General features: G+C 46.7%; 3 protein-coding genes and 1 long non-coding RNA gene across 4 annotated transcripts in view; all 4 read right to left on the bottom strand.

Annotated features, from left to right (window-relative positions):
• Positions 1–22,816: 22,816 nt before the first annotated feature.
• On the bottom strand, positions 22,817–60,228 carry LOC142312396 (uncharacterized). The gene is made up of 7 exons (XM_075351339.1): positions 60,140–60,228; positions 33,877–34,026; positions 33,568–33,747; positions 33,363–33,486; positions 33,181–33,278; positions 32,085–32,172; positions 22,817–24,483 (listed from the first exon to the last, which is right to left on the bottom strand). The coding sequence occupies exons 2-7, from the start codon at positions 33,952–33,954 to the stop codon at positions 23,087–23,089; spliced, it is 1,965 nt and encodes a 654-aa protein (XP_075207454.1). The 5' UTR covers positions 33,955–34,026; positions 60,140–60,228; the 3' UTR covers positions 22,817–23,086.
• A 7,483-nt stretch (positions 60,229–67,711) lies between these two features.
• LOC142313071 (uncharacterized) lies at positions 67,712–106,077 on the bottom strand. The gene is made up of 7 exons (XM_075352054.1): positions 105,987–106,077; positions 92,371–92,516; positions 92,062–92,241; positions 91,857–91,980; positions 87,945–88,042; positions 87,659–87,749; positions 67,712–69,892 (listed from the first exon to the last, which is right to left on the bottom strand). Exons 1-7 carry the CDS (start codon positions 106,075–106,077, stop codon positions 68,844–68,846), a joined length of 1,779 nt encoding a protein of 592 aa, XP_075208169.1. The 3' UTR covers positions 67,712–68,843.
• An 8,397-nt stretch (positions 106,078–114,474) lies between these two features.
• LOC142312406 (uncharacterized) lies at positions 114,475–114,949 on the bottom strand. Its single transcript, XR_012754374.1, has 3 exons — positions 114,889–114,949; positions 114,645–114,782; positions 114,475–114,544 (listed from the first exon to the last, which is right to left on the bottom strand). It is a non-coding gene; the product is annotated as an uncharacterized LOC142312406 (long non-coding RNA).
• Positions 114,950–130,332: 15,383 nt separating this feature from the next.
• LOC142312374 (uncharacterized) overlaps positions 130,333–132,800 on the bottom strand; it is a 4,046-nt gene continuing 1,578 nt past the window's right edge. The window contains exon 4 of the mRNA XM_075351314.1: positions 130,333–131,487. Coding sequence (XP_075207429.1) covers positions 130,352–131,487 — 1,136 coding nt within the window. The 3' untranslated portion in view covers positions 130,333–130,351. The remainder of the gene's footprint in view (positions 131,488–132,800) is intronic.

Raw genomic sequence — 132,800 nt, 5'->3', positions numbered from 1 at the left:
CAGGACATGGATGGCAAGACAAAAAATTGATGAAATGTTGCTACACAGGATAGTCCAGATGGTGGATAAGCACCACTCAAGTGATAAAGAAATTCAAGCAGGTTCAGGGTGCATCATTGTCGGCACAAACTGTCTGCCTACATCTGAATGAAATGTTATGGAGAAGACCAAGGATGACCCCAATGCTGACACAGAGACATAAAGAAGCCAAAATGTACACTGTGTTCCAAATTATTATGCAAAAAATATTTTCTCAGATTTTCCTAAATTAACTATATGAATTGCAGTCATTGTTATTTTCCAGTCATCTACTAATCGAGTATAAATGAAATGTTTTTGATCAAACTGCCTATGAAAACAGTATATTTTTAAAAATAATAAACACTCAAAATGCACTCAAAATGCATGTTCCAAATTATTATGCACAACAGAGTTTTCAACCTTTTTATTTTTATTTTGAAAAACAAATGAGTCAATTGTGAAATTATAAGCATTATCAGCTTGTTACAAAATGTAATCAAACAGTTTTCAAGTCAAATCTTAATTCTAGGTGATGTTACATTTGCACATAGGACCCCTTGTTCAAAAGAAGCTTCTGAACTTTCTCGTCCATTGAATTTGTCAGTTTGTGGATAGTTTGTGCTTCAATTGTTTTGCATGTGGACAGAATACCCTCCCAGAGCTGTTGCTTAGATGTAAACTGCCTCTCGCCATCATAAACACTCCTTTTGATGATGCTCCAGAGGTTCTCAATGGGGTTGAGGTCAGGGGAAGATGGTGGCCACACCATAAGTTTGTCCTCTTTTATGCCCATAGCAGCCAGAGATGCAGATGTGTTATTTGCAGCATGAGACGGTGCATTATCATGCATGAAAATGATCTTGCTGCGGAATGCACGGTTCTTCCTTCTGAACCATGGCAGAAAGTGCTGTATAAGAAACTCCACATAGATTAAGGAGTTCATCTTTACCCCTACCGGGATGCTAGAGGGGCTGACAATCTCTCTCCCCATGATTCCAGCCCAAAACATTACTCCACCTCCTCCTTGTTGGCGCCTTAGCCGTGTTTTCATGGGGTGTCCATCAACCAGCCATCCTCCACTCCATCCATCTGGACCATCGAGCGTTGCACGGCACTCATCAGTGAACAAAACAGTTTGGAAGTCAGTCTTCATATATGGTTTGGCCCACTGGAGCCGTTTCTGCTTGTGTGCAGTGGATAGAGGTGGTTGACAAGATGGCTTACACACAGCTGCAAACCTCTGAAGGACCCTGCATCTTGTTGTTTGGGGGATGTTGGAGGCACCAGCAGCTTCAAAAACTTGTCTGCTGCTATGACAAGGCATTTTAGCAGCTGCTCTTTTAACCTGATGCAATTGCCTGTTGGAAAGAGTCCTCAATTTTTCCTTATCAGCACGCACACGTGTGTGCTGTGAATCAGCTACATACTTCTTGATTGTGCGATGATCACGATGAAGTGTCTTGGCAATGTTGATTGTAGTCATGCCTTCACCTAAATACTCCACAATTTGTTGCTTCTCAGCAGCCGAAACATCCTTATTCTTTCCCATTTTGGCAAAAAATGTAGGCTGCTTAGGGTACTTTCACACCTCCGGTTTTTCTTCTGCGGCACAATCCGGCACTTTGCAGGAAAATCGCAACCGTTTTTTTTTGCTGCCGGTTGCGATTTTCCTGCATAGACTTTAATTAGTGCCGCATTGTGCCGCATGGCCTTGCGTTCCATCCGGTTTTTGCCGCATGCGGCAGATTTAGCCGATGCGGCGGCCGGATGGAACGTTGCCTGGTACGTTTTTTCGTGCGGCAAAAAAAACCGCATCGCGCCGCATTCGGCCGATGCGGCGCATCTCGCAATGCATGCCTATGGCGGCCGGATGCGGCAAATACCGCATTCGGCCGCCGCATGCGGTTTTTGCCACTGCGCATGCTCAGTAGCATGCCGTAAGCGGCAAAAACCGGGCGGGCCGCATGGGAAAAACTTATGCAAAGGATGCGGTGTTTTCACCGCATCCGTTGCATAGCTTGCACACCCGGATTGAGCCGCAGGGCTCAAGCCGGATGTGTGAAAGTAGCCTTAATAATGTGGAACAGCCTACTTAAGTAGTCTTGCCTTTATTTGGACACACCTTCCAAACTAATGTGCACAGGTATCTGCAATTGCTTTCAGTGATATAAAGAGCCCTGACACACATCACCATCAATGAGTTTAAATGACAAACAAAACATTTCTAACCTTATCACTCCTAAACTCTTTTTGCATAATAATTTGGAACACAGTGTATGTGAGAAACCAAAATCCTTCTGGGAAAGCGTCTTGTGGATGGATGAGACCAAGATAGAGTTTTTTGGTAAAGCGCATCATTCCACTGTTTACCAAAAATGCAATTAGGCCTTCAAAGAAAAGACCAAAGGACCTACAATCACACATGGTGGAGGTCAGAGATGTTTGGGGTTGTTTTGCACTGGGGTCTTGACTGTGTCGAAGACATCATGAAATCTGAAGGTTACCAAAGGAACCACGGGAGCAGTCTGAACCAATCAAACACCTTTTTAGACTTTTCAGATTAGTATTTTTGAAATATGAAGGAGATGGAAGAATAAACACCAGACATTATGGGCGTGCTGTCACCAGTCAGTGTTTGATGGATTGAGTGGGGTCTAATCTGTGCGGTTAAGGCAGGAGAGATGATAATGGCACCGACCAAAGCAACAGGAACAACATTTACGTAGCAGAATAAATGGAGGAAAATGAAAATAAAAAACAACAAATGACAACAGCAAAGTCGCCCTTAATTTCCCATAATCCCCCCTATAAAAAGCAATACAAGTTATAACAATGAAGCGATAGGTCCTTCTCTATACAACCCATCCCATCAAAACAATTCATAATTCATGATGACGGGAGGAAATGTAAAGGCCCAAAAGACTGGGTGAGAAAGAGTTAATGGTCCCCAAGCCCGATAACGGGGACCATGCACCTACCTCCACCTGCAGAGCCGCACACTAAATATATGGCTGCTCTGTGCTTCCAGGACCTGTGATGATGTCACATGGAGGGGAGGAGTCAGGGGTCACATGGTCAGCTCCTCAGTGTATGCAGGACTCTGCTGTGCTGGGTGTCATGGTGCTGGATGAGGGGAAGTTTATGTGTGGGGTCAGGAGGGGTTTACAGTGTGGATGTAGCAGAGCCGTGTGTGTACAAGGTGTACGGAGCGGAGCCGTGTGTGTACGAGGTGTACGGAGCAGTGCCGTGTGTGTACGAGGTGTACGGAGCAGTGCCGTGTGTGTACGAGGTGTACGGAGCGGAGCCGTGTGTGTACGAGGTGTACGGAGCAGTGCCGTGTGTGTACGAGGTGTACGGAGCGGAGACGTGTGTGTACAAGGTGTACGGAGCAGTGCCGTGTGTGTACGAGGTGTACGGAGCGGAGCCGTGTGTGTACGAGGTGTACGGAGCGGAGCCGTGTGTGTACGAGGTGTACGGAGCAGAGCCGTGTGTGTACGAGGTGTACGGAGCGGAGCCGTGTGTGTACGAGGTGTACGGAGCGGAGCCGTGTGTGTACGAGGTGTACGGAGCAGAGCCGTGTGTGTACGAGGTGCACGGAGCGGAACCGTGTGTGTACGAGGTGTACGGAGCAGAGCCGTGTGTGTACGAGGTGTACGGAGCGGAGCCGTGTGTGTACGAGGTGTACGGAGCAGAGCCGTGTGTGTACGAGGTGTACGGAGCGGAGCCGTGTGTGTACGAGGTGTACGGAGCGGAGCCGTGTGTGTACGAGGTGTACGGAGCAGAGCCGTGTGTGTACGAGGTGCACGGAGCGGAGCCGTGTGTGTACGAGGTGTACAGAGCAGAGCCGTGTGTACGAGGTGTACGGAGCGGAGCCATGTGTGTACGAGGTGTACGGAGCGGAGCCGTGTGGGTACGAGGTGTACAGAGCAGAGCCGTGTGTACGAGGTGTACGGAGCGGAGCCATGTGTGTACGAGGTGTACGGAGCGGAGCCGTGTGGGTACGAGGTGTACAGAGCAGAGCCGTGTGTACGAGGTGTACGGAGCAGAGCCGTATGTATACGAGGTGTACGGAGCAGAGCCGTGTGTGTACGAGGTGTACGGAGCGGAGCCGTGTGTGTACGAGGTGTACGGAGCGGAGCCGTGTGTGTACGAGGTGTACGGAGCGGAGCCGTGTGTGTACAAGGTGTACAGAGCAGAGCCGTGTGTGTACGAGGTGTACGGAGCGGAGCCGTGTGTGTACGAGGTGTACGGAGCGGAGCCGTGTGTGTATGACGTGTACAGTGCAAAGCCGTGTTTGTATGACGTATACGTATCGCAGCCATGTGTGTATGACGTGTGTGAAGCGGCACCGTGTGTGTACAACGTGTACAGAGCGGAGCCGTGTGTATCGTGTACAAAGCAGAGCTGCATGTGTACAAGGTGTATGGAGTGGAGCTGTGTGTATGATGCGTGCTGAGCGGAGCCTTGTGTGTGCGTTGTGTGTGTAGGTCCGAGCAGGATCCCGATCCTCATCAACTGACCTTAACCCCCAGGGGTGAAGGTGATCATGAGACTCAGATACCTGAAGCACACTGTTCTGTGATGTCAGGAAGACGAGGAGTGGGTCAACATAGAGCATGACGATGAAGGTGTAGATCCCACTTGGTGTCAACCCAGAGGCACGCAGCTGAGTAGTTCAGCAGATGAGTAGGAGGAAGACGATGAGGTTACGTTGGCGATTCTCCCACAAAAACGTATATTGATGCAACCATCAGAAGCACTGCATCCTCAGCCACAACTCTGGCTGTGGCCAGCCGCGTTCGCAGGAATGGTTGCCTAGCCTAGGCCTTTTTTGAGACTGCAAAGGATGACCCAACTTTCGTTATCTGCCAACTTTCTAACCAACAATTTAAATAATTTCACATTCCATGCATGAACCGGCACATGTGCCACCAGCATGCATTACTGTGGGAATCTTACTGCGTTAAAATGCAGGCTGCCGGGCCTACCCAACCACCGGCTGCCAAATCAACCACGTCTGCTGCTTCTTCCTCCTCCTGCGTCACCCTCAAAATTATTCTGACACAGTTCTCCGAAAGCAGAACCTCCACTTGTTTACCTGCTAGAGTCGGAGTGAGTGAGTGTCCGTCAGCTGTTATGGAAGTGACCGTGCCTGGTGTTTTTGACCTATGTGAGACACCGAGCACACCATATGTTTCTCAATCCAGCATTACATCTCTGCCTACACCTTCCTCACAGTCCACCGGTCGGTCGTATACACCTTCCTCCACCCTCTCTCAGCACAGCAGCCAGCCCACGGTCCCACAGTTTTGGTGATGTAAAAGATAATTTCCTCCCACACATGCAAAAGCAAAGAGCTTGAACTTCACCATATCTAAACTATTGGCATCGGAAATGCTGCCTTTCTGCCTGGTGGATACACACGGTGATTGTTGTTGCTGTCCCCCAGTACCAGTTGCTCAGTCACCAATACCTCTCTAATAAAGCTGTGCCTGCGCTACACCATCATGTCGCAGACAACATTACCTTTTCCTTGCAAAACTCTGTCTCCCAAAGTCCATTTCACCACTGAAACCTGGATGAGCAAGCATGGGCAGGAACGTTACATATTGCTGAATGGGCACTAGGTTACTCTGGTAGTTGCGAGAGCAGGAGGGAAAGGGGCTACTTCCCAAGTTTTGAAATCCCCATGGCTTGCGGGACAAACCTCTGGAACTACTGCTTCCTCCACCTCCTCTAGGGTCTCCACCTTTGCCCTCAATCTGTCCCTTAATGTAATACACATTCCAAGAGTGCAGATAGATTACCTTCCAGTCCGTACAGCTCAGCAGGGCTCAACGCAATCAGGCACTGCTGAAATTAATATGCATTAGAGAAGCAAGTTACACAGCTGCAGAGATGTGGACCTCTATCCAGGCCGAGTTCGATAAATGGCTGTCTCCACTGAACCTGGAGCCAGGGAAGGCTGTGTGCGATAATGGTGCAAACCTGTTGGCGGCCCTGCGTCTGGGCGAAATCACACATTTGCACTACATGGCTAACATCCTCAACCTGGTGGTACAGAAATATCTAGCCCAGTATACCAGCCTGGATGCGCAGCTGCGGAAGGCACAGTCACTTTGTACTCACTTCCACCGTTTTTCCCCCACGGCTAATCGACTTGCAACGCTACAAAGGTCTTTCGGCTTACTGGTTAACTGGTTGATATGCGATGTGCCGACACAGTGGAATTCCACTCTGTACATGTTGCAGCGACTGTGGTAGCAGCAGCAAGCCCTGGTGTACTATGCCATGAGGCATAGCCTGGGACAACGTGTTTGGTTTCTTCCCTTACGGGAGGCATTTTTTTTAAATGTTGCACATTTAAAACCGGGAGGGGCCAGACCGGGTCCTTCTCACCTCACCCCCACCCAAAACAACCTGCCCCCTGCTGCCACCGCTAAGCAATGGTGCGCACCCCCTTGCCCAAGTCCAGGACAGGTCCGGGTGTTGCCCGTACGGGCCGGGTAAAAAGTTCCTTACCGTACAGTCTTTTTCAAGGGCCCCTCGTCCAGGAAACCCCTGACCCGGAGGGTAGTCACCGGTTTTGCTAGTGACTGGGCCTCGGCCAACTCTACCGCAGGCCCTTCCTCCGACCAGGCTCTCCAGAGACTGCGGTAGGGTGAGAAGGTTGGTCAGGGGCGATTTACAAGACCCAATAGTTTTTGGGTTGGCCTCCCAGTCCAAAGCCATGGTCCATGAACTGTAAAACAGGAACTGTAAAACAAGAGACGGTCCCAACGGAGACTTCAAAGCTTGGGTAGCCTGGGAACCGCTACCTTAACATTTCAATCAGGTGAAGATCTCAGTCAATTGGCATTCCTTCATACATATATTTACACCACTCATTAAATCACGGTCTCCCTGTACCTGACAGGTGGATGGCCTAAGTTAGGGCGTGTGGACCTTCTAAGCTCTCTAGGTTCGCATGTGACCGACGGGGGAGAGGGAAGGACAGGTCCCTCTGCCCCAACGTCAGGTATGGCTGGCAGAGACCTACGGGGGCGGGGTGTAAGTGCATCCCTGGGCGCTGGTGTTGGTGTATTGCTGATAGACCCTTCTGTCTCTCTATCTTCCACGGGTTGTGGGAACATGATAACGGGAACAATCACCGCTCCATTCTGCATAGGCCAATCAGCTGGAAAATCACCCATTACAGTGTGGATCACCTCCTTCTTCTTTTCCATGTTCGGCATAGGAGGGGGGACCTCCTCCACCGTCTTCAGGGGCTCTGGGCACTTCTTCAGGTGGTCCCTGGAAACAGTGGCCGTAGTCTTTCCCTGATCGCGACTGACAAGGTATGTTTTCTGGTCTTCCCATCCAGTGGGTTGGATAACATAAGGGGTCCTCTCCCACTGGTCATCGAGCTTGTGTGTCCTTCTTTTCCTCTTCAGTACCACATCTCCGGGTCCAAAGGGGGCAGCCTGGGCTCGTCTGTTAAAACGCTGCTCTTGCTTCTCTCTGCTCTGGCGCAGGTTCCTTTCTACATATTCTTGGATCTGCCAGTACTTCTTCTGGCGCTTGGCGTCCCAATTGGCAGTGGGGGAGATGGTCTCAGGTACCTCGACGTCCAATTCTACATCCACCAGCAACTTCCCAGGCCGGGCCCTCATCAGGTATGCAGGCGTGCACTTAGTGGAGCTGCAGGGAACGTTATTGTACATGTCCACCAGGTCGGGTAAATCTCGGGCCACAAGTTTTTTTTCTTCCAGAAGCAAGGTTTTGAGGAGGTTGAGAACCAACTGATTCATTTTCTCACACATCCCGTTAGTCTGGGCATGGTAGGTCATGGTCCGAATCTTCTTGCACCCATACAAGTTGCAGAACTCTTGAAAAACCTCCTTGAAGGCCGGGCCCCGGTCTGTAAGCACCTTCTCCGGGTAACCATGCGACCGGCAGAAGTATGCCTGGAAGACCCTTGCTGGAGTGCGGCCTGTTAAATCTTTGATGGGAACCACTACCATGAACCTGGAATAATGGTCAACGATGGTCAGGGCGTACGTATAGCCGCTCCAGCTAGGCGTGAGCTTGACATGGTCCAAGGAGACCAGCTCCAACGGCTGGCGGATGACAATCGGCTGTAGCGGGGCCTTCTGACTGGTTTCGTCCCGTCTTCTCAGCGCACAGGGACCACACTCTCTGCACCAGGCCTCTATGGACTCTCTCATCCCTTAGCAGCATCTCCAAGTTCTTCCAGCCGAAATGTCCAGCCCAGTTGTGATAAGCCTTCAGGACCACGGGTACGTATGCCTGCGGCACCACAAGCTGGCAGATCTTCTCGTGCGTCTTTGGGTTGAGTAGCCCCCTGTACAGCTTACCCTGCTGCAAATATAGGCGGTCCTTTTCCTTCCATAGCCGCTGCGCTTCTGAGGGGGCAGTAGACTCTAACCTGAAAGCATCTTGGGAAATCATCATCTTGACTAGCCGGACTGCGGGCTCCTGATCTTGAGCTTCTCGCCACCCACTGCAGGGTAACGGGTCAAAGTCTGTCTGCTGCTGGCCAACATAAGGTTTTTGGTCCCTTGGCTGATGGAACGAAGATAGCTCAATTTCTTCCAGCTCATCAACATCCAACCCTCCATCAGGTAGGTCCAGGACAAGGCATCCGCATTGGAATTCTTGCGGCCGGCTCTGTACTTTATAGTGAAGTCATAGTTGGCTAGCCGGGCTACCTAGCGTTGTTCCAGGGCCCCCAGCTTTGCCGTATCCAGGTGCGTCAGAGGGTTGTTGTCCGTATAGGCTGTGAACTTCACCGATGCCACGTAATGCTTAAACCTCTCCGTTATCACCCAAACAAGTGCCAAGAACTGCAATTTTGAAGGAGCTGTAATTTTCGGGATTCCTTTCAGTCGGCAGGAGCTTCCGGCTTGCATAAGCGATTACCTTTTCCCTGCCATCTTGCATCTGGGACAGGACAGCACCCAGGCCCACATTGCTGGCGTCGGTATAGAGGATAAATGGGAGGCCATAGTCGGGGTAGACCAGAATTTCTTCTCTGGTTAGGGCCGACTTCAATTACTGAAAGGATTCTACGTGCTGTTCACCCCAGGTGAACGGGGGCCCGGGAGCTCTGCCATTCTTGGTCTGTCCCACTAGGAGGTCCTGCATGGGGGCCACCATCTTGGTGTAACCCTTGATGAAGCGACGGTAGTAGCCCACCAGGCCCAGGAACTGCCTTACTTCTCTAACTGTGGTAGGCTGCGGCCAACTCTGGATGGCTGTGATCGTCTTGGGATCCGGGGCACCCCTTCGGCACTCGCCACATGCCCGAGGTACTGCACTCTGGGTTTCAGCAGATGGCACTTAGAGGGTTTTAATTTCATCCTGTATTTGGAGAGGGCTTCAAACACTTCAGCGAGGTGTTCCAAATGGGCCTCATACATCTTAAGTGGGCTTTACACGCTATGATATTTCTAGCAATTGCTAGCAATATCGTAAGCAAAAGCACCCGCCCCCGTCGTGCATGCGATATCGTGTGATCGCTGCTGCAGCGAACATTATCGCTACGGCAGCGTCACAAGCACTTACCTGGTCGGCTGCATCGCTGTGATTGCTGAACAATCCCTCCCTCAAGGAGGAGGTACGTTCGGCGTCACGGCGACGTCACGGCGACGTCACTAAGCGGCCGGCCAATCAAAGCGGAGGGGAGGAGATGAGTGGGACGAACATCCCGCCCACCTCCTTCCTTCCTCATTGCGGGCGGGACGCAGGTAAGGAGATGTTCCTCGCTCCTGCGGTGTCACATACAGCGATGTGTGCTGCCGCAGGAACGAGGAACAACTACTATAAACAACCATTAACAATTTTTGGTTTTAGGACGACCTCTCCATGGTGAACAATTTTCACCACTTTGGAGGACGTTTAAGGTCGCTGGTAAGTGTTACACGCTGCGATACCGTTAATGACGCCGGATGGGCGTCACTAACGACGTGACCCCAACGATAAAACATTAACGATATTGTAGCATGTAAAGCCCCCTTTAGAGTAGACTATAACGTCGTCCAGGTACAGCAGAACTGTCTCAAAGTTGCGGTGTCCCATGCAGCACTCCATGAGCCTCTAAAAGGTTCCTGGGACGTTACATAACCCAAAAGGCATGCTGTTGAACTCGCAGAGACCCATCGGGTTAGCGAACGCAGTCTACTCACAGTCCAACTGACACCTGCCAGTAGCCACTAGTGAGGTCAAGAGTAGAGAAATAATTAGCTGTCTTTAGCGCGGCCAGCGATTCTTCAATGCGAGGAAGAGGGTACACATCTTTATGCGTTATCTGGTTATTCTTCCGGTAATCCACAGACATTCTCATGGTGCTGTCCTTCTTCTTTACCAGGACCAACGGAGCTGCCCAGGGACTACAACTATCACGCATGACCCCTGCCTTCTTCATGTTCCTCAACATATCTTTGGCGCACTGGTAATGTGCAGGTGGAATCGGCTTATACCTCTCTTTGATAGGTGGATGTGTGCCGGTGGGAATATGGTGCTGAACCCCATTGATCCTCCCGAAATCTAACGGGTGTTTACTAAATACCTGCTCATATTCTTGTACTACCCGGTACACCCCTCCTTTGTGATGTGCAGGTGTGGATTCAGTGCCTACATGTAGCTCCTGGCACCACTCTTCTAACTGCTCGGGCGGATTATCACTGCCTGGCTGGGATGTGGTGATAGTGGAGGCTGCTACGTGGATGGAGTCTGCATCTACAGTGAATAATTTAGCAATGGTGGCGTAACGGGGTAGCCTAACCTCTTCCTCTCCGCAGTTCATCACTCTCACTGGCACTTAGCCTTTCTTGACATCAATCACTTCTCTGGCTGCCATTACTGTGGGCCAATGCTCAGAAGGCAGAGGCTCCACCACTGCCGGGTAATCCTGTCCACGGGGACCCACCGTTGCCCTACACCAAATCATCATCTCACTCCGCGGAGTCCCCACTAGAGGCGCTACATCCATCACTCGCACGCCACCAATCTCTCCACCAGACATGTGCCCCTGTTGCTGCTGCAGGAGAGCCCGGATCTCGCGTTGCAGAGCCCTCTGCCAGCCTCCTCCTGCTGTGGCAGACAGTTGCTGCAATAGGTTCAGCACTTCCCCCATACAATTTTCAATCACGTTGGTCCCTAGGACCATTTTTGGGTTGTGGTCACTGGGGTCATTCTGTACTACAATCAGTCCTTGATGTTTCAGCTCCACTCGCCAAACCTTCAAGGTCACCTCCTTAAACCCCACTTGGGTCATAGGGAGTCCGTTGGCCACAATGATGGTCAAACTGGCATCCGGGGGTGGTGAGCTCACTGTCAGACTAATAACGTTTGTACAGTATATAGGTTTATAGTCGTTACCTGCGAACCGGTGTCAAGAAGGGCAGAGGTCGGGATACCGTCCACAGCAAGGGAGATGATGGGGCGACCTCCCACGTATCGATCACGCCAGTCAGCTGGGCCTTGACGATCTATTCCTGGGGATTGGCCCTTGGCCTCAGGGATTGCTCGTTTAAAGAACACCGGCGGGAGTAGTGACCAGTCTTGTTGCACTTGTAGCAGACAGGTGGTCCATACTGGCCGTCGTTGTTCCTCCTCTGTTGCATCCAAGGGATGTCTTCCGGGCTGTCGGTGAGCTGTATCTTCTCCACTGGCTTGGCCTTCGGTGATAGCTGTAACGCGGCGAGGATCCTGGCGACGTTCATCACTCAGGCGCTGGACTTGCGACGACAGGTCCTTCGGGGTCCAGGCTGCTGCTGCGGGGGCCGGCAGGGCCAACATGGGGGCTGCTACTGAGACGGGAGCAGTGTCAGCCGGCCAGGACGGTGGGTCGGAGGCACCAGCATCGACCATCTGTAGGCCTTTAATGGCCAGGTCTTTTGGAACTGCAAAGCTCAAGTCCGAGTGCTCTAGACACCACAGCCGTAGCCGTTTACGATCTTCAGCGGACCCTAGCCCCTGCAGGAACTGCTCTACCAGCATTTTGTTGCTCTCAGCCTCGGTAATAGGGTCCACCTGCTTCAGCGTGCGTAGGGCCGTCTGCAGCCTCAAGACGTAGTCCCGAATACTGTCCTGCGGGCGCTGTCTGCAGTTATAGAAATGCATCCGCAACTCCGCTTCGGTACGGGTTTGAAAAGCAACCTGTAGTTTGCAAAAAATGGCGGTTACCGAGACCCGGTCAGTGTCCACCCAAGTCTCCACCTCCTGCTCAGCGCGCGCCGGTCAGCTCCCCGAGTACCACAGATGCACGCTGCTTGCCAGTCATGGCACACAAATCAAGAATAGTGCATATTTTCTTCTTGAATACCTGCAGGGCATCAGGTTTCCCATCATACTGGGGTAGCCAGGCAGCAGCGGGCACGTAGGGCAAGGAGATCGGCATTACTTGGGTAACCGCCGGAGCCACGGCTCCCCCCGCTCCTGCGACTGGAGCAGGAGCCGCCACATTTCCGTCACCTGCCGCATCTGTGGGCGCCGCCGCTCCAGCGGCCGGCGCCACTCCACCATCGGGGTTAGGCACGGACATCTTCCCGCTTCTTCCCCTTGGTCTTTTGCCGGCACTCTCTCGAGCGGCTTGTTAGTTTCGTTTTACAACCTCAGGGTTCACCTTCCGGCCGTGTTCCCAGGGGGCGGGGCTTCAGCTTCACGCCCTTTCTCGGGGAAGAAGACGCTGGGCGGCAGTTTCGCGCCTAAAAATGGTGGCAACATGGCGACTTCTGAAAATTTTTCAACTGATCACCGCTGACTGTCCAATTCAAGGCACACTTCCACCAGGTAAGTGGATGGGTAAGTATCCTGTTCGTGACGCCAAGTTTCGGGGTGTGCCGCTCCCGTGCTAGCAGCCACCGCTGCCCGGATCCGGACCTTCTGGAGGGTGGCTCGAGGGTCTCCGGACCCGGGGTCCCGCGGACATGCCAAACAAAAGGGGGGACACAGATGCACGGGCTAGGCCGTATTAAGTTTGTGACGCCACCCACGGTGTGTTGTGAGGTGGGACACCACCGCTGCTGTTATGGGGCACCCGGGGGGGATGGAATGGCAGCTGGATTTTAACCCCTCCGTGGGTAGAGATGGTTGCCCCGGGACCCAGTGTCTTTGTGCAGGGTATAGCGATGGCAAGGGCCGGCGCGCCTGGGCAAGCAGGGGGATGTCTGATGTTACTCACAGTAAATTAATCACACGAGTCCTTTGGCAAACCAAGGTGCCGATGGCCGACCACCACGGCCAGTTGCACTCAGGTCCCCCACCCAGGCTAGTGGTCACTGTCCTTTTCTTCTGCACTGGTTTTGTGTATGGTGCACTGCCTGGTCTGGAACGCAGGAGTCCGCTCCCGGCTGGATGTGGCCTAAGGAGCCGTGCCCGCAGACGCTGGCCCGTGGGATCTATGGGCCCTGGCGGTGGCCTCCCATCCCTATCGGTGGGCCGCCGGCTTCTCTTAGGGACTTTGGGTGGGACAGGACCTATGATCCTGGCCTCAATCGGCTAATTAGCAAGGCCGCTGGTTTCGGTCCTGGCTTCAGGGTCCGAGTACCCCCCCTGTGCTACGGCCTCCGGGTAGGTTCCCCATGTCGGCACCGGCGGGTAACAATCCTGCCCCGGTCCACCTTGGTTCCGCCGAGCCGTCTTCCCATCTCCTGCTGACTGAGACCACCGTCTGCCACCTAGCCAAAGGCACCAGGGCTCCAGCCCTGGCACCGTTCAACTTGAACTTCCTATGCTGGAGTAACACCTAGCTCCAACCCACACTCCTCTCAACTTGAACTACTAAACTGAATTGCTTGTTTTCCCGCCCCGGGCTGTCTAGACCCCTGGGTGGGCATGTCCAACCGCCTGGACCCGCCCACTGGTTTGTCTATCTTTCCCTAACGGGGGGGTGACTAGGGTTTCAGGTCGGCTGTGTGTCACCTAAGTGAGGGAAGGTGTTATGCGGGGGGCCTATCTGTGACTACCTGGTTTTGACAGGGCATCACACATTGTTGTTCTATAATTCCAACCACGAGAATGTTGCGTCATCAATGCAAAAACATTAGCAGCAGTTCAAGTGTCAGAAGCACTTTCTGTGAGGTTTGGCACCCATCTTTTAGACCATTGCATGCACCAGTAGAACACTGAGTAGAAGTCTGACTTATAGTGAACGACTGGAGAGGATAGTGCAGAAGTATCTAGAGCTCAATATCAATGCCATAACGGTGGATTGGACCCTTTTGCATTTTAGTCATCAAAAATGGAAAAGTGGCCTGAGCTAGCCGGTCACGCATTGGAAGGATGTCCAATGACTTTGCCACCCCAGTCCCAGACTGTGCAGACTAGGCAATGGTGTAGTGCCAGGGTTCTGGGAGCAAGAGGCCTACGCCTGTCTTTCATCTTACTGTCTCTGGTGAAGGTATAAATGTTGGTTCAGGCCTTGTTACAGTGCCAGTCCCACGCATTCATGTTGCAGTGTTGGACAATTTGTAGTCTGTGCCAAATATTGCCACTTTTCCTGTTGTCTGACCTTAATTTTTGGAAATGTGTAGGGTCTCAAAATGTATACATCTTTTTTCTCACAATTTTACCTGAAGAAGGCTGAAGGATAAAACATCCGAGCCGAAACGCGTTGTATAATTAACCATATATTAATGTACAAATAAAATATCTCTTTACTTATTTGTATATTGGTCCAGTCATATGACCAAAAATCATCCAATATGTTCCACCATTGGTAGCAGGAGCGCCGCAAGACTGGTAATTGCCTTTGAAAGTGTGTCACGAGAAGCAGAGATGTACTTTGGGACTGCCAAGGTGGTAAATATCCAAATCGCCAGTCGGGGCCCACCGTGCTCCAGATAACAAAGGAACTGCTGGCAACCTGAAGGTTAGGCGGAGAATACAGAGCTGGTTGGCTCTGAGATAACCCAGGAAACCTGGGAACCGGTCACGTGTGTAGGGACACGTCAGACCGGACAACAACCCAATTAGCGTTTTGGTGGACCTGGCGCTACTCCGACCACGTGTGAAGGGAACACGTCAGGCCGGATGGTGACCAGGTAGCGTTGACCCGAAGACCGCCGCAAAAGCGCCCTGTTGGCCACATGTATAAAACACGTCAACGCGAGCGGTCCTACAATTAGTGTTTCTGGTCACCTCTCGACTGGCCACGTGTGTGAAGGACACGTCAGGCAAGGTGGTCACACCAGTACCGTTGACTGGGAAGCCAAGGAGGATAACAAAGTTCACACACCCAAGCAAGGAACTCCCTGTTAACACCACAGGGGCCTTGGGGTACGCTGTCCGTACATGTAGGGGGCACAACTGGACAGCTGGCGCAGCAGCCGCAGCCCAGTTAACTCCACTGGGCTGCTGCAGCAAGACTGGAACGGCAGGAGGCAAGCACGGAGCCTGACCCTGATCCTGATGTGCTGAGCCATGAATCTTGGTGTGACAGGCACCGTTTGCCTAACCCTACCTACCTCTTCCAAACAAAGGCTTATGCCGCAATGGGCTCTATACATGGAGGTGTGCTCAGAACTAGCATATGAGAAGACTGCGCTCCTCCATGTTGTCTCCAGACCCTTTTTTAACCTGGGTCCACCCCAAACACAGGGTGGACCACAATGGCACCTCCAGGGTCCAAGAGCAGAGTGCCATGTCATCAGCGACATCACCAGCGGCCTATCCGGAACCGCCACATCATTGATGACTTCATGGCAGTCACGCCCAAAACACCTCAACAGTCATCGTCTGACGACCAATGGTGAGGTGCCAACTCATAGGGGCGGGCCTCCGTGAGCCAGTCCAGAGTGGCCACGTCATCAGGACACCTGATGCCCTCTGCCCTATCATGGCCTGCCACCTCATGGACATGCCCAGTGAGGTCCTTACCAGACCTAGCCTCTGATGCACTAAGTGCCTGAGCATGCTCAGTGGCCTGAACAACAGTCTCAGAAATCAGACTATCTGCCTGAGCTCAGTAGCCTGAACCGAAGACTTGGCCTCAGAAATGGCACCATCAGGCTGAGCATGCTCACTAGGCGAAATACTGGACTTAGGCTTTTGCTGGGGTAAATCGGCGCGCGCATGCGTACTAGCCAACTCTCCACACTTAGACGTGTAGCAGGAAGCAGCCAGCTGACGACCCGAGGCATGGCCAAAAACAGCGACCAGCGCCTGGGCGCAACAGGAACTGCAGCAGGCTGCTTGCGGCTATGGCAGCGCCGATTTGTAACAGGGACACTATATTGTCTTTACTTGCTCTTTGTTGCCTCTACTTTTAGATGAGAAGTTTTCCACAAACATATGATGGTTACTGTCGAGTCACTAAGCAAAACCAGGTGGTCTGCAAAACTAGAAGCAGTAAAACCTACAGTATTTATATGCATATAATTGAAATCATTGATGCCTTAAATTATCTAAAAAATTATTCTGGAGCAAACATGGAGACAAACGTTGAGGCTTCTTGTCTAATGCAGTTTGTTTTTGTTGCCGTGTCTTGGTTTTGGTACAATGTGCTAAGTCACATTGATAGCCTCAACAAAATTCTACGGACTGAAAACATCACTATTGCTGTGTCTGTAAAGCATATTCATGGTCTCTTGATCCTGTTACTGAACAAGTAATGCAGCCGATGCTCCGTATCAGTGAAGCAAAACAGATTGCCGAAAGGTATGGCCTCAATCCTCACTTCAGAGTAGTGAGGAAACGAAAGATCAATAAGATGTCTGATGAAGAATGTGAGAGAGGGGAGCTAGCACGATCTGAATATGGCATGCATCATATAAAAAGTGCAAATTCACAGATTTATTCCAACTGTACTGTAGTATAAATGAGATTTTTAGCAAATAATTGATCAATTCTTTGAGCCACCCCTGCCAACGTCACGGCAAATCTCAATAGGGGGGTCCTACTCTATATTCTGTATTTCATGTGCCATGCGGCCTCCTAAATAAAGTTAAAAGCAGAACCATAATGGAGCACACATACCTGTAACCTGTATATATAACCGCTTCTATGTTGCAAAAGAGGCAATTGTGGATAGAGGCCAGCACAGGTCCCAGCATGTGGAGCAAGCTCTACACATACCAGGACTATATCAGAACTGACCCTCCCAGTGCCAGACAGCAACCATTGATAAAGGCGGACCAGATCCAAGTATGGTGCTTAATTAGCAATGCCTGTGGAAAGGGTGAGGCAACTGAATGTGTACAGCTACCAACAGGAGGAATATATTGCAAACCAAGATCAGGCGTGCATAGCATGGTGGTGACCAGCCACCAGACATTTGTAGCATAACTACAACCAAACAGAGAGAGAGGGGAGCTAGCACGATCTGAAAATGGCATGCATCATATAAAAAGTGCAAATTTACAGATTTATTCCAACTGTACTGTAGTATAAATGAGATTTTTACACAGAATATAGAGTAGGACCCCCCTATTGAGATTTGCCGTGACGTTGGCAGGGGTGGCTCAAAAAATTGATCAATTATTTGCTAAAAATCTCATTTTTTTATTTATTATAGTACAGTTGGAATAAATCTGTGAATTTTCACTTTTTATATGATGCATGCCAATTTCAGATCGTGCTGGCTCCTTTTTCTCTGTTATGACTGTAGTTATGCTACAATTTCTGGTGACTGACCATCACCATACCATGCACGCCTGATTTTGGTTTGCAATGTATTCCTCCTGTTGATGGCTGTTCAGATTCAGTTACCTCACCCCTTTCCACAGGCAATGCTAATTAAGCACCATTCTTGGATCTGGTCCGCCTTTATCAATGGTTGCAGTCTGGCACTGGGAGGGTCAGTTCTGATATAGTCCTGGTATGTGTAGAGCTTGCTCCACATGCTGGGACCTGGGCTGGTCTCTATCCACAATTGCCTTTTTTGCAACATGGAAGCGGCTATATACAGGTTACAGGTATGTCTGCTCCATTATGGTTCTGCTTTTAACTTTATCTAGGAGGCCGCATGGCACATGAAATACAGAATATAGAGTAGGACCCCCCTATTGAGATTTGCTGTGACGCTGGCAGGGGTGGCTCAAAAAACTGATCAATTATTTGCTAAAAATCTCATTTTTCTTTTTTTTTTTATTATAGTACAGTTGGAATAAATCTGTGAATTTTCACTTTTTATATGATGCATGCCAATTTCAGATCGTGCTGGCTCCTTTTTCTCTGATGAAGAATGTGAAGATGAGAGTGTTGAGTGGTCACAGGAAGACAATTTTAGGATTTTCCTTCTAGAAATGAGTGACAAAATTATTTTTTTAGAACCGAATTTGATGCTATAAACAAGCTTAGTATTACATTTGATTTTCCCTCCGGACCACAGTTTAAATCATTAACAACAGAAGAGCTCAAGGCTCAAGATGTGACTATAGGATAATGAGGGACAGTGTGTAATATATACATTTTATTGTTGCTAAAATTAAATAAAGCAATGTAAAAAAAGGGAATGTGCCTTTGTCTTGGTAAAATAGCGTTTCAATAGAGTTAAGCTTCAAATGGGCAGAGTAAGGGGGGGGGGGGTCGCCAAACTGATAATAATAATAATAATAATAATAATATTTATTCATTTATATAGCGCTATTAATTCCACAGCGCTCTACATACATTGGCAACTGATTCTTTGCCCTGGGTGCAGGAAAAGCTAGCTGCACCCCTGGTTATGAGGATATATAATTTTATTTTAGATTAATAATAAAATAGCTGTTTATGCAAATGTAGGGGTATCGTCTACAAAATGGTTAAGAGTACTATGACTTTAAGAGGCAGTGCTCCCCTGTTTTCTATGTGTTATGGACTGGCCAGTTCAGCCTGTGCCCCCCCCCCCCTCTGAATTGGACTATCCCGGCCCAAAAAGTTAGGGAAAGAGAGAAAGAGCGGGAGAAGAGTTTAGGCAGGAACAGGAGGTCGGGATGCCTAAGAGTGTGAGAGAGAGGAGGCACTACCTGTGTGTCCAAGAGCAGTGGTTTGGGAAAACGTATGGTTATGGCTGCGAGAGATACAGCTAGCCGGATAGATCGTAAGAGAGCCCTGGCCACCGTTAAGCGAGTACAGGACTGAGATGCTCCTAGGTTGACAAATCCAAACAGAATGTCATGCTAGATACGGGGAAGCACTAAGAAAACAATGAAATGGAAGAGAAGCCCTGTGTCTAGGAAAGGGAGAGATGGTGACCCCCTGACCAAACCTTCTGTTGGTCCCTGGGGTCCTTCACCACCCTAGATAAGTTCCGCACCTATGCGCCTAGTCGGATACCTGATCCTAGGCATCCCTAGTGCTGGACCCTAAATAGGAAATGGGTGGGATAAGCTGTTTGTGAACCCCACTAGAGAAGACACAAGGAGAACACACAGGGGGAAAATATATGAACTACTTATACACAGAAGATTTGGGTATATGTTCAGCAAAGTTTCAGCAACAATACCGCAGATGAATACAAGCCACCTTCTTGCAACCAGAGATTGAACTCTCTCTCGCTCTCTCTCTCTCTCAGTTAGTGGGATCCTCTCTCTCCTGTAGTGTGCAAGCTCATATGGTCAGTGGGGTCTTCTCTCTCTCCTATAGAGTGTAAAGTCTTATGGTCAGTGGGCTCCTATCCCTCTTTCCTATAGCGTGTAAGCTCTTATGCTCAGCAGAGTCCTCTCTCTCTATCTCCTGTACAGTGTAAGCTCTTATGGTCAGCTGGTCAGCAGGGTCCTCTCTCTCTCCTGTAGAGTGTAAGCTCTTATGGTTATTGGGCTCTTATCCCACTCTCCTATAGCGTGTAAGCTCTTATGGTCAGTGAGTCCTTTCTCTCTATCTCCTGTAGAGTGTAAAGCTGGGTTCACACATAGCGACAGCGACAACGACATCGCTGTTACGTCACCATTTTCTGTGACGTAACAGCGACCTTGTAAGTCGCTGTTATGATCGCTGCTTAGCTGTCAAACACAGCGACACAGCAGCGATCATAACGTCGCTACATGTGCAGAGGGCAGGGAGCCGCGCACACTGCTTAGCGCTGGCTCCTTGCTCTCCTAGCTACAGTACACATCGGGTTAATTAACCCGATGTGTACTGCAGCTACATGTCACAGTGCAGAGAGCAGGGAGCCGCGCACACTGCTTAGCGCTGGCTCCTTGCTCTCCTAGCTACAGTACACATAGGGTTAATTACCCGATGCGTACTGCAGCTACATGTGCACAGAGCAGGAGCCGGCACTAGCAGCAAGAGCGGCGGACGCTGGTAACGAAGGTAAATATCGGGTAACCAGGGAAAGGTCTTCCCTTGGTTACCCAATGTTTACAGTGGTTACAGCTTTCCGCAGCTGCCAGACGCTGGCTCCTGCTCCCTGCTCGCTTCATTTCGTCGCTCTCTCGCTGTCACACACAGCGATGTGTGCTTCACAGCGAGAGAGCGACGACGAAAAAATGAAGCAGGACATTCAGCAACGAGCAACGACCTCACAGCAGGGGCCAGCTCGCTGCTGGATGTCACACACAGCGACAGCGACGGGACGTCGCTGCAACGTCACAGAAAATGGTGACGTAGCAGCGACGTCGTTGTCGTCGTCGCTGTGTGTGACACCACCTTTACTTTTCTAATCAGTGGGGTCCTCTGTCTCTTACCTGTAGAGTGTAAGCTCTTATGGTCAACAGATTCCTATCACTTTCTCCTATAGCATGTAAGCTCTTATGGTCAGTGGAGCCCTCTCTATCTCCTATAGAGTGTAAACTTTTATGGTCAGTGGGCTCCTATCCCTCTCTCCTATAGAGTCTAAGCTCTTATGGCCAGTGGGCTCCTCTCACTCTCTCCTATAGCATGTAAACTCTGGTCAGCAAAGTCCTCTCTCTTTCTCTTTTCTGTAGAGTGTAACCTTTTATGGTCAGTGGGTTCCTATCACTTTCTCCTATAGCATGTAAGCTCTTATGGTCAGTGGAGCCCTCTCTATCTCCTATAGAGTGTAAACTTTTATGGTCAGTGGGCTCCTATCCCTCTCTCCTATAGAGTCTAAGCTCTTATGGTCAGTGGGCTCCTCTCACTCTCTCCTATAGCATGTAAACTCTGGTCAGCAAAGTCCTCTCTCTTTCTCTTTTCTGTAGAGTGTAACCTTTTATGGTCAGTGGGTTCCTATCACTTTCTCCTATAGCATGTAAGCTCTTATGGTCAGTGGAGCCCTCTCTATCTCCTATAGAGTGTAAACTTTTATGGTCAGTGGGCTCCTATCCCTCTCTCCTATAGAGTCTAAGCTCTTATGGTCAGTGGGCTCCTCTCACTCTCTCCTATAGCATGTAAACTCTGGTCAGCAAAGTCCTCTCTCTTTCTCTTTTCTGTAGAGTGTAACCTTTTATGGTCAGTGGGTTCCTATCACTTTCTCCTATAGCGTGTAAACTCTTATGTTCAGTGGGGCCCTCTCTCTCCTATAGATAGTAAATTCTTATGGTCAGTGGGCTCCTATCCCTCTCTCCTATAGCGTGAAAGTTCTGATCAGCGGAGTCCTCTCTCTCTATCTCCTGTAGAGAGTGTAAGCTCTTATGGACAGCAGGATCCTCTCCCTCCTGTAGTGTGGAAGCTCATATGATAAGTGGAGAATTCTCTTTCTCCTATAGAGTTTAAACTCTGATGGTCAGAGGACTCCTATCCTTCTCTCCTATAGAGTGTAAGCTCTTATGGTCAGTGGGCTCATATCACTCTCTCCTATAGCGTGTAAGTTCTTATTGTCAGTGGAGTCCTTTCTCTCTATATCCTGTAGATTGTAAGCTCTTATGGTAATTTGGGTTCTCTCTCTCCTGTAGCGTGTAAACTCTTAAGGTCAGTGGGCTCCTATCACTCTCTCCTACAGCAGCTCTTATGGGCAGTGGGGTCCTTTCTCTCCTGTAGAGTGTAAGCTCATATGGTCAGTGGGGTCTTCTCTCTCTCCTATAGTGTGTAAATTCTTATGGTCAGTGGTCTTTTTTTTTTACAGAGTTCATTATGTGTTATAAAGTCCTGCAACATGATTCCTCCTCAGATCAGTACAATCACTGCAATGCCAAACATTTATAGTTTCTTAATTATATTACTAAGTTTAAAAAATTGTGAACTCTGTTCGCATTTTAAAAGAACCCTAAGGGCATAGGCACTCAATATCTTTTAGGTGTTTTTCCTGAAGCGTCTCATTTTTACGTGTTTTGCGGTGGCTTTTTTCTACATTCTTTACAGAAAATGTATCGGCTTTGAAGTGGAAGCCAACCAGAAGAATGGTCAAGTCACGTCTTTTAGCGGCTTTACAACTTTCAAAGCATGAAAAGTAGCTAACAAAAATAAAACATATGCACAGCAAGTCGTTTTGATATTGCTGTGCATTATGGTCATTCTTTGTAGTGTTGTTTTATTGCTTTTTAAGGTGGAATCCACCTAAAAAAATATGACCCTCAGCAGACTTCTGGCTCCCATGGCAACCCATCAACACCATGCGATTGCATGACAGGGACAAGGGAGTGATAAGTGCTAGAATGGATGCCACACTTGGACCACAACACTTAAATAACACTGTCAATCTCAGTTAAGTGGTTAGAGGCAGGCAAAACTTAAGCAGCACCTGCCATGTTTGGAGCACTCTCAGCTCCTGAGCCACCTCTATACTGCCACACCCTCCTTATGACTTATTCTCACAGCCTATGGATGGAAAGTGTTAGGTAGAACTGGAAGGAGTTACAGACTCTATGACTAAAGGGCTTACAGACTATGACAGACGGAGAGATAGTGAATTATCCAGGACCCGAAAATCATAAGGTAAATCAGAAAACTTTATTAAATGATACACATTACAAAGAGACAAAAATGAAACAATAAGACACAAATCCTGATGAGTGGGACTACCTACAGTAGATGGTTCATGCAGACAAAACAAACAGTAACGAAGCATCTTCCTTTTAAAATAAAGTATGGAGTCTTACTAGCAATACATCTATGCCTCGTCAAGTTGCAGGGCTCCTTGTTTAAAGGGTTGGACGTTGACTTTCGCCGTAGTTATTGCTCCTCCAAAGTATTTGCAAGATAACTTACTTTGATCATGGCAGTTGTACGTTTTCTTGTACTATATGTCATTTAAAAAATGACTACTTTCTTGTGTAAGTTCTTTGATGTTTAATAAGAAGTTATTAGTGGGTAAAACATTTCTCATGTCTGGATTATAATATTTTCCAACGTGAGTTCTTTGATGTGCAATTAGAGCTGAGTTTTTGGTGAAACAACTTCCACACGTTGTACATAAAAATGACTTTTGCCCTCTGTGACTCCTCCGATGTTTAACAAGATCTGATTTTTGAGAATAACATTTCCCACATTCAGAACATGAAAATGGCTTCTCCACTGTGTGAATTCTCTGATGTGCCACAAGATTTGATTTTTGGCTAAAACATTTCTCGCATTCAGAACATGAAAATGGTTTCCACCCTGCATGAATTCTCTGATGTGTAACAAGATTCGATTTTTGGCTGAAACATTTCCCACACTCTGAACATAAAAATGGCTTCTCGCCTGTGTGACTTCTCTGATGTGTAACAAGATTTGATTTCTTGGTAAAACATTTTCCGCATTCTGAACATGAAAATGGCTTTTCCTTTATGTGAATTTTCTGATGTGTAAGAAGATTTGAATTCTGGCTAAAAGATCTCCCACATTCAGAACATGAAAATGGCTTCTCCCCTGTGTGAATTCTTTGATGTGTTAGAAGATTTGAATTTTGGCTAAAACATTTCCCACATTCTGAACATGAAAATGGTCTCTTACCTGTGTGAGTTCTCTGATGTTTAGCAAGATCCAATTTTTTGATAAACGATTTCCCACATACTGAACATGAAAATGGCTTTTCCTTTATGTGAAGTCTCTTATGTGTAAGAAGTTTTGATTTTTGACTAAAACATCTCCCACATTCTGAGCATGAAAATGGCTTTGCCTGGCATCTAACAATATCTGTTTTCCTGATAAAATATTTCACACATTCAGAACATGAATAAGGTTTGTTTCCTGTGTGACTTCTCTGATGTGAAACTGATCTTCGACTAACACATTTCCCACATTCAGAACAAAAAAATGTTTTCTGCCTTGTGTGACTTTTCTGATGTATAGCAAGATCTGATTTCTTGGCAAAACATTTCCCACAATCTAAACATGAATATGGTTTCTTCCCTGTGTGAGCTTTTTGATGGTTGGCAAGAATTGATTTCTTGCGAAAACATAGTCCACATATTGAACATGAATATGGCTTCTGCCTTGTGTGAGTTCTTTGATTAATAAACGTCCTGCAAAGACCGTTCTTTTGTTTAGCAATCTGTGACAAGTCAGAATAAGGAATCTGTATAAAAGGATAGGTTGATAGATATTTACACAGGAGGGCTGGATTTATATCAGGGATATTGACAGGATCTTCAATTGTATCATGTATGATACCACAATCATCTGCTTTAACATCAGAGCTTCTGGTATCGTTATCTGCCAAGAATAAATCCAATTTTATCAGTTTTAAGTATAATTACATTTTTTACACAATTTCTATATAAAACTTTGTATAAAAATTAATTAATGAAACATCATAAAGTAAAATCAGCCCAGGTCCGGACGGGTTTACCCCCAAGTTCTATAAAATTTTTCAGACTCAGTTATCCCCGTTCATGACCAAAGTATTTAACTCCATATCTGAAAACTCCCAGTGGGTAGCACAGTCTCTTGAAGCACACACATGTGTTATCCCCAAACCGGGAAAGGACCACTTGCTGGTTACAAATTACAGACCCATCTCACTGATTAATTTAGATTTGAAATTTTTCTCTAAAGCACTTGCCAACAGACTTGCCCTGTCCCTGCCTGGGATAATACATACAGACCAGGTGGGATTTGTAAAAGGCCGGGAGGCACGGGACAACACCAACAAATTGTTCCTCCTGATGGCTCGGTCGAGGGCTCAGTCTCTCCCCATGTGTTTACTTTCAGTGGACGCGGAGAAGGCCTTCGACCGGGTCAGTTGGAGCTTTATGATGGCAGCCTTGAGACAGGTGGGTTTGGGTCAGAAATTTTTGGGTAGAATTGCGTCCCTGTATACGAGACCCTCAGCAAAAGTCAGGACAAATGGGTTTCTATCATCATCCTTTCTGGTCCACAATGGAACGAGACAGGGATGTCCACTGTCGCCCCTCTTATACGTCATAGTCATGGAGCACCTTGCGGTCGCCCTGAGAAACAACACAAGCATCCACGGGATAGAGGCGGGGGGGGAGAGCCGTAAGCTGGCTCTATTCGCGGATGACCTTCTCATGTTCATTTCCCAACCACACATATCCTTCCCGTCCTTGCTTAAGGAGTTCGAACAGTTTGGCAACTTAAGCAACTTCAAAGTAAATTTTTCCAAATCAGAGGCCATGAACGTGACTTTATCGGCAGAAGACCTTGCGAGAGTATCACAAAACTTCCCTTTTAAGTGGCAACCGTCAGTTTTAAAATATCTGGGAGTTATGGTACCTAGGGATCCAGCAAAAATTGTACATCACAATTTTTTCCCCTTATTAGAAAGGACAATCAGGGACTTAAAGAAATATGACAAAAAGAGATTGACGTGGTTTGGGCGTATAAACGCGATAAAAATGGATGTGTTACCGAGGTTCCTGTTCCTGTTTCAGACAATACCCATACAGCTACCGCTAAGTTACTTCTCCAAGATCCGGACAGCCTTGTCTGGGTTTGTCTGGGGGAACGGGAGACCCCGAACAGGAATTAAAACTCTGACCAGACACAAAAGTGACGGGGGGGCGGGGCTCCCAAATTTTCAGTTATATTACAAGGCAGCTATCCTAACGAGATTACTGGACTGGCATTTTCATGGTAATTCGAAACAATGGGTGGTGATTGAACAGGATGTACTGGGAACTCCCTTACATTTACTTCCATGGTTAGAGAAAGAAAGTAGGATCCAGATAGCGAAAGGAATGGAGTTCACGCGGACAGCGATGGGGATGTGGGATGGAGAGATAAAAAAGGGATCTCTCTCTCAGGAGCAGGGCCCACTTACCCCCGTATTCGGTAATAAGAAGTTCCCCCCAGGACTCCACTCCCATAGATTCGGGGGATTTACTCGGGCGGATGATACCCGTTTTTGTCACGTGCTCCAGGGACACACCCTACCAACTTATACTTCCATGCAGGCCACAGGGAGAGAGATTTCCTGGATGGAATATATGCAGTTGAAATCTTTCCTCTCGTACCAGGACAGGGAGAGAAGGATGAGGACACCCCCTACTCCTTTTGAGAAAATATTTTTACAGGGGTCATCACCTGGACATGGCATCTCACTCATCTATAAAATGCTGAACCAGAGAAATAGGGTGGATAAACCTCACTTTGTCTGTAGGTGGGGAGAGGAACTGGGAGAGGATATTCCAGAGGACGATTGGAGCAGAGCGTACCTGTGGACCCACAAGCTTTCCTTGGCGTGCGCCGCTCAAGAGAAAAGTTATAAAATTCTCACAAGGTGGTACCATTACCCGACTAAATTACATGCTATATTTCCCTCTGTGTCTGATGTGTGCTGGAGGTGTGGCACAGACACAGGTACAATGCTACACATATGGTGGAGCTGTACTAAGCTGCAACCCTTTTGGGACTCAGTGTTCTACCTGTACAAAAAGATGAGCGGAGGTGAAATAGAAAAATCCCCCCAGGTTGCCCTTCTTTCTATGCTCCCAGGAGCTATTAAAACACAAAAAAGGGACATGTTGCGATTTTGCCTGGCGGCTGCCCGTATGATTATCCCACGATTTTGGAAACAGACTAGATGCCCTACGGTGCTGGATTGGTTGGAGGAGATGACAAACCTCCAGAGAATGGAGGAGCTGACAGCAGAACTAAATGGGAACACAGAAAAATTTACTACAGTTTGGAGACCATGGATTATGTTCATGGAGTCCCCAGAGTTTGTGGAGAGTTTGGCGAGCTTTTTGGGCTGAGAAACGATGGGGAGTCTCATTCCTTCCCCCCCCTTTTTTCTTTTCTTTTCTTGCTTTCCCCCCCCTCCCCCCTTTTCTCTAATTTCCTCTTCTTTATGCTTGTATCTTTCCTCTTCTTTCTTTCTTTTCTGAACATTAATCTGCATTTTTCTAGTTTCATTTTTTATATGAAAAGATTTATCAATAATTCATAAGACAATAGACATACAAGGAGAATGAGTATATTAGGATACGGGAAGTCAAAAGAAGTAAAATTCTGACCTATAATTTACAAGTGGTTGTATGGTAATAGCACAAAGATAATTTGAAGAATTCCAAGAAGTTTAGTAATGTAACAATTTCTGGATGTTATCCCGGCATTGAGAAAATGATGTTTATGTATTGTAATTGCACAAATGATATGTTTGTATGTTGACAACAGTTTCATCAATAAAACAGATTTGAAATAAAGTAAAATCAGCTGACTAACACAGTGGTGGCAAATCATAATATAATAGATGTATCCGGAATATTGTAAAATTAAAGTTTTCACTACTATTGTGATGCCCTTTCTTTTATCCTAACTCTTCCTAACACTTTTCGAATACACCTCTGCTATCTACTCTGTTAGTGTAAGCTTATATCTAGCAGGCTTGTAAATACCTTTATTATTTTTGTAGCTTTCATCCTTCCAGCTGCAAACTGGAATCGTACCAACTGAACAGGGCAAGTCACTGGTGGGGGTGGGGCTGCTTCCCTGTAAGTGACAGCAGTATGGACACACATGGCCAGATCACACTTCATTCTCTTCTTAGTGTCACACAGAGTTTTGCACAAACTTAGCAGACAATCATAGCAGCAGTGGGCTCTGTTCAGATTGCAGATTCTGACACTCCACCTAATGGTTTCTCTGGTGTCTGGGATCAATACAGTTAGACTCTGGCATCGATCTGCTGTGTGCTGTGCTGATTCATAGGCAGGCTAGCAAGAGTTAATCTCTGCTGGTCTGCTGGCTCTTTTGATCACATGTTATGAGGAGGCTTATCACATCTGCTCCCCTACTACCGTGTTTTTCCAAAAAAAGACAGTCTTATACTTTTTTTGCCCCCCAAAAAAGCACTAGGGCTTATTTTTGAGGAGGTCTTTTTTTTGGAGAAACATGATTGGGGGTAAGTTTACCCCCCCAAAAAGCAGACACCCCACTTCCCAGGAGACTCATACTTACCAGACCCGGACGTCTGCGTGGCTCCCAGTTCCTCCCTGTGATCCCCGGTTGGTGCTGCACGCCGTCCTCCCCTGCTTCTGGCTGACTGACACACACACCCTCACCACACATCACACACACACACACACACACACACACACACTCATTACATCCAGCGTTACAGAATACTTCTGGCCACAGGGAATGATGGGAGGAAGTTTCGTGTTTGGCCCGCAAGTCCTGTAAGCAAGTATTCTTGCGTTCCACTGCACTGCCTCGCAGGATTCTGCCAGCCAGAAGAAATCGGGGTCGCTGCATGTGGTGAGTATGTGTGTCATGCGATGTGTGTGTGATCCGATGTTTGTGTGTGTGATTTGATTGTGTTTGTGTGAGATCGGATGTTTGTGTGAGCGATAAGATGTGTGTGTGTGTGTGTGTGTGTGTGTGTGTGTGAAATCAGATGGTTGTGTGTGAGATCGGATATGTGTGGGTGTGAGATCGGATGTTTGTGTGCTCGTCGACTGGGGAGTATGATTATGTGGTGCCCGCTGTCTATAATGAAGTGTTTTGCAGTATCTGTAACTTTTTTAGCTGCAAGGACACTTCATTATTGTACCACGATTAGGGCTTATTTTCGAGGGAAGGCTTATATTTAAGCCTTGCTCCGAAAATGCTGAAAATCCCTGCTAGGGCTTATTTTTGGGGGAGGTCTTATTTTTGGAAAAACACGGTATTTATGCTAGTTGAAACTTTCCACCTGTCAGCTATATTTTATTCTATGTTGGTCTGTGAGGTCTGGTGTCCCAATCTTACTTGTGAAAGTTGTGCTTTCTGCTTGGTGCGGTTGTAGCATTTCGCCCTGTTGTTTTGTAGCTTCCTTCCTGCTTTTTATTTTTCCTCATATCTCTTATTGTTTTAACCTTAGTGTGTGTGCTGTGTGAGTTTTGGTTTTCCCTTGTCTGTCTTTATCTGTGGGTTTCATCACACTTCTGTCCAGTTCCTCCCTCGGGGGGAGCGGGAGTCAGATCAGGACGGGTCAGGAGCAGGGCCAGCAAGGAGACTGAGGCCTTTCCACCATCAGGAGTATCTCTAAGGTTAGGGATAGTATAGGGCAGTCATGGCAAACCTTTTACAGGCTGAGTGCCCAAACTGTAGCCCTAAACCCAATTTTTTTTCCGAAGTGCCAACCAATCCTATCATGTAAATAATTGATTTTAATCTTACCTTTGCAGTCTTCTCTTAACTTCAGCAGGGAGCATCACGCTCATGCTTACCACACATTGAAGCTGAGCCCCTGCCCTTTCCAGACACAGCAGTTGGATTGATCTTTCTGGAAAAAATTGCAGCATATTAGACAGAGATTTTAGCCTGGAATGCAATCAGATGTCACCCTGTAATCCACATCTACATTTCAAAGTCTGAACATCTTGAAATCCCGTAAAGACGTACGAGTTGCTCCCCTCCCCTTTCATTGTGTAGTTCTGTCTCCCTTCCTAGGCCACTTCTTGGTAAACATGTCCCCCATCCTGATATATATTTCCTACATTCTGGTATATTTGTCCCCATCATGGCCCCATCCTGGTAAATATACCTCATCCTGGTAAATGTCCTCCATCCTGGTAAATGTTCCCAATCCTGGTTAATGTACCCCCATCCAAGTAAATGTCCCCCTTCCTAGCATGCACCCCCATCCTGGTAAATGTCCACCTTCCTGGCATGTTCCCCTTCCTGGTAAATGTTCCCCATCCTGGTAAATATTCCCCTTCCTGGTAAATGTACCCTATCTTGGCATGTTTCCTCCACCCTAGCATGTATGTTTTCCCCATCCTAGCATGCATGTTTCCTCCAGCCTGGCATCTATGTTTTCTCCATCCTGGCATGCATATTTCCCCATCCTGGCATCTATGTTTTCCCCATTCTGGCATGCATGTTTCCCCATTCTGGCATGCATGTTTCCCCATTCTGGCATGCATGTTTCCCCCCATCCTGGCATGCATGTTTCCTCCCATCCTAGCATGCATGTTTTCCCCTTCCTGGCATGCATGTGTTCTCCATCCTGGCATGCATGTGTTCTCCATCCTGGCATGCATGTTTTCCCAATCCTGGCATGTATGTTTCCTGCATCCTGGCATGTATGTTTCCTCTATCCTGGCATGCATGTTTTCCCGCCATCCTGGCATGCATGTTTTCCCCCCATCCTGGCATGCATGTTTTCCCCCCATCCTGGCATGCATGGTTTCCCCATGCTGGCATGTATATTCCCCCCCATGCTGGGATGTATGTTTCCCCCCATGCTGGCATGTATGTTTCCCCCACATGCTGTCATGTATGTTTCCCCCCCATGCTGGCATGTATGTTCCCCCCCATGCTGGGATGTATGTTTCCCTCCCATGCTGGCACGTATGTTTCCCCCCCATGCTGGCATGTATGTTCCCCCCCCATGCTGGCATGTATGTTCCCCCCCATGCTGGCATGTATGTTCTCCCCCCATGCTGGCACTGGCCCCCTTATCCCCACCTTGGCACAGCCGCATATAGGTTATATATATATAAAAAAAAGCAACACACAACTCATCTTCCTGCACACGCTCCCCCACTGCGCACCGCTGAGTCCTCAGTTCCCACTCGGTCAGAAGACGTCATTATGCCGGCGCTGCTCACTGACGCTCCTCCATCTCCTAGGCAACAGACCTGCGGCCTGGGAGAGGAGGAGTGTCAGAGCGAGGAGAAATGTCTCCTCCGCTCCAACACAGCTTTGATCTGCCGGCGGGACTGCACCAGCAGATCAAAGCAGCAGGATCAGGCGACAGCACGCGTGCCAGCAGAATGGGCTCTGCGTGCCCCTGGTGGCACGCGTACCATAGATTCGCCATCACTGGTATAGGGCCTCCTAGCTTGAGGCGGGCTTTGAACGTTGCGACATCGCAAGCCGATGCTGCGATGTTGCACGCGATAGAACATTATCGCTACGCCAGCTTCACATGCACTCACCTGCCCTGCGACCGTCGCTCTGGCCGGCGAACCGCCTCCTTCCTAAGGGGGCGGGTCGTGCGGCGTCATAGCGACGTCACACGGCAGGCAGCCAATAGCGGCGGAGATGAGCAGGATGTAAACATCCCGCCCACCTCCTTCCTTCCGTAGAGCCGCCGGCGGCAGGTAAGGTGATGTTCCTCGCTCCTGCGGCGTAACACACAGCGATGTGTGCTGCCGCAGGAACGAGGTACAGCATAGTACCATCGCTGCAACAAAATTATGGAAAAGTCGGAGCTTGCAACGATGATACGATAACGACGCTTTTGCGCTCGTTTATCGTATCATCTAGGATTTACACACTACGACATCGCAAGTGATGCCGGATGTGCGTCACTTTCGATTTGACCCCCACCGACATCGCACCTGCGATGTCGTAGTGTGCAAAGCCGCCCTGAAGGACAGCTTAGGAGTCCAAGTTCCCCGCTATCCAAAAGTCATTGTGACACTCAGCCCCCATCAGTGATGTGTCCAGCTTAGTTGGTCTGATTCCAGTCTGTAGCCGGAAGGATCAAAGCTACAACATTAATAAAGGTATTTACGAGACTGTTAGAGATAATCATACAGGAGCAGAGTTGATAGAAAAAGTATATTAGGAAAGAGTTAGGAAGAATTCGGATTAAAGAAAAGGGATCACATTAGTAGTCGAAAACCTCTTTAAGTTAGTGATTCAGTCAATAATATATTGATATACGAGGAATCCTGGAGATGGGCAAGGAAGAACAATTGGTTGATTATGCATAGGCGCTTTTTCTCGTGAATGTTCTGAATTCTATTCACAAAGTGTGATTTTATATGATAGAAGCTGATGGCTCCCAAATCCCAAAACTCAGTTAAATCCCTCAATCAATATGACAGTAGTTGAGGATAAAATAAACTACTCACCTTGGTAGTCTTCTGTAGGAATCTCCTCTTTACACCACTCATCACCCCTTACATATGTCTCTATAATAATATTATTCAGATCTTCACACTGAAACAAATAATGTAAAAGTCACAGACAGAAGGAGAAGGCACGTAAAATGTTTTAGCTGAAGAAAACTTTGGTTTGCGTTGCCAACTTTTCCAACTGTCATTGCAGCAGTGGGCTCTGTTCAGATTGCAGATTCTGACACTCCGCCTGATGGTTTCTCTGGTGTCTGGAATCAACACAGGCAGACTCGGGCATTGACCTGCTGTGTGCCGATTCATAAGCAGGCTACCAAAAGTTAATATGTGCTTGGTCTTCTTGCTCTTTTGATCACATGTTGTGGGTAGACCTATCACATCTGCTCGCCTCCTATTTATGCTGGTTGAATTCTTCCACCTATGCCAGCTATAGTTTGTTCTATGTTGATCTGTGAGGTGTAGTGTCCCAGACTTTCTGGTGAAAGTTGTGATTATTGCTTGGTGCAGTTGTGGAGTTTACTCCTGTTGCTTTGTAGCTTTCTTCCAGCTCTTGTTTTTCCCCCTGAATATCTTATTGTCTTAACCTGTGTGTGTGCGTGTGTGTGTGTGTGTGTGTGTGTGTGTGTGTGTGTGTGTTCTGTGTTAGAGTTTTTGTTTTCCCTTGTTTACCTTTAATTGTGGGTTTAATCTCACTCCTGTCCTCTCCCTGCCTCAGAGAGAGGGAATCAGATCAGGACTGCTCAGGAGCAGGCCAGGAAGTAGACTCAGGCATCTCCACCATCAGGAGTATACCTGAGGTTAGGGATAGCATAGGGCTTCCTATGACACCAGAACTAAGCTATTGATGAGCTATACCTAGAACTTATCAGCATCAGATCAGTAGACGTCCGCCAACCCCACCAATCTATTGTTACCAGGTCTTTTGGCAATTAGAAACATTCAGTAACGAATCTGTTAACTTTAACTGTGTCATGGCCATTCATTGGGTACTACAGCTCAGTTTCTAATCACTTCAATAAAACAAGACTAAACATAAGACCACAGCCTTCTGCACCTCATAAGGTAAATTTCATGGCACCTTCTCTCCATCTACCTGATGATCCTGAGGAACATTGGGATCTTCTTGTTTACAGTCCTGTGGGAGAAGAGGACGGGGACATCTCTTTGGTGTTGTCCTCTTACTGGATAGAACTGGAGGAGACACATACAGGGACTGAATTCATTCCTTACATACAGATAATTATAAGGCCGCGTGTATTTAGTCCTGTCTATTACCTGGTGATGTGAGGGGCTGGGGATTCTCCATCATGACGTCCTTGTACAGATCTTTGTGTCCTTCTAAATACTCCCACTCCTCCATGGAGAAATAGACGGTGACGTCCTGACACCTTATAGGAACCTGACACATACAATGATACCGTCACTCCCGATCCCTTCATAGCGTTACTGTATAATGTCCCAGCATTCCCAGCAGTGTCACCTCTCCAGTCAGCAGCTCAATCATCTTGTAGGTGAGTTCTAGGATCTTCTGGTCATTGATGTCCTCATGTATCGGGGGGTGAGGTGGAGGCCCCGTGATTGGGCTCAGGGGTCTTCCCCATCCCTCAGACACAGGGGCCTGACAGCGATCACTAGAGGTCTTCTTCACTACTGTGTAATCCTGGTTATGGAGAGACACAGTAAGAAATCTCACTCCAGACATTTCCAGAGTCCTCACCTCTCCAGTTCTGTCCATCTGTTATTCCCATAGATAAGAATGATGTAATGTGACGTCATCAGAATCTCTCACCTCTCCAGTAAGCCGGAAGAGGATCTCTAGGGTGAGGTGTAATATCCTCTCCATCATCTTGTCCCTGTCCATATCCATCCTTCTCGGGGCAATCAGGAGAATTCTCTTATATAGAAGATCTCCACTGAGAAGATCCGATATTGTAGGGACCTGAATGGGAAGAAGATGAGCCTATGTAAAATCTTATGGATTCCCATGTAAAAAATGCAATTCCATGAGTTAATAATAGAGGTGATCAGTGCTTCCATACAGTCTAGAGTGTGTTAGCGGGTAAATAGTGAGGATTAATTAGGTGGCCAGGTAATGAGGCATGGTCTATAAGGGAAGAGGGACATGGTGAACCCTGACCAAACATACCGCTGGGCCCTGGGGTCCCTCATCACCCTAGATAGGTTGCACACCTATGCACTGAGCCAGATACATGACGCTAGGTATCCCTATTGCTGGGCCCTAAATAGGGAACAGGTGGGATGAGCTCTTCGTCAACCCCACTAACCACTATAGATGACACAGAGGGGGAAAATTAACGAACTAGTTATCTACAGATGACTCAGATAAATGTTCAGCAAAAATACTACAATTGAGTACAAGCCATCCGCTTGCAACTAGAGCTTGAATGAACAAAAAATATCATCATTACAAGTCCAGGGAAGAAGGGAGTACTTAAGCTCCAAGAGAATACTGATAATCAGCAGCTGGATGGAAGGCGAGCTCCTGCTGGATCTTAAAGGGGAAGAGATGAAAATCTAGCAGGAAAGCTACCTATACCTATGAATACTAACAGCAGGAACAATCGAAAGTCAGGGAGCATTCTGCACAGCCAAACGCTGTGACCTTCTATTGCCAGAAACCACATGACTGTCTGTCATCCGTAAAACACAATGTACTGTACAAACCAGGACTATGAAGAACAGGAAAATTGTTGTTTCACCAAGGTTGGTTCCGTTTTTCAGGCGGCTTCACATTCAGATGTGTTACCAGCTGATAATTCTGATGATGTATTACCACAGAATTACAACAGTTCTCTGCCAGATTACTACAAATGGCTAAAAGGAAAATATGAATGGCTGATTACCACGCACATAATATGAGCTGGGCTTCTGTCCATTCTTTGAGATAACTATAAAGGTTCTTCTATTTTACGGCATTAGCAGAAGTCCATACACACGGCTGCCAAATTTCTAGGTGGTAGTGAAGGTAATGATAGGCCTGTTCATACAATGCCACTCTGGACTTATTATGAGATATATATACCGTGTGCAGAATTATTAGGCAAGTTGTATTTTAGAGGGGTTTTTTTTATTATTGATCAACAACTATGTTCTGAATCAACCCAAAAGGCTCATAAATATCAAAGCTTAATATTCTTGGAAGTTGGAGTGGTTTTTTTTTAGATTTGGCTATCTTAGGAGGATAAATGTTTGTGCAGGTAACTATTACTGTGCAGAATTATTAGGCGACTTAATAAAAACCAAATATATTCCCATCTCACTTGTTTATTTTCACCAGGTAAACCAATATAACTGCACAAAATTTAGAAATAAACATTTCTGACATGCAAAAACAAAACCCCAAAAAATGAGTGACCAATATAGCCACCTTTCTTTATGATGACACTCAACAGCCGACCATCCATAGATTCTGTCAGTTGCTTGATCTGTTTACAATCAACATTGCATGCAGCAGCCACCACAGCCTCCCAGACACTGTTCCTAGAGGTGTACTGTGTTCACTCCCTGTAAGGGGTACTTTGCACGCTGCGACATCGCTAGCCGATGCTAGCGATGCCGAGCGCGATAGTACCCACCCCCGTCGCACATGCGATATCTTGGGATAGCTGCCGTAGCGAACATTATCGCTACGGCAGCTTCACACGCACTTACCTGCCCTGCGACGTCGTTCTGGCCGGCGACCCGCCTCCTTCCTAAGGGGGCGGGTTGTGCGGCGTCACAGCGACGTCACACGGCAGGCGGCCAATAGAAGCGGAGGGGCGGAGAGGAGCGTGAAATAAACATCTCGCCCACCTTCTTCCTTTCGCATAGCCGGTGGAGGCAGGTAAGGAGATGTTCCTCGCAGAGATGTGTGCTGCCGCAGGAACGAGGAACAACATCGTATCTCCTATTGGTGCGACATTATGAAAATGGCCGACGCTACACAGATCACCGATTTACGACGCTTTTGCGATAGTTTATCGGCGCATCTAGGCTTTACACGTTGTGCGTCACTTTCAATTTGAGCCCGACGATATCGCAGTAGCGATGTTGCAACGTGCAAAGTACCCCTTAATCTCACATTTTATGAGGGACCACAGGTTCTCTATGGGGTTCAGATCAGGTGAACAAGGGGGCCATGTCATTATTTTTTCATCTTTTAGACCTTTACTGGCCAGCCATACTGTGGAGTAGTTGGATGCATGTGATGGAGCATTGTCCTGCGTGCATATCATGTTTTTCTTGAACGATACTGACATCTTCCTGTACCACTGCTTGAAGAAGTTGTTTTCTAGAAACTGGCAGTAGGTCTAGGACTTGAGCTTCACTCCATCCTCAACCCCGAAAAACTTCCCACAAGTTGATCTTTGATGATACCAGTGTACCGCCCCGCGCTCGGCTGCCGCCGAGCCGCTCGGATGCGGGCTTGTTGGTGGGTGGCTCGACCGTCTCCGGACCAGGGGTCACTTCGCTCTGAAAGGGTGCTGGCGCTACTTAGGGGGGGTGGTAGGTAGGTGTACGGCCGGAGCCGTGTTTAAGTTCGTGACACCACCCACGGGTTGTGGTGAAGGTGGACACCACCGCTGCGGTTACTGGGCACCCGGAGTAGATAGTCATGCAGCAAGGTGTTAACCCCTCCATCGGCAGGGGTGGTGGCCCCGGGACCCGTTGGGGAGAGCTGGGTGGTGCAGGGTGGTGCGCGGCCGGATGGCACTATTGTACTCACTGTTATTGACACACACAAGTCTCTGGTAAACAAAGTTGATGGTGGTCGGTGCCCGCAGCCGGCTGCATCTGGTCCCCCACCCAGTTGGTGGTCTTTGCCTTTCTCCTGCACCGTGTAGTGTATGTGTAGACTGCCTGCGCTTCAGCGACAGGAATCCACTCACCGGCTGTATGTATGTCGGGAGAGCCCTTTTGCCCGCAGATGCTGGCCCATGGGATATCTCTGCCTGTGCGGTGGCTTTCTATCCCCCTCGGTGAGCTGTTGTCTTCAGTCGGGACTTGGGTGGGAAAGGACCTATAGTCCAGACCGCAATCAGTTAATTAACTCAGTCCAGTGGGTACTGGAACTCGGTGGTCTACGTTCGGGTGTCCGTCTGCAGAAACGTATATGTGCACAAAATGGCACAAAACAGAGCACACGCTAACGCAGTGCGCTCCATAAACAGTGAATGGCCCTGTCGGGCGCATGCGTCCGGAGCACGCTTTGCAGAGTGGGGGAAGGGCGGTCCGGACGGATGCCCCGACGGGACCTGTGGACGTAGAGAAAAACGCAATGTGTAAGGGGCCTTATTGATCCAACCTCTAGCCCATCCATCTGGCCCCTCAAGAGTCACTCTCATTCTTAAGATATTTCTTGGCCCAGTCTTGACGTTTTATCTTATGTTTCTTGGTCGTTTTTCAGCCTTCCTTACCTTGGCCATGTCCCCGAGTACGGCACACCTTGTGCTTTTTGATACTCCAGTAACGTTGCAGCTCTGAAATATGACTAAACTGGTGGCAAATGGCATCTTGGCAGCTTCACTCTTGATTTTCCTCAATTCATGGGCAGTTATTTTGCACCTTTTATGCCCAACACGCTTCTTGTGACCCTGTTGGCTATTTGCCATGAAACGCTTGATTGTTCGGTGATCACGCTGCAAATGGTTGGCAATTTCAAGACTGCTGCATCCCTCTGCAAGACATCTCACAATCTTGGACTTTTCATAGTCCGTCAATCTCTCTTCTGACCCATTTTGCCACCAAAGGAAAGGAAGTTGCCTAATAAGTATGCACCCCGTTATAGGGTGTTGATGTCATTACACCACACCCCTCCTCATTACAGAGATGCACATCACCTGATTTACTTAATTGGCAGTTGGCCTATACAGCTTGGGAGTAGGACAACATGTATAAAAAGTATCATGTGATCAAAATACTCATTTCCCTAATAATTCAGCACGCAGTATATATATTATATATATATATATATATATATATATATATATATATATATATATATATATATACACACACATACTAGCTGTACTACCCGGCTTCACCCGGGTTAATAACTGCTGTTAACAAAATAGAATGTATTAACAAAAATGTATTCTGCACACAAAAACCACAAAACAAATAGATAGAAATGTAATTATTAAAAGGCAAAAACTAAGCTAATAGAAACATTTCACAACATATATTTCAACACCACAGATATTCCACACAGATTTAACTAAATTGGTCAAGTAATGTGCTCCGTCTGTCTCTTTCCAGATCTGTCTCTTTCCCAGTCTGTCTCTTTCCCCGTCTGTCTCTGTCTGTCTCTTTCTTTGTCTGTCTCTATCTCTCTGTTTCTTTCCCCATCTGTCTCTTTCCAGGTCTGTCTCTTTCCCAGGTCTGTCTCTTTCCCGTCTGTCTCCCCACCTCTTTGTCTGTGTCTTTCCCTGTCTGTCTCTTTCCCTGTATGCCTGTCTTTGTCTGTCTCTATTTCTTTATCTCTTTCCCCGTCTGTCTCTATCAAGGTCTCTGTGTTTCCCCATCTATCTTTGTCTGTCTCTCTGGCTGTCTCCTCCTTCCCTGTCTGCCTGTCTCTGTCCATGTCTGCATGTCTGTCTGTCTCTTTCCCCATGTGTCTCTTTCCAGGTCTGTCTCTTTCCAGGTCTGTCTCTTTCCAGGTCTGTCTCTTTCCAGGTCTGTCTCTCTTTTTCACCGTCTGTATCTGTCTGTCTCTTTCACCGTTTGTCTCTGTCTCTTTCCCTGTCTGTCTCTCTCTATCCGTCTCCCCACCGACATCTTATTACCTCACATATAAGCTTCTTATACTATGAATGTCTTTTGTTCCTATAGCAACCACTCACAGCTCCTACTAATAACCTGTAGTTCCAGGATCCATTTAGTTTAATGAAGGCATGTTTTTTGGAGAGTAACTGTAAAGCGCGGGGTTACATTTTCCTGTGAAAAGATAGTCTACGATGTTCGCTGGGTCACATGAGGTGTCTGTGCAAAATTTTGTGATTGTAAATGCGACAGTGCGGATACACTTTTCGTTTCACTTTTTCCCCATTTTGTAGATAGGGGCAAAATTGATTGGTAAATTGGAACGCGCAGGGTTAAAATTTCGCCTCACAACATAGCCTATGACGCTCTCGGGGTCCAGACGTGTGTGTGCAAAATATTGTGGCTGTAGCTGCGACGGTGCAGATGCCAATCCCGGACATACATATACACACACACAGCTTTATTTTATATAAATATATATATATATATATATATATATATATATATATATGTATATATATATATATATATATATATATATATATATATATATATATATATGCTCAGAATATATACATTATATATATCTATATATATATAAATATATAGTAAGCTGGTAAATGGCAATGCATTGGAAAAACGCAGAAAGACGCAGAGATCAAAAAACGCAGCAAAACGCACCAAATCGCGGTAAAAACGCATGCGTTTTTTGCTGCTTTTTTTGCCGTGGGTGCGTTTTTGTGCGTTTTTAACGGCCAAAAACGCACAAAAACGCAGCGTGTGCACATAGCCTAAGGCTTTGCCATCCCTTTGAAGTAGCTGGCACATCAGAGGAGTTATTGTGATGTAAAAGTAATGTATTGTATGGTTTATGTCATTCAATGAATTGTAAATTGTAAATGATCACCAGGTGGCGATGGTGTAACACGGTTGTCCTGGCACCCGGGTAGGCAGAGAAAGTTATTTAGCTTGAGTGGTTACTATGGAGTCTGTGCTGTTCCTACCTGTTTTCTTTACAACTGTTACCTTATGTTACATCCAGTGTTATCAATGTCTTATGTTATTTATGTTTGATGCTTGTCCTCTGCTGCCACCTACTGGTCAGGCCCTTCTGTTCCCCTGGTTCTTTTTAGTCCAGACTGTGGGAGAGTTTTCAGCCCTATATGTGACGTCACATCTTGGCATCCATTATAGTTTTAGTCAGTGCACGTGTGAGGATCACATCCCATCCTTCTGAAAAGCAAAGATTTTAACCAGTAGCAGCCCTAGGGGCAACCATCACAAGCCTACCTCAGTAACAGCCACTTGGACCACTGTACTGCTGCATGTTTTCATTAATGGAGGAAAATAAACCACCATTGTTCCTCCCATTGTGTGCACATTTGAATCCATTCCCCCTGGAACGCTCTAGTCCTCTTTGCCTCACTTAGTGGAAACAAAGGTAAGATTCCTAATAATACTGTCCAACTACCTACCTCCAATCGCCTTTAAGTGGGGACAGAAGAGAGTCAGAGCCAAGGTGGGAGGAGTAGAACAGGATTAGTAAAGAAGAGACAGGAAGCAAAAGGCAGGAGTGTCACGGAGAGGCGCAGAGAGTAAAGTCAAGGCCACCAAGCATTCTAATGGGCAATCTACAGGGTCACCCCTGGACCGTGAGACGCGTGAGGCCTCACTATCTGAGGAGGCTGTTGAACTGTGTCCCCTGAGCTGGGGTTAAGTCCAGTTGGTCGAGGCAGCCGTCCGTATTCCTGAAGCGTCTACTCAAAGAAGTCGTCTGCGATACCGATGTCAGTTGCGCCCTCAAGCTGTAGAGTATGTCTTCTCTTGACCAGGGCAGTGGTACCGAGGAGGATAACGCTATAGGCCCCCCTCTAAGCGCAAGCATCCCTGTGGGTGGGAAGGAGCATAGGAGATTACATGATCCGGTGCATGCCAGAATGACGTACAGCAGAGGACTGAGGGGCCTAGTGGTGACTAACGGAGCCCAGGTGACAGGAAGACGGTCGGCCACTAAATTATATATTGCGAAGGAGTCTGGAGGGAATCCCTGTGTGAACAAGATTGGTTCCTATGTAACCCAGTGGAAGTGGAGTTCATTGAAGGGACGGGATAAAGTGAAGCAACAAGAAAATGTAACCATTATGAAGATAAGACGTAAAGACCGTTTGTTTGTGAGAGCTGTTGTGTCCCCTTCATTGCCTCTGGAAGTAATTGAAAGTGTGAACGGGCGATTCGGAAGCCATCCTTTAAGTGGTCGGGCAACGGGAAGGCAAGGGCTTAACAGGCCGGCGCGCTGTGGCCTAGTAACCCCTGCACACACGACTACATCTGCCTGCCCCGTACCCCTTACACTGTAACTACCTCAATCTGTAGATAAGTGAGTTGATCTACCACAATATGAACAACAAATATACACATATATAGCTAAACTTGTAAGTCCTTATATGCAAAAGTTTTTATTAAATACACATTAGGTGTTCATGTTCACGCTAAGTGTATGCGCGCACAATATTTTCTAGACAAGAATGTTGCATTGCAATCCATCAGTGCAGTGATCATAGGAGGAAAAGTTGAAGTCCCATAAGGGGACTAAGGGGTACTTTGCACGTTGCGACATCGCTACTGCGATATCGTCGGGGTCAAATCGAAAGTGACGCACATCCGGCGCCAGAAACGACGTCGCAACGTGTAAAGCCTAGATGCACCGATAAACGATCACAAAAGCATCGAAAGTCGATGATCTGTGTTGTGTCGGACATTTCCATAATGTCGCACCAATATGAGATACGATGTTGTTCCTCGTTCCTGTGGCAGCACACATCGCTGTGTGTGAAACCGCAGGAGCGAGGAAACCGCAGGAGCGAGGAAGAAGGTGGGCGGGATATTTACATCCCGCTCATCTCCGCCCCTTCGCTTCTATTGGTCACCTGCCGTGTGACGTGGCTGTGACGCCGCACCACCCGCCCCCTTAGGAAGGAGGCGGGTCGCCGGCCAGAGCGACGTCGCAGGACAGGTAAGTGCGTGTGAAGCTGCCGTAGCGATAATGTTCGCTACGGCAGCTATCACAAGATATCGCATGTGCGACGGGGGCGGGTGCTATCGCGCTCGGCATCGCTATCATCGGCTAGCGATGTCGCAGCGTGCAAAGTACCCCTTAGTCTATAAGTTAAAAAAAGTTAATTTTTAAAAAATATATTTAAAGTAAAATAAAAGCAAAATAAACAACAACAAAAAAGTTATCACAAAATATTTCGACAATTATTAGTCATATTTCTGTAAAAACAAAATTAAATGAAAAAAGGTACACATTTGAGATCTCCACGTCCGGAAGAACCTGATTTATTAAACTGTCTTATTATTTAACTACTGAATAAAAAAAAGTAACTAAAAATAATTCCTAAACTGCTCTTTGTCACGGTTCCGATGCATGAAGCATCTTGTGTTGGTACGTTCTCCTGCAGAGCAGGTACTTGCTGTTCCTTTGCACAGAGCCTTTTGCAGATTGGAGACTCTGCTGTTTGTGTTGAACACCTATGCACGGGTTCTCTCTCTGCTCTGGGTCCTGGGAGGTGCCTACACAGATGCTCCTCGTTTTAGTTGATTCCTGTGCTTCATTAGGAAGCATGTTCATGAACGTCACCAGTCGTACTTACTGATTACAGTAATGCTCTCAGCTCCCATAGTGTTTAGTTATTTAATCTTGGTTCTGGAATCTGGACTGTTGTTGACTCTTCTCTGCCTGTCTCCCTGTTTTTGTCGGTACCTCCTGGCTTCTGACCTCGCACCTCCTCCTGACTACGTCCCCACCTGCTCCTTGTATCCTGTACATCAGGGGTGGGGAACCTCCGGCCCGCGGGCCGTATACGGCCCGTGATGACTTTTTATGCGGCCCCCGGGCACATTCCCGGGGACCATTGTGCTTTGGTGGCAGCCGCGCTTTTCCCGGCTGCCGGCCCTTTAAATCCCACTGCCTGATGCCCTGTGGGTAGATGCTAGAATGTACGGGCTCTCTCCAGATCCTGACTTCCAGGACCTGACTGCAGCCCATACATTCTAGGCTTATCCCCGGCCTGTGTGCTCTGGTGGGCGGGTAAGCAGCACGCTGCGATAAAGTCACACAGAAGAGCTGCAGCAGGTTTACCAGCCTCCCGAAACTGTGCTGTGTGTGTGTGTGACTCTCCCTCCCCCTCACTGTGAGTACTGAACCCATCGCTGCCCCCCCCCCCCCGCTCAGTGCTGTGTACCCCCTCGTACTGTGTGTACCCCCCAATGCTGTATGTACCCCCCAATGCTGTGTGTACCCCCTCGTGCTGTGAACCCCCAGTGCTGTGTGTACCCCCCAATGCTGTGTGTACCCCCTCGTGCTGTGTACCCCCTCGTGCTGTATGTACCCCCCAATGCTGTGTGTACCCCCTCGTGCTGTGAACCCCCAGTGCTGTGTGTACCCCCCAATGCTGTGTGTACCCCCTCGTGCTGTGTACCCCCTCGTGCTGTATGTACCCCCCAATGCTGTGTGTACCCCCTGGTGCAGTGTGTACCCCCTAGTGCAGTGAGTACCCCCTAGTACAGTGAGTACCCCCTAATGCTGTGTGTACCCCCTAATGCTGTGTGTACCCCTTAATGCTGTGTGTACCCCCTAGTGCTGTATACCCCCTCGTGCTGTGTGTACCCCCTCGTGCTGTGTGTACCCCCTCGTGCTGTGTGTACCCCCTCGTGCTGTGTGTACCCCCTCGTGCTGTGTGTACCCCCTCGTGCTGTGTGTACCCCTTCATGCTGTGTACCTCCTAGTACAGTGTGTACCTCCCAGTGCTGTGTACCCCAAGGTGCTGTGTGTACCCCCTAGTGCTGTGTGTATCACCTAATGCTGTGTACACCCCAGTGATGTGTACCACCTCGTGCTGTATGTACCCCCTAGTGCAGTGTGTACCCCCTAGTACAGTGAGTACCCCCTAATGCTGTGTGTACCCCCTAATGCTGTGTGTACCCCTTAATGCTGTGTGTACCCCTTAATGCTGTGTGTACCCCCTCGTGCTGTGTATACCCCCTCATGCTGTGTGTACCCCCTCGTGCTGTGTGTACCCCCTCATGCTGTGTACCTCCTAGTACAGTGTGTACCCCTTAGTGCTGTGTACCCCCAGGTGCTGTGTGTACCCCCTAGTGCTGTGTGTACCACCTAATGCTGTGTACACCCCAGTGCTGTGTACCCCCTCAGCGCGGTGTAACCCCTCACTGCTGTCCGTGCCCCCCCTAGTGCAGTGAGTACCCCCTGGGTGATGTCTATGCCCCCCCACCAGTGCTGTCCGCACCACCTAATGCTGTCCATGCTGCCACCAGTGCTGTCCATGCCACGGTGAGTGCTGCCTGTGCCCCCCATATGCTGTCCATGCTCCCCAGTGCTGTGTGCCACCCCTCAGTGCTCTTAACTCGCTACTGCTGTCTGTACCCTCCCACTGCTTTCTATGCTCCCCAGTCCATGCTCTCCTGTTGATGTCTATGTTCCCCCAGACCTGTCTGTCTCCCTAGTGCTGCCACCCAGTGCAGTCCGTGCTGCCACCCAGTGCAGTCCGTGCTGCCACCCAGTGCAGTCCGTGCTGCCACCCAGTGCAGTCCGTGCTGCCACCCAGTGCTGTGCGTGTCCCCAGTCATGTCTGTGCCACCGCCAGGGCTGTCCATGCCCCCTACTGATGTATATGCCCCAGCCCCTCCTGTGATGTATATGCCCCAGCCCCTCCTGTGATGTATATGCCCCAGCCCCTCCTGTGATGTATATGCCCCAGCCCCTCATGTATATGCCCCAGCCCCTCCTGTGATGTATATGCCCCAGCCCCTCCTGTGATGTATATGCCCAAGCCCCTCCTGTGATGTATATGCCCCAGCCCCTCCTGTGATGTATATGCCCCAGCCCCTCCTGTGATGTGTACTCCCAGTGTCTCCTGTAATTTATGCGCCCTGTCCCCTCCTGTGATGTGTATGCCCCCAGCATCTCCAGACAGAGACAAACCTGGAAAAGCAGCTGTGAGAAACAAGATGATCAATATCACCGAACATCACAATCGCACCAAAGAGAAGCAGCTCCGGCCACCACAATAGGGGTGAGTTAATTAATCGTTTGACCAAATATAGCAGGGTTATTTTTCAGGTTGATAATGTTGTGCGGCCCCCAAAGGTTAGTAGGAAATTCCAAATGGCCCCCGGCAGTAAAAAGGTTCCCCACCCCTGCTGTACATAATCTCCTGGAATTCTGACCCTCGGCTTGTATCTTGACCTCTTCTCTGTCTGTTCCTGGTGACCTGTCGTTACCTCCTGGCTTCTGACCTTCGCTTGTCTAACTACCTCTCCATTCACTGCACACAAGTAATGTCTTGTGCCACTTAGTGACGGACATTGCACTCTTTTTGCTAATTCTCTCTTCTAAAAATCAGAATAGAAACTGATCAAAAAAGGTTATGTTCCCAGAAATGATACTAGCAAAAACTCCAAAACCCGAAAATGAGACAATAAAGATGTATATTAGCAGAAGAAGGTCAGCACTCTGTTTTCCTTGGTTCAATATTATATTGGAAATCCATGTGCACAAATAACGCAGAGTGTTGTCTTCAATATGTCTTGTGCGATTATCTGATTCTATGATTAAGGAATGATATTCTGAAATGCATAAGATGTATTGAAGACCACATTTTAGTGAACAAACCAAAAAAAAATGGACACAAATCTGGTATCTCTGTGATCGAAGTAACCCAAAAAAAATATAGCTGTCTCCTGATTTATGCCGTACGGTGAACTTCATAAAAAGTAAAAATAAAACCAATTTTTTAACTCTTGTTGATTTGTTCATTCTGCCTCCCAAAGATTGCAGCAAGACTCGGGTCACATTTATTTTGCGCTCTACGCTAAGCACTGACATCGGAGTTTACGTGAAGATCTCTGAATACATGATTCACACCAAATACCCAATGGAACATCTACATACATAATTACCAGTTGCGGATGTAACCGTATCCCACAATGCACTGCGGCACTGTCAGTTGCGCAGCTGCAGTTCACGCCCACATCATAGCCATGGTAACCAGGGACAACAGTGCAGAGACAGCAGTGTGGGCTGAGTAAGTACAATTCTGTTCCCAGTGTAAGGGCTCATGCGCACGTTGCGTCCTGGCCAGTGCAGAAATAAATGCACCCTCTGGCAGACTTGACGCTGCGTGTTGACAAAAAGAATGCATCCAAAACGCATGTATTTTGGATGCATTTTGCATGCATTTTACATGCGTTTTGGATGCATTTTTGTTAGTGCGGTCCCCCGGTAATTCAGCTCTGCTACATGCCTGCTGACAGCAGACTCAGACAGAGCCGGGCAATGAGAATGAACTCGGATGAACTGCACTCGACTTCATTGTCATGCCGCGGCTCTGTCTCTGTGTGCTGTCATGAACTTAGATGAACCTCTGAGGTCAGTGCCAGGACATAGGAGTCTGCAGCAGTGTCGTCAGAGCTTCACCCGATTTCACTGACATCGCGCGGCTCTCTCTTTGTGTCACAGCCTGATTTGCGGTCACACGTGAAGGACTCACCTGTGATCGCAAATCCCCTGAGTGACTGCAGTGAGCTGCACAATCAGCTGTGCTTTCACTCAGGTTACTCGCGGCCACAGCTGCAGTCCTCCACCTGAGAGTAGTGGCCATGAGTAACCTCAGTGACAGCACAGATGATCACGTGACTCACTTCAGTTGCTGCATGAAGCTCACAGGAGCGGCGGTGTTCTACTGCCGCTCCTGTCAGCTTCTGATGTAGCAAAGCTGAAAGCGTCATGGAACCTTGAGTGGATTACGTCGGATCTGGAGGTGTTTTTGAGGGGTTAATAAAGTGGTGAAAGAGGGTGGTTTTTTGTCTTTCATTACAAATAAAGGATTTTTTGGATGTGTGTGTTTATTTTCTTTAACTTACAGGTTAATCATGGAAGGTATCTCGGAGAGACGCCTGCCATGATTAACCTAGGACTTAGTGGCAGCTATGGGCTGCTGCTATTAACTCCTTATTACCCCGTTTGCCACCGCACTAGGGCGATTCGGGGTGAGCCGGGTAGAGTCCCGGGACTGTCGCATCTAATGGATGTGGCAATTCAGGGCAGCTGCTGGCTGATATTGTTAGGCTGGGGGGCTTCCCATAATGTGGAGCTCCCCATCCTGAGAATACCAGCCTTCAGTCGTGTGGCTTTACCCTGGCTGGTATCAAAATTGGGGGGAACCGCACGTCGTTTTTTTTTTAAATTATTTTTTTTTACTACTCGATATAGACACGCCCACTGGCGGCTGTGATTGGTTGCAGTGAGACAGCTGTCATTCAGCGTGGGGGTGTGTCTGACTGCAACCAATCATAGGCGCCGGTGGGTGGGGGAAGCAGGGAATACGGGATGGATTAATGATAATAATCATTTACAAAAGAGAAGCCGCCACAGTGTGAACGACGTGCAGCGCCGCGCCGGTGATCGTGGATCGGTGAGTATGAGAGAGGGGGTGGGAGGGAGAGACCGACATGGAAAGAGAGAGAGAGAGAGAGAGAGAGAGAGAGTTAGAGAGAGAGAGACACACCGAAAGAACTGCGTTTGTTATGCTAATAAAACATGCGGATCGCAACACAAATGCAGTGCAAACACACTGCTTGGCATTTTGGTAGCGTTTTTCTACAAGTCATTGATTTCAATGGGTGTAGAACGCTGCCAAAACGCTCAAAAGAAGTGACATGCTGCTTTTGTAAACGCAGAGATTTTGTCAGATTTTTGACAATCAGAACATTGTGTTTAAAAAAGCATCGTGCGCACAGATTTTGCATGATTCTCATAGACTTTGCTGGAGAAGCAGAACGCATGCATTTTGACAATGTGACGCTGCTTCTCAAAACGCTGCAGAAACGCAAAAAAACCCGCAATGGGCGCATGAGCCCTAAGATTGTGCTACCCATACCACATTCAGGTATAATGAGGCATTGGTGTTTGAAATCACACATTTGCGATGTCACAGAGGAGTAAGGTGTGCCCGGGTACGTCCGCGCTTACCTGACATCACTATGGCTTCAGCGATGTTGCGGAGAGCGAGGAGACTCGGCGGCCCTAACGATCACACATAAGGAGGCATGGCCGGGTATGTCCGCGCTTGCCTGACATCGCTATGGTTTCAGTGATGTTGGGACGAGCAAAGAGACACGGCGGCTGTGACGATCACACATTTGTGATCTGACGGAGGAGTAAGGAGGTGTGCCCGGGTATGTCCGCGCTTGCCTGACATCGCTATAGCTACAGCAATGTTTGGGCAAGCGAGGAGACATGGCGGTCATGATGATGACACATAAGGAGGTGTGGCGGGCTATGTCCGCGCTTGCCTGACATTGCTTTGGCTACAGCGATGTTTGGGCGAGGAAGGAGACATGGCGGTCATGACAATGTTCGGGAGAGAGTGAGGGGGGATTCAGCACACAACAAGGAAGAGACAGTCACAGGGGTGAAAGAGGTCAAATGACGCAACACATACAATAACCAAATGCAGAGGGATGACATACAACATATATACTGGAAAGCACAAACAGTGTGACACATGACCACTGCACCTGTCAATGCTACTAAGCATAGACAGATGTTTATTTCACCGCACTCCCGATGTGATAGCATCGGGCCTATTTCTAGTTACTTATAAGAGGCAGATTAATTCATTTTGGAAGATGTCTGGCGGGATCCATATTTTTAGGCGTACACAAAAGAATGGTCAACAATGTTTTTGTGCTTGTCTGAAAAGAAGGACATTGCTGGTTGAAAAAAGGCCAAATGAAGTGCAGAGTAACTCTGCTGCCCCATTAGTGAACAGATCCATCAGGGATTTCATCTGATTAACATATTTTGTAGATTTAGGCTACACATCCGGCTGTAGCAGTGCGGCACAATCCGGCACTCTGCTGAAAAACAAAACCGTTTTTTTTTTGCCGCCGGTTTCATTTTTTCCAGCATTGACTTGCATTGGCGCCGCATTGTGCAGCATGGGCTTGCGTTCCGTCCGGTTTATGTCGCATGCGGCAGATTTAGCTGATGCGGCGGCTGGATGGAACGTTCCCTGGCACGTTTTTTCCTCCGGCAAAAAAACCCGCATTGCACCGCATCCGGCCGCTGCGGTGCATTTTTCAATGCATGCCTATGGACGCCGAATGCGGCGCGATGCGGCAAAAACTGCATCCGGCCGCCGCATGCGGTTTCTTCCACAGCGCATGCTCAGTAGCGTGCCGCAACCGGAAAAAAACGGACGGGCCGCATGTAAAAACGTATGCAAAGGATGCGGTGTTTTCGCCGCATCCATTGCATAGGTTTCACAGCCAGATTGAGCCGCAGTGCTCAAACCGGATGTGTGAAAGTAGCCTAACATGGAAACCCTGATGTAAGTGCTCAGTGTAGAGAACAGGATAAATGTGGTCTAAAATGGTATGCACCCCAAAATGCTACCAATAAAAGCTTCATCTAATTCCACAAAAAAAAAAACAAGCCCGCACTCAGGTCAATCATTGGTTCTCAGAAATATAGGGGGTTTCATCTTACTGGTAACACAAAGGCTTTGAAATAGCACCATGGCTCCCCCCTAAAGAAATCCAATGACATTTGCACTTTCAAAACCAAATATCCCCCTCCTTTCTGAGCCCCACAGTGTCATTAAACTAGCTAGCGTCCACATGGTAATCAGTACTGTAGCAAGGAGACCCACTTAATTTACAGGTACGTGAATCCAGAATCACAAGTTGGGCACATTGTATTGCGCACTACAAAGTATGGGGGCACTACAATGTATTGAGCACTACATTAACATTTGCTCTGTTTCTGGGAAAACACCCATGGACTCAAAGTCATCACTACACCTATAGAAGAATTCCCAGAGGGGTGTAAATTCCAATAAGAGGTCACATGAAGAGGGGTTTCTACTGTTCTTGTGCATAGGGGCTCTGAAAATGGAGTTTGCAAAATATTCTATGAAAATCAGCGCACAAAAAGTCATTTAATGCTCCTTCCCTCCCAAACCCTGCCGTGTAGTGGAACAGTACCATTCAGTCACATGCACGGTAATACTACACATTCAAGAAAAATTGTGTAATAAAATTATAGGCTTTTTTATTCTACTTCCCCTTGTAAAAATCTAAAATCTGCTGCTTGTATAGTATTTTAGTGATAAAAATGTATTATAAAAATTATTTCGTCACATCTGTGCTGTCAATATGCTCATTGCACCCATGATAAATTCATTGCAGAATGTAATTAATAAATGGGGTCACAGAGTATTCTGGCACCCCAGGGTCTCAGCCAATGTGACATGACACCTGCAAATCATTACATCAAAATCAGCACCCAAAATTGTGCTCCTGCCCTTCTGAGCTTTGCACTGTGGCTAAAAAATAGTTGCCATCCACATATGGTGTGTTAACTCAGGAAAAATTGTCTAACAAATTATGTGGTCCACGATGTCGTATTTGGCCTTTTCAAAATTAAAAACTTGGAGCTAAATGAACAATTTATTGGTAAAAATGTAAAGGGTGCTTTACAGGCTGTGACATCGCTAACGATATATCGTCGGGGTCACGTCGTTAGTGACGCACATCCGGCGCCGTTAGCGACATCGCAGCGTGTGACACCAAGAAGCGACGATCAACAATCACAAAAATGTCAAAAATCGTTGATTGTTGACACGTCGCTCATTTTCATAATATTGTTGGTGGTGCATGCCGCTGGTTGTTTGTCGTTCCTGGAGCGTCACACATCGCTATGTGTGACGCCGCAGGAACGACAAACATCTCCTTACCTGTGTCCACTGGCAATGAAGAAGGAAGGAGGTGGGCGGCACGTTCCGGCCGCTCATCTCCGCCCCTCCTCTGCTATTGGGTGGCCGCTTAGTGACGCTGCAGTGACGTCGCTATGACGCCGAACACACCTCCCCCTTGAAGGAGGGATTGTTCGGCGGTCACAGCGACATCGCTGAAAAGGTATGTGCATGTGACGCTGCCGTAGCAATAATGTTCGCTACGGCAGCGATCACCAAATGACGCACGAACGACGGGGCCGGGTGCTATCGCGCACGATATCACTAGCTATCGCTAGCGATGTCACAGCGTGTAAAGCTCCCTTAATTATTTTTTCTTCACTGCTCAATATTATAACATTTTATGACACATCCGTGGTGTCAATATGCTTACTGTATCAATAGTCAAATTCATTGAGGGGTGTAGTTACTAAAATGGGGTCACTTATGGGGGTTCTGCTGTTCTGTCATCTCAGGGGCTCTGCTAACGTGACATGGCACTCATTAACCATTCCAACAAAAACTGCACTATAATATGGCGACCATTCCCTTCTGAGCTTTGCATTGTACTTGAAAAGTAGCTTCCGACCAGAAATAGAGTATTAGCATATTCAGGAGAAATTGTGTAAGAAATGTTATGGTCCATTTTCTCCTACTACCTCTATTGAGCATTAAAAACTTGAGGCTAAAACAACATTTGTTTCACCATTCAGTGAATCATCTGTGGGTTTAAAATGTTCACCACACCCATTGATGAATTTCTCAAGTGGCGTATTTTCCAAAACGTGGTCACTTATAGGGGTTTTATGTTGTTTTGGCTCTTCAAATGTGACATACTGTCAGCAGTCTATTCCGTCTAAATCTGTGCTTGAAAAGTCAAATACTGTAGCACACCTTCCCTTCCGAGCCCTCCCATGTGCCCAAACAGTAGTATTCCCTCACATATTGTCACTGGTGTGTCACAGGTGACAGACAGTTCTGTGGTGTCTGGCTATAGAAGGTCACAGCATTTGGCTTCACAAACTGCTCCCTGACCTTCTATCTGGAGAATCTTTGTGGTGGTTGCAGCTTCTGTCCCTGAGTCAACTAGAGATAAGTTGTTTGTGGTTTTCCCTTGTTTCTTATCCCTGTGTGTCCTTTAAGGCCCAGTCACACTAAACAACATCGCTAGCAACATCGCTGCTAACGAACAACTTTTGTGACGTAACAGCGATGTTGCTAGTGATGTTGCGGTGTGTGACATCCAGCAACAAGCCGGCCCCTGCTGTGAGGTCGTTTGTTGTTGCTGAATGTCCTGGGCCATTTTTTAGTTGTTGCTCTCCCGCTGTGAAGCACACATCGCTGTGTGTGACAGCGACAGAGCAACAACTAAATGTGCAGGCAGCAGGAGCCGGCTTCTGCGGACTCTGGTAACCACAGTAAACAATCGGGGAACCAAGAAGCCCTTACCTTGGTTACCCGATATTTACCTTCGTTACCAGCGTCCGCCGCTCTCACGCTGTCAGTGGCGGCTCCTGCTCTGTGCACATGTAGCTGCAGTACACATCGGGTAATTAACCCCATGTGTACTGTAGCTAGGAGAGCAGGGAGCCAGCGCTAAGCGGTGTGCGCTGGTAACCAAGGTAAATATCGGGTTGCTTACCCGATATTTACCTTAGTTACCAAGCGCAGCATCGCTTCCACGTGGCGCTGCTGGCTGGGGGCTGGTCACTGGTTGCTGGTGAGATCTGCCTGTGTGACAGCTCACCAGCAACTCGTGTAGCCACGCTCCAGCGATCCCTGCCAGGTCAGGTTGCTGGTGGGATCGCTGGAGCGTCGCAGTGTGACATCTCACCAGCAACCTCCTAGCAACTTACCAGCGATCCCTATCAGGTTGGATCATTGTTGGGATCGCTGGTAAGTTGTTTGGTGTGACTGGGCCTTTAGTGCCTAGTGGGGTTGATGAAGAGCTCATCCCATCCACTCCCTACCTTGGGTCCAGATCAGGTTTTAGCCTAGGGTCAGGTATCCGACTTTGTGCATAGGTGCGAAACCTGTCTAGGGCGGTGAGGGAACTCACGGCCCATTAGTAGGCTTGGTCAGGTGTCACCAGTTCACCCTTCCCTAGACACAGGGTTTCCCTTCCTTTTCTTTCACCATTCACTTGATACTTCCCCATACCTAGCATGACACATATGGGGCATTGTTGTACTCAGGAGAAAGGGCTTAATAAATTGGGTGGTCCATTTTCTCCTGTTACCCTTGTGAAAATGAAAAATGTGGGGCTAAAGCAATATTTTTAGGGAAAACATCAATTTTCTGTTTTCATGGTCCAGTATTTTAAAATTCTGAAGTACCTGTGGGTTCAAGATGCTCACCTAGATAAATTATTTGAGGGGTGTAGTTTCCAAAATGGGGTCATTTGTGGGTTTCTGCTATTTTGGCACCTTGGGGGTTTTTCAAATGTAACAGGGTGTCCATAATCTATTCTGGCCTAATCTGCCCTCAAAAATTCAAAGAGAGCTCCTTCCCTTTCTGAGCATTCAAACAGTAGTTTCCTGCCCAAATTGCACAACAAATTACGAAGATCTACAGTTAGGTCCAGAAATATTTGGACAGTGACACAATTTTCACGAGTTGGGCTCTGCATGCCACCACATTGGATTTGAAATGAAACCTCTACAACAGAATTCAAGTGCAGATTGTAACGTTTAATTTGAAGGTTTGAATAAAAATATCTGATAGAAATTGTAGGAATTGTACACATTTCTTTACAAACACTCCACATTTTAGGAGATCAAAAGTAATTGGACAAATAAACCAAACCCCAAAAAAAAAATGTTATTTTCAATATTTTGTTGTGAATCCTTTGGAGGCAATCACTGCCTTAAGTCTGGAACCCATGGACATCACCAAACGCTGGGTTTCCTCCTTCTTAATGCTTTGCCAGGCCTTTACAGCAGCAGCCTTCAGGTCTTGCTTGTTTGTGGGTCTTTCCGTCTTAAGCAGGGGTCTCAAACACGCGGCCCGCGGGCCGCATGCGGCCCTTCAGGTGGCTTCTTGCGGCCCGCAGGCCCGTGGACCTGGTAAAGATGGCGACCGGTGCAGGGGCCGCAGCTGCCAGTTATTTATTTCAGCATACAGTTTTGTCTTTGCCGCGCACAGTGAAGTTCTCGCTGCAGAACGCAATAACAGCCGCCTGCCAATCAGAGGCAAGCACCTGCTGCATATGACCTCAGATGATTGCCTGTGATTGGCCAGTGGCTGTTGTGCAGTGAGAACTGCTCTGCACGCGCCGGCCGAAAGTTCAGCGATGACAGCAGCTGTGATCATTACCGGGTCCACGTGCCTGCGTGCCGCTGGCAGCAGGTGAGAAGAATGTTTTCGTGTGTGTGGGGTTCTGTGTTGCTGGCTGAGGCTGCACTGTGTGTGTGGCATGCCGTGTGTGTGTGGTTCTGTTGCTGGCTGAGGCTGCACTGTGTGTGTGTGTTAGCTGAGGCTTCACCGAGTCCACGTGCCTGCATGACGCTGACAGCAGGTGAGAAGAATGTTTTCGTGTGTGTGTGTGTTGCTGTTGCTGGCTGAGGCTGCACAGAGTGTGTGTGTGTGTGTGTGTGTGTGTTAGCTAGCTGAGGCTGCACAGGGTGGGGGGGGGTGTTAGTTAGCTGAGGCTGCACAGGGTGGGGGTGTGTGTGTTAGCTGAGGCTGCACAGGGTGTGTGTGTGTGTGTGTGTGTGTGTGTTAGCTGAGGCTGCACAGGGTGGGGTGTGTGTGTGTGTTAGCTGAGGCTGCACAGGGTGGGGGTGTGTGTGTTAGCTGAGGCTGCACAGGGTGTGTGTGGGTGTGTGTGTGTGTGTGTGTGTTAGCTGAGGCTGCACAGGGTGGGTGTGTGTGTGTTAGCTGAGGCTGCACAGGGTGGGGTGTGTGTGTGTGTGTTAGCTGAGGGTGCACAGGGTATGTGTGTGTGTGTGTGTGTTAGCTGAGGCTGCACAGGGTGTGTGTGTGTGTGTCTGTGTGTGTGTGTTAGCTGAGGCTGCACAGGGTGGGTGTGTGTGTGTGTGTGTGTGAGCTGAGGCTGCACAGGGTGTGTGTGTGTGTGTGTGTGTGTGTGTGAGAGCTGAGGCTGCACAGGGTGTGTGTGTGTGTGTGTGTGTGTGTGAGCTGAGGCTGCACAGGGTGGGTGTGTGTGTGTGTTAGCTGAGGCTGCACAGGGTGGGGGTGTGTGTGTGTGTGTGTGAGCTGAGGCTGCACAGGGTGGGGGTGTGTGTGTGTGTGTGTGTGTGTGTGTGAGCTGAGGCTGCACAGGGTGGGTGTGTGTGTGTGTGTGTGTGTGAGCTGAGGCTGCACAGGGTGTGTGTGTGTGTGTGTGAGCTGAGGCTGCACAGGGTGGGGGTGTGTGGGTGTGTGTGTGTGTGAGGTGAGGCTGCACAGGGTGGGTGTGTGTGTGTGTGTGCGTGTGTGAGCTGAGTCTGCACAGGGTGGGTGTGTGTGTGTGAGCTGAGGCTGCACAGGGTGGGTGTGTGTGTGTGTGTGTGTGAGGTGAGTCTGCACAGGGTGTGGGGTGTGTGTGTGTGTGTGTGGTGAGTCTGCACAGGGTGGGGGTGTGTGTGTGTGTGTGAGCTGAGGCTGCACAGGGTGTGTGTGTGTGTGTGTGTGTGTGTGTGTGTGAGCTGAGGCTGCACAGGGTGTGTGTGTGTGTGTGTGAGGTGAGTCTGCACAGGGTGGGGTGTGTGTGTGTGTGTGTGTGTGTGTGTGAGTCTGCACAGGGTGGGGTGTGTGTGTGTGTGTGTGTGAGGTGAGTCTGCACAGGGTGGGGTGTGTGTGTGTGTGTGTGTGTGAGGTGAGTCTGCACAGGGTGGGGTGTGTGTGTGTGTGTGTGAGGTGAGTCTGCACGGGGTGGGGTGTGTGTGTGTGTGAGGTGAGTCTGCACAGGGTGTGTGTGTGTGTGTGTGTGTGTGTGTGTGTGTGTGTGTGAGAGCTGAGGCTGCACAGGGTGGGGGTGGGGGTGTGTGTGTGTGTGTGTGTGTGTGTGTGTGTGTGTGAGCTGAGGCTGCACAGGGTGGGGGGGTGTGTGTGTTAGCTGAGGCTGCACAGGGTGGGGGTGGGTGTGTGTGTGTGTGTGTGTGTGAGCTGAGGCTGCACAGGGTGGGGGTGTGTGTGTGTGTGTGTGTGTGAGCTGAGGCTGCACAGGGTGGGTGTGTGTGTGTGTGTGTGTGTGTGTGTGTGAGCTGAGGCTGCACAGGGTGTGTGTGTGTGTGAGCTGAGGCTGCACAGGGTGGGGGTGTGTGGGTGTGTGTGTGAGGTGAGGCTGCACAGGGTGGGTGTGTGTGTGTGTGTGCGTGTGTGTGAGCTGAGTCTGCACAGGGTGGGTGTGTGTGTGTGAGCTGAGGCTGCACAGGGTGGGTGTGTGTGAGCTGAGGCTGCACAGGGTGTGTGTGTGTGTGTGTGAGCTGAGGCTGCACAGGGTGTGTGTGTGTGTGTGTGTGTGTGGTGAGTCTGCACAGGGTGGGGGTGTGTGTGCGTGTGTGTGAGCTGAGGCTGCACAGGGTGTGTGTGTGTGTGTGTGTGTGTGTGTGTGTGAGCTGAGGCTGCACAGGGTGTGTGTGTGTGTGTGAGGTGAGTCTGCACAGGGTGGGGTGTGTGTGTGTGTGTGTGTGTGTGTGAGTCTGCACAGGGTGGGGTGTGTGTGTGTGTGTGTGTGAGGTGAGTCTGCACAGGGTGGGGTGTGTGTGTGTGTGTGTGTGTGTGTGTGTGTGAGGTGAGTCTGCACAGGGTGGGGGGTGTGTGTGTGTGTGTGAGGTGAGTCTGCACGGGGTGGGGTGTGTGTGTGTGTGAGGTGAGTCTGCACAGGGTGGGGTGTGTGTGTGTGTGTGAGGTGAGTCTGCACAGGGTGGGGTGTGTGTGTGTGTGAGGTGAGTCTGCACAGGGTGGGGGTGTGTGGGTGTGTGTGTGTGTGTGTGTGAGCTGAGGCTGCACAGGGTGGGGTGTGTGTGTGTGTGTTAGCTGAGGCTGGGGCACATTGCTACAAGGGGACAAGGATGCACACATTTTTACAGAATGGGAAACAAGATGGGGCACATTACTACAAGATGTTGGCCAAAATTACTATGCGGTGGTTATTGTAAAACTGTATTACTTACAAAAAGGGGAAAAAAATGTAAAAAAAAAAAAGTGTGTATGTATGTAGAGATATTATATATATATATATATATATATATATATATATATATATATTATATATACATATACACTACACATTTGTTATAATGGACAAATGAAAAATGTTCAAAAACAGTGATTCAAGGGTGTATAGAAAGAAAAAAATGGTACCACTACCAATGTCACTTTGTCCTGAAAGGAATGCGGCCCCTCAAATTATTTTTTTCCTGTGTGCGGCCCATACACCTAGCCGAGTTTGAGACCCCTGGTCTTAAGTCTGGATTTGAGCAAGTGAAATGCATGCTCAATTGGGTTAAGATCTGGTGATTGACTTGGCCATTGCAGAATGTTCCACTTTTTTGCACTCATGAACTCCTGGGTAGCTTTGGCTGTATGCTTGGGGTCATTGTCCATCTGTACTATGAAGCGCCGTCCGATCAACTTTGCGGCATTTGGCTGAATCTGGGCTGAAAGTATATCCCGGTACACTTCAGAATTCATCTGGCTACTCTTGTCTGCTGTTATGTCATCAATAAACACAAGTGACCCAGAGCCATTGAAAGCCATGCATGCCCATGCCATCACGTTGCCTCCACCATGTTTTACAGAGGATGTGGTGTGCCTTGGATCATGTGCCGTTCCCTTTCTTCTCCAAACTTTTTTCTTCCCATCATTCTGGTACAGGTTGATCTTGGTCTCATCTGTCCATAGAATACTTTTCCAGAACTGAGCTGGCTTCATGAGGTGTTTTTCAGCAAATTTAACTCTGGCCTGTCTATTTTTGGAATTGATGAATGGTTTGCATCTAGATGTGAACCCTTTGTATTTACTTTCATGGAGTCTTCTCTTTACTGTTGACTTAGAGACAGATACACCTACTTCACTGAGAGTGTTCTGGACTTCAGTTGATGTTGTGAACGGGTTCTTCTTCACCAAAGAAAGTATGCGGCGATCATCCACCACTGTTGTCATCCGTGGACGCCCAGGCCTTTTTGAGTTCCCAAGCTCACCAGTCAATTCATTTTTTCTCAGAATGTACCCGACTGTTGATTTTGCTACTCCAAGCATGTCTGCTATCTCTCTGATGGATTTTTTCTTTTTTTTCAGCCTCAGGATGTTCTGCTTCACCTCAATTGAGAGTTCCTTAGACCGCATGTTGTCTGGTCACAGCAACTGCTTCCAAATGCAAAACCACACACCTGTAATCAACCCCAGACCTTTTAACTACTTCATTGATTACAGGTTAACGAGGGAGACGCCTTCAGAGTTAATTGCAGCCCTTAGAGTCCCTTGTCCAATTACTTTTGGTCCCTTGAAAAAGAGGAGGCTATGCATTACAGAGCTATGATTCCTAAACCCTTTCTCCGATTTGGATGTGAAAACTCTCATATTGCAGCTGGGAGTGTGCACTTTCAGCCCATATTATATATATAATTGTATTTCTGAACATGTTTTTGTAAACAGCTAAAATAACAAAACTTGTGTCACTGTCCAAATATTTCTGGACCTAACTGTATTTCTCCTGTTACCTTTGTCAAAATGAAAAATTTGAGGCTAAAGCAAGATTTTTGTAAAAAATATGAAATTTTTCATTATTTTCTTCCACTTTGATATTATTCTTGTGAAACATATGAAGGGTAAATAAACTTCCTAAATGTGGTTATGAATACCGTGAGGGGTGCCATTCCTATGTTGGCATCTTGTTTGGGGGTTTTCTGACATATAGTGCCCTGAAAGTCACTTCAAATGCAGAGTGGTCCCTAAAAAAAAATGGATTTGTACATTTTGTTGGAAAAAATCTTTCAAAAATGATGCTGGCATAAAGTAGACATGTAATAAAAATTGTTTATTAATTATTTTGTGTGATATGACTGTTTTGAGGGCATAACATTTCAACGTTGAAAAATTGCACATTTTTGAGATATTTGATATTTCCATAGATAAGCCCAAATCATATCAATCTAAATGTACTACTTTCATGAAGTCACGAAAAAAAACAAACAAACAATCTCAGAATCACTGGAATATGCACTGGTTGAAAAATTTGGTCTGGTCGGAAGGTGCAGAAAGGCTTTGATAGAAAGGGGTAGGATAGGCCCCCCAAAAAATCAGTTTAACACAAAAATAATTTTTTATTTTGCACAAAATTCTTGAAACACGTGCGCCATTTTGAAGAATCTGGAGGAAAAAAGTCAACAAATAGCGCAAGACAAATAAAGAAATGTAACGGCGAAAAATTGAAAATGATGAATCCGACCTTTATTCTGGATTCCAACTTCCCTTGTATTACCATATTTTCATTTTATAAGACGCACTGGATTATAAGACGCATCCCAAATTTAGAGGAGGAAAATAGAAAAAAGTAATTATTAATGTTAAAATAAGAGTCTGTCTTATAATCATAGTGTGCCTCACCAGGGGGTAGTGGTGGTGGAGAAGCTCAGGAGGGTTACAGTAGCAGGATCTGCAATGCTGCAAGCTCAGACGAGGGAGAGTCGCGCTCGGGAAGGTCAGAGAACGGAGGGTTGGTGATGCTGCAGGCTCAGAGGAGGGTGTCGTGGCTCAGGAGGGTCAGTGGATGGAAGGTCGGTGATTCTACGGGCTTGGGGATATTGCAGTGGGCGCCATTGATCTGCCGGTGCGCTGCAGGCTCCATTGAACTGCTGGCAGTTGACGCAATGGGCTTCAAGAAAATGGCCGCAGAGGCGGTGCGTGCACAGATTGGCCTCTATGGCCATTTTCTTGAAGTCTATCGCGTCAACTGCTGGCAGGTCAATGGAGCCCGCAGCATACCGGCAGATCAATGGCGTCACCTGCTGTGATACTCCCAAGCCCGCAGTATCACTGACCCTTTGTCCACTGACTCTCCTGAGCAGCGGCACCCCCTCCTCCGAGCCCGAAGTATCACTGACCTTCTGTCCTGTAACCCTCCTGAGCCACTCTGCTGCAGTGACACCCCTTCCTCCAAGCCCTCAGTATCACTGTCCGTGTCTACTATGACCTCGCTCCACCACCACCACCCCGGTAAGCTATAACCAGATTATAAGACGCACCACCATTTTCCTCCTGGTATATATTATGGATAATAATTGCTTTTTAAACGATAAGTACAACATAGTCAAGTTTCTTTTCTTTGTCCTTCGATTTGAATACATTTACTATGGAGGAGTTAATTTTATCATCACATGCAGATCGAAGTACAATTATCCGCTTTATATATTATATTTTAACTGGTACTATTGCAAATCTAAACTCTTTGCAGAAAAGAGAGGGGAGAGGGAGCTCCTGTGTGGAACCGTAAAACAATGAATACAGTGTAATATATAATACACTCACCTGATAGTGTTGTACGTCAGGTACAACACTATTAAAGATGCTGACGGGGGTTCCAAAGCTCACAGATCCTGACCGCCGGGATCCTGTCCTGTCGGTCCTGCTGTCTTGCTAGAGTTCTCATCTGCGTAGCCGCTGAAGCGATCCAAAGACACGTGCAGAGCAGAGCCGTTGGATCAGCTGCGGATAGCAGCTCCTCCTCCAAGCCGAATAGTCGCGTGATCCCGGTGACGGTGTAGAACCAGCCCCGTATTCCAGCGTAGTGGAGAATAGCCGCCTCCTGAACTGGCTGCAGCAGCCCTGTGGGCTCCCGATGGGAGAGGTAAGCTTCAGTGCAAATAGAAAAAACCACGGTGGTGGCCGCGCTGCCCAGACTGGAGATGGAGATGGATGAGGATGCATCCATCTCCAGTCTGGGCAGCGTGGCCACCACCGTGGTTTTTTTCTATTTGCACAAAATCAACTCTTTGAAACTCCTTTCACCCCAATTCATCAAGACTGGAGATGTTCACGTCAATCTTTTGAGCCTTCCCATTGTCTGGTATTGTAAAGTAGAGTGGAAACTGCCTGAAGACTGATCTGCTCACTTCTTTTAACCACTGGCCATTTTTGGAAACTTGAAGTGGTGAAAAGGCGCTCAAAAGACGCTCAAAAGACAAAGCCAGCCAGTGTTTTTTTATATACAAATATTAATGTAAATTCTTTTGAGTGTTTTCTGGGGTCTTTCTTGGAGCGGACCCGCCTGCACTTACTTATATCACACAACCCAATAACCACATGTCGGTCAGTGCTGGAATATGTGAATGTTGTATCAACAATTCATGAGATTCCTCCCATGTGAGATTCTTCACCCAACATTATTATATCCCGCCTGTAAATCCAGGGACAGGATAAGTCATCGCCTCCGGAAAACTCAGCAAATGTAAGAATTTACAGTGAACGATGTAAAAATAAGCAAATACTTGGTATCAGTGTAATCGTGCTGACCCATAGATAACAAGGAACAATATTATAGAAATGGAATAAACTAAAAAATACAAAACATCAATCCACATCGCTATTTTTCCCATAACAACCTCATAAAATGTGTATATTAATGTAAACAATAAGCAATATCGAGTTTAACACTTAACTTATCCCACAAAAACAATTCATAAGGTACGATGAGCATTCAAAAGGTCCAAAAGACTGGAAGGGGTTAATGCTAACGGTCCTCAGCGAATGTCCCTCTCCACCTACCTCCACCTGCAGAGCCGCACACCAGATATATGGCTGCTCTGTGCTTCCAGGACCTGTGATGATGTCACATGGAGGGGAGGAGTCAGGGTCACATGATCAGCTCCTCAGTGTATGCAGGGCTCTGCTGTGCTGGGTGTCATGGGGCTGATGAGGGGAAGTTTATGTGTGGGGTCAGGAGGGGTTTACAGTGTGGATGTAGCAGAGCCGTGTGTGTACGAGGTGTACGGAGCGGAGCCGTGTGTGTACGAGGTGTACGGAGCGGAGCCGTGTGTGTACGAGGTGTACGGAGCGGAGCCGTGTGTGTACGAGGTGTACGGAGCGGAGCCGTGTGTGTACGAGGTGTACGGAGCGGAGCCGTGTGTGTACGAGGTGTACAAAGCGGAGCCGTGTGTGTACGAGGTGTACGGAGCGGAGCCGTGTGTGTACGAGGTGTACGGAGCGGAGCCGTGTGTACGAGGTGTACGGAGCGGAGCCGTGTGTGTACGAGGTGTACGGAGCGGAGCCGTGTGTGTACGAGGTGTACGGAGCGGAGCCGAGTGTGTACGAGGTGTACGGAGCAGAGTTGAGTGTGTACGAGGTGTGCGGTGCGAAGCCGTGTGTGTACGAGGTGTACGGAGCGGAGCCGTGTGTGTACGAGGTGTACGGAGCGGAGCCGTGTGTGTACGAGGTGTACGGAGCGGAGCCGTGTGTGTACGAGGTGTACGGAGCGGAGCCGTGTGTGTACGAGGTGTACGGAGCGGAGCCGTGTGTGTACGAGGTGTACGGAGCGGAGCCGTGTGTGTACGAGGTGTACGGAGCGGAGCCGTGTGTGTATGAGGTGTACGGAGCGGAGCCGAGTGTGTACGAGGTGTACGGAGCAGAGTTGAGTGTGTACGAGGTGTGCGGTGCGGAGCCGTATGTGTACGAGGTGTACGGAGCAGAGCCGTGTGTGTACGAGGTGTACGGAGCGGAGCCGAGTGTGTACGAGGTGTACGGAGCAGAGTTGAGTGTGTACGAGGTGTGCGGTGCGGAGCCGTGTGTGTACGAGGTGTACGGAGCGGAGCCGTGTGTGTACGAGGTGTACGGAGCGGAGCCGTGTGTGTACGAGGTGTACGGAGCGGAGCCGTGTGTGTACGAGGTGTACGGAGCGGAGCCGTGTGTGTACGAGGTGTACGGAGCGGAGCCGTGTGTGTACGAGGTGTACGCAGCGGAGCCGTGTGTGTACGAGGTGTACGGAGCGGAGCCGTGTGTGTACGAGGTGTACGGAGCGGAGCCGTGTGTGTACGAGGTGTACGGAGCGGAGCCGTGTGTGTACGAGGTGTACGGAGCGGAGCCGTGTGTGTACGAGGTGTACGGAGCGGAGCCGTGTGTGTATGAGGTGTACGGAGCGGAGCCGAGTGTGTACGAGGTGTACGGAGCAGAGTTGAGTGTGTACGAGGTGTGCGGTGCGGAGCCGTATGTGTACGAGGTGTACGGAGCAGAGCCGTGTGTGTACGAGGTGTACGGAGCGGAGCCGAGTGTGTACGAGGTGTACGGAGCAGAGTTGAGTGTGTACGAGGTGTGCGGTGCGGAGCCGTGTGTGTACGAGGTGTACGGAGCGGAGCCGTGTGTGTACGAGGTGTACGGAGCGGAGCCGTGTGTGTACGAGGTGTACGGAGCGGAGCCGTGTGTGTACGAGGTGTACGGAGCGGAGCCGTGTGTGTACGAGGTGTACGGAGCGGAGCCGTGTGTGTACGAGGTGTACGCAGCGGAGCCGTGTGTGTACGAGGTGTACAGAGCGGAGCCCTGTGTGTACAAAGATGTCACAAGGAGGTTTCTGCAGGCATCAACTGTCATGGTGGCATCAGGATCTGTGGAACCTACAGATTCTTGCACTCTGTCTGCTAACTTCTCTGATGCCTGTGATCAGTGCAGGGAGACTCGGGCGTTAACTCACAGACTTGTAGTTCATAGGCAGGCTAGCAAGAGTTAATCTATGTTGGGCTGCTTGTTAATCTCCTTTGGTCACATGCTGTGGGAGAGCCAGTCACATTCACTCCCCTCCTATATGTCCTGGTTGGACATTTCCATTAGTGTCAGCTATAGCTTGTCTATACTGGTCTGGAGAGGTGGTTTGATCCAAATTTACTGGTGGTTGTTGGGCATTATCGCTGTGAGCAGTTGTGGTGTTAAACCTTGTTGTCCTTTTGTTGCTGCCTTACTTCTCTTGCTTTTCTTACTGTTTGTTCCTGTGAGTTTGCGATGTGTCTCAGTTTTGGTTTTTCCCTATCTGCCTAAATCTGTGTTGCCATTACAATCCTCCCTTTCCTCTTCTACAGGGGAATAAATTAGCTCTGGTCAGGTTAATACCAAGGCATGGGACTCCGGCATCTTCACAAATAAGGGTAACCCTGCGGCTGGAGACAGCCTAGGTTCCCCTAGCATGAGGGACAGTATAGGAGTCTCTGTCCCCCCCTATCCTGCAGTCACATCATGACAGCAGAGTGTGGAGCAAATTCGAGTGTGTACATGTATAGAGCAGAGTTGTGTGTACAATGTGTGCAGAAAGGAGCCATGTGTGGACGACCTGTACGGAGCGGGGTGGTGTGTACAATGTGTACAGAGCCAAGCCATATGTGTATGATGTGTGTGGAGCAGAGCCGTGTGTGTACGACTTTTTTGGTGATGAGCCATGTGTGTACAATCTATCTACGACATGTACGGAGTGGAGTCCGTGTGTATACAGAGCGAAGCCTTTAGTCACTGATTTTGTACTAATGTCATAATTCTTTGTTGTTATAGTTGTATATCACATTCCAATATATTTTTTGCATTTTTTTATATATTAGTAGATTTTTTGGAATATTCGTATATATTGCTTCCTGCTTCTTGTAGATTTTTACTCCTGTGGTATCAGAGAACACAAGCTTCTCACAATAGTTGGTAGGAGGTTGGGCCGATTCTTCCTTACAGAACTGGTGTAGCTGAGCCATGTTTAGAGGTCGTCTTGCGCGCACTGGCCTTTTCAGCTTTGCCCATAAATTTTCAATAGGATTGATATCAGGGGTTTTTGATGGCCACTCCAAAACATTGACTTTGTTATCCTTAAGCGAGTTTGTAACCAGTTTGGCAGTATGCTTCAGGTCATTGACCATTTGAAAATCCATATCCACCCAAGCTTTAAGTTCCTGGCTGATGTCTTGAGATGTTGCTTCAGTATTGCCACACAATCTTCTTTCCTCATGATGCCATCTATTCTGTGAAGTGCACCAGTCCATCCTGCAGCAAAACAACCCTACAACATGATGGTGCCACCCCCGTGTTTCACAGTTGGGATGGTGTTCTTAGATTTCAAAGCTTCTCCCTTCTTCCTCCAAATGTAACAATGGTCATTATGGCCAAACAGTTCAATTTTAGTTTCGTCAGACCACAGGGCATGTCTCAAAAAATGAAGGTCTTTGCTCCTGTGTGCATTTGCAAACATTAATTGGGCTTCTTTTTTTTTTTTTTTTTTTTTTGAGTAATGGCTTCTTCCTGGCAGAGTGACCTTTCAGGCCATGTTGATACAGTACTCGTTTCACTGTGGATAATGACACAATCTTACCAGCTTCCACCAGCATCTTCGCTAGGTCTTTTGCTTTTGTTCTTGGGTTGATATGCACATGTCTGACCAAAGCATGTTCATCTCTGGTACACAGAACCCATCTTCCTGAGCAGTATGATGGCTGGACATACCCATTCTGTTTGTACTTGTGTATAATTGTTTGTACGGATGAACGAGGTACATTCAGGTATCTGGAAATTGCACGCAAGGATGAACCAGACTTGTGCAAGTCCACAATTCACTTCCTGAGATTTTGGCTGATTTCTTTTCACTTTCCCATGACTCTACACAATAGCACCCGCCCAATTCGTTGTAACGATATGTGGTGATCGCTGCCGTAGCGAACATTATCGCTAGAGCAGCGTCACACGCACATACCTGCTCTGCGATGTCGTCGTGACCGGCGAACCGCCTCCTTTCTAAGGGGGTGGTTCGTTCAGTGTCACAGCAGCGTCACTGAACCGCCGCCCAATAGAAAAGGAGGGGAGGAGATGAGCGGCCGGAACATCCCGCCCACCTCCTTCCTTCCTCCTTTTCCGGTGGACACTGGTAATGACATGTTTGTCGTTCTAGCGGCGTCACACATAGCGATGTGTGCTGCCATAGGAACGACAAACAACATCGTTACTGCAGCAGCAACAATAATTGGGAAGAGGGGGGCATGTCACCGATGAGCCATTTTGAACATTTTTGCGATGATTCAAAATCGCTCATAGGTGTCACACACAACGACATCGCTAAAGCGGCCGGATGTGAGTCAAAAATTCCGTGACCCCAACAAGATCGCTTTAGCGATCTTGTAGCGTGTAAAGCCACCTTTATTCTGGCATTTGGCAAATGTAAATAATTATGGTTTCCAATTGACCTAAAACAGGAAAGGTTTGTTCTGATTTCATATCAGATAGTGAGAAAAACCTGCATATGTGTAAAAGGTATACATAGAAAATGTCTAATAAAAATAGAATTTAAAAAAGAAATAAAACATAAAAAGTCCCCAATACAAAAAATATACAGTACAGACCAAACGTTTGGACACACCTTTTCATTCAAAGAGTTTTCTTTATTTTCATGACTCTGAAAATTGTAGATTCACATTGAAGGCATCAAAACTATGAATTAACACGTGGAATGAAATACTTAACAAAAAATTGTGAAATAACTGAAAATATGTCTTATATTCTAGGTTCTTCAAAGTAGCCACCGGAAATGGTTTTCACTTCACAGGTGTTCCCTTTCAGGTTTAATAAGTGGGATTTCTTGCCTTATAAATGGGGTTGGGACCATCAGTTGTGTTGTGCAGAAGTCTGGTGGATACACAGCCGATAGTCCTACTGAATAGACTGTTAGAATTTGTATTATGGCAAGAAAAAAGCAGCTAAGTAAAGAAAAAAGAAAAACGAGTGGCCATCATTACTTTAAGAAATGAAAGTCAGTCAGTCCGAAAAATGGGGAAAACTTTGAAAGTGTCCCCAAGTACAGTGGCAAAAACCATCAAACGCTACAAAGAGACTGGCTCACATGAGGACCACCCCAGGAAAGGAAGACCAAGAGTCACCTCTGCTGCGGAGGATAAGTTTATCCGAATCACTCAGAAATAGCAGGTTAACAGCAGCTCAGATTAAAGACCAGGTCAATGCCACACAGAGTTCTAGCAGCAGACACATCTCTAGACCACTGTTAAGAGGATACTTTGTGCAGCAGGCCTTCATGGTAAAATAGCTGCTAGGAAACCACTGCTAAGGACAGGCAACAAGCAGTAGAGACTTGTTTGGGCTAAAGAACACAAGGAATGGACATTAGACCAGTGGAAATCTGTGCTTTGGTCTGATGACTCCAAATTTGAGATCTTTGGATCCAACCACCGTATCTTTGTGCGACGCAGAAAAGGTGAACGGATGGACTCTACATACATGGTTCCCACTGTGAAGCATGGAGGAGGAGGTGGGATGGTGTGGGGGTGCTTTGTTGGTGACACTGTTGGGGATTTATTCAAAATTGAAGGCATACTGAACCAGCATGGCTACCACAGCATCTTGCAGTGGCATGCTATTCCATCCGGTTTGCGTTTAGTTGGACCATCATTTATTTTTCAACAGGACAATGACCCTAAACACACCTCCAGGCTGTGTAAGAGCTATTTGACTAAGAAGGAGAGTGATGGGGTGCTACGCCAGATAACCTGGCCTCCACAGTCACCAGACCTGAACCCAATCAAGATGGTTTGGGGTGAGCTGGACCGCAGAGTGAAGGCAAAAGGGCCAACAAGTGCTAAGCATCTCTGGGAACTCCTTCAAGACTGTTGGAAGACCATTTCTGGTGACTACCTCTTGAAGCTCATTAAGAGAATGCCAAGAGTGTGCAAAGCAATAATCAAAGCAAAAGGTGGCTACATTGAAGAACCTAGAATATAAGACCTATTTGCAGTTGTTTCACACTTTGTTATTAAGTATTTCATTCCACATGTGTTAATTCATAGTTTTGATGCTTTCAATGTGAATCTACAATTTTCAGAGTCATGAAAATAAAGAAAACTCTTTGAATGAGAAGGTGTGTCCAAACTTTTGGCCTGTACTGTATATATATTTTTTTTAATATAAAATACATTTTATTAAATACATATAGCCATAAAAAAAACAACACATATTAGGCATCCACACAATGATAATAATTTGGAGAATTCATTTAGCTTGTTTTTTGGTATGAAATGTGAACAGTTAAAGATTTTTACAAAAAACCTAAACCAAATATTAGTTTTTTTTATTTAAAAACACAGTAATTTGTATGTACAGTACTGATATTACAATTTTTCCAGCATAAAACAAAGACTCAAACAGCCACATCAGTGAAAAAAAAATAAGAAAAAACAAGGCCAAAAACAAAACAAAAAAATTAAAATATAGCCCAATCAGGGTATCGATTATACAGATGCTGCATATATTACTTAAGTATTTATTATACTTTTAGAATTAGTTAGAAAAACACATACTGTCTGCGTTATGTTCCCACATTCAGACAGGAGCATGGCTTCTCCCCTAGGAGAGTTGTCTTCATTTCTAAGTAAAACAATTTTCACCTTTTGGGCATGAAAATGTCTTATCTATGAGCTTTTAGATGATCATTTAGACTTGCTTTTCAATCAAAACATTTCCCACAGCGCAATAATTAATAATTTATCCAGAATAGTTAATGATAAAGAGATTCCCAACAGAGGTATTACTGCTTTATCAGTATATTCAAAAAGCTAGGCAGAAAGCCAAGAGGACACCGATTGTTTATAAACGTTTATTTCAGCCAACTACGAGAAGAACAGAACAGAGGCAGGGGGAAAATAACATGGGATGGCACAATATATAATCAAGGGCACACTATATTCATATACAGTACGTAATTTGCATATTGATGGGGCGCAGTATATTTGTAGATTCAGGAGGCACCGTATGTAAAGAGATTGTTTCCCCAAATCCCACGTTATCCCTTATTCTAAGGATAGGAAATTCCAAGAACAGAGCTTTGTAGCCCGTTTGAACAGAGTAGATGTGCACATGCTTTGCCTCAACTGGTCAATGGAACTACTAGATATAGCCAAGTAGAGTACTCAACTGTCTCCGATAGTCAGGTAGTCAATGCATGGAGCAGTGATTGAGCGTGCGCACCAATGTTCTCTTAAAGATTGGACTGTAACGCACCATTATTGGGGTTAAAGAGCCTCAATCTTGAGAGAACTCATTTGGACTCTCATCGAAACTGTGGATAAAGGGAATAACACTTTAATTTCCGAGTTTCAATTCAGACAGATTATTTTTCCATCTTCTTTTGAGGAATTGAGAATGTGTCTTTCAAAAATATCATAATCTTGTGTTTTCTACATTTATAACACGAAAACAGCTTTTCCCCAGTGTACTTTCTTTAGATGTCTGACGGGATGAGATTTCTGAAGCCAATATTTTGCTCATTCAAAACATGAATATGTTGAGTTATTTGATGATCCATAAGACTTGCTTTTCGGGTAAAATATTTTCCACATTCTGAACACGAATATGGCTTCACTCCTGTATGAGTTATCTGATGTCTTTCAAGATTTGATCTGTGATGAAAACCTTTCCCACAATCCAAACATTTAAATTGTCTTTCCACTGCGTGAGTTTTTTTATGTTTAAAAACAGCTGATTTCCGAGAAAACCGCTTTCCACATTCTGAACATAAATATGGCATATTCCCTGTGTGAGAGTTTTGATGTTGAGCAAGATATGATTTCCGAGAAAAACATTTTTCACATTCTGAACATGAATATGGTTTCTCCCCTGTGTGAGTTTTTTGATGTTGAACAAAATTTGATTTATTTGCAAAACATTTCTCACATTCTGAACATGAGTATGGCTTCTTTCCTAAGTGAGTTTTTTTATGTGTAGCGAGAACTGATTGCCGAGCAAAACATTTTTCACACTCTGAACATGAAAATGGCTTCTCCCCTGTGTGAGTGTTTTGATGTTGAAGAAGATTTGATTTAAGAGTAAAACATTTCCCGCATTCTGAACATGAATATGGCTTCTCTCCTGTGTGAGTTTTTTGATGTTGAACAAGATATGATTTGAGAGCAAAACATTTTTTACATTCTGAACATGAATAGGGCTTTTCGCCTTGGAAAATGCTCTGTGGTGTAACAAAACTTGATTTAACACTATGTTTCCAATAATCTGAACCTGAAAATGTCTTCTCCCCTGTGTGAGATGTATGACGTTTAACATCGCTTTGGTTACAATTTTGCTTAAGAGTCTGCGATGAATCATAAGGTAGAACTCGTCGGAAAGGATCAGATGATAAATCTTTCATGTATAGGGCTGAGTATTCATCTGAAATAACGACATGCTTTTCATAGGTATCATCTGAGATACCAAAATCGTCTGATTTAAAATCTAAAGATATGAGATGTCCCTCCGAGTTCCTGGCACAGTCATCTGTCAAAATTAAAAGTGATTTAATTATTATTGAGTAATATAACCTTGATATTATGTTGATGTTTTGTTTTCTATACTGAAATATCTATATAAATTGCTGTTTGTATTTCTTACACCACCAATCTTCTAGTAATAAGTATTCATGGATGCTGACTTTTTTCTCCCAACATTTATTTAGCATTTAAAAATTAACAAGGATGCCTATATTTCAGGATAAATTCAGAGTGCATAGGCAAGATAATGGACATTTGTTAACCAACGTTGGAGGGAAAGGTGGAAAAGAAAGGAATCTGGGGAGGAAAGTGAAGAAATAGGTCTGAACAACAGCAAGAAAAAGTAATTAATTGAAGGAAGGAGATAAATTATCACTGTGAGTTTAAAGTTAGGGTAAAACAGCAAAAACACAACACCGTTTTGCTTTGCTGGGCGATGGCTGGAGTCCCAGCAAATAAATATTAGCCAGTTAGGAAACATGACATACTTGGCATAATCTATCTATGAATTGGTAAATTCATGATCGGAAACATGATGCTAATATCCTTCATCTGTAAACCCCAGGGTCAAAAATATGCTAAAAACTGGAATTCCATAATTTCCTGAAGGTCTCATAGACCGCACCATATGAGGTCATCAAAGGGCTGGTGACCTGAGGTAATAAGAAATACCTGCCCCATTTTTGTGTGGTTCAGTTTGTGGAGGGCACAGATGAGCTGTGGTTCTGTAGGTTTGTCCTGTAAGGAGTCCCTCCATCCCTAACGCCTGGAAGTCATACCTGTGGCACTGGCATGAGTCTTAGTAAGTGTTACGGTTGCTGCGAGCACTGGAGACTATGTCCAGATTTCTTGCTACTGCACATGTGCGAGCGCTGGAGACTAAGTCCAGATTTCTTGCTACTGCACATGCGCGAGCGCTGGAGACTAAGTCCAGATTTCTTGCTACTGCACATGTGCGAGCGCTGGAGACTAAGTCCAGATTTCTTGCTACTGCACATGTGCGAGCGCCGGAGACTAAGTCCAATCTTGGAGCCATTGCACATGTGCGGGTGACATCATCGCTGACACGAGGTCACATGTCTCTGACACCTTCTATGCCGATTGGTCGCTGGTCATGTGCTTGTGACGTCTTGCTCGGTGATAGGCCAGCATGACGTCACTCCTGTCGTTCTGGAAGCGGATTGGCTCTGGTGTCCTCCATCTTGGATGAGGCACAGAGTCTATATAAGACCCTGACACACGCCGCATGGTGCTCAGTCCTCTTGGTTCATGCATATGAGTAGACGCTCTGTGCGCGTTCCTCTAGGCATTCCTCTGTCTATGCTAGGTGAGCGCTACCGGCAGGGTAGCGTTCTTATACCTTACAGCTTCGGCTGCTGTCCGTATCCTTACCTCTTAGGGGAGCAGACATAGGCAGGTGCCTGAGGCACATGGTCTGGCTGGGCCTTGTGATTGTACTCGTAGGTGGACGTTGCCGCTAGGGTAACGTTCCTTATACTGCGTCTGGCAGTTGTTCGTATCCTCGCACACTAGGGGAGCGAACAGAGGTAGGAGCTTTGTGCGGCTTACGCTGCTGTTCGTCTCTTTTGCACCACTAGAAGAGCGGACCTAGGCAGGTGCCATATCTAGTGGTTCGTGTCCTCGCACACTAGTGGAGCGAACGCAGGTAGGAGCTTTGTGCGGCTTACGCTGCTGTTCGTCTCTTTTGCACCACTAGAAGAGCGGACCTAGGTAGGTGCCATTTCGCACACATTGCCTTTGTCTCTGTGATTATTAACAGAGATCATTCCACACACCCTCCAAGTAAGGGAGGAATTGCTTTACTTTCTTATTATATCCTTCTGTGAGTTAACAGAGGTATTGCACTCTGCCATAGTCTGCAGCAAAGTCTTTGCACGGTGGACCCTGACTGTCTGATACTCCTTTCGGTTATTATCAGACAGCCCCCCGTAACATTAGGACTGAGCCAAGGGTCTGGCAGTTATGGCAGAATATCAGCAGTTACACCGTTACATACAAGTACTTGAGTCACGGCTCAAGAGTATAGAGGATAAACCTCAGACCATGGTGACATCTGCACATGATCCTCGACTTGCTCTACCAAACAGATATTCTGGCGATGCCAGATCATGTCGTGGTTTCATTAGTCAGTGTCAGATACACCTAGAGGTTAACTCTTCTCGCTTCTCTACGGAGAGGTCCAGAGTAGGCTTTATCATCTCCTTACTTCAGGACAAAGCCTTAGAATGGGCGACTCCCCTATGGGAGCGCTCTGAGGTGGTTACTCTGAGACATCAAGACTTTCTTGATGCTCTTAAGGCGGTATTCATGGGTCCGCAGGTTACCCATGATGCGGCCCTGAGACTGTTAGATCTATCTCAGGGTTCGTTATCCACTAGTTCTTATGCCATTGCTTTTAGAACTCTGGTGGCAGAACTAGATTGGCCAGAGAAGGTGTTGATTCCTATCTTCTGGAGAGGGTTGACTGGCTATGTCAAGGATGCCCTTGCTACTCGTGAAGTCCCTGCTTCTCTGGAGGACTTGAGCACAGTAGCAACGAGGATCGATGTACGCCATAAGGAACGTAGACTCGAGGTCTCTTCCTCACGCCCTAAGCATCGGGCTATTCCAGTTGTTGAGGGTCCACTACCATCTTCCTCAGCATCTGAAACATCTCCCACTCCTATGGAGTTAGGTCATACGTTCTCCAGACTACGCAAGTCTGGTCCTCCTATATGTTACGTATGTCGTCAGGCTGGGCACTATGCCAACAAGTGTCCTAGTCGTCAGGGAAACTCCCTGGCCTAGTAACCATTAGAGGGGGGTTACTAGAGACGTCTTCTGCACCCTCTAAGTGTTGTATCCCAGGTCAGCTCTCGTTATCTGAGAATACATGGCCTATTATGGCTTTTGTGGATTCCGGAGCTGACGGGATTTTTGTGTCCTCAGGATTTGTAAAGGGACACAATATTCCCTCTATCATGTTAGAGGCGCCTATTCCTGTCCGTATTGTTAATGGAACTATGTTGTCTGACTCCATTACATTGAGGACAGTTCCCTTGCGCCTTTCCCTGTCTCAGGGTCACATAGAGGAGATTTCTTTTCTTGTTTTGCCTGAGGGTATAGACGACGTCCTTCTGGGTCTTCCATGGCTTCGGACTCATGCTCCTCACATTGACTGGGAGTCTGACAGCATTATTAGTTGGGGTTCGAAATGTCAGTCCCGATGTCTTCCCTTACCACCTAAGGTCGTTGCAGTTGCATCAACTGATCTCTCTCCCATACCTACACCCTATTTGGATTTCGCTGACGTGTTCTCCAAACAGGGTGCTGAGGTTCTTCCAACCCATAGGCCGTATGACTGTGCCATAGACCTTATCCCAGGTTCGGTTCCACCTAAAGGCAGGGTTTACCCCCTGTCGATACCTGAGTCGGAGGCCATGTCGACCTATATAAGAGAGAGCTTAGAGAAGGGGTTCATTCGTAAGTCTGTCTCTCCCGCGGGAGCTGGGTTTTTCTTTGTTCGGAAGAAAGAGGGTGATTTGCGTCCCTGCATAGATTACAGGGGTCTCAACACAATCACAATAAAGAACAAATACCCATTACCTTTAATTTCGGAGCTCTTTGACAGACTGAGAGGAGCTCAAGTTTTTACGAAGTTGGATCTGCGGGGTGCGTATAACTTGGTACGAATTCGAAAGGGTGACGAATGGAAGACCGCTTTTAACACCCGAGACGGTCACTATGAATACCTCGTCATGCCTTTTGGGTTATGTAATGCACCCGCAGTATTTCAGGACTTCGTAAATGATGTGTTCAGGGATTTACTGTTATCCTCAGTAGTGGTGTATCTGGACGACATCCTGATTTTTTCTCCTGATCTGGAGACTCATCGTCAGGATGTCATTCGTGTCCTTTCCCGTTTAAGGGAGCACTCATTGTTTGCTAAACTCGAGAAATGTGTATTCGAGCAGTCCTCATTGCCTTTTTTGGGTTACATTATCTCACAAGAGGGTCTGGCTATGGATCCTGCGAAGCTCTCTGCTGTCCTGCAATGGTCCGAACCTCATTCCTTGAAGGCGGTGCAACGCTTCTTAGGATTTATAAATTATTACAGGCAGTTCATACCCCATTTTTCTACTTTGGTGGCCCCTTTGGTGGCCTTGACTAAGAAAGGTGCTAATCCCAAAGCCTGGTCTACTGAGACATCTCAGGCTTTTGAGGCAGTAAAAAGACACTTTTCAACTGCTCCCGTTCTTCAAAGACCCGATGAGAGTAAGCCCTTCCTCTTAGAGGTTGATGCCTCTTCAGTGGGTGCTGGTGCGGTCTTGTATCAAAAGAACGGTGCAGGTAGAAAAAGGCCGTGTTTCTTCTTTGCTAAAACCTTTTCACCGGCAGAGAGAAACTATACCATTGGGGATAGGGAACTGCTCGCCTTGAGATTAGCCTTGGAGGAGTGGCGTCACTTGCTGGAAGGAGCGAAACATCCTTTCCAGGTCTATACAGACCATAAGAATCTGACGTACTTACAAACCGCTCAGCGTCTGAATCCTCGCCAAGCCCGCTGGTCCTTGTTTTTCTCCCGCTTTCACTTCTCCATCAACTATTTGTCTGGGAGTAAGAATAACAAGGCAGACGCCCTGTCTCGCTCTATGCTTTCTACCCAGGAAGAGATTGACGAACCTCGTCTTATCCTTCCCTCCAGGGTTTTTCATACGCTCTCCCCTGTGACGTTAGACCAAATCCCACCGGGCAAGACATTTGTTCCGCCTGATCGACAGAATGATATACTGTCATGGGCCCACACCTCAAAGGTGGGTGGGCATTTTGGTATTAGGCGGACACGAGAGTTACTGGAGAGGTGGTATTGGTGGCCACACTTAGCCAGCCACGTCAAGAGATATGTCGGTTCCTGCTACTCGTGTGCTCGCAACCGTCCATTACGGCAGAGACCGGCTGGGCTCTTGCATCCTTTACCAGTGCCAGATAGACCATGGGAGGTGGTAGGCATGGACTTTGTGGGTGATCTTCCATGTTCACAGGGACATAGATTTGTGTGGGTCATTACGGACCATTTCTCCCGGATGGTTCATCTCGTACCGTTATCGAGAATCCCATCTTCCAGGGTACTAGCCAAACTATTCCTCAAGCATGTCTTTAGGCTTCACGGGATGCCAGATCGTATCATTTGTGATAGAGGCCCGCAATTTACTTCCCGTTTCTGGCGAGATCTTTGTAGCCTTCTGCAAATTGAGTTGAATCTCTCTTCGGCATACCATCCGGAGACTAATGGTTTGGTTGAACGTACCAATCAATCTATGATTATATACCTTCGACACTTTGTTGCTGAGAACCACGATAACTGGTCCTTCCTCCTACCCTGGGCAGAATTTGCCCTTAACAATTCGCTGGCTGAGGCCACTGGGCAGACACCGTTCGTACTCAATAATGGGCAACACCCTAGGGTACCGGTACCGTTTCCCGCTGCTGCACCTCCTCCTCTTGTGGCCGACTGGGCAACTAATGCCAGAGAGGTTTGGGATCGGACTCAAGAGTCGATCCAAGCAGCTAAGGACCGTATGAAGACGGTGTCCGATCGGTTTCGTCGCCCGGCTCCTGTCTTTTCTCCAGGGGACTTTGTGTGGCTCTCTGCAAAACACGTGAGACTTAGAGTGAGCTCTGTCAAATTTGCTCCTCGCTTCCTGGGTCCTTATGAGGTTCTTCGACAGGTAAATCCTGTAGTCTATCAATTGAAGTTACCTGTCCATCTTAGGATTCATGACAAATTCCATGTCTCACTGCTAAAGCCGGCTATTTTACCTCACGCTCGTGAAGTGCACTCTCCTGCCTCTGATTCCTCTCGCTCTAGCTATGAGGTACGAGCCATAGTTGGTTCTAAGATGGTTAGAGGGCGCAGGTTCTTCTTGATAGATTGGGAGGGCTATGGCCCGGAACATCGCTCTTGGGAGCCTGAGGAGGCTGTCCATGCTCCCGACTTAGTTGCCGATTATCTGCGTCGCCAGGAGGGGGGCCCTTGAGGGGGAGGTACTGTTACGGTTGCTGCGAGCACTGGAGACTATGTCCAGATTTCTTGCTACTGCACATGTGCGAGCGCTGGAGACTAAGTCCAGATTTCTTGCTACTGCACATGTGCGAGCGCTGGAGACTAAGTCCAGATTTCTTGCTACTGCACATGTGCGAGCGCTGGAGACTAAGTCCAGATTTCTTGCTACTGCACATGTGCGAGCACCGGAGACTAAGTCCAATCTTGGAGCCATTGCACATGTGCGGGTGACATCATCGCTGACACGAGGTCACATGTCTCTGACACCTTCTATGCCGATTGGTCGCTGGTCATGTGCTTGTGACGTCTTGCTCGGTGATAGGCCAGCATGACGTCACTCCTGTCGTTCTGGAAGCGGATTGGCTCTGGTGTCCTCCATCTTGGATGAGGCACAGAGTCTATATAAGACCCTGACACACGCCGCATGGTGCTCAGTCCTCTTGGTTCATGCATATGAGTAGACGCTCTGTGCGCATTCCTCTATTATTATTATTATTATTTATTTATAGAGCACCATTAATTCCATGGTGCTGTACATGAGAAGGGGGGTTACATACAAAATACGTATACAAGTTACAGTAGACAGACTAGTACAGAGGGAAGAGGGCCCTACCCTTGCGGGCTTACATTCTATAGGATTATGGCATTCCTCTGTCTATGCTAGGTGAGCGCTACCGGCAGGGTAGCGTTCTTATACCTTACAGCTTCGGCTGCTGTCCGTATCCTTACCTCTTAGGGGAGCGGACATAGGCAGGTGCCTGAGGCACATGGTCTGGCTGGGCCTTGTGATTGTACTCGTAGGTGGACGTTGCCGCTAGGGTAACGTTCCTTATACTGCGTCTGGCAGTTGTTCGTATCCTCGCACACTAGGGGAGCGAACAGAGGTAGGAGCTTTGTGCGGCTTACGCTGCTGTTCGTCTCTTTTGCACCACTAGAAGAGCGGACCTAGGCAGGTGCCATATCTAGTGGTTCGTGTCCTCGCACACTAGTGGAGCGAACGCAGGTAGGAGCTTTGTGCGGCTTACGCTGCTGTTCGTCTCTTTTGCACCACTAGAAGAGCGGACCTAGGTAGGTGCCATTTCGCACACATTGCCTTTGTCTCTGTGATTATTAACAGAGATCATTCCACACACCCTCCAAGTAAGGGAGGAATTGCTTTACTTTCTTATTATATCCTTCTGTGAGTTAACAGAGGTATTGCACTCTGCCATAGTCTGCAGCAAAGTCTTTGCACGGTGGACCCTGACTGTCTGATACTCCTTTCGGTTATTATCAGACAGCCCCCCGTAACAGTAAGTTTCTTGTGTATCCTTTTTATTTTATGTAATTGTTTATATTATATTGTATCGTATTGTCTCCTTTGTAAAACCTTGTATATTTTTATAAACACTGCCTTCTTTTTCAGATTAAATATATAAATTTAATAGCTTTGGTCCTCTTTTTCTATATAAACCATGACCCCAAATACACCTTAATCTATTTGTAATGGATGTCCAATCTACCTATAAACGATTAGTGGTGGCAGCGAGTATTTTGCTTTTGTTATTGTGGGTCTTGACAGGCATGGTACAGGAGGTATATATATATTCCATGAGCTGGAACCGGTGATATATATGCATTAACCTCACTGTGAGCATCTCAATAATCAGCATAAAATCAGGACACCCGGAACTTCACTTATTGTCTGTCAATTCCATACTTGTTCTCACAAGAAGGGGGCACCAGAGGCCTGTTTTGTGACAAATTGATGAACAGCGGTGAGATGTCTGTGTGACCCCCTCCGGCTGTTCATATCAGTCTAATGCTGTACTTCCTTCACACTCCTGCCCCTTGCTTCCCGTGGAGAGGAATCAGAATAGCTCTGATCAGGAGAATAGCCAGACACGGGGACGCAAGCATCTCCACCATCAGGGATAATCTGGAGGTTAGGGATAGCAAAAGATCCCCAAGTGTGAGGGACAGTATAGGAGCCCCTGTCCCTCGCTATCCTATAGTCACACCATGACAGAATGTGGGAGGTGAGCTAATGTAGTTTCTTTGGAAATTTGTGTATATCAGCATTTACAAGAACCTGTCAGCATGTGGTATGGATGTATAGGTGATTCTTCCCCAATGATCCTTTTTTGTAGAGAGTGCGAGGTACTGAAGTAAAGGGAGGCAACTGAAGATAAGTGTGGCATAGTTTTAACACAATCTCATAGTGGTGATAACTGTAACTGTTTAATTTCATTAGGGACTTGTTGTCTGTGTTTGTCTGGGGTACTGTGAAAAAGCAAAAAAAAAAGTGTGTCTAGTGATTTAGTCAGTAGTATTAGCCACACCTGTTTCTAGAAGCTTCTAGCAGCTTCTAGTAGTCCTTGTAGAACTATATAAACCAGCCAGAGCTAGCGAGGTGCTGAGAGTGCGAGGTACTGAAGTAAAGGGAGGCAACTGAAGATAAGTGTGGCATAGTTTTAACACAATCTCATAGTGGTGATAACTGTAACTGTTTAATTTCATTAGGGACTTGTTGTCTGTGTTTGTCTGGGGTACTGTGAAAAAGCAAAAAAAAAAAAAAAAAAGTGTGTCTAGTGATTTAGTCAGTAGTATTAGCCACACCTGTTTCTAGAAGCTTCTAGCAGCTTCTAGTAGTCCTTGTAGAACTATATAAACCAGCCAGAGCTAGCGAGGTGCTGAGAGTGCGAGGTACTGAAGTAAAGGGAGGCGACTGAAGATAAGTGTGGCATAGTTTTAACACAATCTCATAGTGGTGATAACTGTAGCTGTTTAAGAAGAGAAGAGTCGCCGTAAGCTGATCGATTGCTGGGACTTGCCGGGTCTCGCTGTTTGAGGACATCGCAAAACCGCGCGCCTGACGGCGCGCGACTTTCGCCTGTCATACGCTACATCAGCATTATGGAAGAGAAGAAAATCCACATGGTCACCTGCAACACATGCTACATGTTTACGGATCTGCCGCACAAGAAATTCAACTTCACCTGTCAAAAGTGCAAACTTGTTGCCCTCTTAGAGGAAAAGGTGCGGGGACTGGAAGAAAGAATAGCAACTTTGAAGCTAATTAAAGAACATGAGGACTTCTTGGACGAGGCAGAAGCAACAATTCAGGATATGGAAAGTGAGAAAAGCTTCAGAACACATACAGAGGCTGAAAAGTGGACACATGTGACCAAAAGAAGCCAGCGGATCAAGTGGTCGGCACCACCCACACAGCTTAGCAACCAATATGAAGCCCTCATGCTGGAGAACGAAAATGGCACAGCTCAGGATGATACCGTCTCTACAGGAGAAGACACAGTATCAACAAAAGAAGTTACTTTGTCAACAAAAGCAGAAACAAAAGACACTCAAAAGCACTCAGGAGCAACAAGCAGTGCGTCCAGAAAGAAAAGAAGAGTGGTAGTTATGGGCGACTCACTACTAAGAGGCACGGAGGCAACTATCTGCAGGCCGGACATAACCGCACGAGAAGTATGCTGCCTCCCTGGAGCAAAAATCAAGGATGTGGCCAACAGGATACCAACTATCCTCGGATCCAAGGACGAATACCCATTCCTATTGATACATGTAGGAACAAACGACACGGCAAGAAATGATCTGCCAACTATTTGTGAAGACTTTGAAATTCTGGGGAAGAAAATAAAGGAACGGAACGTACAGGTTGTTTTCTCATCAATCCTCCCAGTCGATGGCCATGGTGTCAGAAGATGGAATAGGATACTAAATTTGAACAACTGGCTACGACGGTGGTGCAGGCAGCAAGGATTTGGATTCTTAGACCATGGAGTGAATTACCTCTACGATGGACTTCTCGCAAGAGACGGGATACACCTCACAAAACCTGGGAAACACACGTTCGCCAGAAGGCTTGCCACACTCATCAGGAGGGCTTTAAACTAGAAGAAGAGGGGATGGGAGAAAAAAACAGCAGACAAGAACATGCAGCAGAAGGACAAACTAATCAAGGATACTAGATGCCGTAAAGAGGACCCAAGACAGGGTACTAAGAAGGAAGCTGAGAAAAGGGGAGCAAAACTTCTTTCCTGCATGCTGACCAATGCAAGAAGCCTGACCAATAAGATGGAGGAACTGGAGCTGGTAATGTATGAGGAGAAATACGACATAGTAGGAATAACTGAGACATGGTTAGATGATAGTTATGACTGGGCGGCTAACCTGCAAGGATATGAATTGTTTAGGAGGGATCGTAAAAAAAGGAAAGGGGGTGGAGTCTGTCTATATATAAAGTCCAGTTTAAAGCCCAGACTAAGGGTACCTTCACACTTAGCGATGCAGCAGCGATCCGACCAGCGATCTGACCTGGTCAGGATTGCTGCTGCATCGCTACATGGTCGCTGGTGAGCTGTCAAACAGGCAGATCTCACCAGCGACCAGTGAACAGCCCCCAGCCAGCAGCGACGTGCAAGCGACGCTGCGCTTGCACGGAGCCGCCGTCTGGAAGCTGCGGAGACTGGTAACTAAGGTAAACATCGGGTATGGTTACCCGATGTTTACATTAGTTACCAGTGTGAGCAGGGAGCAGGGAGCCGCGCACACTGAGCGCTGGCTCCTTGCTCTCCTAGCTACAGTACACATCGGGTTAATTAACCCGATGTGTAATGCAGCTACATGTGCAGAGAGCAGGGAGCCGCGCACACTGCTTAGCGCTGGCTCCTTGCTCTCCTAGCTGCTGTACACATCGTGTTAATTAACCCGATGTGTACAGCAGCTACATGTGCAGAGAGCCGGAGCCGGCAGCACAGGCAGCGTGAGAGCTGCAGAGGCTGGTAACTAAGGTAAATATCGGGTAACCACCTTGGTTACCCGATGTTTATCTTGGATACAGCTTACCTCAGCTGTCAGACGCCGGCTCCTGCTCCCTGCTCGCTTCATTTGTCGCTCTCTTGCTGTCACACACAGCGATCTGTGTGTCACAGCAGGAGAGCGGCTTTGAAGAAAACGAACCAGGGCTGTGTGTAACGAGCAGCGATCTCGCAGCAGGGGCCAGATCGCTGCTCAGTGTCACACACAGCGAGATCGCTAATGAGGTCACTGCTGCGTCACAAAAAGCGTGACTCAGCAGCGATCTCGGCAGCGAGCTCGCTGTGTGTGAAGCACCCCTAAGAGAAGATATTCAAGAGGGAAATGAAGAGGTGGAGTCTCTATGGGTGGAGATACAAGGAGGGAAAACTAATAAAATCCTCATAGGGGTTTGTTATAAGCCACCAAATATAACAGAAACCACTGAAAATGTATTATTGAAACAAATAGACAAAGCAGCAAATCACAATGAGGTGATTATTATGGGGGACTTCAATTACCCCGATATAGACTGGGAAACTGAAACCTGTGTATCTCAGAAAGGAAACCGGTTTCTGTCAGTAACTAAGGATAATTATCTGTCCCAACTTGTGCCGGGCCCAACTAGAGGGGCAGCCCTTCTGGACTTAATTTTAAGCAACAGGCCAGATAGAATAACAGACGTACGAGTGGATGGGCACCTAGGGAATAGTGACCACAATATAATACAATTCCACTTGTCCTTTAGTAAGGTGCCTTGGAGGGGGGTAACAAAAACGCTGAATTTCAGGAAAGCAAAGTTTGATCAACTTAGAGAAGACCTTCGCCAAATTGATTGGGACAATGTCCTCAAAAATGGGAGCACAGAAAATAAGTGGGAAATTTTTAAATCAGTATTAAACACCCACTGCGAGCTAGCCATACCATACAGAAATAAAAGGGCTAGGAACAGGAGAAAACCAATGTGGCTTAATAAGGATGTAAAAGGGGCAATGAATAATAAGAAAAAGGCATTTAAAAAGCTAAAACAAGAAGGCAGCGAGGAAGCATTAAAAATATATAGAGAAAAAAATAAAATGTGTAAAAAACAAATATATTTAGCAAAAGTAGAAACTGAGAGACTCATTGCTAAGGAAAGCAAAACAAATCCCAAACTATTCTTTAATTATATAAACAGAAAAAAGATTAAAATTGATGGTGTTGGCCCTTTAAAGAATAATGAGGGTAAAATCATAGAAAGCGATGTGGGAAAAGCAAATGTTTTAAATACTTTTTTCTCAACTGTGTTCACACAGGAAAAGCATATGCCAGGGGAAATGCAGAGTGATCATGTAAATGCCCCATTAAGTATGACCTGCCTAACCCAGGAAGAAGTGCAGAACCGACTTAGTAACATTAAAATTGACAAATCACCAGGCCGTGATGGCATTCACCCTCGGGTATTAAGGGAGTTAAGTAATGTGATAGACAGGCCTCTATTCCTTTTATTTAAAGACTCTATAGAAACTGGGTCTGTTCCACTGGATTGGCGGCTAGCAAATGTGGTACCAATATTCAAAAAAGGGTGCAAAAGGGAACCTGGAAACTATAGGCCGGTAAGCTTAACATCTGTTGTGGGTAAAATGTTTGAAGGGTTTTTAAGGGATACTATTATGGAATGTCTCAATGTTAATAATTGTTTAACTCCATATCAACATGGATTTATGAAGGATCGCTCCTGTCAAACTAACCTGATCAGCTTCTATGAGGATGTAAGCTCTCACATGGACCGAGGAGAATCATTGGATGTCATTTATCTTGACTTCGGTAAAGCATTTGACACTGTCCCACATAAAAGACTGCTAAGTAAAATGAGAAAGCTTGGGCTCGGGGAAAATGTGTGTAGATGGGTAGGTAGCTGGCTTAGTGGTAGAAAACAAAGAGTGGTTATTAATGGTGCATACTCAGATTGGGCCAGGGTTACTAGTGGGGTGCCACAGGGGTCTGTATTGGGCCCCCTACTATTTAATATATTTATTAATGATCTGGTGGATGGTTTACAGAGTAAAATATCAGTATTTGCAGATGATACAAAACTATGTAAGGTAGTTAACACAAAGGAGGATAGTTTGCAACTACAGATGGACTTGAGTAAATTGGAGAATTGGGCTGAAAAATGGCAAATGAGGTTTAACACAGATAAGTGTAAGGTTATGCACATGGGAAGGAGAAACAGATGCTACGATTACTTACTAAATGGGAAACTGCTGGGGAAATCAGACATGGAAAAAGACTTAGGCATCTTAGTGAATAAGAATCTAAATTGGAGTGCCCAGTGTCAGGCAGCAGCCACCAAAGCAAATAGGGTGATGGGATGCATTAGAAGAGGTCTGGGGGCACGAGATGAAAACATCATTCTCCCTCTGTACAAATCACTAGTCAGACCACACTTGGAGTATTGTGTGCAATTTTGGGCGCCGGTGCTGAAGAAAGACATTACTGAACTTGAAAGGGTTCAGAGGCGGGCTACTAAAATAATAAATGGAATGGGTGCATTACAATACACGGAAAGGTTATCAAAATTAGGTCTATTTACTCTAGAAAAGAGAAGACTTAGGGGAGACCTAATAAATATGTACAAATATATCAGAGGGCCATATAGAGATCTCTCCCATGATCTGTTTGTACCAAGGACTATGACAAGAACAAGGGGGCATTCTTTTCGATTGGAGGAAAGAAAATTCCTACATCAGCATAGAAGAGGGTTCTTCACGGTAAGAGCAGTGAGGCTCTGGAACTCTCTTCCTGAGGAAGTGGTGATGGCCAACTCACTGAATGAATTTAAGAGAGGAATGGATGCATTTCTTGTTAGCAAAAGTATAGAAGGTTATAAATAGCATAATCTTACAGGTAGATAGAAGAGCGACCAAGATTATTAGAGGAATGGGTGGGCTGCAATACCAAGACAGGTTATTAAACTTGGGGTTAGTTAGTTAGGAAAAACAAAGGCTTAGGGGGATCTAATCACAATGTATAAATATATGAGGGGACAGTACAGAGACCTTTCCAAAGATCTCTTTACACCTAGGCCTGCGACTGGAACACGGGGGCATCCGCTACGTCTTGAGGAAAGAATGTTTAATCATAATCACAGATGAGGACTCTTTACTGTACGAGCAGTGAGACTATGGAGCTCTCTGCCGTATGATGTTGTATTGAGGGATTCACAAGTAAAATTTAAGCAGAGCCTGATCGCATTAATTGAAAAATATAATATTACCAGTTATGTATATTGGATTTTATGACAGGGTGTTGATCCAGGGAACTAATCTGATTGCCGTATGTGGAGTCAGGAAGGAATTTTTTTCCCCATTGGAGCTTATTTGACACATTGGGGTTTTTTTGCCTTCCTCTGGATCAACATGTTAGGCTACGGGTTGAACTAGATGGACTTAGAGTCTCCCTTCAACCTTAAAAACTATGAAACTATGAAACTATGATGCAACAATCTGGAGAAATATAGATTTTAAATTATATGCAAATCAAGCTTGAAGTGCAATAGGGTCATGTCAGTGATCTTGGGCAACGTCTTCCAGGTGTATGAACATGCCCCAAGTGCATTTACTGCCCGATTTGCATAGGGCGTCTATTCTAGATTTCTTATGATAATTGGTGCAGGTCATTATCAGCATTGCCGTCACAGTTGGCTTCTCCTTTCTGTATGACTGCACGTAGTCTATAAAGTCCTCCATTTTCTTAGCCATAGTATAATTTTTTTGCTTTTTGTCGCTGTATATAACATTATGGAGTTATGGCGCAGTAGCATATCCTGCTGTCAAGTGGAATACAGACGCAAAATATATATTATTATATAAGGCTGTCAAGGAGACAACCTGGGAAATCATGCAGACATCCCACCGCTGCCACCAATTTATCACAAACAGCACATTGCTGCCTCCAATCATTAGGACAATGATGCAATTGACTGATGAGCGATGGATGAGGCCACGAGTAATGTCCACCACTAGGCCAGTTATTGGGGAATTAAGTCACGGTGAGCATATGGTATATACACCTCCAATTACAGAGCATGGAATATATATATATATATATATATATATATATATATATACATATATATACAGTCAATCAGTCAATAGTACAGTCATTGCCAACTCTACAGTAACTAAAGGAACTACTAGCTGCCACTAGAAATCATTTATACAGGCCAATTGGATACCCATTACAGGTAGTGCTTTGGGGATGTAGTTTACAGACAAGAGAAGAAAGTTATTACATTTTATATATTTAATCCAGAAAGGTAAGCAGTGTTTATAGAAAAATATACAAAGATGACACACAATGTGAACAAAACAATACAGTATATAACAATATAACATAAAAGTGACAACACAAGAAAAGTACTAAAACTGTGTAACAGAAATGGTTCAGAGCTTAGCGGAGGGAAGTAGTCCTTATAAAAATGGATAGAACTACAGCAAGCTGTATCTTTCAGGACTGACAAAATACAGATCTTTATTAGAATAAAGGTTACACCCACACACCTCCCCCTGGTAAGTTCATATGGAAGCTGGTCGTGGGATGTGCTAGCTCTTTTAGAATTTTATGAGATCCCCAACTTTCAGGATATCATCGCCCCTGGACATCTAGTGGTGGAAGATATCATGGTCATGTTTTCTATGATGATTTTACCTTTCTATAGAGATAAAACATGGCATTGATAGCATAATTAATCTGACCGATATTAAGTTGGAGGTCTTCAGCTGGCCCTACATTGATGAGTAAATGTGTTATGTTCACCCCTTTGCTATGATGCCAATCTCCCATAAATATCAGATCGATGCAAATATTCATCACTGACTAATGGCTACCAATTTGTCTGAGGCCCCCTTCACACGGCAGAGACAGGAGGGCTGGAGAAGGTTAGTAAAGTTTTTTTTTTTTCTCTGACACGTGTGTTTCTCCGGCGCGTGTCACACGGGACCGCATCTGTCGGAAGCGGAGGAGGGGACGCCGCGCTCTCCCACTGCTCGAGTCCGGCTGCCGCTGCGGATGCTGCAGCCTGCTGCTGCTGCTGCTGCTCGGTGGCTCGAGCGATGGGCCGGATCCCGGTGACTCGAGCGGCGCTCCTCGCCTGTGAGTGAAAGGGGATTGGGATTTGGGATAGTTTATTGTCCGTGACGCTACCCACGGTTGTGGTGATTTGTTGACACCACCGCTGCTCTGTATGTTGATCCCGGGAGTGATGGTATGGAGCAGCTAGATGTTAGTCCTCCCCTCCGTGGGTAGGGGGTAGTTGTCCCGGGGCCCAGTGATGAGGTGGGTGATGCAGGGCTTGGTGGGGTGCAGGGACGCGGGGGCAGCTCGGTGCCTTGCGGCACTGTGGTACTCACTCAGCCTGAGACGATGACACAGTTCTCGGTAAAACACACGGCTGGAAAGACGGCTCCCACGGACGGCTGCACTTGCTTTCCCCAGTAGTTGACGACGACGGTCCCTTTTCCTGCACCTAAGATGATGATGGTTTCGATGCGTTCCCACCGGTAACCCTCTCCCCGGCTTGGATATGGGCCGGAGGAGCCCTACTTTGCCCGCAGGCGCTGGCCCTGAGAAACTGGTGCCCTGGCGGTGGCGGTGTCTCTCTGTAACGGTTGGACTGTTGCGTTCAATCGGGACTTGCTTGTTGGGAGACCCAGAGGTCCCCTTCACTAACGGATTTGGCAAATTCACGGCGACTCCTAGCCTTGCCGGGATCCGAAAGGCCCCTGCCAATGGTGCTGACTGCTCTTCGTATACCGCTCCGGTACCGCCGGGCCACCACCCGTCCGCGGTCCTTCCAGCAACCTCCAAGCAGTCTCCCCTGCAGACAGTCACCGCCGTCTGCTGACCTTGCTGTCTCAGTCCGGGGCACACACCCGGACCAGCTTCAGGCTTTACAAACTGTTACTTTCCCTTTCTTCAGCTTCTCTCCTTTGCTCCTCTACCACTTCCTTCTACTTCCTCCTCCTAAACTGATCTGCCTGGTTCTCCCGCCTCCAGGGCTGTGAACTCCTCGGTGGGCGGAGCAAACCGCCTGGCCCACCCCCTGGTGTGGACATCAGCCCCTGGAGGAAGGCAACAAGGATTTTAGGTTAGCCTTGGTGTTCCTAACTGGGGTGTAGGGTGTGGTGGTGTTATGACCTGTGACCCCTGGCTTGCCCAGGGCGTCACACATCCACACTACATCCGTGTGGTATGGGTGCGGGCCATGTGACACCTGTGCTGCCGGAGAAAAACTGACATGTATCCATGTGGAGCACACGGACACACGTCTGCTCCACACGGAGGCACAGGCCAATGGCTGCACACGTGCATGCACATAAACCCATTGATTTTAATGGGTTTACGTGTGCCCGTGTGCGGGCACGGACCTAGCACGTACCGGAGATACGTGCGTGTGAAGGGGGCCTGACAAACTTTTGAACACAAGAAGCTGATTCCTTTGGAAATGTACTTCTTAGCCCACCATTGTATAATGTTCCCGGTGTATTGTGTGTTGCGGTGCTCACCGAGGGATTCCTTATACCTGGCAGAACACTGGTAGTCACTGAATGACAGATCCCCTTGAAAATTGGTGTTGGAAAATTGACAGTTGTTTCTATTTTCTTTAAAAAAAAGTACAAACTTTTAAAGTTTCAGCTTCAACTTCTTCAACTGCTCTATATAATTGTGGTCTTGCAATTAGATATTTTCCTACTGTCATTGATCACATGGCCATGAATCTTCCCTAACTCATTTTTTATAAATACATTTTAACTGTTTTATCACGTGGAACAAAAGAGTTTCTTTCAAGTGTAAAAAATCAACTGTGAAGTGCTGCAGGCAGTAAAACAGAAGAATCTGACTTCTCTGAATTTAGTGGTCACTACTCACCTGGGCGGTCATCTGTAGGAATCTCCTCTTTACTCCGCTCATCACCCCTCACATATGTCTCTGTAGTATTAATATGGGTCAGATCTTCACCCTGAAAGAAATATTGTAAAAGTCACAGACAGATGGAGAAGTCCCATCTATGATCAGCTCTAATCCTGCCATCTCCACCGCTCTCATTACACAAGTATAACACATATAATACTGGAGGATAAAACAAGACTGAGCACAAGACCTTCACAGCCGTCTACACATCATAGAGATTTCCTGGCACCTTCTCTCCATCTACCTGATCATCCTGAGGAACATCGGGGTCTTCTTGTTTACAGTCCTGTAGAAGAAGAGGACGGGGACATCTCTCTGGTGTTGTCCTCTTACTGGATAGACCTGGAGGAGACACATACAGGGACTGAATTCATTCCTTACATACAGATAATTATCATACCTCCCAACTGTCCCGGATTCTGCGGGACTTGCACGATTTACCAGGGCTGTCCCGCACTCCCGCGGCTCACAGCTGATGTCCCGGCTCCTCCCCTCAGTGGAGTGAATAAATTAAATTAAATTATCATCGGCTATGGATTTTCGGGGAGGCCGGGACTCGAACTCGTGGAGCTGTGAGTTCATTGTTTCAAAGGCAGCAGCTCTAACCACTGAGCTACTGCCTCTATTGAAACCAATAGGAAGATTGTGTTATCTTGACCTATATACTGCAGGTCAGACACCAGAAGCAGGTTATTCAGCTGCAAAGATGGATGGAGGGATGAATGGAGGGATAGAGGGAGGGATAGAGGGAGGGATGGATGGATGATAGAGGGATGAATGGAGGGATACAGGGAGGGATGAATGGAGGGATAGAGGCAGGGATGGATGGATGATAGAGGGATGAATGGAGGGATAGAGGGAGGGATGAATGGAGGGATAGAGGCAGGGATAGATGGATGATAGAGGGATGAATGGAGGGATAGAAGGATGGAGGGATAGAGGGATAAATGGAGGGATAGAGGGAGGGATGAATGGAGGGATAGAGGGATGAATGGAGGGATAGAGGCAGGGATGGATGGATGATAGAGGGATGAATTGAGGGATGAATGGAGGGGTAGAGGGAGGGATGGATGGATGATAGAGGGATGAATGGAGGGATGAATGGAGGGATAGAAGGAGGGATAGAGGGAGGGATGAATGGATGATAGAGGGATGAATGAAGGGATGAATGGAGGGATAGAGGGAGGGATGAATGGAGGGATAGAGGGATGAATGGAGGGATAGAAGGAGGGATGAATGGAGGGATAGAGGGATGAGTGGAGGGATAGAGGGAGGGATGAATGGAGGGATAGAGGCAGGGATGGATGGATGATAGAGGGATGAATTGAGGGATGAATGGAGGGATAGAGGGAGGAATGGATGGATGATAGAGGGATGAATGGAGGGATGAATGGAGGGATAGAAGGAGGGATGAATGGAGGGATGAATGAAGGGATGAAAGGAGGGATAGAGGAAAGGATGAATGGATGATAGAGGGATGAATGAAGGGATGAATGGAGGGATAGAGGGAGGGATGGATGGATGATAGAGGGATGAATGGAGGGATGAATGGAGGGATAGAAGGAGGGATGAATGGAGGGATAGAGGGATGAAAGGAGGGATAGAGGGAGGGATGGATGGATGATAGAGGGATGAATGGAGGGATAGAAGGATGGAGGGATAGAGGGATGAATGGAGGGATAGAGGGAGGGATGAATGGAGGGATAGAGGGATGAATGGAGGGATAGAGGCAGGGATGGATGGATGATAGAGGGATGAATTGAGGGATGAATGGAGGGATAGAGGGAGGGATGGATGGATGATAGAGGGATGAATGGAGGGATGAATGGAGGGATAGAAGGAGGGATGAATGGAGGGATAGAGTGATGAAAGGAGGGATAGAGGGAGGGATGAATGGATGATAGAGGGATGAATGAAGGGATGAATGGAGGGATAGAGGGAGGGATGGATGGATGATAGAGGGATGAATGGAGGGATGAATGGAGGGATAGAAGGAGGGATGAATGGAGGGATAGAGGGATGAAAGGAGGGATAGAGGGAGGGATGGATGGATGATAGAGGGATGAATGGAGGGATGAATGGAGGGATAGAGGGAGGGATGGATGCATGGATGATAGAGGGATGAATGGAGGGATAGAGGGATGGATGGATGGATGATAGAGGGATGAATGGAGGGATAGAGGGAGGGATAGAGGGAGGGATGGATGGATGATAGAGGGATGAATGGAGGGATAGAGGGAGGGATGGAGGGATAGAGGGAGGGATGGATGATAGAGGGATGAATGGAGGGATGAATGGAGGGATAGAGGGAGGGATGAATGGAGGGATAGAGGGAGGGATAGAGGGATGAATGGAGGGATGAATGGAGGGATGAATGGAGAGATAGAGGGAGGGATAGAGGGAGGGATGGATGATAGTGGGATGGATGGATGATAGAGGGATGGATGATAGAGGGATATATAGATACACGACAGATAATAGATAGATAGAGATAGAATCATAGATAGATAGAGGGATAGAATCATAGATAGCTAGATAGATAGATAGATAGAGAGATAGAATCATAGATAGATAGATAGATAGAGAGATAGAATCATAGATAGATAGATAGATAGAATCATAGATAGATAGATAGAGAGATAGAGATAAATAGATAGATAGATAGATAGAGGGATAGAGATAGATAGATAGATAGATAAATACTGTATCTCAATGTTGGTGAAAGAGTCAGATTCATTTGTTCCCATAAAACTACTATAAAGAAATGAGGAAAAAAATACAAATACAATTTTTTTTTTTTTTTATCTTCACCACCTTGGATTCAAACCAGCAACGTTCAAAACTTGTGTCCAGCAGCCTCCTAGCTTTCCTAGCTGCTCTAGCTGTTGAGCCACTAGGATTGATGATGTCAGAGGGAGGATTTCACATAAATGAACCTACAATGCAGCCTCTTACACAGCAGATTACACAGGACACAGCTACATTGTACAGAGCAGCATCTCTATCTCCTGTATTCTGGAGGGAGAGGAAAAGAGGATTTTTTTTTTCTTCTAATAAAGTTACTAAAAATAATAAAAAAAAATAGAATAATGTAATTTTATTGCACTTTTTTATAAAATAATAAACATCACAAATCAGCAAATAACATGGACATATTTGGTGTCCCTGTAATCGTAATGACCTGAACAACACAGCGATCAGGTTATTTATGGGGATCGGTAAATGGCGGGAAAAAAAAGGCGCAATTTATTATTTTTCTTTATTAAAACCCATAAAAAATGTAATAAAAATGGATCACTGAGGCCGTGTTCACACATAGCGTAAATGCGGCATTTTTTCTGCAGGTGTTCGCGCCACGAGTGCAATAACAATGTTCTCTGATTATTGCGTGTTTGCGGTATTTTTTATGCATTGTTCCCCTTATTTGATACATGTTTGTTGCTGATGTGAATCCTGAAGCTTATAAAGAAAGAAACACCAAATCCGCACCGTTCAGCGGCGTCTTTCCACGCACCAGGGGCGGAGATTTCAGGACGTCTCATCCACTTTGCTTGGACAATTAGTCCATATTCACATGTAGTGTAAATGCTGCATTTTTTTCTGCTGTTTCTTTGCACATTTATTCTGCTGTGTGTAATTGTCCAAGTAAAGTGGCTGTGATTCCATGAAAAGACGCTGCTGAATTCTGCGGTTTTCGGGGGGGGGGGGTTCTCTGGAGGTTTCTATGTGGAGCTTAAAAAATGCAGGAAAAAGCTTCTCTGTACGATAAAAACACTTAAAAACGCAGATTCACATCTGAACCAAAAAAACAGAGAAGATTGTTATTGTGTAGTTTGGTGCAGACAGAAACAAAAAGAAACAGAATTTATGCAACGTGATTGATAGGCACAATTGATAGGCACGGATTGATAGGCACAAATAAGCAACATGTCATATAGTGACACAGAAATATAAAAAAATTCTGACTGCTATAAATATGAATGAACAGTCCGGAGCATCTGCTGAATGACCCTTACTGCTAAATGGGTGTGGCTAGGGGTGTGGCCAAAATTTGCCGCGGCGCGCTGCGCGCGCCGCATACTTTGTCCCTCTTTCCTTTCTTGAAAAGTTGGGAGGTATGAATTATAGGCCGTGTGTATTTAGTCCTGTCTATTACCTGGTGATGTGAGGGGCTGGGGAACCTCCATCATGATGTCCTTGTACAGATCTTTGTGTCCTTCTAAATACTCCCACTCCTCCATGGAGAAATAGACGGTGACGTCCTGACACCTTATAGGAACCTGACACATACAATGATACTGTCACCCCCGATCCCTTCATAGCGTTACTGTATAATGTCCCAGCATTCCCAGCAGTGTCACCTCTCCAGTCAGCAGCTCAATCATCTTGTAGGTGAGTTCTAGGATCTTCTGGTCATTGATGTCCTCGTGTATAGGGGGGTGAGGTGGAGGCCCCGTGATTGGGCTCAGGGGTCTTCCCCATCCCTCAGACACAGGGGCCTGACAGCGATCACTAGAGGTCTTCTTCACTACTGTGTAATCCTGGTTATGGAGAGACACAGTAAGAAATCTCACTACAGACATTTCCAGAGTCCTCACCTCTCCAGTTCTGTCCATCTGTTATTCCCATAGATAAGAATGATGTAATGTGACGTCATCAGAATCTCTCACCTCTCCAGTAAGCCGGAAGAGGATCTCTAGGGTGAGGTGTAATATCCTCTCCGCCATCTTGTCCCTGTCCCTATTCATCCTTGAAGGGTCAATCATGAAAACTTCCATAGAAGATCTCCTCTGATAGGAATTGATATTGTAGGGACCTGAATGGGAAGAAGATGAGACGATGTAAAATCTTATAGTATCCCATGTAACAAATGCCAGTCTTTCAGTTAATGATAGAGGTGTTCAGTGCTTCCATGCAATCTAGAGTGTGTTAGCGGGTAAATAGTGAGGATTAATTAGGTGGCCAGGTAATGGGGTATGGTATATAAGGGATAGTGAGGCTGAGGTTGAGGTTGATGCGAGAATACTGAACGGAGGTAAAGTTGAAAGCCCTTGATTTACCTATATTGCCTATAAGAGATGGTAGTATTAGTTCTCAGCTCGCTTTTGGGTATTATAATGGTAAGGGGTCTGAGTATCACTATTGGGGGAGCGCTGGATGTGGCTCATGACTATTTCTAAGAGCTTAATGTAGCTCTCAAGGTAATATAGGTTTCCCATCCTTCCCCACATCCTGTCCTGCTCACTTTCCACATTTGACCAAGTCATAGAAGCAATCTCCAGGCTCCTCTCTTCTTCTCGTGCTACCACTTACACTACTGACCCCTTTCCCTCACAAGTACTCCAGTCTCTCTCTCCAGTCGTTACTAGAGTTGAGCGCGGTTCGCGGTTCACCAGTTCGCGGTTCGAGTGATTTTGGGGGCTGTTCTAGATCGAACTAGAACTCGAGCTTTTTGCTAAAGCTCGATAGTTCTAGATACGTTCGAGAACAGTTCTAGCAGCAAAAAGCAGGGCTTTTTACAGCTACAGTGTGCAGGAGCCATCGCTGGCAGCCTGCCAGAAGCTGGTAACCAAGATAAACATCAGGTATCCAAGCAAAGCGCTTTGGTTAGTAACCCGATGTTTATCCTAGTTACGTGCAGGAAGCCCACACTTCCCCGCTCAGCTCACTCCGCCCCCTCCTGCACGCGGCATGTACACACACACACACTCACACTCACCTGTCCCCAGTCAAGCAGTCCACGACACTGACGTCCTCAGCGCCACCCACTTCGCACTCCGCCACAAGCACACATGGCTCCGCCCACCTGCACTCTGCACACATGGTCCCGCTCGGCTTACCTGCGGTGATGAAGTACCGACCTCAGCGCTGTCACTGTCCTCCATGGCCGCCGCTTGTCACATCACCTTCTCTCGCTTCCGACCCGAGACTGACTAGCGGTGACGTCACGGGCTGCTCGCGATACTTGGCTGTTAAGGCGGCGGTCATTGAACTCAGTGACAGGTGCTGTCAGCAGTGCAGGAGATCAGCGCAGGTAATGTACCTCGCTGACAGCAGCACTTGTCATCCCCTGCAGTGACCTGGGCTGACCCATTGATGTTAGCTCAGGTCACTGCACTGCTCTCCCAGCCAATGGGGAACATCCTGCTCTTCATTGACTGGGACAGTGTGGATCGTCATGGCAACCCCTTGGATTACACCAGACCTGGATTTGTTTTTCTTTCTAATAAATTGGTTAAAGAGGGAATGTATTGGGGAGTGTTTTTTCAAATAAAAATGTGTTTGTCGTCTATTTTTTATTTATTACTGACTGGGTTGGTGATGTCGGGTATCTGATAGACGCCTGACCACACCAACCTCAGGGCTTGATGCCAGGTGACATTACACATCTGGTATTAACCCCATATATTACCCCGTTTGCCACCGCACCAGGGCGCGGGATGAGCTGGGGCGAAGCACCAGGATTGGCACATCTAATGTATGCGCCAGTTCTGGAGCGGCTGCGGCCTGCTATTTTTAGGCTGGGGAGAGTCCAATAACCATGGACCTCCCTAGTCTGAGAATATCAGACCCCAGCTGTCTGCTTTACCTTGGCTGGTGATCCAATTTTTTTTAAATTATTTATTTAATTTAAAATAACAGCGTGGGGTGCCCTCAGTTTTGGATTACCAGCCAAGATGAGGTTGCCAGCTGTGGTCTGCAGGCTGCAGCCGTCTGCTTTACCCTAGCTGGCTACAAAAATAGGGGGAACCCTACGTCATTTTTTTTTTTCATTTTTTTGGCTAAATACAAAGCTAAGCACCCCTTAGTGCCACATGAAAGGCACCAAAGGGTGCAAAATTACAAAATGCAGGAGAGTGGGACATTATGTGTCTTTCTGCCATTATAATGACAGAAAAGACTGATATGAAGTGCACAAGCACAAGAAAATCACCAGAGCGCTCTAAGCTGTGAAAAGCAGTAGAAAATGGCACTGGAGTGAACATGTGACCGTCTCATGTAGGATGAAGCTATGAATCCTGGGTAAATTTATGCATTTACCCTCCTTCAGTTTTTTGCAGTACACAAAAAAAACGGAAGGCACACGGATGACAAACAGATGACATACGGACCGTCTACGGAACGGAAACGGATGCCACACGGATGCACCCGTGAAAAAAAACGGACTGTTTTTTGCAGACCGCAAAAATGGATCGGTCGTGTTAATGTAGCCTTATTCTGATCTGCCGTTTATAAACAGCAGGCAGAAATAAGTGAATAACGCCCCCCAGCGTCAGAAAATCTCCGGGGTTTCAGGGCTAGCTGAGACCCTGGAGATCATGATTCAGGACGGTTTTTCCGGTCCCCGCTCACGTGATCACAGGTATACACCGTACACCGATGATCACGTTACAGTAAATGACAGCGCCGATAAAAAATTATTTATCTCCCATCTGGCATGAACAAACATGATAAATCTCCTCCCCGGTCCCCCGGTGTAGCCAAAGTGCCCCCCCTGATGCCCTCCCAGAAATCCAAGATGGCCGCGCGCACAGCAGCGCGCCGGCTGCATTCACCCTACTCCTCTGATTTCTGTCGCATGTGCCATGACACATGCGACAGAAAACTCCTCCCCAGGCCCTGCCAGGTCACCCCCTATAACCCCACCGGTGTTCCCCGGTGTCCCACGGTACCTGTGCAGCGTTGATCCCCCCACGGCCCTCTCCTTCACAATAGACGCTGCCGCATGCACAGAGCGGCTGTCAGCTCAGCTTCCTGTGTTCAGACACAGTGAGTGGTGGTTATGCATCTGTAAGCTAAATGGGCGGCACAGTGGCTCAGTGGTTAGCACTGCAGTCTTGCAGCGCTGAGGTCCTGGGTTCAATTCTCACCAAGGACACCATCTGCAAGGAGTTTGTATGTTCTCCCTGTGTTTGCGTGGGTTTCCTCCCACACTCCAAAGACATACAGCGCTATGGAATTAATAACGCTTTATAAATGAATAAATTATTATTATTACTGCAATGCCCTGCTCATGAGGTAAGGAACATAATTGATCAGGAGAGCTATATACTACATTTCCAAATGGAGGGATTTGCTTTTATAGTTTCCCTGCTGAACGACTACCAAACATGAGAGTTCGTTATACGCCACAAGAAAACACATCTAAATAACGAGCTCTGTTGTTAAGTATTCATTCAGCTGGATAACTGGACTTAAAGGGGTATTCCATCTCCAAGATCCTATCCCCAATATATAGTAGGTGGAATAGCAATAATATCAGCAAATACCAATATTTGGAAATGTAGAATAGTTCTCCTGATTAGGCATGCCCTTACCTCATGAGCAGGGCATTGCAGCTTTGGTAGCAACCATTACGACATGGACTCTGCTGCTGTGGACCCAGGGAGAGTGAGTGCAGATTCATTGCACCCACACTCCTCACATGAAGGGTCTGCACTCCTAGAAAATGGGGGATACGTTCCCTGAGTGTCTCCCCCCATATTCTAGACGGTCCAGAGTCGTCGTGGGACCCCTTTATTTTTTTTCTTACAATAAATTGGTGAAAGAGGAAATGTTTTGGGGACTGTTTTTTCAAATAAATTTCTTTTGTCGATTTTTTTTTTGTTAGTACTGACAGTTTATGATGTTGAGTATCTAATAGACGCCATGACATCACAAACTGCTGGGCTTGATGTCAGGTGACCTTACAGCTAGTATCAACCCGATTTATTACCCCGTTTGCCACTGCACCAGGGCACGGGATGAGCTGGGGTGAAGCGCCAGGATTGGCGCATCTAGTGGATGCGCCACGTCTGCGGTGCCTGCGGCCTGCTATTTTTAGGCTGTGAAGGCCCAATAACTATGGACCTTCCCACACTGAGAATACCAGACCACAGCTGTCCGCTTTACCTTGGCTGTGATCCAATTTGGGGGGGACCCTACTTTTTTTGTGTAATTATTAATATTTATAAAATATTTATAAAAAAAGAGCCTGGGGGGACCTCTACATTGGATCCCCAAGCACGGTAAAGCTGCCAGCTGTGGTTTTCAGGCTACAGCCGTCTGCTTTACCCTAGCTGGGTATCAAAAATGGGGGGACCCAACGTCATTTTTTTTGTAACTATTTTTTAAATAGAAAAAATTAATGGGCTTCCCTGTATTTTGATTGCCAACCAAGGTAACGGCAGGCAGATGGGGGTGGCAACCCATAGCTGTCTGCTTTATCTGCGCTGAGAATCAAAAATACCGCAGAGCGCTACGTCATTTTTTTTAAAGATTTATTTCTACAGCACTATGATGTCCACCAATCAAAATACAGGGAAGCCCATTTTGTTTTTAGTTATTTAAATAAATAATTAAAAAAAATATATATGGGCTCCCGCTGCATTTTTTGTATTGCTAGCTAAGGGTAATCCAAGCAGCTACTGGCTGCTAACCAGCACTGCTTGGTGTTAACTTCACTGGAAATGGAAAATCCAGGGAAGCATTTTTTATTTTTTTTGACAAAAAACTACAAAAAAAGGACGTGAGCTTCGCCATATTTTTGTATGCTAGCCAGGTATAGCAGGCAGGTGCTGGAAGAGTTGGATACAGCGCCAGAAGATGGCGCTTCTATGAAAGTGCCATTTTCTGAGGCGGCTGCAGACTGCAATTCGCAGCAGTGGGGCCCAGAAAGCTCAGGCCAACCTGTGCTGCGGATTCCAATCCCCAGCTGCCTAGTTGTACCTGGCTGGACACAAAAATGGGGCGAAGCCTACGTCATTTGTTTTCTAATTATTTCATGAAATTCATGAAATAATAAAAAAAGGGCTTCCCTTTATTTTTGGTTCCCAGCCGGGTACAAATAGGCAACTGGGGGTTGGGGGCAGCCGTACCTGCCTGCTGTACCTGGCTAGCATACAAAAATATGGCGAAGCCGACATAATTTTTTCAGGGGGCAAAAACTTCTGCATACAGTCCTGGATGGAGTATGCTGAGACTTGTAGTTCTGCAGCTGCTGTCTGTCTGTATGGAGAAGAGCAGACAGCAGCTGCAGAACTACAAGGTTCAGCATACTCCATCCAGGACTGTATGCAGAAGTTTTTTGCCCACCAAAAAAATGACGTGGGCTTCGCCATATTTTTGTATGCTAGCCAGGTACAGCAGGCAGCCACGGGCTGCCTCCAACCCCCAGTTGCCTTTGTACCCGGCTGGGAACCAAAAATATGGGGAAGCCCGTTTTTTTTTAATTATTTCACTTATTTCATGAAATAATTAAAAAACAAATGACGTGGGCTTCGCCCCATTTTTGTGTCCAGCCGGGTACAACTAGGCAGCTGGGGATTGGAATCCGCAGCACAGGTTAGCCCAAGGTTTCTGGGCGCCTCTGCTGCGAATTACAGTCCGTAGCCGCCCCAGAAAATGGCGCTTTCATAGAAGCGCCATCATCTGGCGCTGTATCCAACTCTTCCAACAGCCCTGAAGCCGGGTGGCTTGTTGGGTAATAATGAGTTAGTACTAGCTTTGTTTTACTAGCTAGTATTAAGCCAGAGATTCTTAATGTCAGGCACGTTTGACCCGGCCATTAAGAATCTCCAATAAAGGGTTAAAAAAAAGAAACCACACAGAGAAAAAATACTTTAATAGAAATAAATACACAGACACATTAGAGACTCCATCTTTATTACCCCCTGTCAGCCCTCCACGATCCATGGTCTTCTGTCTTTCTTGTTCAACAAATGCAGCTCTGCTCCATCACTGCTGCATGGGGAAGACGCTGCTTCCCGTGCAGCCTTCACTCCGTGAAGGCTGCATGGGAAGCAGCATGCAGCCTTCACTCCGTGAGTGATCAGTGCTGCTGGCTGTCAGCGGTAACAGCGGTAACGCTGACAGATGCGTTACCATAGCAACGGTGCTCCCGGAGCCGCGGTTAGCGGTGACGTCACCGCTAACTGCGTTGCTATGGCAACGGTGATCTCCGTTAATGACCGGCTGTGTCAGCCGGTCCCTAACGGAACAGGGAGTCGACCGTGTGCTAGAGCATGTCGCCGGTACACGGCGATACACAAATGTGCACCGTGTACCAGAGAGTGCAATGACAGGTCCTACATGACGCGTCATAGTCATGTGACCAGTCTGTAGCCAATGAGATAATAGCCACGTGACTGGTGACATGGCTATTTTGACGTCACGATAGGTCCTGCATCACTGCTGGCAGTGCTGGTCACCGGGAGGATTCAGCGATCATCGGATGGAATAGCGGCAGGAGACAGAGTGCAGGAGGGATCGCGGGCACCGGTAAGTGTTATGGCAATGTTTATTAACTGTATGTGTACATTTATAATGCGTTTTTATGTGTTTGTGATTGCCTCCTATTATATCCTATTGGTTCGAGTTCGGTTCGTCGAACGTTCGCCGAACTGAACTCGAACGAGACCTCCGTTCGACGAACCGAACTCGAGCCGAACCACGGCCGGTTCGCTCATCTCTAGTCGTTACTACTCACCTAACTAAACTCTTCAATCTCTCTCTCTTTCTCTTCCGGTATCTTCCTCTCCTCCCTCAAACACTCTATCATTGCTCAATTATTAAAAAAAATTCTTCTCTTGAGCCATCCTGCATAAACAACTACAGACCAGTCTCCAATCTCCCTTTCATCTCTAAACTCTTGGAGCTTCTGGTCTATTTCGTCTCACCTGCTACCTCTCCTCTCACTCTCTTCTAGATCCTTCACAATCTGGCTTCCACCCCCTACAGTCAACAGAAACTGCCCTCATCAAAGTGACCAATGACCTACTGACAGTAAAACGTAATGGTGACTACTCCCTGCTTATTCTTTTTGACCTCTCTGCAGCCTTCGACACTGTTGATCACCATTTCCTTCTCTCTATGCTCCATTCAGTCAGCCTAAATGACACCAGGCTCTCCTGGTTCTCTTCCTATCTTTCTGGCCACTCATCCAGTACATCTTTTGCTGGCTCCACATCTTCTCCTCATCCTCTCACTGTTGGGGTCTCACCGAGTTCAGTCCTTGACCCTTGTCTCTTTTCTCTCTACACTGCCCAATTGGACAGACCATCAATAGATTTGGCTTTCAGTACCATCTTTATGCTGATGACACACAACTAGTATACATCTCATCCCCTGAGCTCACTCCCGCTGTACTACAGAACACCAGTGACTGTGTGTCTGCAGTTTCCAACATCATGTCTGCTCTCTATCTGAAACTTAACCTTTCCAAAACTGAACTACTTCTACTCCCTCCATCTACTAAAATCCCTAAACCTGATGTGATGCCCGTGAGCTAGTCAGGGCATCACAGGGTACTGCATGCTCTTTATCTCTTAGTGCAGGACTCAACCCCCCCATGGTTCTGGGTTCCCAACCTATGGTACTGCCTCCATCAGCATCCAAATCCCAACCACACCTCACACCACACCCTGTCAGACACACCAGTGGCCTGCTGAGCTGGAATAGGGCCGCCCACCTAAGGGTCAAGCAAACTGGTGGGAGGGAAAGAGAGAGAGAACAGCGGTAGCCCTTGAGTAGTGAGGAGCTGGGGAGTGTGTGGCTCCCTGGGAGTCAGAGGTTTGGTCACAGATGGTGGTCTTTGACCGGAGAAGTCGGAGACCCAGTTGCAGGGTATTGAGGCTGGGTGCCTGGACCCAGTCTTGGAGGACGGGAGGCATCTGAGTCTAATAACTGGTCCAGGAACGAAATCATGGCGGGGTACTCGACCCTAGGTCAAGGAGTAGCTTCAGGCAACCCGGCAATTAACCTGCGAAATATAGTGACTTTATGGACTGTCCGCAAGAAGCTCAGAGATCGGGGGCACTAGCACAACAAGGGGGATAGGGCTTTCCAACCCAATCAGCCCACAGAAATCCCAAGCGTGAGCCCTCGAGAGCACAGCTCCACTACCAATAAGTAGGGAGTGGGGCCCGGGCAGCTTTATGCCAACGGGCCACCAGATCGCTTCTAATTTGTACACGGAGGCAGGGTCCGGACCTCCCGGCAGTACTATAGGGGACGGATACCTGGACGGGCTCCCCCAAGAGGGCAGTGGCACCCAGAAACTTGGTTTACCGTGTTGTCAGAGTCTGCTTTGCAGTCGCATCATCACCAACACTGCCTGAGTGAGTACGTGGTCTCCACTGCTTCCAACCAGCCCTGCGCTCCCCTACACCAGCATTCCCACCATCCAGAGTCCCAGGGCCTCCCCTACCCGTGGAGAGAACATCATCTGGCTGCCCCACTCCATCTCCCCTGGGTACTCCCATCGGCAGTGGTGGTACTCCCAGCGAACCACAGGTGGCATCACGAACTCTTATCCCCTGTAAATACACCCTTTTACATTCGAGTGGCTGCGAGCCCCCCGGGTCTGGAGACCTTCGAGCCACAGCAGTGTTATGGACAAGATTATGAATTATTATAAGTATATAAGAGTTACATGGAGATATCCATAAAGAACAGGATTTAAGATGGTGTTTGAACTGTACCCCACATATCTCTTGGCATAAAACTCAGACAGTCTGGGCTATTCTTGTGACAAGTGAATCATGCTGACATTGCTTAATATAAATGAGGAACCAAGCACATTACAGTAAATTGTATATCACAGAATAAGCTGTTCTACTTTATCCAATAGGAGACGTGTTACGTATTCTTGGCACCTAGCCAATAAGGTTATATATATTTGTACAACTTCCGGAAATAAATCAGTCTTACTTTCTATTCATATCTGAGCACGTCTCTGGTGTGTGTGAAAGGTGGTTATGCATGCTACCACGAGTGACTCATAATTTGGACTGCAGACAGTTTAAGAGGGATGCATGACTAGATTGCATCAACCTAAATTACGGCCTTATCAGCAGAACCCCCTGATCCAAGCGGTTTGACCACTGCAGGGGCGGCACACTGACATCTCCCTTTCTGTGTGCAGTATCACGATAACTCCTAGGCTGTAGGCTTGCTATCTGGGTGTTTTCCTTGACACCAATCTTTACTTCACCTCCTATATACAATCTCTCGCCCACTCTTGTCACTTGCACCTGAAGAACACCTCTAGATTCTACCCGGTCCACACCATGGAAACTACAAAATCACTCACTGTTGCCCTGATCTACATCCGCTTTGATTACTGTAACTCTCTATTAATTGGTCTCTCTCTTACTAGGCTTACCCCTCTCCAGTCCATCATTAATGCAGCAGCCAGAGTCAGCTATCTGGCTAATCGATATTCGGACGCTCCCACTCTGTACAAATTATTACACTGGCTGCCCATACATCCTAGGATCCAATTTAAATTGCGTGTTCTCACCCACAAAGTCCTTCACAGTGCTGCACCTCCCTACATCTCCACCCTCATTTCTGTCTATCACCCTATCCGCAGTCTACGCTCCGCAAACGACTTTCGACTAATAATCTGAACTTCCAACTTCCGGCTCCAAGACTTCTCCCGAGCTAAACAAATCCTCTGGAATGCTCTACAACAAGAAACTAGGATAAATCACAACTTACACAGCTTCAGACGTTGAGTAAAAACACATCTTTTTAGGGCGGCCTATCACACTCAATAATCGAAGTCAATTCATATATATCCCTTCAACTACTTCTCAGAATATAATTCTCGGTCAAACTCATTATCTCATTATGTCATTATGCACAGTAAAATGAGTACTGTATCAATATGGGCTGAAAAGCCACTCTACCAGGAAGAAGCCATTACTCCAAAAGAAACCTAAAGCCAGATTAATGTTTTCAAATGCACACAGGAACAAAGACCTTAATTTTTGGAGACGTTCTGTGGTCTGAAGAAACTAAAATTGAACTCTTTGGCCACAATGACCATTGTTACGTTTGGAGGAAAAAGGGTGAAGCTTTGAAGCCTAAGAACACCATCCCAACTGTGAAACATGGGGGTGGCAGCATCATGTTGTGGGGGTGTTTTGCTGCAGGAGAGTCTGTTGTACTTCACAAAATAGATGGCATCATGTAGAAAGGAAATTATGGGGCAATACTGAAGAATCATCTCAAGACATTAATCAGAATCTTAAAGCTTGTGCGGAAATGGGTCTTCCTAATGGACAATGACCTGAAGCATACTGCCAAACTGCTTACAAAGTGGCTTAAGCATAAGAAAGTCAATATTTTGGAGTACCCATCACAAAGCCCTGATCTCAATCCTATTGAACATTCATGGGCAAAGCTGAAAAGGCCGGTGCGAGCAAGGCGACCTCCAAACATGTCTCAGCTACACCAGTTCTGTCAGGTAGAATGGGCCCAAATTCCTACCAACTACTGTGAGGAGCTTGAGGAAGGAGATCCAAAATGTTTTCCCCAAGTCACACAGTGTAAGGTCAATGCTACCAAATACTAATGACATGGAGGAAAACGTTTGACTTTGCAGAAAGTAATAAAAATGCCTTAAAACATTCTCTCTCCCTCATTATTCTGGAATTTGGCAAATATAAATTTTGGTAATCTTAATTGACCTAAAACTAGAGTTGAGTGAATCTGAGGTTCGCGGTTTGTGTTTGGAAACTGACTTTCAAAAAAAAAGTTTAGGTTCGAAGCTCAAGTGAGTTACGAGTGCAAACCACTGAAGTGAGCAGCGATGTGCTTGGGTATGAGTGATGCTCAGCCCTGTGCGAGACGTTTGCAGTGTCATCTCTACAATTCATGGAATTTCTTTCATGTGAGATTCTCACCCAACAGCATCATATCCCTCCTGTATCTCCATGGACAGGATGAGTCATTGCCTTCGGAGAATTCAGCAAACGTAAGAATTTACAGTGAACAACGTAAATATAAGCAGATACTTGGTATCAGTGTAATCGTGCTGACCCATAGATAACAAAGAACAATATTATAGAATAAATTTAAAGAATAAACAATCTAAAAAACAGCAGCATCACTATTTTTTGCATAACACCTTCATAAAACGTGAATAGTAGTTTAAACAATAAGCGATATTTACTTTAAATGCAACTTATCCCACAAAAACAATTCATAAAATACAAAGAATATTCAAAAGGTCCAAAAGACTGGAAGGGGGCAATGATAACGGTCCCCAGTGATTGTCCCTCTCCACCTACCTCCACCCGCAGAGCCACACACTGAATATATATCTGTGCTTACAGGACCTGTGATGATGTCACATGGAGGGGAGGAGTCAGGAAGAAAGCCACGAGTGACTTCTTACATCACATCCATACATCTCCTTTAGGAGGACATTGATTACACAGAGAGGGGCATTTTAAAGATGGGGTTGTAAAGCATCATTCTTGGGATTCCAGAGCCTCAATCTCGGGATGACTGGTGCTCCCAGCAGTTAAACTCTCATCGACCAGCAAATTGCCCTATATCCAGTGGATATGGGATAACTCATGATTTTGGGAATAACTCTTTAATTTCCAAGTTTTAATCCAGGCAGAATATTTTCCCATCTCGACAATTGATAGTGTCTTTAAAAAAAAATCTCAGAATCTTTATTCACAACATGGAGAAAGCTTTTCCCGTACTTTGTTTAGATGTCTGATGACACAGCGGACAAGGTGACCTGGATAGGGCACAGAACGACTAACTAAACACGTTGATCAAGCACCTCCCCTAGCAGGAGAGTACTTTAAGTAACCAGTACCTCTCAGCGATTAAGGGCACCAGCTCATGAGCGCCCCAGGAACACTCCCAGGGGACGTGCGTCACGTGCACATGCCCCGGTAACAGGAAGCAAGGAGAGCACATGTGGATGAGCCAGGAGACGCCTGGACACATGGTGAGAGTTTGCCGCAGCGGTGAGCAAGCGCGTGTACCTGCAGGGGAAGAGCAGGGAGCACAGGGAGACCAGCGCTACGCAAGTGAGGCCTGCAGTTCTTTGGATGGATGTGCGTCCCACCATGCCGCAAGACCGAAAGTACCAGCGGCTGAGTGTGAATGTACTCCACCGGCAGCCACAAGGAGAGCACTGGGGCTATGTGATGGGGCAAGTGCACCATTCCTTTTAAACGTGGCGCCAGTCGTAGTCTACAGGCTAAAAGTAGTGTGGGTGGAATGCGCACCCCCAAATACAGAAGTGCCACCAGATCACAAAGCAGGAAATATGAGTAGTGGGGTGCATTATGTGCTCCGCCAGCAGGCTGGGTGGAAACAATAGAGGCAAAATAAGGGAGTAGATACGCTTCACCTACAACAGAGATGCAGATATGGTGTCATTGGAGCGCTAAATGTACCCGAACCATTCCAAAGGTGCAAAGATGAAAGCAATAATGTCCCTTATACCATATCTTTAGGGGACCCCAGTCCTGGAGCAAAATCCCCTGAAAACCCAATGGTGTACAAAGATAATCCAAATAAGTGAAGGTAAAGTTCCAAAAGGAAAAACTAGAGCAAGTATTTTTATGCCGCTATATAGTCTGCATAAACAACTAAGGAGTTAAAAGTGTTTGAGAGCAGCTACAAGGACAAGAAATACAGATAAATTAACATGTGCACCTCATCCACTATTAAAAAATAAAACTGGATGAAGGGGAAAATATTATCATTATGGATTCTGAGAAATACCTGTTGATCTGTTATACCATTCTTGTGGATAAATCCACATATGGGATCCTCCCTTCTGACCTCACACAGGAGTGTGCTGATATTTTATTCAGCATACTGAACCGAGCACTGGAAACATCTATCATATCCAGGAACAAATTTGACTTTCTCCACCCAAAATATCCTATCATTGCCACCTTTTACGCTATACTAAAAATCCATAAGGGTCAGACACCCCTGAGAGGGAGCCAATAGTGTCAGGGGTGGATGTGCTAAGTCAAAACTCAAGTGCGTATCTTGATTAAGTACTCCACCGTTTCGTTACCAGCCTACCATCGTATATCAGAGACACTACTGACCGACTCACTAAACTTGACATCAATGTGGGTCCTAACACCATACTGGCTTCCATCGATGTAGAACAACTTTACAGTAGTATACCACATAAGTGAGGTTTGGAAGCGGTGGAACATTACCTCATCATGCGGGGAAACCATATGCGACAGCATAATGCCTTTATCATGAGAATACTCCAGTTTGTCCTGAACCACAACTACAATAATAAGTTCTACCACCAACTCAGGGGAACCACAATGTGCCCCCACTTATGCCAACATGTTCCAGGGTTGGTGGGAGGACAAGGTGGTTTTTAGGATGTCACCTGGAGCCACATATTAATTTTTGGGGGCGTTACATTGATGGCATCCTCGTCCTTTGGACAGGGGGTGTCACAACCTTTCGAAGCATTCATTGTGCATCTTAACACCAATGATTATGGACTTACATTTACGTATGAAATAGGTGGAGATGGTCTCGTGTTCCTGGATCTGTCTATATCTATCACTGAGGATGGTGGCTTGTGTACAACGATACATAGGAAACCCACAGCAACAGTCTCTTGAGGTGGGAGAGCCATCACCAACCGGCCCTTAGGAAAGGCATTCTGAAGGGGTAGTTCTTAAGATTAAAAATAAATTGTTCATCCTTAATCGATTTTCAACATCAGGCACATCATCTGAAAGAAAGGGTCCATCATAGAAGCACCGAAAATCATTAAACCAGCCTATGTTCATGCTTGGCAAAAACATAGAAGGGATCTTCTCAATCCTCACACTAAGGGTGAACAAGACAAAATTATGCGCCTCATAGGGACATTTCATGACCAAAATGATAGAGTCATGGGTATCCTAAAATGAGACTGGGACAACGTTAGGGCAGACCCGGACATTCGTGAGTTTATCACCTTTATCACCCTTCTAAAGGTTACCCTGAGATGGTGGAGATCTATAAAAGATCATAGCTATTTAACCCCTCCTAGGTCAACCGGAACATGGTTAGATGTGGTTCCTGCAGCTTTTGTTCCCATATAAACCAATCTATAACATTCCTGAATCATACAACATGCAGAGTGTTTAACATACGGAATTTTGCAAACTGCAAAACAGATGGAGTGGTTTATCTGTGAACTGTAATCAGGGCCGGCCTTAGCCTGAATACTTATTTTTTACCCCGTTTCCCAGGAAACAAACGAGGACAGGAGGCCATTTTTTTTATATCCTAAAAAAATTGATCTCTTCAAATGTACAATAAATTACAAATTTGTGCTGGAGAATCTGCACCTCAAATCCACCACGTCTGATTTCGTTTTTTTAGAGGTCTTCCGATTTCAACCATTTATGCCGTATCCATGGATATTACACCCCACCCCAGCTCCGACTCCACCCCTCAAGCCCTCCACAATCACCACCATTCTTGAAAAAACGTGTGTGTGTGTGTGTGTGTATATATATATATATATATATATATATATATATATATATATGTATATATATATATATATATATATATATATATTAGCTGTACTACCTGGCTTCGCCCGGGTTAATAACTGTTAACAAAATAGAATGTATTAACATTCCCGGGATAGAATGTATAACTAGAATGTATTGACGCCCGGGATAGTAACTGTCTCTCTGTTTCTCTCCCATTCTCTGTCTGTCTCCCCCTCTGTATATATCTCTCTGTGTGTGTCTCTCTCTCTCTATCTCTTTGTCTGTCTCTTTCTCTGTCTGTCTCAATCTCTTTCCCCAATCTCTTTCCCTGTCTGTCTATCTATCTCTGTCACTTTCCCTGTCTGTCTCTTTCCCTCTCTTTCCCTGTCTATCTCTTTCCCTGTGCTGTGTCTGTCTCTTTGTCTGTCTCTTTACCTGTCTTTGTCTGTCTCTTACCCTGTCTGTCTCTTTCCCTCTCTTTCCCTGTCTGTCTGTTTCCCTGTGTCTGTCTCTTTACCTGTCTGTGTCTGTCTCTTTACCTGTCTCTCTCTTTCCCTGTCTGTCTCTTTTCCTGTCAGTCTGTCTCTTTGTCTGTGTCTGTCTCTTTGTGTCTGTCTCTTACCCTGTCTATGTCTGTCTCTTACCCTGTCTGTGTCTGCCTCTTTCCCTATCTGTGTCTGCATTGTGACACGCCAACATTCCATAAAAGGGCATGACTGCGCATTCTTCTGAAGTTGTGGCTGCACTGTGGCTCCCAGCTCCATTCGCTTTAATGGAGGCAGGTTTTTTGGTGAATAACTGTAAAGCGCAGGGTTAAAATTTCCCCTCAAAACATAGCCTATGACGCTCTCGGGATCCAGAAGTGCGAGTCTGAAAAATTTTGTGGCTGTAGCTGCGACGGTGCAGATGCCAATCCACCAATCCCGGACATACACACACACATACACACATTCAGCTTTATATATATATATATATATATATATTATATATATATATATATATATACATACATACATACATACATACATACATACATATACACACACACACAGACACAGACACACACACAGACACGGACACACACAGACACAGACACACACACACAGACACACACACAAACACACACACACACACGGACAAAAGTGTTAGCACCTTTGAAGTTGTCCCAGAAAATAAAGCATTTCCCTTAGAAAATTAATAATACACCCCCTACACTTCCCCTCTCCAAAATATACTCTCTACACCGACTCTTTCCATAATCTCTCTCCCACACTGCCCCTATTTCTAATATTCTCCCACACACTGCCCCTCAGTGTACCCCCACATGATATCCCTGTGTATAATATCCTTACACACCGCCCCTTTGTAAGATATCCCACATACAGACACACACTGCTCCTCTGTATAATATCTCTCCCACACACACTGCCCCATGTATAATATCCCCCACAAACAGTGCCCCTCAGTAGAATATACCCACACAATGCCCCTGTGTATAATATTCACACACACACACACACACTGCTCCTCTGTATAATATCCCCCCAAACACACTGCTCCTCAGTGTAATATCCCCCACACACTGCGCCTCTGTATAATATTCACACATACACTGCTCCTCTGTATAATATCCCCTCAAACACACTGTTCCTCAGTGTAATATCCCACACACACTGCACCTCAGTACATTATCCCACACACACACACACACTGCACCTTAGTATACTTTTCCCACACACACACACACTGCTCCTCAGTATAATATCCCCCACAAACACTGCTCCTCAGTATAATATCCCCCCACACACTGCTTCTCTGTATAATATCCCCCACACACAATTCTCCTCTGCATAATACCCCACACACACTGGTCTTGTTTACTATCCCCACATACACACTGCTCCTCTGTATAATATCCTTACACACCGCCCCTTTGTAAGATATCCCACATACAGACACACACTGCTCCTCTGTATAATATCTCTCCCACACACACTGCCCCATGTATAATATCCCCCACAAACAGTGCCCCTCAGTAGAATATACCCACACAATGCCCCTGTGTATAATATTCACACACACACACACACACTGCTCCTCTGTATAATATCCCCCCAAACACACTGCTCCTCAGTGTAATATCCCCCACACACTGCGCCTCTGTATAATATTCACACATACACTGCTCCTCTGTATAATATCCCCTCAAACACACTGTTCCTCAGTGTAATATCCCACACACACTGCACCTCAGTACATTATCCCACACACACACACACACTGCACCTTAGTATACTTTTCCCACACACACACACACTGCTCCTCAGTATAATATCCCCCACAAACACTGCTCCTCAGTATAATATCCCCCCACACACTGCTTCTCTGTATAATATCCCCCACACACAATTCTCCTCTGCATAATACCCCACACACACTGGTCTTGTTTACTATCCCCACATACACACTGCTCCTCTGTATAATATCCCCCCACACTGTGCTCCTCTGTTTAGTATCCCCACACACTGTTTATCAACATAATATCCCACACACTGTTCCTCTGTATAATATCCTCCCACACACACTGCTCCTCTGTATAATATCCTCCCACACCCACTGCTCTTCTGTATAATATCCTCCCACACACTGCTCCTCTGTATAATATCCTCCCACACACTGCTCTTCTGTATAATATCTCCCCACAAACACTGCTCCTCAATATATCCCCCTCCACACATTGCTCCTCTGTATAATGTCCCCACACGTACACTGCTCCTCTGTAAATACCAACACACTGCCCATTTGTATATTATCCCACACACTGCTCCTCTGTGTAGCATCCTACACACACTGCCCCTCTATATATCCCCCACACACTGCAACTCTGTATAATATACCCACACACACAATGACCCTCTGTGTAATATCCCTCATGTACGCTGCCCCTTTGTACTCTATCTCCCACACAAGCTGCCCCTCTTTATATATATCCTCACACCCAAAATGCTCTTCTGTATATCACCCCACACACACTACCCCTCTGTATACTATCCCCCACCCACATTGTCTCTCTGTATATTATCCTCCTGGTATATATGTCCAAATCCTGGTATATATGTCTGCATCCTTAGCCCTTCCTGGTATGCATGTCCCCATCCTGGTTTATTGTTCTCTTCCTAGCATAAATGTCCTCTTCCAGGTATATATGTCCCCATCCAGGGACCCTCCTGGTATGCATGTCCCCATCCCAGTTTATTTGTCCCTATCCTGGTATATATGTCCAATTCTGGGCACCTGGTATGTATATCCCACTCCTGGGTTTCTGTCCCCTTCTTGGTATATATGTCCTACTCCTGGTATATATGTTCCCATCATGGTTTATTTGTCCCTCTCCCAGCATATATATCCTCCTCCTAGGCTCTTCCTGATGTATATATATTCCCCTCCTGGGCACATTCTGGTATATATGTCCCCATCCTGGGTTTTGTCCTCTTCCTGGTATATATATCCTCCTTCTTGTGTATATGTGCCGTTCCTAGGTCTCTCCTCGTATATTTGTCTACTGCAAAAAGAAAAAAAGCAAACATTTTACTCACCCTCCCCGGCTCCAACATCCTGCAGCGTCCTCTCTGAGCAGCAATGCATTTCAGCTGGATGTGTGCCCTCCACACATCCAGCTAAAGCAAGGCAGGGGCTGCAGTCAGTGCCCCCCCCACCACCCACGGCTGGAGTCAGTGCCCCCCCACCACCACCCACGGCTGGAGTCAGTGCCCCCCCACCACTGGAGTCAGTGCCCCCCCACCACCCGTGGCTTGAGTCAGTGACCCCCCACCACCCGAAGCTGGAGTCAGTGCCCCCCCACCACCCGTGGCTGGAGTCAGTGCCCCCCCGCACCCCGCGGCTGAAGTCAGCACCCCCCAACCCTGAAGTCAGTGCCCCCCACCACCCACGGCTGGAGTCAGCACCCCCCACGCCTGGAGTCAGCGGGTCCCCCACCACCCCCGGCAATCTTCAGCTCATAGAGCACCTACCTCTCCCTGCCAGATGCCGCGCGCTCGCCAGATCCGCGTTGCCTGCAGCACTGTGATGAGGTGCAGAGTGATGACCTCATCACATTGGGCTGCGGGATGACGCGCCACCTTTCTGCTCTGCTCCATTCACAGTGCCTCCCCCACCACATGACTAATTTGCATGCGATGCCCTAGATGGACTTCGCAAGCACCTTAGTCATGTGCAGACTGCAGTTGTGGCTGGAGCGACACCGCCGGGCCCCTCTGCTGCAGCTGTGACGGGGTCTCGGTGAACATGGTGGGCCCGGCTACAAGGGGGCTACATAAAGCTAGGTAATTAACTAGCGGCGGTTACAGTAAAAATGCAGTGCTGGGACCGGAGGAGCCAGGAAATTTATGACTTCTTACCTCTCTGCTGCGCCCCCCCCCCCCTAAAGCATGGCCGTCGGCGCCCTGTGCGACCGCACAAGTCACACATGCCTAAAGCCGGCCATGACTGTAATTGCTCCTTTGGATATGTGGGAAAAACAAAAAACAACTGAGGGAGAGGATCAATGAGCACCTTGGGGATATAAAACATAAAAGAGATACACGGCTCCTATTTCCTGCTTTGTGTTGTTATTGGACACATTTGCGTTACACCTGGCACTTTCGGATCTGAGGGTGGGGTGCATGCGCATTCCACCCGCACTAGTTTCGGTCTGTAGACTACGGTCGGGGCCACTTTTAAACGGAATGGTGCACCTGCGCTATTACACAGCCCCTGTGCTCTCCCTTGTGGCTTTCGGGGGAGTATATTCACCCTCCGCTGCTGATTTAGTCTCGCATCATGGAGGGACGCATATGCGTTCCACCTGGCACTTACAGGTTCGTGCTGGGTGGGGCACATGCACACTCCATCCAAGTCAGTTCCGGGTTATATAATGTAGCCGGCGCTACTATTAATGGGATGCCAGTCCACATACACACCACATCAATATTGAGGCAACCTCTGGGGCACATATTTCTACCTGGAGGATTGCATCTGGCCCAGCATTTGGAGCAATTGGAGGCTCCAGGGCCTTTCTCAGTCGGGACCACATATGACCTACACATTTGCATAGGTCCATGTTTCAGGTATTGTTTTTGTATTGCTGGGTCTCCATATAAGCTTGTTTACAGCTTCTTTATCAGGACTGTGGGATACTTATTTTTACTCATTACATATGCCTTGCTTTTTTAATTGAATTACATCCCCTGATGAACCCCCGGACATCAGTTGGGCAGGGGATAAACGCTTCCGGATTACTGGGAGGACTGTGTCAGCTAAGTACCTCTCAGATTTTGGTTAACAAATTTGATCACATTATTATGTCCATTACAGGTCACATTAATTAAGCACTTTATAGATTGATCTTTGGTGGCTGATACTCTATTACACTGGTAGGGAGGGATATTCAAGGGAGAGTCGCGGTGGAGTAGGGGCACCAAGAAATGTGGGATGCTAAATCTCCTCTGATAGGTAGCCTGAAAGTAGGGACAGGAAATTTCTGTTCCCCTTCTTGAATCAGACCCATCACAATCCTGTGGTCGCACATTTGTGATATCACTACCTATTGACTCCCACCAAAAACGGGTATCTGTGTGTTCATGGAGCACAACATCATTTTTGGTGAATATGTATTGTTTTTTGACTAAGCAGACAGTTTTTAATGTTTAATTAACTTTTTTGGTTTTAAAGGGATTTTTGGTCTTGTGACTAGTTTTATTATTCTTGCCTCAAGCTCGTTCCCTCTACCAGCATCTACTCTGTGGATGCAACACAGGGGGCCCCGAGGTATGTCCGTTGCATAGGGATGAAAGGATGAAGGTCTGGTCTTCTCTGAGACCTCCTGGTTGGATTGGATAGTGCCAAGTCTGTTTGAAGTTGGCGTTCTGACATCAGACAAACTTTACAATATTGGCATCTATGGAGCTTAACCCTTTTGGTGTCCCAATTGTAGTAGAACATTTTATTTTCATCACATCCAAACACAGCACACATAAACAGTGTGCAGCTACAGTTGAAACCAGAAGTTTACATTCTATCTAAATAGACACATCTGCAGGTTTTTCCCTCCGCTCTCTATACAGACACATCTGCAGGTTTTTCCCTCCGCTCTATATACAGACACATCTGCAGGTTTTTCTCACTATCTGACATGAAATCAGAATAAATCTTTCCCATTTTAGATCAATTAGGAACCAAAACTATTTCTATTTGCCAAATGCCAGAATAATGAGAGAGAGAGAGAATGTTTTCAGGCATTTCTATTCCTTTCTGCACAGTGAAGTTTCCCTCCATGTTATTAGTATTTGGTAGCATTGACCTTATACTGTATGACTTGGGGAAAATGTTTTGAATCTCCTTCCATAAGCTTCTCACAATAGTTTGTAGGAAATTGGGCCCATTCCTCCTGACATAATATAGAGATAGACCTGGCTCACTCAACGTGGGGGTGCTCTGGAATAATAAGTCCAATATAACAAAAGAATATATCCGGCACACCACTATGCAAAAGAGGAATCTTGGAATTGGTTTGAAAAAAACATGGATTTATTGTGTATGTACAGGAAAGTCCGTCCAACGTTTCGATCCAAAAGGATCTTTCACAGGGACAATGGGACTAGTGTGAAAAAAACAACAAAAAACATACATAGAATTAAAAAACAGAAACAAAATGTCATCAGTGGTACACTGTAATGATTATATTACAGACATCATGAAAACAGCAGATACTGCAGTGACAAAGATAACAATATGTATATGTAAATCCATAGATTTCATAGGCACCAACTGATGAAGCATGTAGATCTCCATTAAGACATAAAATAAATAACCATCTGTTGAAACATGAAAGAATTCGTTAGACAAGTGACCATACATAAAAATAAGACACGTACCCTGAGGTATACAAGGGTTGTCAACTCCTATCAGTGCAGGAGGCCATCAAAGTGTACCAGAAGGATGCAAAAGCGGTCTATGAAAAAGGTAGATGAGGAAATGAGATGATGGTTTGAATGAAAAAAGGTCTGATTACGCAAGTCAAACAGGAGAGAGGGAACCTACCTCAGTGTTTCTATAAAGTGATATAGTGCTAAGGGAGTGTCCAACAAGAACGTGCCGTGGTCTTGTGTATAGAAGGGAAAAATCCTAAAGGGGATACATAGGAAAAAAGAGAGAGAGAAGTGAGGGGTAATCTTATGGTCCTACTTATAAAAACAGTTCTTTTTTACAGAGGTCTTTTGTATAAAAGTGTAATGGGGCATATAAGTATCAACCTACCGGATCAATGGAACCAAAAATGTTAGTTACACAATGTCGGATGGGGAAACCGATCATGCCACTGACTGGGTCACATTAGTGTAATTCCTTTATATAACGTGATCTGTATAGGCAATAAGATGTACAATGTGAATAACAAAGGAGGAAGAAAGAAGCAGAAGAGAACAAGGTAAGAGGGTGAACGTACCGGAGAAGGGGGAACCTTGCTGGTAAATAGGGCATTAATATTAAACGTGGAGTGGCACAATGACGGTCACTAAGATGAGAACAAATAATAGGTAGTATATGTTACATGACCCTATATCTCAATAAATATTAGTGACAGGAACAATTGAGAGTACGTAATTCTCCTGTACCTGTAAAATGCGTATCACTGGGTATATGGCTGGTTTGTAGGTAATGGCTTTTGTTGGAAAGACATATACCAGTTCCCTACAGAGGAGGGATCCAATTTGTCTGAGGGGAATTCCCTTACAGCAAGCAGAGCAGGAATGCTGGATTAAGGAGGAAGAAAAGGGGGGAGAGAGACCTGTAATTACTATACACTTATCCCACTGGTGCATATAGAACAGAGAGAAGTGTAAAGCAGAAATAGTATACCTTCCAGAGAGGAGGAATGGCAGTGCTGCCGGCTGAGAATGGGTAAACGGAAGCCTGCAACTAAGGTAATGTAATTATGATTAGCAGGCAAACAAGCATGAAAAGATAAGCATAAAGATAAGAAAAAGGAGAAATAGGCACCCCATGTGGTGTCATTGTTACTGTACCTGCGTTGGTGGGAAGGTGGATCTCCAGTGATGGCGTCAGCACTGTATGTGTGTCTCAGAGGGATCTTTATACACCTCTGCATTAGGACGCTGCGTCCACTTCCTGTATCGGAGTGGAACGCAGCGTGGAGTGTGGAGCGCACGCCTGCGCATGCGCATTGGTCTCGTAACCCGCGCATGCGCAGAACGAATGTAAAACAGTGTTTATCTCTAGATGAAGGAGGTGTGGCGTTGTGATGGTATGTTAAGTGCTTGTTATTGGCTACCATGCGGAAATGAATAGATACTATGCGCGATTAGCGCCTGGGGCATATGTGGACGTTATGCTATGTGTTTATGATAAGGATCAAAAGGGTCATATAATTATGCAAATGTAAGATATGTGTAGGGACACATGAGGGGGCATACTGAATGTGATTTACAGAGGGAAAATGAAGAAGAGGAAGGAGAGAGAGGAGGAAAAAGAGGAGGAAAAAGAGGCAAAAAGAAACAGGAAAGCGGGAAGGAATATATATGAACTAAGGAGAGAGGGGGTTGTGTGAGTGACATAACGCGTCTGGGGAGAATGTTAATATGTGCTGTAAGCTGTGCAGTGGTGGTATGGCTGTGTAGTGGTGGTAGATGGTGATTTACATATAAGAGTGATTTATATAAAAGAGTGAGGGCAGCGAAATAGCAACATATAAACAACATACATGCTAACAGATACTATTGGATAGATAAAAGGACAAGATCAGGTGTGTTCCTAATACAAACCTATATAGTGCTGACAGATGGGAAGTGAGGTACGTGATTACTGTGGTGAGAAGTGGAACGTGATGGAGTGCATCGGGGAGTTCACGTGGCTAGGGGAACCTGGAAGGTAAGCAAAACCATAATCAGACAGGGTAATCAGACAAAAAAATATGCATGCAAACTCGTAAACAAATGTAATGAGAGATGTATCAAAGGGAGACTGCTTGCGTGTTGGAAGGACATGGTATATACTGATGGGGTACCGAACTCAAGCCTGTACCTCGTATTCCCGGTTGAGGCCCTTAGGTTCCAACGTACCCAGAGTATAGATCCAAAAAGACTCCCTTTCCTTAAGTTTCTTAATTCTATCACCACCTCTACGTATTGGAGGAACATGTTCAATGACCTGGAATCTGAGTTGGGCCACTGTATGTTTATGTGTCACAAAATGATGTGGAATGGGTAATAAAATTTGTTGACACCGTATAGTGGACTTATGCTTACTAATCCGGTCTCGGATATGTTGGGTGGTTTCCCCAACATATCCGAGACCGCAAGGACATTTGATCAAGTAAATGACAAAGGACGAGTCACATGTAAAAAAACCTCTGATGGGATAAGTTTTGCCTGTATGTGGATGTGTAAACATACTGCCCCGAGTGAGGTTATTACATTGAAAGCAATGTAAGCATGGAAAATTTCCAACTTTCGGAGTCCCGAGAAAGGTCTGCCGTAACTCTGCCTGTGAAGACCCTATGTCAGCTTTAACAAGGTTGTCCCTCAAATTCTTAGGTCTTTTGTGACAGAAAAGAGGTAAACTTGAAAATTCAGTGATCGAGGGGTAAGCTGTTTGAAGGAGGGACCAATGCTTGGAAATTATGCCTTTGAAGAGAGATGAGAACGGATGGTATGTTTGGACACATGTGACACGTGGGTTGTTGTCCTGTCTAGCTCGTGGTTTCTGTGTATAGTTGTGAGCAATTTCACTAGGGTAGCCTCTGGAGGCAAACTTGTCTCCCATTTCTTGCAGTCGGGTTTGGCGCTGTACAGGATCAGAGACAATACGCTCAATTCTCTTAAATTGGGAGAATGGTAATGCCTTCTTAGTGTGGGAAGGGTGGCAGCTTGAGAAATGCAGAAGACTATTTCTGTCTGTTGGCTTCACAAAAAGATCTGTGCTGATTATGCCGTTGGAAGATAACAGAACCATGGTGTCCAAGAAATTAATTTGTGTTGGGTCACTGTGGATCGTGAACGTGAGCCCTGGTCTATAGGAATTAATGTCATGATAAAATTCATTCAGGGACTCTAGATTGCCACGCCAGACGACAAATATGTCGTCTATATATCTTTTCCACATTAAGGTGTGTTGTACCCACCGGGGATGGTCATAAACGTGTACCGCCTCGAAGTGCGCCATGTAGATATTGGCGTACGGTGGTGCCATGTTTGATCCCATGGCTGTACCCCTTTGCTGTAAATAAAATTGGTCTTCAAACAGAAAGTAATTGTGACCCAGGACAAGGTGTAACAGGTCCATACAGAAAGACTGTTGTGACGGTGTTAATGTCTTATGTAAATCCAGAAACCAGTCTACGGCACGAATACCATCACTGTGCTCGATGCTCGTATATAAACTGTTTACATCAAACGTGACGAGTAAACAGTCGGGTGGAAGCATGCCCAGTTGTGTCACTTGTGTCAGGAAATCAGAAGTGTCTTTTAAATATGACGGAATTCTGGGTATGAGAGGCGTAAGGATCTTATCAATGGTAATTGCAAGGGGTGAGAGAATTGACTCTGTAGAAGCCACTATCGGTCGCCCTGGGGGAGACTGGAGATTCTTGTGGATTTTTGGTAGGATGTAGAAGACAGGTGTGACAGGATTAGGTTTTATAAGGAACTCTGCCAATTTAGTGTCAATTGTACCAAGGTGTAAGTGGTAATCGATTTTGTCCTTAATCAGATTCTGGATCTGAGGCGTGGGGTCACGGGAGATGGGCAGGTATGTGGAACTATCTCCCAATTGTCTATGTATCTCGGCTAGATAGTAGGTCTTGTCAAGTACTACAATGGAGCCTCCTTTGTCAGCAGGTTTAATTACAATTTGTTTATTGTTTTTGAGATCATGAATCGCCCTTTTTTCCTCAACTGTTGTGTTATGTTTAACTTTGTACTCACCACTCTCAATACTTCTAAGTGTTTTATCAATATCATGAGTGACCAGTGAGATATAAGTCTCGACCGGGTGGTAAGTTTTGGGAGGATTGAAAGTGCTAGTTAGCCTTAGGTCAAGGTCACGTAAAGATAGGGTGCCAGAGTTGTCATCCTCTCTGGTGCGTGAACTAAGGTCATCCTGGGCTGCGAAATGGGCCTTGAGTCTCAAAGTCCTGAAAAAGCGTCTCATCTCTTGATCTAACTGAAATGAGTTGAACGCTGGGGTAGGGCAGAACGATAAGCCTTTCTGTAACACTTGAGATTCAGAGAGTGTTAAATTGTGGGAGGAAATATTATAGACTAAATTGGTCCTACCTGGGATCTCGTTTGTATGCGATAGGATGGGTTTGGCCTTCCTCTTACTCCTCCTTGTCTTCCGCCTGGGTGCTGCCGTGTATCTAAAAAACGAGAAGAATTGGAAGAATAGGACTCGCTATCGGAGCTGGAAGAGGCTGAATATCTGTTATAGTTGGGACGACGCGTAGAGTTAAAGTCCATAAAACGCCAGCGGTAGACCCGATCCTTGGCGTAGTCTTCTTGGTCTCGTATAAACTTCAGTCTTTTCCTTTCTTGCAGAGTTTTCTGAAATCCTGCGATTGTTTCCCTTGTCTTCAATTTCAGCTTATCCCATTCTGTGGTAGATAGGGTATTGGAAAGTTGATCTTCTATGGAGTGAATCTTGGGCGTTAATTCGGTGATTTCTTTTTGGAGATATTCTATGGTGAGAACAATAATGTCCATTGAACACTTATTTAGAATACTTTCGTATTTTGTACAGTATTCTGGGTTATCGGAAAAAACCGTAGGGCGTAAAGAAACTCGTAGGCCTCTGGGGATTCTTTGGGCTTTGTGGTATTCCGCAAGGGTACCGCAATGGAGCTCTAGAGCTGTTTGTTTCCTCAGCTCTCTTTCATAGTCCCGCCCGCGCAATTCCTCTGATGGTACTGTTAGAAAGGAAACTGGGACTGTTACCTTGGAGAGGATGTTGGTCACTTGATTACATTCGTTCTGCGCATGCGCGGGTTACGAGACCAATGCGCATGCGCAGGCGTGCGCTCCACACTCCACGCTGCGTTCCACTCCGATACAGGAAGTGGACGCAGCGTCCTAATGCAGAGGTGTATAAAGATCCCTCTGAGACACACATACAGTGCTGACGCCATCACTGGAGATCCACCTTCCCACCAACGCAGGTACAGTAACAATGACACCACATGGGGTGCCTATTTCTCCTTTTTCTTATCTTTATGCTTATCTTTTCATGCTTGTTTGCCTGCTAATCATAATTACATTACCTTAGTTGCAGGCTTCCGTTTACCCATTCTCAGCCGGCAGCACTGCCATTCCTCCTCTCTGGAAGGTATACTATTTCTGCTTTACACTTCTCTCTGTTCTATATGCACCAGTGGGATAAGTGTATAGTAATTACAGGTCTCTCTCCCCCCTTTTCTTCCTCCTTAATCCAGCATTCCTGCTCTGCTTGCTGTAAGGGAATTCCCCTCAGACAAATTGGATCCCTCCTCTGTAGGGAACTGGTATATGTCTTTCCAACAAAAGCCATTACCTACAAACCAGCCATATACCCAGTGATACGCATTTTACAGGTACAGGAGAATTACGTACTCTCAATTGTTCCTGTCACTAATATTTATTGAGATATAGGGTCATGTAACATATACTACCTATTATTTGTTCTCATCTTAGTGACCGTCATTGTGCCACTCCACGTTTAATATTAATGCCCTATTTACCAGCAAGGTTCCCCCTTCTCCGGTACGTTCACCCTCTTACCTTGTTCTCTTCTGCTTCTTTCTTCCTCCTTTGTTATTCACATTGTACATCTTATTGCCTATACAGATCACGTTATATAAAGGAATTACACTAATGTGACCCAGTCAGTGGCATGATCGGTTTCCCCATCCGACATTGTGTAACTAACATTTTTGGTTCCATTGATCCGGTAGGTTGATACTTATATGCCCCATTACACTTTTATACAAAAGACCTCTGTAAAAAAGAACTGTTTTTATAAGTAGGACCATAAGATTACCCCTCACTTCTCTCTCTCTTTTTTCCTATGTATCCCCTTTAGGATTTTTCCCTTCTATACACAAGACCACGGCACGTTCTTGTTGGACACTCCCTTAGCACTATATCACTTTATAGAAACACTGAGGTAGGTTCCCTCTCTCCTGTTTGACTTGCGTAATCAGACCTTTTTTCATTCAAACCATCATCTCATTTCCTCATCTACCTTTTTCATAGACCGCTTTTGCATCCTTCTGGTACACTTTGATGGCCTCCTGCACTGATAGGAGTTGACAACCCTTGTATACCTCAGGGTACGTGTCTTATTTTTATGTATGGTCACTTGTCTAACGAATTCTTTCACGTTTCAACAGATTGTTATTTATTTTATGTCTTAATGGAGATCTACATGCTTCATCAGTTGGTGCCTATGAAATCTATGGATTTACATATACATATTGTTATCTTTGTCACTGCAGTATCTGCTGTTTTCATGATGTCTGTAATATAATCATTACAGTGTACCACTGATGACATTTTGTTTCTGTTTTTTAATTCTATGTATGTTTTTTGTTGTTTTTTTCACACTAGTCCCATTGTCCCTGTGAAAGATCCTTTTGGATCGAAACGTTGGACGGACTTTCCTGTACATACACAATAAATCCATGTTTTTTTCAAACCAATTCCAAGATTCCTCTTTTGCATAGTGGTGTGCCGGATATATTCTTTTGTTACATTCCTCCTGACAGACCTGGTGAAGCTGAGCCATGTTTGTAGGTCGCCGCTTTCCCATAAATTTTCAATAGGATTAAGATCAGGGTTTTATGATGGCCACTCCAAAACTTTGTCATCCTTAACCCCTTAGTGACGGAGCTAATTTTCACCTTAATGACCAGACCAAAGTTTGCAATTCTGACCAGTGTCACTAGGTTATAGCTCTGGAATGCTTCAACAGATCCCATTGATTCTGAGACTGTTTTTTCATTACATATTGGACTTCATGTTAGTACCAAATTTAGGACAATATTTTTTGCGTTTATGAAAAAAATTGAATTTTGGCAAAAATTTTGAAAATTTAGCAATTTTCAACTTTTGAATTTTTTTACCGTTAAACCAGAGAGTTCTGTGATAGTTAATAAATAACATTTCCCACTTGTCTACTTTACATCAGCACAATTTCGGAAACAAAATTTATTTTTGTTAGGAAGTTAGAAGAGTTCAAAGTTTATCAGCGATTTCTCATTTTTACATCAAAATTTACAAAACCATCTTTTTAGGGACCACATCATATTTGAAGTGACTTTGATAGGCCTAGATGACAGAAATTACCCAAAAGTGACACCATTCTAAAAAACTGCACCCCCCCCCCCAAAGTACTCAAAACCACATTCAAAAAGTTTATTAACCCTTCAGGTGCTTCACATGAACAAAAGCAATGTGGAATGAAAAAAAGCAAAAAATAAAATTTTACCTAAAAATGTTGCTCTAACCCAAATTTATTCACTTTTAGAAGAAATAACACAACAAAATAGACACCAAAACTTGTTACCCACTTTCTTATGAACGCGCCGATACCCCACATGTGGTCAGAAACCTCTGTTTGGAGAAATGGGAGGGCTCGGAACAGAACGAGCAATATTTGAATTTTGGAAAGCAAATTTGGCTGAAATAGATTGTAGGCACCATGTTGCATTTACAGGTCCGCTAAGGTACCTAAACAGAAGAAACCCCTCAAAAGTGACACCATTTTGGAAACTAGACCCCTCAAGACTTCTATCTAGGGGTATCGTGAGCATTTTGGACCCACAGGTACTTCAAAGATTTTGATAACGTTACGTTGTCATATTGAGAATTTTAATAATGTTCTCAAAAATGTTGCTTTAGCATCTATTTACTCACTTTTTCAAGAGGTAATTCCAAAAATGTGACATCAATGTTTGTTACCCACTTTCTTATGAGCGCGGTGATACCTCACATGTGGTCTGAAACTTTTGTTTGGACAAATGGGGGGGCTTGGAACGGAAGGAGCAATATTTTAATTTTTGAAAGGAAATTTGACTGAAAAAGATTGTGGGCACCATGTCGTATTTGGAGGTCCCCTAAGGTACCTAAACAGCAGAAACCCACCACAAGTGACCCCATTTTGGAAGCTAGGCCCCTCAAGGAATTTAACTAGATGTTTGGTGAGTACCCTGAACCCCCAGGTGCTTCACAGAATTTTATAACGTTAAGCCATGAAAATAAAAAAATAATATTTTACCACAAAATTGTTACTTCAACCAGGTAGCTTTTTTTCACAAGGGTAACAGGAAAAAAATCACCATAAATTTATTGTGCAATTTCTCCTGAGTTTGGCGATACCTTATATGTGGTCGAAATCAACTGTTTGGGCACACGGCAGGGATAGGAAGGGAAGGAGTGCCATTTGACTGCAAAATTGGCTGGAATCAATAGCGGACGCCATGTTGCATTAGGAGAGCCCCTGAGGTGCCTAAACAGTGAAGCTCCCCAACATGTGGCCCCATTTTAGAAAATAGACCCCTCAAGGAATTTATCTAGATGTTTGGTGAATACCCTGAACCCTCAGGTGCTTCACAGAAGTTTATAATGTTGAGCTGTAAAAATAAAAAAAATACATTTTTACCACAAAATTGTTACTTCAACCAGGTAGCTTTTTTTTTTACAAGTCTAAAAGGAAAAAATTCAGCATAAAATTTATTATGCGATTTCTTCTGTGTATGCTGATACCTTATGTGTGATGGAAATCAACTGTTTGGGAGCAAAGCAGGGCTCGGAAGGAAAGGAGCGCCATTTGACTGCACAATTGGCTGTAATCATTAGCGGACGCTGTGTCGCATTTGGAAAGCCCCTAAGGTGCCTAAACAGTGGAGGTCCCCCACAAGTGACCCCATTCTGGAAGCAAGACACCTCAAGGCTTTTATCTAGGTTTATAGTGAGCATTTTGAATCCACGAGTACTTCACAGAATTTGATAAGCTTAGGTCGCCATATTGAAAATGTTCATTTTTTTCCACAAAAATGTTGCTTTAGCATCAAATTTCTTACTTTTTCAAGAGGCAACAACAAAAAGTGGACCCCACAGGTTGTTATCCAATGTCTTATGAGCGCAGGGATACCCCACATGTGGCCAAAAACCTCTGTTTGGATAAATGGGAGGGCTTGGAATGGAAGGAGCACCATTTGAATTTTGGAAAAGTTGAAATAAATTGCGGGCACCACGTCACATTTGCAGGGCCCCTTTGGTACTTGTACAGCAGAAACCCCCCCACAAGTGACCCCATTTTTGAAACTGGACCCCTCAAGGATTTTATTCAGGAGTATAGTAAGCATTTTGAATCCACAGGTACTTCACAAAAATGTTGCTGTAGCAACAAATTTCTCACTTTTATACTATGTGGCCATTATCCAGAGACACGTCGTCTAGTACACAGTGTCAGCCTTCCTGCAGAGTGAGTGTTGTCCACGGGGGAACGCAGCTGCCCATGCCCACGATTTGGGTTCAGACTGCTGTGGAATTTAGCTATATTTTACATGCAGAGAGCACTCTTGTATCCACAGCATAAATTGACTTGCTGAGGCTTGGAAAGCTGCACCACAGGTCGGTTTATGCTGCGGAGAAAAGAAATGCCGTGGGCGGAGGAGGGGACGCTGCGCTCTCCAACTGCTCGGGTCCGGCCGCTGCTGCGGCTGCTGCTCGGTGGTGGCTCGAGCGGTGGGCCGGATCCCGGGGACTCGAGCGGCGTTCCTCGCCCGTGAGTGAAAAGGGTGGGGATTGATTGTGGGGATTTGATATTGTCCGTGACGCCACCCACGGTTGTGGTGAGACTGGTGACACCACCGCTGCTCTGGACGGGGATCCCGAGAGCGATGACAGGCAGCAGCCTGGATGTTAGTTCTCCCCTCCGTGGGTAGGGGGTTGGTTGCCCCGGGGCCCGGTGATGGGGTAGGGATGGATGGCAGGCGGGTTACAGGGCCTGGTGAGGTGCAGGGTCGCGGGGGCAGCGCTGTGCCGCACGGCACGGTGGTACTCACTCATCCAATGATGTACACAGAGTCTCCGGTAAAACAAACGGCTGGATGGACGGGTCCCACAGACGGCTGCGGTGTTTCTCCTCCCGGCAGGTTGATGGTGACTGCCTTTCCCTGCACCTGTGTAATGTGTACGGTTCTGATGGGTTCCCACCGGTAACCCGCTCCCCAGCTTGAAGGTTGCTGAAGGAGCCCTTTTTGCCCGCAGGCTCTGGCCCTGGGAACTTTAGCCTTGGCGGTGACTGTGTTTCCCTCTCTCGGTTGGACTGTTGCCTTCTGTCGGGACTTGGCTGCTGGGAAACCCAGGAGGTTCCCTTCGCTAACGGATTTGACAAATTCACGGCGACTCCTAGCCTTACCGGGGTCCGTAAGCCCCTGCCGGATGGTGCACGGGTCGGGCCCCGCGAGACCTTCTGGACACTGCCCACCACTGGCAATCTGGGTGGAAGGTCCCGCGGTGACTTGGCCTGGGGTGCTGCCCTGCACCAGCAACCCGGCGCAACCTCAGCCGAGGTGTGGGGGATGGGCACAGGGGTCCTCTTCCACCGGGTCTCCTGCACGGAGCGGCTTGTCGGCTCCGGTTCGGGGGAAGTCTCCGCAGATGCCTCCGGTTCAGGCTTTGGCACCTTCCATGGAAGCAGTTCCGATCGGTCGCGGGCTCCGGCTGCAGGCCGGTCCGCCTGGGCGGACGTGCGGGGTACCGCTACCGGTTGCGGTGGTAGCGGGCCTAGTGGCGTGGGCGCGGTGGCCAATACGGGTAGCGGGGGAGGTAGCTGAGCGAGTGGGTGTGGACCGGGTCCCTTGGCCGCGATGACCGACCCACTAGGGGCACAGGGGCGTGGGTCACTCACCCTCCCTTCCGAAGCTCCCTCTTCCTCGCGTCTCCGCACGGTTGCCACAACCTCCGCCATGTCGGCCTCCCACTCCTCCAGGAGGAGCTGCATCTTGACCTGCAGCCGTTGTTGGAGCTGGGCGGTCCGGATCTCCACCCACGCCGCGGTTCCAGGCGCGGGGGCTACGGTGCTGCGGGACGGCATGAACATGGCTCTGGCGGCCTCTTCCAGGAACCAGCAACAAGATGGCCGCAGGGTCCTGGCGTCCCTGCTTTTATAGCCGCGGGCTACATGCGGCCAGACGCCATCAGTCCCCCTTAGTCTCTTTCCGGCTCCTCCTCTACAGGGGCGGGGTTTTGGCCTTCGTGCCTCCACTGCTCGAGGAGACGCTCGAGCGGGAATTTTTCGCGCCCAAAATGGCGGCTTCTCAAATTTTTTGGCCGGACACCTCCGGCGGTCACAAGGCGCACCTCTACCAGACGGCAGAGCGGTAAGATCCTGTTCATGACGCCAAGTTGTCGCGGGTGGAGGAGAGGACGCTGCGCTCTCCCACTGCTCGGGTCCGGCCGCTGCTGCGGCTGCTGCTCGGTGGTGGCTCGAGCGGTGGGCCGGATCCCGGGGACTCGAGCGGCGTTCCTCGCCCGTAAGTGAAAAGGGTGGGGATTGATTGTGGGGATTTGATATTGTCCGTGACGCCACCCATGGTTGTGGTGAGATTGGTGACACCACTGCTGCTCTGGATGGGGATCCCGGGAGCGATGACAGGGAGCAGCCTGGATGTTAGTTCTCCCCTCCGTGGGTAGGGGGTTAGTTGCCCCGAGGCCCGGTGATGGGGTAGGGATGGATGGCAGGCGGGTTACAGGGCCTGGTGAGGTGCAGGGTCGCGGGGGCAGCGCTGTGCCGCACGGCACGGTGGTACTCACTCATCCAATGATGTACACAGAGTCTCCGGTAAAACAAATGGCTGGATGGACGGGTCCCACAGACGGCTGCGGTGTTTCTCCTCTCGCCAGGTTGATGGTGACTGCCTTTCCCTGCACCTGTGTAGTGTGTACGGTTCCGATGGGTTCCCACCGGTAACCCGCTCCCCAGCTTGAAGGTTGCTGAAAGAGCCCTTTTTGCCCGCAGGCTCTGGCCCTGGGAACTTTAGCCTTGGCGGTGACTGTGTTTCCCTCTCTCGGTTGGACTGTTGCCTTCTGTCGGGACTTGGCTGCTGGGAAACCCAGGAGGTTCCCTTTGCTAACGGATTTGACAATTCACGGCGACTCCTAGCCTTGCCGGGGTCCGTAAGCCCCTGCCGGATGGTGCTGGCTTCTCTTTGCGTACCGCTCCGGTAGGCCTCTCCTGCAGACTGTCACCACCGTCTGCCAACCTTGCTGATCCGTCCGGGCCACACACCCGGACCACTTCTGTCTACTCCTCTACCACTTCCCTTCCTCTCACTTTCACTTCCAAAACTCAACTCCCTCTTTTCCTGCCTCCAGGACTGTGAACTCCTCGGTGGGCGGGACCAACTGCCTGGCCCACCCCCTGGTGTGAACATCAGCCCCTGGAGGGAGGCAACAAGGGTTTTTGTCCGACTTCGGTGTGCCTGACCGGGAGTGTGGGGTGTGTTGGTGTTGTTCTGTGACGACCTGGCTTGTCCAGGGCGCCACAGAAGCACAACGGGCATGGGATTTGTAAAAATCCTTCCACTGTGCTTCTACTGCACAATGCAGCGTTATGGACACACGGAAAACACTCTGCGCCCAAAGCGCTGCAAACCCTGATCGTGAGCGCACAGCTTAAAATGCTACAATGGATGAATGGATAGATGTCAAACAAATATAACGTCCCACCCCCTGCATATTCTAAGCTGGCGCCCTTTAGTGCCTTTCATGTGGCACTAAAGGGTGCCTACCCTTGTATTTAGCCCCCCAAGAAAATAATAATTAAAATAAACGATGTGGGGTCCCCCCTATATTTGATAGCCAGCTAGGGTAAAGCAGACCTGCAGTAGCCTGCAAACCACAGCTGACAGCTTCACCTTGGCTGGTGATCAATTTGGAGGGCTCCCCAGACTGTTTTTTTTTTTTAAAAAGAAACAAACAAACGTGGGGTCCCCCCCAAATTAGATCACCAGCCAAGGTGAAGCTGACAGCTGGGGTCTGGTATTCTCAGGGTGGGAAGAGCCATGGTTATTGGACTCTTCCCAGCCTAAAAATAGCACGCCTATTAGATGCGCCAATCCTGGCGCTTTGCCCCAACTCATCCCGTTGCCCTGGTGCGGTGGCAAACGGGGTAATATATGGGGTTGATACCAGATGTGTAATGTCACCTGACATCAAGCCCAGCAGTTAGTTATATCACGGCGTCTATCAGATACCCGACATAACTAATTGACAGTATTAAGAAAAAAAATTACAACAAAAAAAAAAATTATTTGAAAAAACACTCCCCAAAACATTCCCTGTTATGATCCGGAACCATGGAAGACCACCATAAATCATTGGTAAAAGGTGACAAGAGCATTGGCAACTAATCTTGCCGCCATCCCCTTACTAACCATCAACACTAGAAGTAGCCGAGGGGTAAACTAACATCCTGTGCACCGCGAACTCAGCCGGAGAACTAGCTATCCTAAAGGAAGGAAAGATGAATAACTCTCTGCCTCAAAAAATAGATAAAGAATAGCAAGCCCCCCACATTCAAAGACTGCGGTGATATAGGAAAACACAATACACAGATAGATGATAGGATTAGCAAAAGGTGAGGCCCTACTGACTAAACAGGACAGGATAGGAAAGAGACTGATGGTGGCCAGAGAAAAACCCTGAAATAATCAAAAAACCTGATAGTACAAAAAGCCCTCAGATCACTAGATCTGAACTCCGTCCTATACCAGGCGCTCTTGTCATACCAATGAACAGAAAGCAGGAATCATTATAAATTCAAGAAGCAACAAACACATGGACTAATAGGAGCAATACTCCAAACATAGCTGCAGGGAGCTTGCCAGCTAAGCAACTGACAGGGAAGATCCCTGCATGCAAATAAACTGAAAACAACCACAGCAAATGACAAACTCAGATAAGAGCAAAAAGAACCAAACAACAAATAAAGAGCCAAGCACTTATCTGGGGTAGATGTGGTCTGGAGCAAGATGAAGCAGGCTGGTGTACAAAGAACAACTGACATCCGGCATAGCCTGCTATCAGACCAGGGTTTAAATAGGAAGAGAGTTAGCAATGGAAACACCCATTGCTCAACATACCTGGTCTCTGACCAAACCATTCCTGGCCACAAGAGGGAGCCTCACAGCTGCAAAACCATAACTGACATTCACAACAATTCCCTCTTTCACCAATTTATTGAAAAGAGAAAAAAATCGGGTCCCCTGTAATCCATTTTGGAAGTCCCACGACGATTCTGGACCTTCTAGAATATGGGGGCACATTCAGGGAATGTATCCCCATTTTCTAGGAGTGCAGACCCTCCATGTGAGGAGAGTGGGTGCAAAGAATTTGCACCCACTCTCCCCGGGACACAGAAGCAGAGTCCGTGCAGCTCTCTGAACACAGGAAGCTGGCTGTCAGCTGCTCTGCACATGTGACCAGCGCTACAGAAGAAGAGGAGGGATCACGGGGATCGCCAAGGCTAAGGTACGGGGGACACCGGGAGACACCGGGGAGGTATAGGGGGTGACCTGGCAGGGCCTGGGGAGGAGTTTTCTGTCACATGTGTCCTGGCACATGCGACAGAAATCAGAGGGAGAGGGTGAATGCGGGCGGCGCGCTGCTGTGCGCACCGGTGTGCGCATTGTCGTCTTGGATTATGGAGGGGGGGCACTTTGGCGACACCAGGACACCGGATGGGACCGGGGAGGAGATTTATCTCCCAGCTGACATGTTTGATCATGCCAGGTGGAAGATAAATCATTTTTTACTGTCACTGTCATTTATTGTAACGTGATCATCGGTATATGGTGTATACCGGTGATCACGTGAGCGGGGACCGGAAAAAACGGCCTGAATCATGATCTCCAGGGTCTCAGCTAGCCCCGGTAGCTGAAACCCCAGAGATTTTCCGTCGCTGGGGGGTGCTACAAGCTTTTTTTGGCATGACGTCTCAAAGCGTCGGTGCAGAACAAGTACCCTGTTTTTCCGACGTCTTGAGACGTTAGGCCGTCGTTATGGGGTTAAGCCACTTTGTAACCAGTTTGGCAGTATGCTTTGGGTCATTGTCCATTTGGAAGACCCATTTCTGCCCAAGCTTTAAATTCCTGGTTGATGTCTTGAGATGTTGCTTCAGTATTGCCACATAATCTTTTTTCTTCATGATGCTATTTTGTGAAGTGCACTAGTCCCTCCTGCAGCAAAACAACCCCACAGCATGATACTGTCGCCCCCGTGTTTCACAGTTGGGATGGTGATCTTAGGCTTCAACGCTTCTCCCTTTTAACTCCAAACGTAACAATGGTCATTATGGTCAAACAGTTTAATTTTAGTTTCCTCAGACAACAGGACAGGTCTCCCAAAAATTAAGGTCTTTGTTCCTGTGTGCATTTGCAAACATTAATCTGGCTTTTTATGATTCTTTTGGAGTAATGGCTTCTTTCGGGCAGAGTGGCCTTTCAGCCCATGTTGATATAGTACTCATTTCACTGTGAATAATAATAGAATCTTACCAACTTCTGACAGCATCTTCACAAGGTCTTTTGCTTTTGTTCTTGGGTTGATATGCACATGTCTGACCAAAGCACGTTTATCTCTGGTATACAGTACCCATCTCCTTCCTGAGCGGTATAATGGCTGGATATTTCCATCTTGTTTGTAGTTGCATAAAATTGTTTGTACAAATTACCAAGGCACCTTCAGGCATCTGCAATTTGCACCCAAGGATGAACCAGACTTGTGCAAGTCCACAATCCTCTTCATCAGATATTGGTGATTTCTTGTCACTTTCCCATGATGCTACACAAACAAGCAGTGTCTTTCAGGTGTGGATTACAATACATACACAGGTATGTCTCTAATTAACTCAGATGTTTTCAATAAACCTATCAGAAGCTTCCAAAGACATGACATCATCATATGGGCTGTCCCATATTGTTTAAAGGCATAGTTCTCTTGTGTATGTAAAGTTTTGACTTTGCAGAAAGTAATAAAAATTCCTGAAAACATTCTCTCTCTCTCATTATTCTGGCATTTCGCAAATATAAATAATATTAGTTCCCCTTTGACCTAAAACAGGAAAGGTTTATTCTGATTTTATGCCAGATAGTGAGAAAAACATGCAGATGTGTCTTTTTAGATAGTGGATGGAAACTTTTGGTTTCATCTATAGATGTTTGATTTTTTTTTTTAGATATTCACATTGACTTGGAAAATGTATAGCAAACTCCTTATGTATTGACGGCAAAACCAAATATCCCACAGTTATTTTATTAATATGATCAATAAAAATATTTAAGCGAAAAACATTTTCTACATTCAGAGTATGAAAACAGCTTTTGACCTGTGTGATTTAGATGGGTATAACTTAACTTTTCAGAACCACATTTCTCACATTCAGAAGAAGAAAATGACTTCTCCCCTGTGTGAGTTTTTAGATGTTCAAGAAGAGTTGATTTCCAGGTAAAACAATCACCACATTCTGGGCATGTAAATAGCTTCACTTCTGTGTGAATTCTCTCATGTTTAACCAGACTTGATTTATCTATAAAACATTTCCCACAATCAGAGCATGGAAATGGCTTCTCCCCCGTGTGAATTCTCCTATGTCTAACCAGATCTGATTTCTGATTAAAACATTTCTCACATTCTGAACATGAATATGGCTTCTCCCCTGTATGAGTTTTTTTATGATCAATGAGAATTGATTTCTGATTAAAACACTTCCCACATTCTGAACAGGAGTATGGCTTCTCCCCTGTGTGAATTCTCTGATGTCTAACTAGGTCTGATTTATGACTAAAACATTTCCCACATTCAGAACACAAAAATGGCTTCTCACCAGAGTGAGTTTTTTGATGGTTGGCTAGATTTGATTTTCGAGTGAAACATTTCTCACATTCTGGGCATGAAAATGGCTTCTCCCCTGTGTGAGTTTTCTGATGTGTAACAAGATGTGCTTTTTTAGTAAAATATTTCTGACATTCAGTACATGAAAATGGCTTCAAACCTGTGTGAGACTTTTGATGCTCAACAAGATGTGATTTCTGTGTAAAACATTTCCCACATTGTGGACATGAATATGGCTTCTCACCTGTGTGGGTTCTCTGATGTGTAACAAGACTCCATTTAGCAGTAAAACGTTTCCCACATTCTAAACATACAAATGGCTTCTCCCCTATCCGGGCTGTTCCATGTTCCAAATCCCTTTTGTGACTTTTATTTTGTTTATCAGTCTGTGATGAATCAGGACATAGGACCTGTTGGAAAGGATCAGGAGAAAGATCTTTGATGTGGAGGGCTGATGGTATATCTGAGATAAAGGCATGCTCTTCATATGTATTATCCAGTGTGACAAGATCATCTGTGTTACAATCTAAGGATAATAGATGTTCTTCTGAGGTATTGGTGCCGTCATCTGCCAAGAAATAAACAGAGTTTATTAATTTTTTGTAATATCGCCTTGAAATTATATTGATAAGTTATAACGTTGCTGGTACACGGTAATGCCTATAGATGAGTGAATCTTTTGAAATTAAAATTCACTGAATTTTCCCCAAAAATTTAATTTGCGATGAATACCTTTGCACAAATTTTAATACTGGAGATGAGATAGAGATAGAGAGATTTTTTTATGTGAACCACAAATAGAATCTGAAAATGTTCAATTTCATGTAAAACCACAAATTTTGGAAAATTCGAGTTGAACTTGATCCTTTGCGAATCGAACTGCTCATCTCTAGTAAAACGACCTTTTTTCTGTCCAAACAAATTAAGTAACAAAGAACATCCAAAACTGTGAATAGGTTTGGCTATGCACAGCAAAACTTGTCCAGAAAGTTAAAAGATGGATGGGTGTAAGAGTAGGAAGGAAGAGGCAGGTTAACAAAAAAACGGTATAAAAACCAGAACAGGTATTGAAAGTTGTGTGATAAAGCGGGCTTTACACGCTACGACATCGCTAATGCGGAGTCGTTGGGGTCACGGAATTCGTGACGCACATCCGGCCGCATTAGCGATGCCGTTGCGTGTGACACCGATAAGCGATTTTGCATCGTTGCAAAAACATGCAAAATCACTAATCGGCGACACGGGGGTCCATTCTCAAATCTCGTTACTGCAGCAGTAACGAGGTTGTTCCTCGTTCCTGCGGCAGCACACATCGCTGCGTGTGACGCCGCAGGAACGAGGAAGCTCCCCTTACCTGCCTCCCGGCCGCTATGCGGAAGGAAGGAGGTGGGCGGGATGTTACGTCCCGCTCATCTCCGCCCCTCCGCTGCTATTGGGCGGCGGTTCAGTGACGTTTCAGTGACGTCGCTGTGACGCCGCACGGACCGCCCCTTAGAAAGGAGGCGGTTCGCCGGTCACAGCGACGTCGCCGGACAGGTAAGTATGTGTGACGGCTGTGGGCGATGTTGTGCGGCACGGGCAGCGATATGCCCGTGTCGCGCAACAGATAGGGGCGGGTACCCACATTAGCGATATCGGGACCGATATCGCAGTGTGTAAAGTAGCCTTAACTCTAAACCTTACAGATTGTGTATAGGAGTGCCTATCACCAATCTTGGACTGCCCTTTTTATTTAAGCATGAGCAGCCCTCCACTTGTGGTTTTATTTATTTATTTATTTTAAATACTGTTATTATTTATTTTAACAGCCTTCAGCTCGATCTCGAGCTATGGCGACTTAATGTATGAACAATCTGTAGGAAGATCGATCTTCTGCAAGCC

This window comes from Anomaloglossus baeobatrachus, chromosome 5 (genome assembly GCF_048569485.1).
Source record: "Anomaloglossus baeobatrachus isolate aAnoBae1 chromosome 5, aAnoBae1.hap1, whole genome shotgun sequence".
In the NCBI taxonomy this organism is placed as follows: Eukaryota; Metazoa; Chordata; class Amphibia; order Anura; family Aromobatidae; genus Anomaloglossus; species Anomaloglossus baeobatrachus.
This window is presented reverse-complemented; position numbering and strand designations above follow the sequence as displayed.

Excerpts from the sequence above, each read along its gene's own strand:
- LOC142312396 (XM_075351339.1), bottom strand. The coding sequence starts at position 33,954 with ATGGATATGGACAGGGACAAGATGATGGAGAGGATATTACACCTCACC. Across the intron at positions 32,173-33,180 it reads ATGTTCCTCAGGATCATCAG|TGTGAAGATCTGAATAATAT; the intron begins GTAGATGGAGAG and ends TATTTGTTTCAG. Across the intron at positions 24,484-32,084 it reads TCCTACAGAAGACTACCAAG|ATAACGATACCAGAAGCTCT; the intron begins GTGAGTAGTTTA and ends TATTCTTGGCAG.
- LOC142313071 (XM_075352054.1), bottom strand. The coding sequence starts at position 106,077 with ATGTATCGTTGTACACAAGCCACCATCCTCAGTGATAGATATAGACAG. Across the intron at positions 92,242-92,370 it reads TCTTCCGGCTTACTGGAGAG|GATTACACAGTAGTGAAGAA; the intron begins GTGAGAGATTCT and ends CTCCATAACCAG. Across the intron at positions 87,750-87,944 it reads ATGTTCCTCAGGATGATCAG|GGTGAAGATCTGACCCATAT; the intron begins GTAGATGGAGAG and ends TATTTCTTTCAG.